Below are 144,179 nucleotides of genomic sequence, written 5' to 3'. Positions count from 1 at the left end.
TTTGTGATTTTCTGTGTTCCGAGAATTCTACCCTTACCTGTTATCGTTTGGTAAAAATCCAACAAGCGGTCCATAACAATTCATTTAAGGTATGCCCCATTTGAACACAATTAGGAAAGGACCTCATAATGATGCTACACACCATGCTTGAGAAAGATTCATCAAGTGGTTAATGAGAGCAAATTAAAGAAATTGTAATTTTGCTCTAGTGCTCTAATGGAGAGACTTAATGTCCCCCCCCCCCCCCACCCCCATCCCTACCCCTACCATCACCCGGTTCCCAACACATTTTGGAGAGGATCTTATAATGAAACTTTTGTCCAAGTAAGAAATAGATCTATTATGCAGTTCATTAGAAGAAGTCATTTTGAGGTATTTTATTTTAGTTCAAGCGGCGTCTTAAAGTACCGAGAGCCCCAATTTGAAAACATTGGAGAGAAGCTAATGACGAAGTTTTATGAATATTCATCAAGAGGCTAATGAGAAGATGTTATTGTTTTTACTATTTCTAGAGTTAGCAACCGCTTAAATGGGCAAAGTTCCCTATTTGAAAAAAATTGAAAGCGGATATCACAATGATGTTACTGACCAAATTTTATGAAGATGCATCAAGATATAAATGACAAGAAGTCACTGAAAGATACTTCTATTTTTCTGTTCTAGCAGCCCCTTTAAGGGACCAAGTATCCCCATTTATACAAATTGAAAAAGGACCTTACATATACAATGATGCTGAAGACCATGTTTGAAGATCCACCAAGCGATTCATGAGAAGTCATTAAATTTATTTCTCATTTTAGTTCTAGAGGACCATAAAATGGGCGCAGTTTAGTAAAATTATGAGAATACTTTATAACAACGCTACAGGTCAGTTTGATGAAGCTCTGGCAATGCATGAAAAGACGTTGCTGAAATTATGACTATTATTAGCTTAAGCTGTTCTTAAAACGATCCAAGTATTCCCATTTAAACAAATTATTTGGGAGAAGATCTTGTGATGATACAGAAAATCATACAGACCATGTGTGAAATTAAGTAGTATTGTTTGAGCTAGCAAACATATTGAACGTCAATTATGTAGTTCATGTGAAATGTTTTCTTCTTTTAACTCTGCTGAAACTGAAATGCAATCAGGTTGAACCAAATGAAAAAGAGACACACCATTAAAGCAGAGTGAGGGTGCTTTAAAAGTCTCTTTATAATCGTTCTGTTTTGCACTTCTAGCGGCCCCTAAAAAAGGGCATTTGCATTAATATTAGAGAGAGAAGAGAGAACTTATTAATTTTACTACAGACCATGAGTTTGATGGAGATGCATTTAGCACTTCATTAGAGAACTTGTGTAAAGGAAATTCTATATTTAGCTGTATTTGCCCCTAAAATGGAGCTGCATCCAGTCTAAAAAGAGGTTGGAAACGGCTCTTATAAAGCTGCTACAGACGAAATGGTGACGTTCATTAAGCCATTCATAAAACGAAGTCAACTTCTATTTTAAGCTCCGTGGGCGCCTTTAATAATAAACTTGGGAGCAAACCTAACAATGATGCTGAAGTCAAAGTTTGATGAATATCCAGTAGTGTCAGCGACAGTCATCTGACAGGAAGTGTGGTGGGACGGACGACCAACGTACGACGGACGACAAGTGAACGAAATATCTCACTCTGGGCAGTTCAGTCTCAAGTGAACTGAAAGGGGGCATTTTTTTTAAACTGAGGACCTTATTGCTAAATATATAAATTAGGCTGACAAACAACTATAAAAACTTTGAATAAAATTCATCGCGTATTATTGAAATTAAATAGAGTAAGATAGATATAAAGAGGACCCAGCAAGCATGAGCCGAAGCCACAAATATGAGGGAGCCTCGCCTAAGATGTCAGTAATTATAATGGATTAATAACGTATTTAAAATTTCCCTCAAGGCACGTATAGCGCGAAAAGGACCAATTTCGCGACATAATTATCCGTTTTAGGGCAGTAAAACTTCTACGCTTTGCCAAGGAACACGCAGATATAAAAGAATCCCTCTGTTAACACACCTTTATTCTCCCGTTAAAACAGTTTTATGATTGATGTAGTGCACTAAGTGTGGAAGTGTGTTAAGCTCTGATTGGTTAATCTGACCGTCATATCAAATGATTCGAGATCTTCAGTTATTGAGCTATTGCATTTTCATGCAAATTAAACATTTTCATGCAAATTAAACATTTCGTGCAAATTAAAAATTCACCAGAGAAAAAAAAAACACAATTTCCTACATACTTCTTTCATTTAGAATATGTTTTGTTGTATATGTATGAATTATGGCTGTAAAGAACACAGAAATTTTGAGTTACGTCAAATTGATTAAATTGTAAACTGCCAGGGGAAGTGATTTGCAGGCTTACAACTCTTAAATGCAATGGAATTTGAATCTTAATTTTTATTATTCTAAAACGTTGTGAATACTTGATGTTAAGAAATATAACTTCGAGAAATACGTATGTTGAAGTACGTACGAGATTAGAATTAAAGCATGTGTGTACTAGAAAGTATATGAAAAAATATTTTGTTAACTTTAAACATGCGATAGAAGTCTCGAATTCTGTTTTGAAATTTTGTTTCCTTCCCATTGGTGTAATATCTGTAGGATGTGTTTTAATACATGTAATAAATCAAACTGGAGTAATTCGGCTATAGACGCAGAAAGTATGTCTATCTGTTAATGGGTCTTCTCTTGTAAGAACTAGTCATTGAGCCGTTAGGATTTCCCCTATGTCCCATCTCGCCACCGACTTTTGTGTCAAGGGATTTCCATAATCTATAAAAATCTACATACGTGGTCTCCAAAAACCTCAGTGAAGGAAGGTAATAGCTTTAAAAGCGTTTGCGTTTGTGTGTTTCTTTTGATATCCTAAACGTGTTTGATAAACTTACGAAAATACGGATATCCACATGGCCTTAAAATTGGTAGTCCTAGTATTACAGTTGCATCCTCGTGTTCCAAGGCTACTCATATTTACGTCGCAAGGTATACTTAGCAGTGTTAAGTATGTGTATCCCATGGTACACATTGGTATTAGTACTGAAATTCATTCTTTGTGTATCCTAGGTCCTTCAGATTTCGGTATGTTTCTACGGGCAATCCATACATTTTGAATCTAGGTCAGTATGGGTAGCCCGTGACCTTAATCCTTAATATGACAGAGTTCCCTATTAGAATAACCATTTATATTGTAGCAAGCCTCCCATGGAAATGTCGTCTTTTCTGCCTTGCCTTTGATTTACAATCATTGTTGGTAAAAACTGGATGATGATTATTATTAACAGGGCATCCCTGTAATGCCTTATTCTTAAAGAAATACATGTGTTGCTTACAAGACCTGCGTAGTTCACACAGACTGTTACCCCTGCTGACCTACTTCATAGAAACCGAGGGGCTGAATGTAGTGACCAGTGAGGAGGATCAATCACTCTTCTTTGCCAGACTCGAATGAATATAGATGTCTTTAATACCATTAAATGAAATCCAGGGCTTTTTCGGGTAGTAAGTTATTCATTTGCATTGATATATGTCTGTTGGGGCTAGAAACACCTTCCTCCGCTGCTAGGACGGTCGATTTCAGATCAGTGAAAACAATTTCTGTGACACCAAAACATGAACAAAAATTAAAACTTAACATGGTGTGGTCTTGTTACTTTATACTTATGCACTAATACAACAATCAAATAATATGCGTCGTCAGTAAAGCTACAAAAAGCAAGTGACATTTCGTGTGTATACAAAATATGTGCATGCAAATAATTTGTGCATGCAAATGTCCAGAGAAGAAAAAAAGATAAACTTGTTTATGGAGACTTGAGTGTGGTATTATATGAGGTGCCACACAACCGGTAACATAGTTTTTTGTGTGTCAAAACTCTAAGACGAAGTGTAAAAAGTAGTGTACGAAAGGATATTATGTCATTGTTAACAATTTTAACAATTTAATGATAATGGAATATTCAAACTTTAACAACCGTTGAGTTAACTTTTCGTCCAATTTAACAGAAGTTTCCAACAACTTGGCAATTATATGTTTATTAAATAATCAAGGCCTTCCAGCAGTTTGTCGTCTTATTTATCAAGGCTCAGAGTTTGGGTTTAGTATAAAAAAAAGTCAAGTCAAAACCTTTTATTTCACCCATTTCATGAATACATGAATAAATGAGGTGAGATTTTTTAACAATATATTGGAGGCTCATAAGAAAATAACAGTACAATTCAATTCTAACAAAGTATGATTTTTCACAATAACGCCTTTCATATCTAGATGTCATATGTCAGTATTACAATATAATAAATAAATATATAAATAAATAAATGATTCCCCCATTCGGGCATCGGAGAGTCACAAAATGTACGGAGCTGAAAATACAAAATATCATTTATCTTAGCTGTGACAATATAATTTTAACAAATTTGCACAATTTTAAAAACTCTTTTTTTATTTCCAGTATTTATGAGTTGTTCCAATTTAAATACATTCGATTTCTGAAGAAATATGGTTTGATAATTTTTTTCGTTCATTTGAAAACAGGTTAAACTCGAAAAGATAATGAAACTCGTCTCCTAACTTATTTTCACAGTTCTTGCATGTTCTTTGGTTTAATGGTAATCTTGTCCAATTTCCTGTTTCTACAGGTAACCTATGGTTTCTCGTGCGAAATTTTATGATAGAATGCAATAGAGTATCTAAGCATTTGAACGATGAACCGTAATGGATTAGACGAAAACCAATAAGAAGGCATTGGTTGTTTTCATTCTTACATTTTCAATGAAATATTTTGGTAAAAATTATGCTGGGCTTAATTATTTATTTTTTCAATTAAATAATAATGGAATAATCAAATTTAACGACTGTTAAGATTGCGCATTGTTGATTTTGTCAAAAGTTTTGAACAACAATTGTTGAATTCTTCATGTGAAGAAGCCAACCCGCTGTTAACAGAAGGTTTGTGATTCTATCCAGGTTCACGCCCGTGATGCAGTAATGCACAAAGTCTCCTAGGTGTCTTCCTTTACCATTTAAAGTTGCAAAGTCGCCATATGACCTATACTTGCTATACTTGTGTCGGTGTAACATTAAACCAATCACCGAAAAAAAAGATTCCCCATACTTTTACGTGTTTTGTTTTGCAACAAGTTTCTTGATTTTGTATGACATAATCTGGACAAATATTAACACAGGAGATTAATGCATGAAATATGATACGCATTCAAATGTTGACGATTTCTAGTTTTCTACTTCAAAGAAACACTTGAGAATATGAAATACAATATAAAAAATATGTAAGAAATGCAAATCATTTTCGGTGTTCACGCGAAATCAACGACAGACTAGGATCGGCAAATTAAACATGAATAGCGCTCGGCAGAATAGGATCCTAAGAGTCAATAATTGTATATTACATAAGTATGTAATAATTCATAATTATATAATAACTCATGATTTTATAAAATTATAAAAAATACAAGTTTACAAATATCGATTGTAGAGATAGTGAAAATAGAATGGATTCTATACATATCTTTTGATCAACTGATTTGTAGTACATCTTCTCAGGCTGCTTTCAAGACTTATTTACAAGGGTATCTGAAATTTGCGATTCAAATTTAGTTAAAGGAAGTGTTGTCATATTAGAAATTTCATCAAGAGAAATTGATCTATGTGCTACAACTATGTAAATTCAATCCAATAATATTTATAATTGGTTGATCATCTTCAATGCGATACTATCTTTAATGAAAACGGTTTTATCTATGTTTATCGTTGCTAATTTGTAATGTTGATGCCTGAGGACTGTTTTTATTACTTGTATCGTTTTATCAAAGTCTTCAGTAATTGTGTTGTTGCTAGAACTGGATCAAAGATCATGCAAACAAAAAGCTTACTGAGTTGTTTTATGCTGGGTGAGTCTTTACATATAATATCATATTCTTATTATATACTTAGCCGTGGTAAACAGCACCAAAAGGAGCCAGAACGCTTGTGTTATGTATAACAGGTATATTAACGATTTATAACGATTTACTTCAACAATTAAAGTTTCTTTTCATATCCATATACATTTTGTTTCTATAGGAAAGAGAATGATAACCAGGTTTTGAAGAGATATATCACGGTTGCTAAACCAATAAATATTTTTCTTATATAAAAATCTATTATTGCTTAAGTTGACAAGATATTTTGAATTTCTGTTATGTCGCATCCGCGCAGTCTGGTCAGGATCCATGCTGTTCGCTAACAGTTTCTCTAATTCCAATAGGCTTTGAAACGAACAGCATGGATCCTGACCAGACTGCGGGGATGCGCAGGCTTGTCTGGATCCATGCTGGTCGCAAAGCCACTATGTTGGTTTTCTCATTGCGCGGCTCAAATTATTTTAATAAGAATGATCTACTAACAAAGCTGTAAACAAAGACTTTGGTTGTGCATTGTGACATGACTTTGGTTGTGCATTGTGACATTTTTAGAAATAGAGAATATTAGGTTACTGTCTGATAGATTTAAATTTATTAGGCGAGTTGAGAAAATATATTAGGCGAGGCTCTGCCGATCCTTATATTTTTTTTCGCAGACGAGCCTAATAAATTTAAATTCTTCAGACAGTATTCTAATATTCTATTTATCCTACCTGCTCAGAAAATTGGGAAAAGGGTCGTTTGAAAGAGCAATGACGTTTGCTAGTGCAATTCAATTTGTGGATAAAATTGAAAAATTGAAATAACTTTTTTGTTTCTGGATAAAAGCTTTTGATATTACCACTTATTTTCTTAGTTAGAACATTTCCAAATAACAGTTTCAATGAAAAATGCGGAAAAAGTGTTTTCAAAATTTCCGGCTAAAGTGCAGTAAAGTGAAAAATAGCAATAACTTTTTTGTTTCTGGATAAAAACCTATGATTTCACCACTCATTTTCTAAGTTCAAACATTTCCAATACAACGGTAACGGTTTCAGTGCAAAAATTTGATAAAATATGTGGTTTCGAAATTTCCCGCAAAAGTGATATCTTGACACATGACATGATATGTGCTATGATATGATAGCTTACCAAATTATCCTATCTGATATGGTTTAATCATATGACATGATATGGTATGGCATGGTACGATATGATATATAATATGATATAATACAGCACTATGTTGGTCAAGCAGTTGCGGAACTGAGTTGTCTCGGAAGCAAGCAACGGTAAATCGGCTGTCCAGAATCTACAGGAAATTCTATCAAGAATCTCAAAATGTCAAGACTAGAATCTCCGGCGGAACCAGAGCAGACAGAAAGGAATACCCGTGGTATGCGCAACTTTTCAAAAACTGCTACTTCTGGTGTGGCGCTAGCATATGAGCGGACTATATTAACTGCGGCTCACTGCATGATATACGCCTGTGACAAGAGGTATGTCTAGTATTGATTGTGATCATTATTATTTTGTGGAGATGCATGTCAATTCCAACATTTTTAATTTTTCATAAGTTCAAGGCACAAGACGGTAATTGTAAGACCGTGGCTCTGGCTATGAATTTCGTCGATTGTACCTTTTCATAACCACTTTTGATACAACTAAAATGTAAAACAGATTTTCGAAAAATCAGCATAATTGTTATCTTTTTCTATACATCAGCGTTAACGACGAAGAATGGTATGAAGTTGTTGTTGGCACACGTCCACCTCGGCGTCCTTCAAAAAGAGCGCAGATAGAAAAAGTTGAAAAGATCATCGCACATGTAAGTTAATATGAATACTTAATATTAACAGTCACCACCTTCTAACTATCACTAGAGTATATAGGTGGACTTACGCTTCCTTTCTATATAGCTAACTTTTATAGCGACGTGGTAGTGTCCGCCTTAGACGTGAGAGGTCCCGGGTTCGATTCCCGATCAGGGCTGAAGTATTTTTTGATCAATGATATGACAAAACTTCTTTTTTAAAGAAAAATCTTTATTAGTCAAAATCTGGAGTCTAGTCCCTTTAAATAAAATTTAAATATAAATGTCTCCAAGGGAGTTAGCCACAAGCCATCTTCTGTGATGTGAAACTCTCGTATAAATGGATTTCAGACCAGGATTATGAGCCCCACATTGCCCATGGTAGGCAGAGGCAACGCCAATCATTCTGAAATTTCCATCATTGTCATAGCAACCCATAGGTCCCCCGCTGTCTCCCTAGAAGATAAAAAAGGAAAACTTTCAGGTTACTAGTATGTCAAAACTGGAACTGACACTTGAATGTGTAAGAGAAATTCAAGCATTTATGATATGTGAATGGTGAAGACATTAAGTTCACGCTAATGGCAATTAATAACATAGTTAATGCAAACGCTTATGGAGGGGCCTCCTTGGCCGAATGGTTAAAGTAACTGACTTTAAATCACTTGCCCCTCACCAATGTGGGTTTTTTTAGTTTAATCATATTTTATTGTACATATATACAGAAACACAAACAACAATCACATACATCAAAAATGTCATATATACAAATGGGTTGGGCCAAAAGTTATTACAGCATTATCGAGGGCCCTTCTCAGGGTGGTCACGCTATAAATAAAAGTAATGTGTTTTTATATCACACTTATACATATATACATACATAAACACAGTAAATTTTAATTGCTAAAGCTTTTCAGTAATTAAACAGGTATGAAATTTGCATTTAAAAAAAAATGCAGATGTTAGAAGTAAGATAAATTATGAAAAGCAGATAAGGAAAACATAAATAAAAGAAAAAACCCGGACACGAACCAGACCTTGTTAACCTTTGACTTCTAAGTGTGACCTTGACCTTGGAGCTAGGGATCTGGGTTTTGCGCATGACACGTTGTCTTATTATGGTGATAATGAATCCCCTTGACGATCCCCGTGGCCTACTTTAAATAATTCCGTTTATTTACTGATATATCAATTAAGGATACTTTTAACCAGTATACGCAAGTGTGATTGTGATTTAAACATTATGGTAAGTCACTTAAGTCACGCCGACACAAGTATAGGTGATAAGGTTTCCAGCTGTTGATGGTAATAGAAGACGCAAGGTGTCTCTTCGAGCATTTTTTTTTCAAGAGCGGGCACTTGGTAGAACCATCAACTGGACGGTTTCCTCACATGAAGTATTCTACGCCCCAAGCGAGGCTCAAACCTACCACATCATAAATACCAGAACAAGAGAAACCTTTCCTAACTTCTTGCCAAATATACCACGGAGGAATTCATACTAAACGACCGTTAAATATAAGGCAGTTAAAATCCGGTACCTTTAACCTGCTAAATTTCAAATAGACTTGATATTCAATTTTAACAGTACCACTTATTATTCGAAGGGCGTTCACTGAAAAGAGCAGAAGTGCATCACAACATAAACCTGAAATTCTAGTAAAAAGAGGGTATAACTCATAGCTTTCACTTTCATTTTACAAAATAGCTTCGACACAATTTCTGAAGCAAATAACGTAGCTTAAAATCATCCACAGACATTCTTCTTTACAATCAAGCATCAATAAAGCTAATATCCGGCATGAAAATGGCCTTTACCACTAGCACTAAATATTGATATGGACTACATACTAATATGGACCACGGAGGCATAATCCGGCGAATTACTACCTTCGTACCTATTATTGGATAATACGATAGGCCTTTAAGCAAGCGTGTTATCGATTATTGTCATAATCGCATTAACAAATCGAGATGCACCGGCGCTTTTGATCACAGAAACAGCGATTTTGAGAGGAGCTGGACAGAAAGTTACGGCCGAAATCATGCTCGGCCAAAAAGTGGTCTGGCCATGGCTGGACCGGCCGAATCGGCGACGGCCTACAACCTATACTTATATTGCGTAAATAGTGGGTGGGACTAAAATAACAAAATCTATCTAAAGTGAATTTTTTATGAAAATTCTTATCCATCATCATAGATGTAGATGAACTTTTATCAATGCATTAAGCTTACGAGCAACTTTGAGTCATTTATTCTCATTTTTTCCCAGTGAAATGGAATTTATAAGTTCATTTCAGGACAAACTTCACATGGGTTGTACTAGGTAATACGAGGAATGGTTGGATTTCAGTCGATAAGTAAATGTCTCGGTTTGTTGGTAACGCTTGGAATTAAGTTCCTGATATTGCTGCTTCTCTAAGTACCAGACAATGATTTATGTTACATAATACCTTTTTATAATGCCAAAGGTTGAAAAGTACAGAAACCCTTTTATATATTAAACTGCCAAAGTTCCAATAATAGTAGTTTTGACTTATCATAAGTTAAAGTTTAAGTTACACAAACTCCCTCAAAGTTAAGTTTCATGTTTTATTCAGTACCTTTTATGAATACTCTATTTTTTTTACATGAGCATATTAATATTATACTGTTTGATGACGAGTTTGTCGATCAAGATTTAAATGCCAGGTTTTGCCTTCAGTATGTCTCGGTTATACGTCACCTGAGAAAGGAAAATTCATTTCTCAATCTTCAAATGCCTTGTCATCATATATAATATCATATCTAGTGAGCAACTTTGGGTCATTTCAATGATTCATAGGTTGAAAACAAATCTCACAGAACTTGCGGCATAAATAACGTAATAGTCTTCGCACATAACTAAAAGATGTTGTCCATCTAAAATACGACAAAATCCATGTTTACTAAAACTGTCTGCCAAAGACAATTTATCGTTTTAACAAAAGGTTTATACTGTGACCTCGCGGCACGTAACCTTGAAACGTATGATTTCCTCTCGATTCGAGATTTTAAATTAAGACTGAAGAAAAATTTGTTTCGTTTTAATGTAAATATTTAAAGTACAATTACTTTCCAATCTAAACAAACATTCTTACCATTAGATCAGCCTGGTACTAATAACATATCAAAATTTCAGAACTATCAAATTACGCAAGGGTATAATTTTATTCATTTTACTAACACAGCCCAAGTTAATACAGACGGAGGATAGGTTGCCATTTAGCCATACTGCTTACATAAGCACATTGACGTCGAAATCTAAGCATATGAGCAATACACAAGGAAGTCCAGAAGATTTGACGTCAATGGGTATCCGCTGATTATTTAAGTCATCATATCTAAAGAAGAGAGTGTTCCAATGTATTTGATATTGTTTCCAGAAAAAGAAAACAGGTGCATAAGAAAAGAAATGCAAACTTCCTTTTGCACTTACATGTAAAAATGATTAGTGTTACCTCTGTTACATGCCATAAAATTTACACACACAAAAACTGCTTAAAGTATGCCTTTTTTACACAAGGCTTCTTCTACAAATAGTACTGATACAATGTTATGAGCCATACGTAACACACTGTCTTCACATTTCGATTATACTTAATTTAAATGATATACCAAACAATATATTTTTAACATTTCCATTATTTTCGCCAAAAACAAGATATACCCTTTTTGTATAATTTCCCAATATTAGCTGATACCACTATTTCGTGAAATTTATCGTAAAAGAACTAGAGGGTACTACATGAGTGTCTTTTCATACTGAACTTATTCAACGAGTTTAATAAATTCAATGTGGAAAGGCACAAGCGCAATATTGTTTTTCTCAAATGTTAGTTTTTCCTGCTGAAACATCAGAACTTCTTTTTTGTACCTATTACAGGCAAAGTCAATCCGACCAACGTCTCTTATACTTAGAACGACATGAACGCCGAAGCTAGTGAAGTACCAAACGACGTTAAACATTGTGATAAATAAATTTTCTGTATTTAATACCTGAATTTTTCAGTTATATTTTGAATAAAAGTTTAGTTATGAGTATATGTTTACAAAATATTTTCTAGCATGTCAAAAAACTGCAAAGTTTTTAACTATAAATTTTGTCAAATTATGCCTGAAAATGCACCTAGAATGCAGCGATATAGAATTTCAAGCTTTTCCGAGCGGGGAATGTCCCCGGACCCCGCTAGAATATCTGTGCATACAAACTGATTTTACGAAGCTACGCCCGTGGAGGAGGTGAATACACGATGTTCCGGCGTAGACGTGAAAGTTCAACGTCCAAAAGAGTTATAACTCTAGAAAAAATAATCTGGCCACTTCATGTTGATGATGTATACCACGTATTATTTCGGCTGGTTGGAAACTGTTGGAGCAATTTGACACACAATGTTCTTATATGTAGTTGTAATAGTTCAAAATCCAAAACGGATCATTTCTTCAAAAAGAGTAATCAGACAGGGAAGTCCCAATAATATGTGCATGAAAACTCCATGTTGATGGTGTATATCAGGTTTTATTTGAATTATCAGGTTTTATTTGAATTGACGGACAGTTCAAACTCAGTATGCCTCCTGGGTCTTCGACACAGGGCATAAAGTGTAGCAGAACAGCACATGTTTATGTAGGCGTAGGCCCCTGCGCTTCCATAAAGCACTTGTTAAACATATTCTTAAGTTTAGCTAAAATAAAATTTCCGATGCAGACGTTGCTTGTATCAGGGAGTAGTTTTGGGCATCACTCAGTACGACCGTGTAGGTGCTCTTTACATTTAAATCTCTGACATTTTTCTTATTTTACTGCATTTTCCCCCTCCCTGTTTTACAACTTTTAATGATGAAACTCTTGCATTTACTAGAATAATTATTTTATTATGTTATTATATATAAATTTATTCCATTTCTTAAGACAGAAATTCCCGAAACTTGTACATTTATTTAGCTCCGCAATACTGCTACAGCTTGTTGCATCTTTTTCCTTTTCTTTCCTTTTATTTTTCAAACTGCATTTCATAAAACTCATACAATAACTCTAATATCTGATACCTTTGCATTTTAATAGAACATTGATTTTCTTTCTTTTTTAATCTGCAATTCGTAATAAGTTAAATCTGTGATAATTTTGTATTTATTGTCTCTATTTCTATCACAACAAATTAAAACTTTAGTTCATTTACTCAAATCTCTTGTGCTTTCGCGATGACATATACTTACCTAAATCCCGTATGAATGTCAGATGGCGAGCTTTCCGTGAGTGTAACCACCAACCTCCCACAAGTTAGACTGAGGCCTTCCTCACATAGATGAATGCTGCACCTCAGTAAGGTTTTGAACCCACAGCGATGAATGAAAAGTGTGGAAAGTGATTTGAATTCAGTGGTCTTAACCACTCCGACTTTTGCCAAATTTCAAAGTACTTCAAAGGGGTTGACTATGTATACTTTTTATATGTTTACAACGGCACAATATATTTTACTGTATTTTGTATTCTGTAGTTCTAGCCTCGACCGCAAAACAGGCATAAGGAGAGCTCTTTGATTAACACCTAAATTCATAAATATGCACAAGTATATCCTGCACCGACCTTAGTTCTGTTTAGAAGTTATACCAAAGTTATGACTAAATATTCTGATTATCTGCTTCGCGTATCAGCTGAAAGCCAGTATCCTAATGAATTTTCAAAAGGTGACATTTTGTGACTTTCAATTTCGCCGTGGTCTCTTCACCGTTCGGAAAACACATATGTGATTATGCGTTTCTGGGTGGCCTATATAACTGGGTTGACTGTTACATGTATCAATTACTCTTTGTGTAAATATTCTTTTTCTGAATTCGGACGTAACACTTTTCTTAAATATTTTTCAGTTATTACATCTAGTGATGGAACCGTCAGCATTGGTGAATAACTTATCTACATCTATTGTATCTATATTATAAATAATTTTGTATATCTATATCTTATACGTAACATCAATGACAAAACTATCATTATTTGAGCAATTATGAATGTCCACCGTTGCCATATATAGTTTTCACTGGCGATGCCCGACATTTCTCAAAGTATTTGTAAGCACCCAATTTTTATATAGTTTTGGTTCGAATACAGTAGGCTACATTAACAGTTTCCGATATCCGAAAAAGTACAACAAATGAGGTAGTTTGTATGTACGAAAAGACAATTTTCCATCGCCATCCCTTGTCTTAATGGCCAAAAGAGAACTTATGACTGAAGATTCACGTCACATGTTTGCTAATATAAGCAATAGTAACAATTAGCAAAATGTCATTATAACACTAGCTTACGGCAATATAGAACAATCCTCAATTCATATACTCTTTATTTCCCCATTTGCTGAGATTTTTAACAAACAAACAAAGTGAGCAACAATAACATATAAAATGCGTGGCATTCAAAATTGAAAAACGTTTAACATATTTTACAATAGTGTACATGAAACAAACATTATGTAAGTTTCAGAAAAGTATGCAACATATAATACAAGGCTTTAGTATAAACATGAAAAAGCGGAGAAGTACAAATATCAGGTAGCAATACACAACAATAACATACATTTAATATTATTCAACACCGCCTGGAAAAAGTAGATAAAATAGTTATAGGGATAATGGTAACATTTATATTTAATCCCCTTGTCAAATGTTAATGCAAGAGGTATCAAGGAATTGTGATTTTATAGTAATATATATAGAATTCACAGGTTCAAATAATATTATAAATAAATTTCATGTACAAAAAGTTTTATGATACATATTTAAAATCACGCGTTTCATCTATATATTGGTCAAAACTAGTATACTTATACGTACACATACATATACACATATCAATATATGTTAATACATATCAATATATGTCATATGATATATATGTCAAGTAATCCAAGCAGAATTTTGTCGTCATGTTAAATTTAATCACTTGAGTGATTCATCAAATTAGTATGCGCTATATATAATCAACCATTCCTTATTGTTAGAAATCTTGCCGAAACGAAAAATCAAGATCACTTTAAGGAAGGGCCTGGCAATTGATTACAAGTACAGTTAAACTATTAAGAATTAGCAGATAACTTATACGCGCTTTGCACAGAACCAATGGACTTATATGTTAAGTTCATATAGTCCTGGGACTTGCTAGACCCTGAACTTAGTACTGTCAATATATCCGGGTCTATCAGGCAGCGCAGAAAATGTTCTGAATTATCATAGCACAGATACTGGAATACTGTGTACCCAAAATTTTCAAGTACTGTGACAAGGAATGATTTTCTGATTTCACGAAAACCAATGCATTCCGAAATCATGTGTCTATTGATATCAGTGACACGCGATCTGCATAATAGACAGATGGCTTCGCTGTGTATACCACCCGCTGTAAGGAGCCTGACGACATTGAGGACGTGACGTATGAGTGATTTGGTATTTGCTAGTACGTACAACTTAGACGGGGTACATGCAAGAAGAACAGATTTGAACCTATCAAACTCAGGGTCTGAATTTATTCTGTCTTCCCAATGTATATCATAGTAGGAGTTTACACTGCTTGCGACAATGGATTTCCATGCCCATTTGGATGGGAAGATGGACATTTGGATATATTCCTTTAGATAATTAAATAAGCCGTACTTGGCTAATATTCTGCAAATATCAGGAATGAAACCTAATTGATTTTTAGCCCCTTTCAACATGAAATAGTTTAAACGTAGGTCAAATATTTGCTTGGTTAAGCATTCATTTGGCATTATGCATAGCTTTTGTAAGAAACAGAGTTTTCTTTTGTCTACGAGTGATTCAAAGGGCCACCATCCTAAGAGAGGAAGGACCATATCGGTACGTGTCCTTGTGGGCAGTTTTTGGATGGATTTAGCTGCTAATCTCAGGAATCGCTCAAGTAATAGCATATCTTTCTGGGTTGTGCTGTGCCATAGTTCGCAACCAAACAGTGCAACCGGGATTGTAACCTTTTCGACTAAGCTAGCTAGAACTAAAGGGTTGACATCTCCAGGGACGGATTCAATCGACAGGACGGAGAAAAGAGATGATTTGGCTTTTCTACAACGTGCGTTGATAGCACTTGAGCTGCGGAAAGATTTATGAAGTTCTATACCTACATGCTTCGTGCTACAACAGGAATCTATACTGGGCGACCCAAAGGTCATGGAATATTGTGATGATTGTAAGTCCCCAAAGACAACAAGCTTAGATTTCGCGTCGTTAAACTGGTACCTCCAGAGCGAGGCATAATATCTGACTATTGAGGCACTTGAGTTGAGTGACGTCATGTTGGGCAGACTAATGTGAGGTCATCAGCAAGGGTATGGGTTGCCGCATGCCAGTTGCCCAATCACACACCCGTTATTACTTTGCTGCAGCTTGATAAGTAATTCGTTTATGTACAATAGGTAGAGCCAAGTGGACAGGACCCCACCCTGCCTTACCCCTTGCAGGACAGGGAAGCTTTCGGATGTTATGCCATTAACAAGGACACAGCTTTTCATTTGTGAATAGCTTGCGTGAATTGTTCTCACAAACTTCTTGCTTACTCCGAAGTCTAACAACTTGACTAATAGCCCATTGTGCCATACCGTATCGAAGGCTGCGCTCGCGTCCAGGAACAGGGCAAATACCAATGTGCTATGGTTTCTTGAAGATTAAAAGAAAGAGTTATAGAACCTAGATGTTCCTGGTAGGCATTCTGTTGTAAACTTGGGAATTGTTTGCCATTGCATTCTACCCAATTTTTTAGTCTCGTATGGGCAACTCTTTCCAATAATTTGTAAATCACTGGCAACAGAGTAATGGGACGGTAACTGTTTGTAGTTGTCTTGGGCTTACCATCTTTCAGAACAGGGATGATAACACCTAATTTACACTGGTTAGGGACATACGAATATCTGAGTATTAAATCAAACAAATACTTAAGATATTCTAGCAATTTTTGACCACCATTTATGAGATGTTCATGTACGATGCCATCAAAACCTGGTGCTTTCCGCCGTTTAAGGCACTTCACGTGTTCTGATAGTTCTTGTATATCAACTTCTTTGTTAAGATTATCACAAGAATTATTGACATTTTCTTTTAAGAAATTTAAAATACGCGTATTGAACTCTGATAATGTGGGTAATTAAAGCTGTCGCTTTCGATAGGCGTAAATACCTTAGAATAATGGTCTTTAAATGCATTTGAAATCTCATTTGGATCTCTGAAAACACCGTTTTCCGTAGAGATTTCAGTTATTAAGCCTGTTCTGCGATTTTTCTTTTTATTGACCAATTGCCAAAATAAGCGCATGTCACATTGTGCGGCATTGTTGAGTTCGTCATAATATTTTGACTCGCATTCAGAAATGGAAGCCTTTTGCACATTTCTAAAACTACGTTTAGCGTCCTTGTATGACCTAAATAGGTTATAAGTAGGACTGCGCGGTCTGCCAGCAGAAACCCATTGCCTCCGTTTAGCTCTCTGTATTGAATGAGCTATCTTTACATCATTTGTCCAATAAGGTTTTTAGTGGCTGTTAAAATGGGATGACGGCAATGTTTCAGCTGCAGCGGTTTTAATGGAAGATACTATGTGAAAGTACAAAGAATCAATGACTATTGGCGGAGAGGTAGTTTTGCCTAATGCATTGGTATCAAAATTTCCTAACAGCATAGACATTTTATGCTGGTACACGGAGATTTGATCCGATGTACATTTTTTCCATTGTATACTAGGGCTCGTAACAGAGGTATACGCATCTACAGGGAATGCAAAAACAGACAAAAGTGGGAGATGGTCAGAGACAAGACATAATTCATCACCAAAAATGATGTTTGAGTGCAAAATGTCTTGCTGATGATTACTTACGATAACGTAGTCTAGTATTTTTTTGCAAGGTCTAAAAGTATATGTGCAACCCGATGTAACTGCAGGAGTTACTTCATTTTCTGCTAAAAACTGTGTAAAAGCTATTTGTCGGTTATTTAAGTACTCTGGTTTCAGGTCAATGTTGAAATCGCCAGACAGAATCACTAGACCTGCCTGGTTATACCGAAAATATAAGCTTTGTAAGATATCAATGCAATCTGTAAATTCTTCAAAATCGTAGTTTGCTGGGGGCATATACACAGCAAAGAGAAATATCGATAGAGCATTTTTCCTTAATATTTCAATACCTGTAATATGATCGTGATTGATGCCATCAATTTCCTTAATTGTAAATGCTAACGCTTTCCTGTAAAGGATAGCAGCACCCCCTTTACCACAGCAATACACTTCGTTATCATTGTCAGTACATGTTATACAGGAGAGATAGTCTGAATGCAATGTATTCATAAAGTCTTTGTGACGTGGTTTTAATTTATGCTCTGTAACTACAGCCATATCTACATCATATTTATCTAGCAGCGTACTTAAACTCCCTGCAGAGGACATAATTCCTCTCACATTCCAAGTTAAAATGTTACATTTGTTTTCACTTAAATCACTCATTTTGTCCACTAATATCAGAAGAAACACTATAAAATGGGTGATATTAGTCATCATAATATTTTTCTGTGCTAGATCGACCATTTTTGTTTTCTCTCCATCTGATTTCAGCTACCCATTTCCTGCAGTACATCTTTCCTGGCCAAATTGATTTGTCTTCCATCATATAACACTGGTTTTTATACACGGTTATTTTAGCTGCTAAAGCGCCATTTTTGGTAATGATGAGTAATAGCTCTTTGTGTAAATATTCTTTTTCTGAATTCGGACGTAACACTTTTCTTAAATATTTTTCAGTTATTACACCTAGTGATGGAACCGTCAGCATTGGTGAATAACTTATGTACATCTATTGTATCTATATTATAAATAATTTTGTATATCTATATCTTATACGTAACATCAATGACAAAACTATCATTATTTGAGCAATTATGAATGTCCACCGTTGCCATATATAGTTTTCACTGGCGATGCCCGACATTTCTCAAAGTATTTGTAAGCACCCAATTTTTATATAGTTTTGGTTCGAATACAGTAGGCTACATTAACAGTTTCCGATATACGAAAAAGTACAACAAATGAGGTAGTTTGTATGTACGAAAAGACAATTTTCCATCGTCATCCCTTGTCTTAATGGCCAAAAGAGATCTTATGACTGAAGATTCACGTCACATGTTTGCTAATATAAGCAATAGTAACAATTAGCAAAATGTCATTATAACACTAGCTTACGGCAATATAGAACAATCCTCAATTCAATCGGTTTATAAATATGTGATGGCGTTTCTTATAACAGTTCAGCTTACTAACTAAATTACTTCACAACTACAAACATTTCCGAAAAACATGAAAACTTACCAATATTATGGATATGGGGTTGAAACTTTTTGGTAATGAGCAAGCTTGTTGGTCTCTAATTTTACTCTGGAAAAGCATTCCTACTTGTTTACAAAAAATCCGGTTTGAACAAACTTTGTAAATAATTTACAACATATTTCGCAAAAATATTTAAAATATAAGTTCTGAATGAGCAAACTAAAATACCATTTTAGGTAGTTCAATAGATTTTATTCTGTAAAGAAAACACTTACGCTGTAACAAGCAGTAACCATCAACCAAACTGCATATCAGGACATTAATTTAATCACGTCTAGATGTAGCAATATGTGGCGGTTTATTTAGGACATTTCGTTATGTCACTTTGGCGTGTGCCGGCTTTTGTCGCACATTTCATTGTGTCGTGCTGGCGCCCGTGCCAATGCGCCATAACGAAATTTTGAGAGTTTCCTAAGTTTCGTTATGGCGCGTTTGCACGCGCGCCAGGACGGCTGTGCTAAAAACCCGAGCACGCACCAATGCGACATAGCGAAATGTTTATGAGTTTCCACTTTTAGTTTTATTTTACTTGTTCACATGCAACTGTATAAAAATCAAATGCCTTACCGGTTATAATATAGTGTTGAATTCAAGATAAGTTACGTTTCAGATTATAAAACTAAAACTGAGAACTACTCGCTGTTTGATTTTATGAAACAAAATGCACGAACGAACAGGTAATTGAACAAAGTCGTCAGCTATAGTCCCAGTTCCACTTGCAAGTTCTGTTTCATGTAAGAGAATTTTCATTTTTAAGTGAAAGTTCTATGTGCTTTTATCGTTCCACAGTGGTCGGTTGGAAACCTCGCTTGAATTTATCATTCTATCATTTGAAGAAACCATCTAGCTGGCTTACGGACTCTGGTTAGTTCTATCCAGAGGACTGTCCGTGTCTGAAATAACGCACGGAGGGGCACCTAGGGTTTTCCTCCACCATCAAAAGCTGGAAATGTGTCGGTGAGACGACAAACCGTACAAAAGAAATAAATAGGTAAGTAATCAACCGCTTTTACATGTTGGTGCTTCATGCAATCACTTTTTCTAATGAATCGGATTGAAAAAAATATCTTACATTGAACAAAGCAGAATGTATGTAGTAAAAGCGCACTTTAATAAAGCTGGATGATAAAACACATAGATAGATATACAAAACTGTTTCCGTTAGTGTTACACATTGTCTAGATTATTGTTCACCATGCCTGGTATTGGAGACACGTTCTTCTCATAACTAGGCCCATTGTAATTGCCAGTGTCGTTTTGATTAAATTGTCCGAAGCGAACCGTCTTCGCCTGGCCTCCGAGAAGTTTCTGTCTCTGTTCTTCTATGTACGTCGAGCTTGAGGTTGTATTGAGTACGATACCACTCGGAGTTACAGGCGTCCTTTCGTTGTTGAGGGGTGTCGGTTCTCCAGGTGGCACCATTGCCTTTATTTCCTTTGAACTTTCTACTGATCCCTGTGTATTTTGTAAAGGTAGGTTCGGGGAAATGTTCCTCTCTTCTTTTAGTTTTATTATTCCTTTCTTCTTTTGCCATCTCTTTTTCCAAATAAGGACTGCTTTCTGTGTCGACAAAGCTGCTCGAAACTTAGTATGAGCGTTTGATCGGAAAACCAAATCCTCTAACGTTTCAGACATGCTACTGACGGAAGTACGCACCGACCGAGCGCGGTTTCGCATTCCTTCCGGTATTGTCTGTTTAGTTACATGTCTATAATGACGGTTGTGGCCGAGATAAACTACGGGTTTTACGACAAAACACGTGTGCATCATCAGAAGGGCGATTGAGTAACATCCACCCCAAAGTGGTCCGTTGTTGAATGTACCATAGAAGGACACAATAACGTATGGCAGATAAAATACCATAATAGTGCCCCATAGGGCTAAATATGTTATTGCCAGATGAAAGGCTGGGTTTTCCTCATCGTCGCTGAACACTTCAAACAAAAGAGACTGGCGAGGTGAGGATCTTGGTCTACCTTTACGAGTGTTCGATTTTCCTTTAGACAGTCCATGGTCCTCTTTCTTTTCAAATGCGTTACCTTCTTTCTCTCCATAAAAATCCTCGTCTTCAGTTTCTGCTATAGTTGGTAGAGAATTACCACTGATATCAGAAGTTATTGTATTTCTTCCCTTTCCTGGGTTCACAGTTTTGAAGTTTTCAAGGCGATTCTTGATCAACATTTTACGGCGAGTGTTAAATATGAGAGAGTAAGATACGGTGACCGTTACAGTTGATAGAACAACTGTTAAGAGAAAATGAATAATCAAAAAGGCGGAGTTCTCTTCGTAGTTCAGCATGCAACCTTGGTGATAAAAGTCATATTTGATATTGGCAGCTCCTGTTACAGGTATAAACCCAACCGACACTGCTAAGAACCAAACTGAAACAATAATAACATTACGGGCTGTTTTAGATTCAAATACTTTCTCGTACAATTCTGCATCGGCCTTACACAGTTTGATAGTACGTTCAATACTCAGAACAGTTACAAACGCCAAGTTAACAAACAGAAGTATGAATATCATGCTGCCTTGGAATTCACAAACAGGATGCGATAAAATCCACGTCGTCGATATCGTGGAGATGACGTTAGGTAACAGTAAAAATACATAGCTCAAAATGTCTGATATAATCAACACAAAGACGATATGCGAACTGGCTTCATTAAATAGTCCCCGTTGTTTAAAGGTGACGATGAGCAGGATGTTGAGGATAACACCAATGATAATCACGAGGATGTCGAAGATGGCGAAACAAACAGGTAAGATATCGTTATGGAACCATGTGAAAAACGCATCTGCAATGGTGGTAATAAAGTTTGTATCGGTTCCGTTGATGTTTGACATTTTTGTTGCTAATGTTATTCAAAAACTTAAGATTTATCAAGTTGTGATTAGCAACTTGTCATCATAATGTCACAAAATAAAGTCCAAACGAATTTGATTAAAAAATTGTAATCTTCTGTCTTGGCTATTGTTTTCACAGTATTACACTTTTGTTCTAAACTGCGTGTACTTTATTAAAAAAATAACATGTCAATGTTTAATTTCATAAACGAGTTTGATTCGAATTTGGTTTTAATCCCAGATTATAACAACAACATTTAGATATAATCAGTGGAAGATTTTAAGGTGGCTGGATTATGCATACTTAATTTTCTGTGTTAATCTTACTGAATTAAATTTAAATTGTTTAATCTCTATCATAATCGTGTATATTATTATCGAGCAGTCGCGTCAATATGGCATATATATAAAATTATGGCACATAATGCTATTTGACGGGCCTATATTCAACACATATTTACTTGGCTACGGAGTGGAAAATATGAAACTGTGAAAATTAAGTTTGATGTCATGTCATATTAAAGCACTTATTGAAAGGCTTGTCGGTTAATAGACAACATTATTATAGAACAGAACAGAACAGAACATGTATTTATTAGTCTTAAGCATATAACAGCTTATCGACATATGCGTAAACAATTATATAGTGCATGGCATGCGTAATACATAGACAAATCATACATTTTCATGGAATTCAAAACAAAACATAATACATACACAAATAAACAAACACCAAAAGCACAACAAGCACAAAAAGCACAAAAGCGAGAATCCACATAATAATACAGGTAAAGGTGAGAGTTACTGTACATTCTCTCGAAACTGAAACTGTCTCAATTTAAACGCTTTAATGATAAACACAGCTAACTTAATAAGGACACTTTTATTTTTTGAGTTAAGTCATTCAATGAATTTCATAACACTCGGATGTCTATAGTAGTAAGTATTAATATAAATCCTCCTTAGATCACTGTATAATTTGCATTTTATGATAAAATGAAATTCGTCCTCAATGTCATTGAGGTCACAGAGGACACATTTCCTTTGTTCTCTTGGCACTGCTTCGTTGCCATATCTGGATTTCTCAATCAGTAAATCGTGCGATCCTAAGCGAATTTTTGCTATTGCCCGCCTGTAATTTAAATTATTTAATACAAGTAAATATTCGGGAATTTCAAATGTCTGTTTGATTTCTTTGTACAAATAAAGAGATGGGTATACATTCATACTATCTCGCCATTCCGATATATACATGTCTTTTAGCCTCTGTTTAAGAACAGGTATAAACAATTCAACCTTCACAGATGTAGGGAAGTACCAAACTTCACCAAAACCTGCTGAGTTCAATAAATTTCTCACTTGCAATGTCCAGTTATCAATTTCTTGTTCTGTTAATAATAACATGTTACCCAGCAAACTATTCAGGATACAATTGTCTCTTCTGTTATGGAGTTTAAGAAAATATTTAAGTATTCTAATTTTACGGTCTATAATTAACGGGTACCGACCCGATTCTCCATATACTCGTATATTACTCGTGCTCATTTTGGCATTTAGTGTCCATTTTATAAATTTCCGATGAATCCGTTCAATACACTCAGCACTTGTCAAACCCCAAATTTCGCTTGAGTATGATAATATTGAAGTCACAAATGAGTCAAAGAGATTAAACATAATATTTGTTGGGACTATGATTTTACTGACTAACGAAAATAGTGACCCTACTGCTTTAAGCCCTTATTATACCTCGATCGGACCTCGGGCAATAAGTTTTAACTTTTGGCTGTCAAGCCATTCGGTGCGTGTATACATATTATAAACATATCTTAATATCATCCCAACAATGCTAGTTGGAGGACGTAATATTTTGTGTTCTCTGTCTTTCTTTCTGAGCGGCCGGTCCGTCTTACTGGTGGGTATATTTTCCCGCCATTGCCTACACACTGAAGGGCAAACAAAACTTTCGTTACTAACTGCGTGTGTCACATTATAATCTTAAAATGAACGTGGCTAATAAAACGTAAAGTAACAGCAATATTTTGCCGATCCACTCATTTAATTATTAAAGCTACTCGGATACACTTCCGGTTACTGTTATCAAAATATTCATTATACTCGTAGTCTTATGTAAAAAGAATTTCTGACATTGAAAAATAACAACACTCAAATCCTGTAAAAATTCTTGTCAAGCATACGAATATGGCGCATAATATGTTCATTTTCTAATAGCCAAATATGTTATCCGCTTGAAATAAATTGATTATTATTATTATTATTATTATTACTATAATTATATTCTCCCTTTCGAAATACATTGACCTTAATGTGGTCAAATTGCAGAAGTTCATCTCGAAATCGGTACGTAACTCCAGTTTACAGTAAAAATGTTAGCAGGTAAATAGTTCTCGTATTTTGCCATTATTTTCAGAATGGTATAAGGTAATGATGTCATTGCATTACTAGGTTTTTCTGAAATTTTGACATCCTGTTAAAAATATATCTTCTAAATGTGTGTAAAATTTTAAAAGCGTGGATAAGAATGTTAAAAGATATTAGCAAAAAACTAAGTGTTCTGTATATGATGTATGAAAACTATTTCGTTTCCATCCTGGATTGTCATGCCACTTCAGAGTGAGCGCAAGATATGCCTCTATATTGAAAATGTAGGATAAACACAAGCATATTATGCTGGGCCTAGGTAGAGCGGTCTGAGTAGTCGGAATGAATTTGCCAAAAATTTAACGGTTAACCTAGTGGTTAGGGATGCGAATGATTCTTGAGTGCATGCAATCGTTTATATCTTAGGCTGAATTATAGCCAAACGCCCTTGTAAAATGTTACTACGTTTTTATTCAAGTGACGGAGAAGACTGACAGTAAATACATATATATTTCGGGCAAGTCACATAATCGCAGGCAGAAATAATACCCATTCCCTCTTAGTTGAAATGATATTTTAATGCAGGGCCTGTCTTTTTAAATGTGACAATTTGATAGCATTTTCAAATAGAATTTCTGTATTTTTAGAAAGAAAGAAACAAGCATGACTACACATGAAGTCGTACTCATATTATAGGTTCCATGATGTGCACGTGTCAAATTTTATGGTTTAACCGAAATCTTTGTAGGTGGATGCAGCTGACATCCTAGTTAGAGGGTGGGATAGATTGTAGGAGGGAGCGAAATCTCTCAGCTGACTGGTGTAACATCTTCAGCTCACTGTCTCTGGTGGTCCTAGGGAAGAATGAGTTCCTGTATATTTCACTGGTAGTTCGATCTTGGTAGAACTTGTGACAAAGAATGTCTCATTGTCTCGGCTCATTCTAGTACGTTGTTAGTGGGGAAAGCATTGTACATTGCACAGAATACTGTATGTTATGCATTACAAATATAAGCGTTGTCTGGATACCTGCTCCTACAGTATCTAGCCCAAAATTACTGAATTGTATCATTATCACGTGAACTTGCGCATGTGGCCAGGACGTTGGTGCACCTTGTCGAGTTTAGGAGTTATGACTCGAATGCTGTATAATACCTAATATTGTGATAAACCTTGTCCGAATAACTCCATTTACAGTTTTCAAAGGACCTGGTCTCTTAATCCCCTGAAACCAGGTAGCGTATCTTCAATCATCATAAACCTTCATTGGTCATCATTACAACAACGCCGCCAGCGCTTTGACGTCATCCTTCTATACCGTGTGGTCCATGGACTTATTGCAGTACCTGCTTCATATTTACCTACTAAAGCAATTATTCGAATCACTAGACAAAGTAATGACCACAAGTTCTTGCAGCCTCAATGCCGTGTGAATGTATATCAACATTCATTTTTCCCACGCACCATACCAGTTTGGAATGCTCTACCCACCGCTGTTGTATCTGCGCCGAGCCTGGACGCGTTCAAGCCTTCCGTCCAGTTGCTCTCCGGACTCTCTGCTTAGGTGAATAATAGACTATACAGTGTATATACATGTTTGGCATAAGTCATTTTAATAACACACACGTTGAAGATGTGTTTTTCACTCTGCCATGTGTAGTTTTTAACCCTCTCCAGTCGATGTCCACAGAGGCGTTGGGGAGTATATCGTCGAAGTCGAAGTCGAAGTCTCACATTCCCGGTGACGGCCCCGGTTCCTCCCGGTAAACATTAGCCGGTATACCTGGATGAATCGTGATATTTTTTTTGCAAAAATGTAAGTTGGATCTCATATTCCCGACGGTGTCCAGGTAAAACCCCGATAAGGAAGCAGATTCTACACTTTGACCCCGGTTTAGTCCCGGTCTGACACCTGATATCCACGGTGATTGTCCGGCGTGAACCCGATTGATCCCGGTGTAATCCCGACTGACCCGGGTCGTAGCCGATAGTGCCCCGATGACCGCCGGTAGCATCCCGTCATAGCCCGGCTGTGATCCGGTAACACACCGGCGCCTACCGGTGCTTATTCGGTAGCATATAAAACAGGACGCACGTCGATCCCCATCAGTTATCTTGTAGTCACTTGAAGCGAAACATCATACCGAAGACCAAGAAACTTGCCAGAAAATTGCCACCAGTGGGAAGCCAAGTGGCGACGACTCTACTGAGAGGCAAACACAGAGCCCAGCGGGCGGAGACTCTGCTGGAAGGCAAAAAACTCCCTCTCCAAGTCAAGTTCATGGTGAATCGCCTTTGAATCACTCCCCGCCATCTCCGGGGCAAAATCAAAAGAAAAAGAAGCCAAGGAAAGCACCCTAACTTCTTGCAGATGAACAAGAGGAGGGACTCGCTGACTAGTTAAAATCAAATGAATTCTTGTACGTGAAGGGCAAACGTGAATACAAAGACACAGTATTAAAGAAGAGTGTGTGGGAGAAGAAGGCCTTGGAGTTGGAGGTCGATTAAAAGGCGCTGTGTACATGGTTCGAATATGTGAGGATGAGGGTCGGGAAACTTACGCTAATACCCAGAGGTTCCTCCTCCAAAGTCTTGACGGACAGAGATGAGTTTCTACTTAGAAACTTTGGATTTCTGAAGGCACAGTGTTTTATATACTATATCATCATATTACCTTTACCGTCTGTTTCCGTCGTAGATTCGTGACCTCACCTTCTGTCACCGTCGTGTGGCCGGAATCACCCGGCAGGATTTTCCCGGACGTTCACGGAATCGTCAATGTTGTACGCCGGTTCAATAAGGTTGAACAAGGTTTATCCCGGATCACTAAACCGGGATAAATCGGGATACCAAACCGTGACAGTGAGATACAGAAAAATATCACTATGACATGAACTTGCGCATACTATTTGGATATACATGTTCCTTGTCTTGTATAGGAGTTTAGGTAACCGTTGAAATTTTACCAAATACTGTAAATAACAGAAGTAGATTGCTATAAAGTGAACTTTTCCATATTATGTTATGATATATCTGCACTCTACCATACACCCCAGTATAAACGCCCCCTTCAATTCTCCAGTTCTTTTAATAAACGCACATTATCCCTCCCACTCACATCTCCTGTTTGAAAAAAAAAAGTGTTTTTTTTCATTTATTTATTTGGGTTTTACGGCGCACCAACACAGTATTTTCTTTTCATATTGCTTTAATATTGTTAGGATATACATTTACATATATACCTCTATTTAACTTCCCCCCCCCCCCCCCCCCCCCCCCACACACACACACACACACACGTACCTCCGAACGTAAAAAAAAACAAAAAAAAACAAGATGTTAAGTTTGACAAATGCACCCCATCCTCTTACTTGCAAAAAAGTAAAATAAAAAACAGCTATTTTTTCATGTTGTTTATTATCGTATAACACAGTATATATTGTTACGACAGTATAAACATTCATCCTCTTATTAAAAAAAGACCCCACTCCTTTTCGCAAAGAAAACCGTAATAAACATTTTTAAAAAACAGTATCAGTATACGTGAATGTACTACCATTTTGTCAGACCGTACATGTATTACCATATACGTTAGTATTAATGCCCCCACCCACCCAATAACATGATATAGCGATAATTTTGTAAACTTTTCAGTAAATGAGTAAACATTTCAGCAATAAATAAGGTTTTCTATATATTTTTATTGATTTCATGAAATGTTTAAGTGCAAAATTTAACATTAATTCTTGGAACTGCCACGAGATGCTCGGTAATAATATAATATTTTAAACTTACCAGCAAAGTTGTGCGTTTTTTCTGAAAGCATTATCGCAATATTTTTTCTAGATATGCTGCTCGTTTCTAGGAAACTTTAGGCCGTTTAGATAAACCTTTCAAAAAAGTCGAAATATCAAGATAATTACTGAATGTATCTAAAACGCTATCTAGCTTATAAATGGCAGCTGAGGGCACTTACACAAAAGGTATCGAGATAATGATGTAAATTATCGCTATAGTACTTCCAGGAAACGTTCGACTATTGAGACAATCTTTTCAGAAAAGTCCGCTTTATCAAGATTATGTTTAAGTATCGCGATAGCTACCTAGCGATCTCGTGGCAGAAATGTGCCACCATACTTTTTGCAAAAAAAATAAGTTTTCTTTCATGTCGTCAATGTATAAATGTACTTGGGAATATATCTATTTATGTCCCTAATGTAGTACGGTGTATTGTCAGAATATAAAAAAAATGCATGATCTTTGACTGATCCTAACGAAAATCAGAAGTGTCAATTCCGGCTTAATTAAGATGAAAAGGCTACGATTCAAATTTTGACATTAACTGAATTCCAGTTATTTGAGTAATTTTGAACGTATTATTTGAGTAATTTTGAACGTACGTCCTAGATGACAACAACTTCATTGATTATTAGTCGTTTTTACATTATGGAAATGATTGACCAATCAAACTTCCCGTTACAAAAAACATTCGTCAGAGTAACAATGTCGGTTCGCGCCGTTTCCTGTCCCTGAAAACGTAAAAAATAAAAGATAAAATTTACATCACTGGATGTAGATAACAGAAAAAATCAGGATATATCTTCAAATTTAAGAATATTGTTATTTTCTTGACAAGGTGTCGTGACGAGACGAAGACAGAGGTTCTAGTCATTCGAATAGAAAGTGAGTGCAAAATTTCCTTGGCTTGGAGCCCCTAAATTCGCAAATCACCGAAATGCATTAAATTACCTCTTATTCGTACTTTAATTTTGTTTTCCATATCTTTCAATGCTTAATTTATATCTGAGATTTAGAATCTGATGCTCTTAACCAGCCTGGGTCCCAGGTACCAGAAATATCACAAAATTTATGTGCACTTATCAGAACATAAAAAAAAAATAGAGAAAAAAGGCACGCTTCACATGTGTTAAGGTGCGCTGTAAGGTAGCCTTACTCATGTGGCAGTGTGAGACACTAACTGTTCCAAGCAAGAAGTCACAAGACTCCCCAACTTTGAAAATCGAAAAATTGGGTTGTAAGATAAGGGTGCCCAAATCCGGTCCTGCAATAAACCACTAAGGACCGCTAAGGACCACTAAGGAGGCACAAAGGACCACTAAGGACTTCTAAGTGAGCACTAAGGACCACTAAGGGGTGACTTAGGGTACAATAAGGACCCTTAAGAAAAATCTAAGAAATAAATGTTAAACAGGCTGGTAACATTGCCCGATCGGGCTTATGACACAAAAAGTAATATTTCTTGAAAAATAATGAAGATATTTCTTTCAAACTTGGTCCATTTGTTAAGCATTACATATAATGCTTATCAAGATAGGAATAACTTTGTTGCCTTCAGTTTAGTTAGAATTACTTCCCTTTTTCAGATTTTTATGATGCATAATTTTTGAAGTCCAAAAATATTATGTTTTAATGCAATGTTTAAAACAGAAAAGGGTTCAGTGGCTTTCTAGTGCTCCAAACTTGTGCGCCAATACCTTTATTCTATATATTTAGGGTAAATACTTTGTTTCTAGTGCAGATGTATGAGCAATTTTTTTAGGACTAACATTTCTCTATAATGTTGTAAGTGAAAGCAGAGTAAATTGTTTACATTCATGTACTAGCGCAATAATTTAGAGCATTAGAAAGCCATTTAACCCTTTTTTCTTTTAAACTTAGCATTAGAACATTGTTTTTATGGACTTCAAAGATTATGCGTCATAAAAATCTGAAAAGGGGAAATAATTCTACCAAAACTGAAGGCAACCAAGTTATTTTTATTCTAATTTGTATCATTTGTTATGCTTAACAAATGGACCAAGTTTGAAAGAAATATATTCATTATTTTTCAACAAATATTACTTTTTGTGTCATAAGCCCGATCGGGCAATGTTACCAGCCTGTTAAAATAAAAAAGATATGAGTAAATTATTTCAGGCAGTTTTCCTAGCAAAGACCGCTAAGGAGGCACTATGGTCCACTAAGGACTATTAAAGATGCACTATGGACAAATTAGGGGCAATTACGATAATAATTATTGAAAGCAGTGCCAACAGATTGTATTACTTTAATTTTCAAGTTTAAATTTTAATTATAAGATAGCATGGTTAAATTTTTAAAAAAGATATGAGTAAATTATTTCAGGCAGTTTTCTTTATACCATCAAGTGAAAAGAAATATCTAAATATATTGATTCTAAAATATATGTCTTCGAATATAGAAGCATATATGATAAATTTGTACAGAAATAAATATCAATAATTAATTTGTCATAAATAATTCCCTTTCTAAGAAATGAATATATTTTGCAGATTTCTTGATTGCATCCATTCAAGCTGTCTGTTTGATAAAATCTTTCAGTTATATTAAATTGTTGCTCTGTTGTATTGTAAAAATTGTTACAAACAACTATTCAGTGGAAAATGATATTTAATTAGTCCTTTGTAGGTACACTTATGGTTTTTGCACCTTTTTTTTTCCTTCTCAAAGTAAGTAATTGCAATTGCAATTATTAGACTAATAAATTACTTTATCTATGTGATTAAGTGTTAATCCTACCTTGGATGTTTAAATTGTCTGTACAAGATATTTGCAGTTATACAGGTAGGTGACTTTACTCATTTGGCAAGATTTTGTATTTTGTATATAATATTAAAATTTCCACCTAAATTTATCATCTTTTATGATATACATGTTCGAGCGTTACTACTGTTTAAAATCTGTCATTATGCCTGCAAGACCACGTAAAAAAAACCTGTGTACAGACTCAGAGATGTATGTTATGCTGCTTAAAGATGCAAAAATAATATAACAGAAAATAAAAAATATATATATATATATATATAATATAACATAACAGAATATTCTAGTATGACCGTTCAATAAAATATTATCTGATTTTACTAGAATAATGTTATGCTGCTTAATGACGCAAAAACAATAATATAACAGAATATTCTAGTATGTCCATTGTATGAATAATTACTAATTTGATATTATTTGATTTTACTGAAAATGTTATGTTTATTAACGATGCAAAAAATATATATAACAGAATATTCTAGTATGTCCGTTGTTTAAAGAATTACAAATTAAATGTTAAAGTCTAAGTAAATTTAACAATCTGCTTGATAAGCAGTAAAGGATTATTGAATCTGTCACATATTTCCTTGACATGAAATTGAAATTTAGTTTATTTAATTTAAACCCATTATAGTTAACATATGATATTTTAAAATAATCTCGAAATAATATTGACAATTTGAAAAGCTTCTCCCTTATTTGTATAAAATATTAATTATGAATTATTTGAACACAAAAGTTTTTCCCCACATGTCAACTTTGATTAGGTTAGATGCATGTTTAAACTTTGCTACTGTATAATCAAGTAGAAGTATAGCACTGCCCTTTAATATCTTGTTTATCACACATTAATCAGGCTGATTAAGTGGGCACACTTTTTGATTATACAGATTTGTATGATAATGATAATCTTGTTTATTATACATTAATCAGGCTAAATAAGTGGGCATATTATATAATGGTTTTACTTTTCTGTAAATATATATCTGATTTCTTGAAATGACATAAAATACAGTATATGAATTTGTTAAGGTACAAAATTAAAATAAGGTTAATCAAAATTTTCAATGACTTTAGTGATTAGTATGTTTGTAGAACTTTTGATAAGCAATGCAATTGTGTACAGTGTTTAATATTCTATAAATATATATCTGATTTCTTGAAATGACATATAATATAGTATATGAATTTGTTAAACTAAGGTACAAAATTAAAATAAGGTTTTAAAATCAAAATTTTCAATGACTTTTAGTGATTAGTATGTTTGTACATAGAACTTTTGATAAGTAATGCAATTGTGTGTTTTATTGTTCTGTAAAAATATATATAATATATGATTTATTGATATGACATAATATTATGATATAGTATGGATTTCTTAAAAAATCAATAAATAAGGTTAATTAAAATTTCCGTTGACTTAATTGATTAGTATGTATGTATATAGAACTTTTGATAAGACATATAGTATATGAATTTGTTAAGGTACATTATATCAATATATTATAATTATTATATCGTTAAGTAAGGTTAAATAAGATTTCATGATTTTAGATTGAAGACAATAAAGTTACTAATTTTTGATTGTGTTGTTATGTGATACAGACAAAATGCATATTTATTCATGAGACATTTATAACTTAAGCACTCTGTTAGCTGGCCATTCTATCTTATAATTAAAATTTAAACTTGAAAATTAAAGTAATACAATCTATTGGCACTGCTTTCAATAATTATTATCGTAATTGCCCCTAATTTGTCCATAGTGCATCTTTAATAGTCTTTAGTGGCCCATAGTGCCTCCTTAGCGGTCTTTGCTAGGAAAACTGCCTGAAATAATTTACTCATATCTTTTTTATTTTAACATTTATTTCTTAGATTTTTCTTAAGGGCCCTTATTGTACCCTAAGTCACCCCTTAGTGGTCCTTAGTGCTCACTTAGAGGTCCTTAGTGGTCCTTTGTACCTCCTTAGTGGTCCTTAGCGGTCCTTAGTGGTATATTGCAGGACCCGCCCAAATCAACAATGATCATTTCATATTTAATGGAAGTGGCTATTCCTACGGTCCAGTAAGAATAGCCTCACAGGCTATTCCTACGGCTGTCCCGTAAGAATAGTGAAATAGCCCGCAGGTGGCTATTCCTACGGCTCTAAAGACAGTTTTGTATGTCCATCTTGAACTGTATTGTACTGAATTAATTCAAATGGTATATTTTCGGTTATTAATAAAACCCTAAATGTTTTATGGTCTTTGAGATTTTTTAAAAACTTTTTAATAAAAAGTTTTAAAAAACTGCTCATTCTATTCTTTAAAAATTGTCAGTGATATTAGAAATTATTCGTATTCATTTTTAGCTCACCTGAGCAATGCTCAGGTGAGTTTTTCTGATCGCTCGATGTCTGGCGTCCGTCATCTGTCGTCTGTCGTCCGTCAACATTTAGCTTGTGTATGCGATAGAGGCTGTATTTTTCAATTAATCTTCATGAATATTGGTCAGAATGATAACGTTGATGAAATCTAGGCTGAGTTCGAAAATGGGTCATCTCGGGTCAAAAACTAGGTCACTAGGTCAAATCAAAGAAAAACCTTGTGTATGCGATAGAGGCTGTATTTTTCATTTAATCTTCATGAATATTGGTCAGAATGATAACTTTGATGAAATCTAGGCCGAGTTCGAAAATGGGTCATCTCGGGTGAAAAACTAGGTCACTAGGTCAAATCAAAGAAAAACCTTGTGTATGCGATAGAGGTGGTATTTTTCAATTAATCTTCATGAATATTGGTCAGAATGATAACCTTGATGAAATCTAAGCCGAGTTCGAAAATGGGTCATCTCGGGTCAAAAACTAGGTCACTAGGTCAAATCAAAGAAAAACCTTGTGTATGCGATAGAGGCTGTATTTTTCAATTCTTCTTCATGAATATTAGTCAGAATGATAACCTTGATGAAATCTAGGCCGAGTTCGAAAATGGGTCATCTCGGGTGAAAAACTAGGTCACTAGGTCAAATCAAAGAAAAACCTTGTGTATGCGATAGAGGCTGTATTTTTCAATTGATCTTCATGAATTTTGGTCAGAATGATTGCCTTGATGAAATCTAGGCCGAGTTCGAAAATGGGTTATCTCGGGTCAAAAACTAGGTCACTAGGTCAAATCAAAGAAAAACCTTGTGTATGCGATAGAGGCGGTATTTTTCAATTGATCTTCATGAATTTTGGTCAGAATGATTACCTTGATGAATTCTAGGCCGAGTTCGAAAATGGGTCATCTGGGGTCAAAAACTAGGTCACTAGGTCATATCACGTAAAAACCTTGTGTATGCGATAGAGGCTGTATTTTTCAATTGATCTTCATGAATTTTGGTCAGAATGATTGCCTTGATGAAATTTAGACCAAGTTCGAAAATGGGTCATCTCGGGTCAAAAACTAGGTCACTAGGTGAAATCAAAGAAAAACCTTGTGTATGCAATAGAGGCTGTATTTTTCAACTGATCTTCATGAAATTTAGCCAGAATGATTACCTTGATAAAATCTAGGCTGATTTCGAAAATGGGTCTTCTGGGGTCAAAAAGTAGGTCACGAGGTCAAATCGAAGAAAAACATTGTGTATGCAATAGAGGATGTATTTTTCAATTGATCTTCATGAAATTTGGTCAGAGTGATTGCCTTGATGAAAACTAGGTCGGTTTTGAATATGGGTTATCTGAGGTCAAAAACTAGGTCACTAGGTCAAATTAAAGAAAAATCTTGTGTATGCGATAGAGACTGTTTTTTTCAGTTGATATTTATGAAATTTGGTCAGGTTGATTGCCTTAATGAAATCTAGGTCGAATTTGAATATGGGTCATCTGAGGTCAAAAACTAGGTCACTTGATCAAATCAAAGAAAAAACCTCTGTATGTGATAGAGGCTGTATTTTTCAGTTGATCTTCATGAATTTTGGTCAGAATGATTGCCTTGATAAAATCTAGGTCGAGTTTGAACATGGGTCATCTAGGGTCAAAAACTAGGTCATATCTAAGAAAATGCTTGTTTTATCGCAAGAGACCAATTTTTTGGTCCAATCTTACTGAAAATTGGTCAGAATATTTGTTTCCATGAAATCACTAGGTCAAACATGTTTTACACTGTTATGGAGTGTTTCTTAGGTGAACGACCTAGGGCCATCTTGGCCCTCTTGTTTTTGACATAAAAATAATTTCCGTAAAGTCTCATTGAACAAAAAAGTATAAAAAATCCTGCCTTTTTACTACCTATTTTGTTAGGCATGTTACCGGACACAAAAAATTATTTAGGCTTTGGGAATGCACAGGTGAAACAAAAACTCTTTGAGGCCCGAGAGGAATTCCTTTCTTCGAAATATAACAACTTTTTGGACAAAACGTGATTATAAAATAGTAAAATAGTATATAATGATAACAATACAAAATATCAGGAACTAATTAGAAGGCTCGTCAGAACAACGCTATGTATAACGACTTCCTGTGTACAAGTTTACAAATTATATTAAGACGTTTTTGCAACCAGAAAGAACACGCAGTTTTAACCCATTCATCAAAGAAGTTCCTCGCGGGCATCATAAAGTTCAGTGTTTTTTTTTTTTTACTAAATTCTAAATATGTAAGTTGATATCGACACGATATCATTCGTAATTATATTAGCCTTCCGTCCGTAAGTTTCCGATGGTTTCCGTACAATCAGAATCGGCTATTTCCGTGGTTCGGGCCGGGCCGGGCTGGTCTGGTTCTATTAATAACCTATATTTTCGAACAAATTGTTTACTTTTCAGTACCACATCGAGAGAGAACTTTGCATGTCAATTTTCAAGTAAAAATAGTTATATGTACATATATAAGGTGGTTTTGAAACAAAAAACGTATACGGGTGTTGATTTCGCCAGATTCTACTGTATTCGCAGAAATTTTAAGTGACAGGCAAAATCAAGGTATAAAATTTAAAGTGATGATTTTTTTAAAGAATCATTTTAAGCTTTTATTCAAGAAAAACGTTTGAGGGTGTTGATTTGGACAGAAATTATATGCGAAGAAATCTCAAGTGAAAGGCAAAATCAAGACATAAAATCTGAAGTGTTGAATACTTTTTAAAATCCTTTTAAGCTTTTATTAAGAGTATATTTCTACGTGTACATGCCAATTTTCAAGAAAAAATACTTATTCTAAGTATTAATTAGAAACGAAAAGTATATACGGGTGTTGATTTTGCCAGATGGTCATCGACATGCAAAATCAAGTCATAAAGTCATAAAGTAATGAATAATTTTTAAAACCCTTTTAAGCTTTTACCCGTATACGTTTTTCGCTTCAAAACCACCCTAAATATAAATATTTTTTCTTGAATATTGACATACAAATGTAATTTTATATTCCTGTTTAAAGCTTAAGGATTTTGAAAAATTATTAATAAAAGAGAATCTGGCGAAATCAACACCCGTATACGTTTTTCGGTTCAAGACCGCCTTATATATGAAAAAAATTCTTGAAAATTGACATGCAAACTTAGAAATATATTCTTAATAAAAGCATAAAAAGATTTAAAAAGAAAAATATCACCTTAAATTTTATGTCTTGATTTTACCTGTCACTTGAGATTTCCGCGCATGTAGAATCGGGCGAAATCTAGACCCGTATACGGTTTTTCGCTTCAAAACCACCCTAAATATAAATATTTTTTTCTTGAAAATTGACATGCACACGTAGATTTATATTTTTAATAAAAGCTTAAAAGGATTTTTAAAAATAATTATTAGTTTACATTTTATGTCTAGATTACGCTAATTTGATTAGATTTCTGTCACCCCAGTAGAAATTCTCTTGAAATAATGTATTCATTTTGTGAAATGAAAGTAATGAGAATGGAACAAAACATTATAAGTAAACAATTTGTTCGAAAATATACCAGTTGAATTAATTCAGTACAATGCAATACAAGGTGGACATATAAAATTGTCTTTAGAGCCGTAGGAATAGCCACCTGCGGGCTATTTCACTATTCTTACGGGAGAGCCGTAGGAATAGCCTGTGAGGCTATTCTTACGGGACCGTAGGAATAGCCACTTCCATATTTAATTCTCTGAACTTTCAAACAATTCACAAAACAAACACTACATTTAATTTCATGTTTGGAAGTGTCATGTATTAGCCATGTATAAATTTTTTGCAATGATGGATGAAATGTTCTCTCCCTCTAGTACTTTCATATGCTTTTTGTTTTTCTTTCTCTGACAATGTTTTCTGTTTCTTTCTTCTGTTAGTGTTGAACGCTGTTTTGCTTATTAATTGGGATGACTTATTTTATGACCTGTTATTTTATAGTTATATCCCTCTAAGCCTTACCCATAACAGGGATATAAATTAACACTCAGACCCTATTAGCCATCTGGGCTCCTTACAGGCAAATTCTAGGGGCACAGCCTAAAAGTTAGGGACCCAGCTATCATTAGCGGAAAAATATACTAACAGTGGCAGGGTTTTCCCGGACGCAGTTTTTCGTCGTCCCTGACGCGCTTTTACTGCTTTGAACTCGCATTTTTTAGTGCCTATGCGTCCCACTGGACCCGCAAAATTGGTCACGAAACTCCTTTGCGCAGATACCCATGTAAAATGCGCAGTTTTTTACCACCGGGACCATCATTGAATCCTGGGTGCTCATTATACACAGGTATAGACGATTTTCCAACTACAAAACAAGTTTTGTTATCGATGTTCGCTATTTTGGAAAGGGAAACTACTCTCCGCGCTAACTGTCACCGCTAAAATCTAAGATTGCCGTTACGTTCCGTAAAAGATCGAATAGTTTATTTTTTTATTAAACAACATTAATTTCATATAAATTTAAAGTATTTTGATGAAAAAATATTAATAAATCACAGAAATTATGAAACTAATTAAGGATCGAGTATTATCTTTAACCGAGATAAAACTGTGAACAACATAATTGACACGAGGTGACACGTTAACTGCCGGTAATTACTGGCTATTTGATCATAACAAAAAGACTATCACACCTTTTGTAATCGGTCTGAATTGAGAAGCTCATGCCATTTTGAAAGATACCATGATTCCGAAATATTGAATCAACTGCTATCTAAATTAAAAAGATACAATTAAGTTCAATCGGTTTTAGGGTAAATTTTTATAGTAATAATGTCCATTTTCAAGATCAATAATTTGTGGACCCCTAAAAATTATTAGGGACCCTAAAATTAGAAGCCATGGGAGTCCATGGACTCCCAAATAAAAAACCCGAGGGAAAACCCTGCAGTGGTTTAGATCTACATACTTAATGATAAGTCTTGTAATTTGCTTCCTGCCAAAATACATCAATTTCTTAAATACAGATCACTCATCAAACTCACACTGAAAGAGGAAAGTTGTAATCAACCAGTGCAGTTCTAAACATAGGACACAGCCTCTTAAACACGGACGCATTTAATTTAAAGTTTGAATGATTTTTGCAGCATTAGAGGAGGATATGGGTTGTTTATGGGCATTTTTGATAGATACTGCATGCTTATGGACATCTGAATTCTAGTATTTTGTTACATTTTCGAGGTACAGGACTCGCAACCCGCACGAAATTATTGTACAAAAAGTACAAACCATGTTGCGGTCCGTGCTCTAAGCAGCCATGGTCTGTTAACAGCCCATTTTTCATTAAAAGTCCTCTTTGGTCTTTAGGACTTTTCATAATCCTGGTATTTCCTTATGCTGCAGCGACCGGCCGTTCTAAGCTCTTTAAGTTACTTTAAAAGCCTTCAATAAACCTCTACTTTTTAGTGCAGTATTTCTATGGGCGCAGCCATAATGTTAGTGACAGAGTAAATAATCCACGTATGCCGATTGGTCGTAGTAAGTATCGGTAATTTTAATTTGTCGATTTAAGTGACGTCATGTATATTAGTAAGACAGTCTCGGAAAACCCAGAATATTGACATTAGGAGAATCCAAAGCCATTCGCCTACTGGGCAACTATCATGGAAAATTGACTCGACCAGCTTTAAATCTGGTCGCACTGTTAATTTATATCCCTGCATAACTGCATTTTAATGTTAGGAAAACGAAGACATAAAAAAAATGAAATATCCGCTTAGATTGATTGGTACCATGATTAGGATGGCCAACCCACGTGACCTTTTGGTACCCTACACATGGGAAACGGGGGTTTTTTTACTAAGAAAGTGACACCGATTGTCGGCGTCTTCCCCTTGGAAAATTTTTCCCCAAAAGATCAATTTTCCCCAATCTTTTTCCAATTCTTATGTTTCAGGGATCGAATTTGGCGGTCACTAACTCATGAAATTCGAGTAAGAATAAAAAAATCCAAGTAGGAAATCATGGCACTGGAATATTTTCGCAATCAAGTTTGATAATCGACGAATTTGCTCAAACTGTCCTTTGCTCTTTGAAAGCTCCTTTGGGGTAGTTATTTTACTGATAAAACGTGCAGGGTTTTTTTTTCGGCTGTTTTTATAGCCGTTATTCGGCTATATGCCCAATGCCAAAAAGTATGTTTTTTTCCCAAAATGAGTGCAAAAATTCCCAGTCTACATTCTGAAAAAAATTTCATCAAAATTGCACAAAAATTTACCAAATTATGGACAATTTTATAATGGAAGTATGTTAAAGATGTTCTAAAATGTGAAACAAGTGTATGAGAAAGTGCTTGAACACATCCTTACTTTATCCTATGGGACTAAATATTTTCCAATTTGGAACATTTACGCGTCAAAATTCCCAATTTTGGGGGTATAGGCTATGTTCCCAAATTAGCTAGAAAAAAAAACCCTGACGTGACCACTTGTAGACGCTTGCTGCTATTATAAATGAAATTATCGGATATCTAAGTATAAGCGTCTAGACGAAATTTACTTTTGTTTTGGTTGGCGATTCGAAAATGCGAAAATGGAGAGGAAAATCAAAAGCTTCTTTAGGCGAAAAAGGACAAGGGATACTTAAAATTCTAGCGACACCATGGACAGTGACCTGAAAGAACTTAAAACTTTCGCATCCAGCCAAAAGTCCAAAGAATCATCAAGTACTTTGATTTGTTCTGAAACTAGAAAGTCACGGCCTGTCCGAACCGTGAAAACGTTGGAAACAGAGCTGAACATTTATTATGAAACCAAATAACCAAGTGGAACCAACCATGTTGCTAGTGGAAAAAATGGCACTGCATTGTTAATGGGGGAAAATAGAATTTGATCCCTGAAATAGGATAACTTAGAATCTGAATTGCTGTAAAAAATCTTATGACTAATAGTCATACACTGTAAAAGCTGTATCACATGATGGATATAATATTGGGAATTTTCCCCAAATTGGCCTCTTTCAAGTGATTTTTCCCCATTTGACCAGCGCCCAGCATCTTCCCCAACTCCTAAAAAAAGCCCTGGGAAATTCGATCTCCTTGTTCACATAACCTACACGTTTGTTCCGTGGCAGAGTATTCTAAAAAAATACTGAGAATGACAGAGACTATGTGCCGAGTAAATGACTTTGACGCATTGTATTTTATAAAAATTCGTCAAATGAGGAAACATCACAAAGTACCTGCATTGTATAAGCTACCGAAGTCACATGCGTTGGCTTTTAGACTAGTTTATTAGGAAAACTGTGCCGAGAAAACAATGCCTCGGCAATTTTATCCTCGCAAGTATTTTCTCGGAAAAACATTGAAATTTAAACAAAGTAAAGATCACATATAACACTGAATGACTGTATTCATTGTATGGTAACTCACGGTGACTGGTAAATCATTTTTAATGCATGACATGCTAATTTCTTGACTCTATCACATTTTACAAATATAGTATGCTCAACATAGTCGTCACTTTTGGTGTATGTGCGTGCATCCGTCCGATTTTGTACGGACCATAACTTTGACATACACGGACCAATCTTGCTTATATTTGGCATGAATGTTAACCTCAATGAGAAGGCATGTCATGCGCAAACCACATGTTCCTATCTCAAAGGTCAAGGTCACAGTTGGAGGTCAACGGTCAAATTAAAGTTTGTCCGTACCATAACTTTGACATGCATTATGCATGGACCATATTTGTTTATATTTGACATGAATGTTTACCTCAATGAGAAGGAATGTCATTCACAAACACTATGTTCCTATCTCAAAGGTCAAGGTCACAGTTGGAACTTGGAGGTCAAATGTCAAATTGAAGCTTGTTGGGAGAATTTCTTCTTCATGCATGGTGGGATTTTGATGTAAATTGGCATGAATGTTCACCTTTATGAGACTGAGTGTCGTGTGCAAGAGGCAGGTCCCTAGGTCAAAGGTCAAGGTCACACTTAGAGGCCAAAGGTCAGATACAAGAATGACATTGTCTGGAACATGTCTTCTTCATGCATTAGGGGATTTTGATGTAACTTGGCACATATGTTCAACACCATGATGCAACCTTGTTTTTAGAATTACTTCCCTTTGTTGTTACTATAAATAGCTTATATTGTAACTATTTTATTACTGGAGGTGGGGAAAAATTGAGACCACTTTTCTGTGGTACAACATGCATGTTACATCCAATTTTTCGGTGTATTTTGACCTATCTCTACATGGTAAGCAGTTTTGTGTGGACTTATATTATATAGATTTTTTTTTATAATTGATAAAAAAAATCCATATGCAAATACAGGTGCTAGTGTAAATCAGTTCTGACACCGCAAAATACCATAATAAATGTTACCTTTTTAGACAGCTGGCGGGCTCGACATTCTGCCTGCAGGCATGCAGAATGTATTTCTAGTTTTATTTACTAGAGCATAGCAACGACTGCGCACTTGCTTGAGCATGCGCAGTTGACATAGACATAACATACCGGTAAAGTGCATTGTGTCTGCTATATATAGCTACAATTCGCTATAAAACCAAAAATAATAATGCAAAATATATAAAGATAAAATGTCAAATGCGAAATTGTCATAGTCGCGTCCCAATGGTTTAAAAGATGAAAGACAGTAACAAAAAACAAAGATCTTTGCAGTCACATTTTCAATACATGCAGCAATATTTTGCATTTAATCATTGAAGAATGTGTCACTTGTAAGAATCATAGTTGCATAAGACTAATTCATTAATGACTTGTTGCAGAAATTCGCAACTTGTATTGAAACTAAAACTTAATAGATCTCCGTTCTTTGTCATATATATGATTGTCTTTTGTCTCGGAAACCATTTGGATGGGATAATAACTGTTTTATATTTGATACTCACTGACATATGTTGAACTATTGTTATTGGTTTTATAGTTGTTTCTAGCTATATATAGCTAGATTTCAGGGCCCTCGATCGGCCGTTTTTGCCGCCGAATATCGGCTGCTTCCCCCGCCAAAATAGTATCCTTTTTTCCCCCCTCCAGAAAAAAAAATTCCCCCTTACTGGGCATTCGGTTGACCCGAGTTTTTGATCCGCGAAAATCGAGAAAAACTCGTATTTGACCCGCATAAAATATGCTCCGTGCATCGGGTTGACTCGCAGAAATTTTGTTTGATGCGTCACGAGTTCGAAAGTTCTGCCCCTTGTCAATCAAAATCACAGTCAATTTCAATATTGTTCGCCGTCATACGCGGAAGTATGGCAGTAGGCGGAGCGTCATATGTTAATTAGCTGCTAACAGATGTCAATCACGCCACGCGCCGATTGACACGTGGTCATCTCGCGGTTTATATTTAGTACAATAATCCCTGTCATTATCAAAGGTGTTTACTGATCAATGTGTAAAAATTAATTGATAAACAATGCAGCTTTAGATTATCGTCTTTGCACAAATTGGATAATTGAAATCATTATTTTGTTTGCTTGAACGATTACATGAGCCGGTCAACCATTACGGTCTATAGAAAATTTATTATCATTGCCGAGGCTTTGTTTGGTCCAAATAAATTAAATGCAGAAATTGTAAGAATTGAGTAGGTATGGTAAAAAAAAAAAGAAATTTAAAACAGGTATTTCATCAAGAATTTTAAATGTTTACTTTCGTTTTCCATATTTGTCACCCTTTTTCGCGACCGTGATTTTCGGACATTTTCATCATTTCTTACAAGATTTTTTAGTACAATCTAAATAAAAAGCCATTTGAAAGTCTGCATTTAAGAAAAATACGATCACTGTTACAAAAGCAGCCCTTATTTTGAAGCATTTTTAATAATAAAATGCAAAGGCACCAAACCCCACCCACTTTTAGACAACTAAAATATAAATTGATTAAAAAAAATGTGTAATGATAAATGTACTTGTTTTAGATAGTTTGTCGAAGTTTCATTAATAACGGTATAGCTTGTCCCCTGAAAAGCTGACCTTGACATGATTTAATTGCAGTTACCAGTAGTATGTTGACAAAAAGAAAAAAACTTTAGTGTAATGAGAGTTATACATGTTATAGTTCTTACATAGTATGTTATTCTTTGAAGGCAATGAAAATTCCCCCTTTTGGCTAAAACGACACGAAAATTCCCCCGCCTGAGGGCTGCGGACCCCTTCCCCCAAAGTAGAGTGAGGGCCCGGGATTTATCTATATAGCCAATTTGTGACTTTCCTGGACTTGTTAGTAGGCTGTTACCAGGCGTATCTAGAGGTACAGACCTCATTATACCCCAACAAAATCAAATTGTGGGGGCGGGTATATAGGAGTGAGCTTGGCGGTCGGTCCGTCTGTTGGTTTTGCATGGTTTCCAGATGATAACTCATGAAAGGCTTGACCAATTTAAATAATTTTTGGTACACAGATGTAACATCAGAAAATATAGGTCCAGTTCGAATTGGGGTCAGTAGGTCAAAGGTCAAGGTCACAGTGACCCTGAACAGTTAAACGGTTTCTGGATGATAACTTGAGAACGCTTGGGCCTAGGATCATAAATTTTGGTACACAGGTGTAACATCATGAAATGCAGGTCAAGTTCGACTTTGAGGTCTGTAGGTCAAAGGTCAAGGTCACAGGGACTCGGAACAGTTAAATGGTTTCCGGATGATAACTTGAGAACACTTGGGCCTAGGATCATAAATTTTGGTACACAGGTGTAACATCATGAAATACAGGTCAAGTTTTACTTTGAGGCCAGTAGGTCAAAGGTCAAGGTCACAGTGACTTGGAACAGTTAAACGGTTTCCAGATGATATAAACTTGAGAATGCTTGGGCCTAGGATCATGAAAATTGATAGGGAGGTTGGTTATGACTAGCAGATGACCCCTAATGATTTTGAGGTCAGTAGGTCAAGGTCACAGTGACCTGGAACATTTAAACAGCTTTCGGACAATAAGGAGAATGCTTGGGACTAGGATCAGGAAACTTAATCTGGAGGTTGGTCATGTCAAGCAGATGACCGATATTGATTTTGAGTTTACGGACAATAACTTGAGAACGCATGTCAGGCAGATGACCCATATTGATTTTGAGTTTACGGACAATAACTTGAGAACGCTTGGGCGAAGGATCATGAAACTTCATAGGGAGGTTGATCATGGCTAGCAGATGATTTTATGGTCAGTAGGTCAATGGTCAAGCAAGTTCGGATTTGACATTGGCTTAGTTCTGTGACAAGGCCATATTGTGGGGGTATAATTCGTCACTCCTGGACAACTCTAGTTTATCAGATTTTGATTAAATTTTACATCTTTAATTTTGATGTTGTTGGATCGCATTTTGTCAATGTGGGACCTGCAACAATTTACTGTCACAGATGTTTATCAAACTACCCGTTAAGATGTTCAGTAGATGTTTCCCATTTGCCATTTTCAGTGATTTTGCAGTTGTTTACTTGTAAAATACTTCAGAATCCTGTTGCCCTGAAATTCAGCTCAAAGTTCAAATCTGTCTGTTATATATCTAGTCTGGAGCATAACTTGTTAACCATTCAAGGTATAGACTTCAAACTTGACATGTAGGTACGTAGTGATGAGACAATGTGCAGATAACATGAACCTGGTCTGTAGGTTTACGGTCAAGGTCACAAATCTAGCTCAAAAGGCAAACTTGTCCCATCATATTTAGTGTCCGGAGGCTCCGAGCACAACCTATTAACCATTCAAGATATTAATTTCAAATTTGGGATGTAGGTAGGTGGTGAAGAGATGATGTGCAGAGTGTATGAACTAGGGTGGTAGATCAAAGGTCAAATTAACAGCAAGGTAAAATCTGCCCATCATATTTCATGTCCAGAGCATAACTTAAAATATATATTTTATTTGGCATAAATAATGCCCCGCTTGGCGGTGCTTTTGTTATTATTGGCTGTAGGGAAAAACAGAGACCACATTATTGTGGTACAACATGGCTGGTACATCAAATTTTTAGGTGTATTTTGACATATCTGTACCTGGTAAAAAAAATTTTTTGTGACTTGGAATTTTTTTGTGGATGATCGTTTCTGTTAAATAAGTTTAGTTTGGGTCAAGTTATTGAAATAAAACTTGTTTCAATTCGCTGAAATGTTGGAGTCATTCAGGCGGTGTGTCAATAAATAATGGACACGGCATTGTTGCCTTTCAACATTCTAGTTCTTTAAATTTTGCTACCATCCTCCTCTGATATAACCGCTTGGCAGAGCTCTTTGACAGTCTCGTTGTTTGAAGTTGCTCAAAGAAAAACGCGGGCAAAGCATGGAACAGGAATGATGTTCTTAATGGTTAACTACTACGGTTTTGATTTTACCGTAGATACCCATGTATAATGCGCACCCGTGTATAATGCGCACCCCCGATCTTAGTCCAAAATCCTTGGGGGGAAAAAAAAAAAAATTTGGTCAATTTTTGAGGTGGATGGAAAACGAAAGTAGAGTTTACATCGACACCGATAATAAATTTTATCTCCGCGGCGGAGAGCAGCATCAGTCTCACGGTACTATCAATTTTTGTTTTCTCGAAAATAAAACCAGTAAATTATTGTTATATTTGTTGTTTTACCTTTTTTAATTCACTATTTTGATTAAATAAATAGCAGCTGATTCAATATTTCGATTTCAAGATTTCAAGATTTTATTTTACAATAAATGCATAAGTCCCACTATAGCGGGAAACATCAGCAGTATGATATCATATATTTATATACATAATACATAATGGAAAACGGCTATATATTACATTTACAGACAATCTATAAAGTGCATATAAATTCGTACAAACGTATTTCAAACTTGAAACATATAAATGTATCATCTTAAGTATGTACAACATTTTACAGTAACAAAAAACATGTTTACAATTTCACACTGGTCTAAGTAAAAAGGTTATCAAAGTTCTAAAGAAGAAAAAAAAGTCTTATTTGAAGTGTTGCATAATCTTGTCACAGAAAATACTTAGTTTTTCAAGTTTCTTCATATTATTAGATGTTAACAAATTAATAAATTTAAACATACTTGGTCTATACCTACAGTAATTATCTATATACTTTTTCCTTTCGGAATGGTATCTTTCAAAATGACATGAGCATCTCAATTCAAACTGATAACAAAAGGTGTGATAGTCTTTTTGTCACGATCATAAAGCCAGTAATTACCGGCAATTAACGTGTCACCTCGTGTCAGTTATGTTGTTCACAGTTTGATCTCGGTTAAAGATAATTCTCGATCTTTAATTAGTATCATAATTTTTGTGATTTATAAACATTTCTTTCGTCAAAATACTTTTAAATTTATATGAAATTAATTTTGTTTCAAAGAAAAATAAACAATTCGATCTTTTACGGAACGTAACGGCAATCTTAGATTTTAGCGGAGACAGTAAGCGCGGGGAGTAGTTTCCCTTTACCAAAATGGCGAACATCGGTAACAAACTTGTTTTGAAGTAGGAAAATTGTCTATACCTGTATATTATGCGCACCCACGATTCGGGGTGGTCCCAGGGGTCAAAAAAAGGCGCATTATACATGGGTATCTATGGTAGTCATTTTTGAAAGAATTATTAAAATAAACTTGTTTTCATATACCCAGTTTTGTGACTAATTCTTGCAACTTGGAAATCAGCCAGTCTTTTCTGCTGTGCTATTTTTATTGCCATCTTTTTTTAGCTCACCTGTCACAAAGTGACAAGGTGAGCTTTTGTGATCGCGCGGTGTCCGTCGTCCGTCCGTGCGTCCGTAAACTTTTGCTTGTGACCACTCTAGAGGTCATATTTTTCATGGGATCTTTATGAAAGTTGGTCAGAATGTTCATCTTGATGATATCTAGGTCAAGTTCGAAACTGGGTCACGTGCTATCAAAAACTAGGTCAGTAGGTCTAAAAATAGAAAAACCTTGTGACCTCTCTAGAGGCCATATATTTCATAAAATCTTCATGAAACTTGGTCAGAATGTTCAGCTTGATGATATCTAGGTCAGGTTTGAAACTGGGTCACGTGCCTTCAAAAACTAGGTCAGTAGATCTAAAAATAGAAAAACCTTGTGACCTCTCTCGAGGCCATATATTTCACAAGATCTTCATGAAAATTGGTCAGAACGTTCACCTTGATAATATCTAGGTCAAGTTCGAAACTGGGTCACGTGCCTTCAAAAACTAGGTCAGTAGGTCAAATAATAGAAAAACCTTGTGACCTCTCTAGAGGCCATATTTTTCATGGGATCTGTATGAAAGTTGGTCTGAATGTTCATCTTGTTGATATCTAGGTCGAAACTGGGTCATGTGCGGTCAAAAACTAGGTCAGTAGGTCTAAAAATAGAAAAACCTTGAGACCTCTCTAGAGGCCATATATTTCATGAGATCTTCATGAAAATTGGTCAGAATGTTCACCTTGATGATATCTAGGTCAAGTTCGAAAGTGGGTCACGTGCGGTCAAAAACTAGGTCATTAGGTCTAAAAATAGAAAAACCTTGTGACCTCTCTAGAGACCATACTTGTGAATGGATCTCCATAAAAATTGGTCAGAATGTTCACCTTGATGATATCTAGGTCAAGTTTGAAACTGGGTCATGTGCCATAAAAAACCAGGTCAGTAGGTCAAATAATAAAAAAACGTTGTGACCTCTCTAGAGGCCATACTTTTCATGGGATCTGTATGAAAGTTGGTCTGAATGTTCATCTTGATGATATCTAGGTCAAGTTTGAAACTGGGTCAACTGTGGTCAAAAACTAGGTCAGTAGGTCTAAAATTATTAAAATCTTTTGACCTCTCTAGAGACCATATTTTTCAATGGATCTTCATGAAAATTGGTCAGAATTTTTATCTTGATAATATCTAGGTCAAGTTCAAAACTGGGTCACATGAGCTCAAAAACTAGGTCACTATGTCAAATAATAGAAAAAACAACGTCATACTCAAAACTGGGTCATGTGGGAAGAGGTGAGCGATTCAGGACCATCATGGTCCTCTTGTTGTGTGATACCCCTCTTGTTTTTCGTTTACATAAAAGTTCCAAAGGAGATGCAGTTCTCTTCTGTTCAGTGATTATGGGCATAATTATATTATTATGCATTTGCTTGTGATCTTCCCTTGTCTGTGTCTGTCAGTCGAAAGCTGTTTCAGTGAAGTTATTTCAGTTTCTGAGCTTGAACATGGTCTCTTATATAACTTAAATATGGTACTATTCAAGATGTTGAGCTGAGAAGTCAAAGTTATGGAGGTTTTTTGGGTTTTTTTTACCAACACTGAATCAGTGCATTTTTTAAAAGGCTCAGACACAGTTTAGACGCAGCTTAAAGATAAAAGAAACTTGTTTTGTGTAGTCACACATAGTTGTTTCAAGATTAAGGATTACCGTGTATTTCCATAGCTTAGATGCTGATGTAGAATTTTCACTAAATAAAGAAAAAAATGTTCAAAATATATGTGAATTTGAATTCATTCTTACATTTCAGGTGAAGCATCACCATGAGTGTGATAGCTAGAGGGACAACCAAAGCGGTGAAGATTATCTACCCGCCTGGCTGTAAGGAAGTCACAGAGGAGCTTGGTAAAGATGAGCTTGTCAGGAGGTTAAAGGTATTTTGTTAGCGATAATTTTAAATTATTTTTCAAGGGAAATCGAAGCTTTCACAGTGTTTGTTTTCATGCACAGTTTTTTTAGTGACAGACCTTTCCAAATAAAGCTATTTTAGAAAATTAAAAAACTCTTTCAAGTGTGATATAGTACAGACTGTAGTACAGTAATATTTTTTACCCCGATGTTCTAAAAATTGATTTGATTCAGATTTTTGTTGTAGATATTGAAGTTCTTTTCAATGCTGTCAAATATTTTCTTTATATTTTAGAACTGTAGAAATAACTTTATTTTAACAGTTGATAGCAAGAGCGTTCCAAGATATGGGTCAGGATGACAATGACCAGTTCACAGGACTGGCTCTACATCTGGCAACCGATTTCTTCCTTGAGCACCATAACAAGGATGTACGACTTCTTGTAGCTTGTTGTATTGCTGATGTATTCCGGATATTTGCTCCAGAAGCACCCTACAGAGATGCTTCACATTTGAAGGTGATTATGAAGTATTTTGGTAAAGAATTAAAACCAAATACACTGCATGTCTTGTATCGATGCCTTCCGGGAACCATTGTAACCTGGTGAAATTGACAGATTGGTATTATTTGCTACGGTATCAGAGTTTTATGGCTTACAGCATTTACAGTATGTTAGACATGCTATTCAGTATTTCCAATTAGGGGAAATTGTAAAATGTTAAAAAAATTTTTTAGACATTTAAAAAAAAATTGAACCATATAAGTTTGTGTTATAGTCAGTTTTAGATATCTGGTTATAATGTTTGCATGTTTTCTTACAGGATATTTTCATGTTCCTGAACAAACAGTTGAGAGGTTTAGAAGACCCAAATTCACCAACATTCAAGCGATACTTCTACCTTCTGGAGGTTTGTAACGTTGATTGCTTTCCTTTTAAGTGCAAAATTAATGTTTTAAGGCACAATTATCACCATGCTAATGGAACAGTGCACATAACCAATTAGTTTTGGAGCAAGAGAAAATGATTTTTTATGTGGAAAAGAAACAACATTTTATTTTATTGAGCATTTGCAGAGCAGGAGAAAGGAAATTTAATGTGAACATGTATAGTTTGACAAATCCACTCATCCAGTGGTAAATACATGTAGAAATCTGCTTAGGAGAGTATTAATTTGCCAACTTGTTCTGCTTCAAAGTCAAAATATCTAAGTAATCAAACATTGAAGTTGAATGATATATTAATTGCATTTCCAAAAATTTATTCCATTATGGTTCTGTATTGTGATGACATAAGCTAGACACTTGTTAGTCCGCGACTTAAGATTTGGGCATGTACCTTTTTCAGTAGACTTTAAAATAGATGCATTATATGTAATATCGTGTAATAGACATTTTTCTTCAGTGCTTTGGCGATCTGCAGGACATGTAAAAATTGCAGCAGTAAGAGTGAGAATTCTAAACATCTGGTCCAGCAGGACAAATACTTTCAGAGAATTTGTCAAGTTCTGATATGGTTCTATAAACATATTATACATGTATTTCAGAATTTAGCGTGGGTGAAATCTTTTAACATCTGTATTGAGCTTGATGACAATCAGGAAATATTCTGCAGTCTCTTCAAACTGATGTTTTCAGTAATTAAGTATGTAATTTTCTTTTATTAAACATCAACATATTTGATATATGCTTTCAATAAGATGCATTATTTAATGTCTTAAAGCAAATTGTTCCAAATAAATGTAGCTGTTTGAAAAGTTTGTGTATACACCATACATGATTTTGACTTAATAGTATTATGGAATGTAAAAACGAAGGCTGGCTTTTGGTTCCTTGTGAAAGTTTAATCTAAAGACATTTGCAGACAAAGTAAACTTTTTGTTGAAATACAAGAAAAAATGCTACACTTGAAATAGGTATGTGCATTTGTACAACAGTTAACACTGCATCATTCATTTTATGGTCTTTCTAATAGAATATATATATAAAAATATTTTTTGATGTTGTTTATTCAGTGAGAAGCATACGACTAAGGTGAAGAATTTCATGTTAGACATGATGTCACCATTGTTGACGGAGGCTGATCTTGTATCACAGGAACTTCTAGATATCCTTCTCATCAATATTGTAGAGCCACAAAAGGTAAATCTGCCTGCTGAATTATATTATTATTATTATTATTATACCAGATTTATATAGCGCCCTTTTCATGATCAATTTCACGTTCAAAGGCGCTTTACATAGTTCAAATGCAGCCACACAGGGCGCATAATTCATCCTCTACTAGTACAGACACAGAGCGATCTGACCAGAGGGACAGAGTGAGACAAAGCCCCCACGACAGAGAGATCAGAAATCAGATACAGGCTTGTCCGGCTAACTTAGCCTAGCTCGTTGCAAATAGACAGCCTGGTTCTTTAACGTGCCCAGTTTATAGCAGTAATACACACAAGGATTGCCTGGGTTCCTGACCAGTACACCTCTAGTTGGGTGGGAAACACTGAAAAGCATTTCTGAAAATTCCCGAGTAGCTGCCGGGGATCGAACCCCGACCTCGGGATTGGAAGGCCAGTGTGCAAACCACTGAGCTATCCGTCCACCACGAATTGTTATTTTCAAACCCTTCCTGGATCTTTATGTTAAGGAAGTCATCCAGCTGACATGGAAGATTGGGTGTTCTACCAAAGTTCCAGCATGTATCTGAAAGTACAATTGGGGAGGCACAAGAAGCCTTCATCCACCATTTGAGCTGGACCTGAACTGTGTTTGTGTAACTTAAAACCCAACCAGTTGAAGTAAAGGGTACTGCAGCCATCTTAAAAATTCTCACTCCACATTTTGTCAAGTTTGCACACTAAAGATCTTATCATACTCTTGATTAATGTGTTGAATTGCAGTTTTGATTAAACTGAAATTATTTTAGAAACAAAGGTGAGCTTATACATGCACTTTGTAGGTGGAGCAAGTTTTTCTGTACAGTAAATTATTTTTCAACTGTGCCTGTGAAACAGAAATTAACTTGGCTTAGCTTTGACTGGTATTTTATAGACTTAAAGATCAAATAGAAACTCAGAGGTACATTGAAGATATGTACATGAAAGAAAAATCTGAGCATGTATACATGAGAGAAAAGTTTAAGTGTATAATGAATATTAACTAAAGGTTGATTTTCTTTCAGAGTCAGAACAAGCAAGCATATGGACTTGCCAAAGATCTTCTCATAAGGACGTGTAATTCTATAGAGCCTTACATACAGAATGCAAGTATTCCTAGATATGTTTTTTCAGTCAGTATGTGGTATAAACTGATTACCTTGCTAAAATGTTGGACAGTTCTGCTTTCAGTGTTTAGATCTAAATTTAATGTTATCCCACACCTCAAAAAGCATGTTGCAATATGTACAGAGGTGTACCAGTGTGAATTTCTAAAATACTTGAGCATTGAATTATAAATAATTATTTCCTGTCATTTGTCACTAAATGATAGCTAAAATTAATTTTTTCAGGAAAAATGTGATAATTGATATAGTTTAAACAATATGTTAACCCTTATCATGCTGGACATGACTGATTCTGCCTTTGTGACCAGTGCAGATCATGATCAGCCTGCACATCCTGCACTCTTCGCCATTCAGTCAGTATCTTTTTAGCTCACCTGAGCACGAAGTGCTCAGAGGTGAGCTTTAGTGATCACCCTGTGTCCGTCGTCCGTTGTCAACAATTTGACTGTTAACACTCTAGAGGTCACATTTTTGGCCCAATCTTAATGAAACTTGGTCAGAATGTTACTCTGAATAAAATCTTGGACGAGTTCGATATTGGGTCATCTGGGGTCAAAAACTAGGTCACCAGGTCAAATCAAAGGAACAGCTTGTTAACACTCTAGAGGTCACAATTTTGGCCCAATCTTAATGAAACTTGGTCAGAATGTTACCCTTAATAAAATCTTGGACGAGTTCGATATTGGGTCATCTGGGTTCAAAAACTAGGTCACCAGGTCAGATCAAAGGAAAAGCTTGTTAACACTCTAGAAGTCACAATTTTGGCCCAATCTTAATGAAACTTGGTCAGAATGTTACCCTAAATCAAAAACAGTGTCACCAGGTCAAATCAAAGGAAAAGCTTATTAATACTCTAGAGGTCACATTTTTGGCCCAATCTTAATGAAACTTGGTCAGAATGTTACCCTTAATAAAATCTTGGATGAGTTCGATATTGGGTCATCTGGGGTCAAAAACTAGGTCACCAGGTCAAATCAAAGGAAAAGCTTATTAACACTGTAGAGGCCGCATTTATGACTGTATCTTCATGAAACTTGGTCAGAATGTTAATATTGATGATTTTAAGGTCCAGATTGAATCTGGTTCATGTAGGATCAAAAACTAGGTCACCCGGTCAAATCAAAGGAAAAGCTAGTTTACACTGTAGAGGCCACAGTTATGATCATATCTTAATGAAACTTGGTCAAAATGTTAATCTTGATGATTTATAGTTCAAGTTCAAATCTGGGTTAGGTGGGGTCAAAAACTAGGTCACCAGGTCAGATCGAAGGAAAAGCTTGTTAGCACTCTAGAGGCCATATTTATGACTGTATCTTCATGAAACTTGGTCAGAATGTTAAACTTGATGATCTGTAGGACAAATTCGAATCTGGGTCATGTCGGGTCAAAAACTAGGTCACCGTGTCAAATCAAAGGAAAAGCTAGTTAACACTTAAGAGGCCACATTTATGACCATATCTGAATGAATCTTGGTCAGAATGTTGATCTTGATGATCTTTAGGTCAAGTTTAAATCTGGGCCAGGTGGAATAAAAAACAAGGTCACTAGGTCATATCAAAGGAAAAGCTAGTTAACACTCTAGAGGCCACATTTATGACTAAATCTTCATGAAACTTTGTCAGAATGTTAAACTTGATAATCTTTAGGTCAAGTTCGAATCTGGGTCATGTCGGGTCAAAAACTAGGTCACGGGGTCAAATCAAAGGAATAGCTAGTTAACACTTTAGAGGCCACATTTATGACCATATCTTAATGAAACTTAATCAGAATGTTAATCGTGATGATCTTTAGGTCAGTAGGTCAGGTGAGCGATACAGGGCCTTCATGGCCCTCATGTTTTTGTATGCACCCCTTTTAACAGTTAATGGTACTCTCCAAATTGAAAGATGGACAAGTTCATTATAGAAATTTAGCAGGGTAAGGGTTAAGGCACATGGTATGCCATATAAGGCAGGGGAAAACACTACTGAACTGATATCTCATCCTGGTGCTAGGAAGTTTGATGTGGTGCTTTAGTTAGTAAAGGAAGTGAGATTATACCGTCTGTAGCAGGCTGTTCATCAAAATGCAGCACTTAATTCTCATGTGAAATACATTCTAGATTTCTCTGCCTGAATAAATGTTCGTAAGTCTTGCTTTGGCTGTTAAATAACAACAACTTATGTTGACTGCTTTATGGATATTAAATGGCTATGTGGTATATTAAAAGTGTTTGGGGTGATCTGGGATTAATTTTGCCCTGACCAAGATTTGAATCTGGTGCTTGGTTAGGGATCAGATGCTGAGTACCACTACACCACAGCACTTTCCATAATTTGAATTGATTATTATTTTGCAGTTTTTCAACAACGCTTTGATGCTTGGGAAGACATCAGAGAGTGAGCTATCGGAACATCTGTATGACTTGATTTATGAACTGAATGCTGTCTGTCCATCTGTATTGTTAGCAGTTCTCCCTCAGCTTGAGTTTAAACTGAAGGTAGGTTGCTTGTGAATCTTCCAAATGTTAAGAACAGCCTAAAACAGTGACAGGGTGGCTTGCTTTGTAATCCCTACCACCAGGGCTTTCACAGGACCTATGAGGGGCCCTGGCTGCTGCCTGAACCTCAGCTCAAGCTTCGGGTTTTTCCATTTTCCAACTTTTGCCCTAGGAGTCCAAGAGAAATACTATGGGTCTCAACTTAATAAAGAAAATTTCTCAAGTGAAACAGTACATCGCTGAACAGTGCATAAAGAAATGAAGACATTTTAACAACAGGGCAGATGTTTTGTTAAAGCACATATTTAATGTTTTAGTTCCAACATCTTCTGATCAATATTAAACTTCCAAAAGGCTAATGCTGCTTTAATGTAATGTGCATCTTTTTGTAAGCAACCATAAGAAGTGTGTGCTGTTTTCAAATGGCTTGTATTAATTTTATTTGCGCTGGAAACCTCCCACAGCTAGCTGTATGAACATAGGCTAACACTGTGTTGTAAATTTGCTACAATTATTCTGCTAAACTAAATTCAGCTTTATTTGTTTAGGATCATCATATTTTTATGCCCCCGGCATCTACTGATGCGGGAGGCATATAGTGATTGTCCTGTCCGTCCGTCCGTACGAGGTTAACCAAATGGGACCGTTTCGTCTAGCATCAATACCCCTTACTAGAATGACTTGATACTAATGCAGATGTAACCTGTGACCATTCCTCATCTTCAGACATCACCTGACCTCAGTTTGACCTTGACCTTGACCTCATTTTGGACTTAGGTTGCTTTATATGGGCCATCTCTTGGTTAACCAAATGGGACTTAGGTTGCTTTGTATAGACAAGGATGCCACCGGGGGCATCAAGCGTTTATTGAACGCAGCTTCTTGTTTAATTAAGTTCGCATTGACAGTCAAAAAAAAACAAGAGTCAGTATTCACGACACTGAAACCTCACCAAAGCAACTACCACAATTTCTGTCGGTTAAGTACTGGCTTTGATAAATCAGATTTCTCTTGTCTTTGACAACCGGTGTACGCAGATTATTTATGATTTTGTGATTTTTGCTTTTAAGTACAGCTCCCACGTTTACACGATCTTTCAAACACGAAACGATACCGTTTAAATGGCAATTAATTATCCCGGGATATTGTCTTCAGTCATGACTCTGGCTAGCTTTGTCCCTTCTATAACTGGGGCCCATAATCATAAATGCATTATTTTCTCAAATTAAACAGGAAAAAATATAAATTCATGGTAATTTTTGGTAACATTTTCGCAAGTTCATGCTATTTTGACGTTTGGCACTGTTTTATGCGATTCCAATGCAAAACGGAACAATTTATTTTAATCTAATCAAATTTAGCGTTGTATACAGCCTTCTTATATGGTATGGTTCCATCCCGATAATGGAATTTATCTATCAAACAAGTGCGCAAAATGGCGGCTTACTGTTAACGGAAAAGGAGAAATATAATTTTGTTAACAGGCAGAAAACACTTGTTTCATTCAGTTTTATGAACAGAGAAAGACTTTGATGGTTGGAAGGGTGATCGTTCCGTTTAACCGGGAAGAAATTTTGTAAATGTTTACCAGTCAAACAAGACAATGTGTAAACGTGGAAGCCTTACTTTTAAGTATGACAATGCATACAAAGTGAAGAGTGAAATAGAATAAACTTCAGTTTTATACTCTTAACAAAGAGTTAAAGATTTTAATTGAACAGCAATACATCTGTTTACCTGTGAGAAGCTTTATCTTTCTTAAATAATGAAATCTTATTGGTTTATAAGGACAATAAAACTTTGTTTGTAGAGCAATGAAGAGACAGAGAGGAAACAGGTGACTAAGATATTGTCCAAGATGTTCTCAGATCCAGGATCTAATCTGGCAGAACAGAACAAGCCTCTGTGGATCTGTTTTCTTGGCAGGTATGCTCAATTATTGTCTTCCTTTCACCTTCAGTGGCAGATAGAATTAAACTGTATAATTGTGTAGTGGATATAAAGATATCTACTGTAAATATATTTAAGTGAAGGTAATTTCCATCCTAAGCAAGGATAGAAACAGAATCAAAACATTTTCATTGTTTGATTAACCAATATAAAGCAGTGCTGATTGAAGGAATTTCATCTTTCTGTATCCAAGCAGGAAATTCACATTTTAAAGACATTTTAAACAAGTCTGTATATTTATATGTTTTTTAAAAAACATACATAGTTCTCCATGTATATGTAACTATTATCCAAGATTCATGACATTAAAGGCATGGTATGGTTTTGGCTTGTTGTAGAATGACCTGGTGTAGAATTTAGACAGACCTCAGATGCAATATGTGTGTGTTTTTTGCAGGTTTAATGACATCAGTATTTCTGTAAGAACTATCTGTGTGCAGTCAGCTGCGAACTTTGTCCTGCATCATCCAGAACTTGTCAAAGATGTTATTGGTATGAATGATATATATTGAATATAATATCACGCTCCGTATTTCACATTATTAGGGAAAACACTACTAAAACTTCGCAATTTTATAAAGAATTGCACTAGTTTTTTGCAAAACAAAAAGGCTAGGGCTTGACAATTTTGAAGAAAAAAGCCCTGTATAATATTCTAAACTTTTCAACTTTGAGTAAAGGTATTGCCAAGAAATATCAAGTCAAAGAAAGGAGTGAAAAACATTTATTTTAGTTAGCAACTTGTCCATCTTGAAGTGAGTTTTGATCTTCAGGCAAGAAAAAATCATAATACATATACAATGCCTGATCAGTGCGGCTACTGGAGTGAGTCGGTTACTTTAGAAGTTTGTAGTTTTATGAAATCCAAGAACATTTTGCAGAATTACTTCATGTAGGTGAATTACTGACTGATAATGGTATCAAAACCAACATAGCGAACATTTTCTATGACAGCATTACAAAATAGATATTTTATTCATAGAGCAAGTGAAGATACGTCAGCATGATGCCGAAGAGACTGTGCGGCAAGAAGTGGTGAATACACTGTTAAATATAGCCAAGAAAAACTTCAGTTCAACAACAGTGGAAATGCTGGATATTATCAAGGAGAGAACTAGAGATAAAAAGGTAATGCTCATAGTTCATCTGTAGTGTTCAGTACAGGAATGACATGACAAGATCAATTTCAAGGTTGAAAAGATGTATGAAAATTTGGAAAACCTAAGTCTTCATGTATGCGTATGGGATTTGCTGTATTCATTGTGTTGAAAAAAAGATATCTGTCAACTGTCTTGTATTACAAAGAGAATTTTGTAACATACTGACCCAATCTTGTATAAATCATTAATAGAAAATAATGTTTTAACATATATTTCTGTTTGTAAGTTGGAATTGTTGGACGTATTGATCAACAAATAGAAAGAGAAATTATACAGACCTCAAAAGAGATAATGGAAATAATCAGGAGAGGCTGGAACACTGGTTGATTTTATTTTTTTACATTTCCAGTTCAAGATCAGGCGAGATGCCCTGAATGGCCTGGGTCAGCTCTACAAGGTTGTCACCACGGCCGAAACGGTTAGTGAGGAACATCTAAAGAAGATTATCTGGGTGAAAGACAAGGTGTTCCATGCTTACTACCAGCAAAACCCTGAAGATAGGTAAGAATAGTGTATGACTTTTACCACTGAATGTAGAAGAACATAGATTGCATTTTATGCTGGTGTACAGACCCTCTAAAGAAGCATTCTAGTCCAGGTATGAATCCCCTGTTCAGTCATTCTGTGGTACCAGTGACTGGGTAATCTTTGAGTGAAAGTGATTATATTTGGAGGAATGCTTCATTTTAAATATATCATTTAGAATTAATAGTTTTTAGCTCGACTATTCAAAGAATAGTCTAGCTATTCTACTCACCCTGGCGTCGGCGTCACACCTTGGTTAAGTTTTTGCATGCAAGTACATACAGCTATCATTTAAAGGCATATAGCTTTGAAACTTATTTATTCTTTTTCTAGGTCAATTACCAACCTCACTGGGTCAAGTTCCATAACTCTAACATGTATTTTGAGCAAATTATGCCCCCTTTTGGACTTAGAAAATTTTGGTTAAGTTTTACATGCAAGTTACTATCTCCAAAACTAATGCAGATATTGAATTGAAACTTCACATGTGTCATCGGGGTTATAAAACTAGTTGATAGCACCAAGTCCCATATCCGGAGATTATTTCGAATAGTCGAGCTTGGCTGTCTTACGGACACCTCTTGTTAAATTCTAGTTGTCACAATGTAAGAGATATATCTAGATAAATGTTTTGTTGGAAGGGGTTTTCGAAGAAAAATCAGGCTTGTAGATTAGGTGTGTCCGGGCGGATGGATGGAAATAATGAGTCTCATGTTAACCTTTTTGTTCGCTCAATATCTGGACAAGTATTTCACCTAGGACCTTGAAACTTCATAGGTATGTTGGTCTTGATGTGTACATGACCCCTGATGATTTCGGGGTCACTGGGTCAAAGGTCAAGGTCACAGGGACCTGAACATTGAAAATTGTTTCCGCTCAATATCTGGACAAGTATTTCACCTAGGACCTTAAAACTTCATACGTATGTTGGTCTTGATGTGAACATGATCCCTATTGATTTTGGGGTCAAAGGTCAAGGTCACAGGGATATAAACATTAAAAATGGTGTTTTTCTTACTTTTATTTTTTTACACCAATTTATTTCTTTAATTTCATTTTCTACCTGTCCATTTCTTTTTTTAACTTTTTCCTTCAATGGTGCTTATTAATTTGGGAGTTATTTATTGTATGCCTTTATTAGAACTTTAACTCATTATCACCTAATTCAAAAGACCCGGCCAAAACGCTGTCGGGCGTTAGCTCCTTGTTTGTGTGTATCAAGCTTCTTTTGCTTTGAAAAACAGTAAGCTGAGGGGAATTTCGTAGTCCTTTAGGAAATTACACAAAGGTTTTGTACAGGAGTAGCTTATTTTGGCAGCACTTCCTTTGCTGTTCAAGTTTGTGCCTGTTCAATCAACAGCAGTAACGTTGTCAGGCAACATTACTTTTGAACCAAGTCTTGTTCTTCTATTGACTTTGATCAGATAAGATCTTGCTGATATTAATGTGCATTTGTCATGTAAGTGTATCAACCTCCGTCTCTGACAAAGAAGCTGTTATATATGGTTGAATTCCAATACGTCACTGTGTTTAGTAGCAGTGGTTGTAACAATGTCTTTTCACCTACAAATTCTAATCATTTCAGGTTACTGGTTGAGAGGCTATTTAACATCTGCTTGGTACCTTACCAGTTACCTGTCACTGAGAGAATGAAACGGATGTTTCAGCTATATGCTACTCTCGATGAACCCGCTACAAAGTAAATAAATACATTCTTTCCATTAGACAAGTGTCTTGCTCAGTTTTGGGAACTGGTTTGCTTTATACATCATGGTTTCCATACTAAATCTCGTTCGAAATTTGACAATATGCATTTTATTCAGGCCCCTGTTGTGTATTTTACAAATTGAAAAGAATCCGTATTCTTAAATAAAATTTGTTGAAAATGGATTTAAAATTTCAACAGTTGGTAAAGCTGTTTTCTGACAGAGACATCTACCAATACATCCAACAGTCACCTCCACTTCCAAGATACATTCCAATGTCCCCTCACATTTAAAAATTTAAATGTCACTGACTTTCAGAGATACAATAATGATAAGTTAGATCGGTTTTTGAAATTACTTGTAAGAACTTGTACTTATTGTAGAACATGTATGGACTATTATATGAAAATATGATTTGCTGAATCATGTGTTGTTTTGAAAAGCCTTCTTTGTTTTGCAGAGCATTCCATGAAATGATGAAGCATAGGCACACGTAAGTTACTTGTCTTTTAAAGTTGAAGATATTAGTGCACATATTACGTCACCATCGTTCATTTTGTATTGATGGATTGCACAGTCCAGGTAATTTCAACTGTCTTGTAAGGTGGTGTGTAAACCAGCGGTTCTGCATTTCTAACCAGTGGAGAAAAAATCACCCATGAATTTGAGGGCAGGTTATGATACGGGATACTTGTCTCAGGGTTGTAACTACAGCCTAGATGGTTTTGTAGACTATCTCAGCTTTGAGCTAATTTTATGTCAAATTTTGTGCATTGTCGGTACTTGACAACTGATGATATTTGTTCTTGAATTTACATTTGAAATATTTCAAAGAAAATAGTTTGCAGCTAAAATGTTTCTTTTTTCAGGGTACGTACATGTGTGAAGTTTTTACTGGATGGTCTAGACAGGATGACAGCAAATCCAAGAGACCATGTTATCTTCTTGCCCAAACTTCAACAGATTGCTCGTAAGTGTAGTAACATAAATATGTATCACAGATCTGTTAGAGGAAATGATCTGCTTGATGTCATAGCATAAAATATTTATGATGGGTAACGGTATTGGTTTCAGAAGATTTTTTTCATATTTAACATTGAAAGGTATAAACACAAAGGGAGCGGCAGCCTATTACTTAAGGTATTGGCCACACCCTAGAGTCTTCAGGTACGAACCTCAACATAGATCATGATGGCACCTTATCAAACAGAAGTATTGGTTTTGCTTAAAGCTAATTCGAATATTCGATTTAGTCGAATACAGTTTTGTCCGAATTGCATTTGTTATTCGCCATGTCCTGAATCGAATATTTACGAATATGAATAAAAAATGCATGATTTAAACTAAAATCACTTGAATTTACCTAAAACACAAGAAATCTACCGAAAACGCCTGTTTCGTAGTGCATTTTGCACTATTTCGTTGTATTCTTCGTATTACCACACCCACAACGGTTGACGGATATTTTCACGACACTGATTTGATAAGTCATAGGGCAGATATTTGATTTTGGTTTACCATTAATAAAATGCGTTTCATAATTTTCTGGGTTTAAAATGTGATTGAATTCATAATTAAATTTCATATTCAATTAAAATTTTATTTCAACATGTGGGAATTCCCATTTTACAACATCCGAAAACCGTCTACGTAAACTACATGTTGTGCAACGAGCAACGAGGAAATCGTGGATGCTCCTGCCAAATAATGCATGTTTGGAAACATTTTGGTTTCAGTTGACAGTTCTAGACATTTGAATCCAAAGCTCTTTAAGCTTACATGTTGACTCAGTGTTTTTTAGCTCGACTATTCAAAGAATAGTCTAGCTATTCTACTCACCCTGGTGTCGGCGTCCCACCTTGGTTAAGTTTTTGCATGCAAGTACATACAGCTATCATTTAAAGGCATATAGCTTTCAAACTTATTTTTTCTTTTTCTAGGTCAATTACCAACCTCACTGGGTCAAGTTCCATAACTCTGACATGTATTTTGAGCAAATTATGCCCCCTTTTGGACTTAGAAAATTCTGGTTAAAGTTTTACATGCAAGTTACTATCTCCAAAACTAATGCAGATATTGCAGTGTTCACGAAAGACCCTGAACATTCACAGGACAGTCGGTCTGGTAAACATAATTTTTTTACAGGACCGGATAATATTTTACCAGACCGATTTCTTTTTAATAAATTTGATATCTGATCTTTAAAACTGGTATTATACATAGTCTATATAGACAGCATTACACAAATTACATCCTTTAAGTTTATTTCCAGGTCATATTAATTGAAACAGATCTTCAGACATTAAGTTTTCAGGCTGTAAAACATCTCCCTGTACTTGGATTCAGTGTTGTTATATTTTCTGGTCCTTTGGGACCATGGAGTCCATTCAACATATGTGTAATAAATCTAGAGTCCCGCTTAAGCCGTTGCTAGGGGTGTGAGAGATGTTGCACATTTCATTACCTCTCGCAAGACTCAGTCAACAAGTCTGTTGTTATTCTTCTTGGTTGCATTCTTTGCTTCCAATGGATCTTTTAGTAATTTTACAGATTTTATTCATATTCATTTGCTATATCATCGCTGTTTTTTACGCCACAAGTCTATTGTTTGCACCGAGTCACGTTGATGTTGACATAAGGTGGCAGGGGAGCGGTTTCGTAGTTTGGCCCCGGTCGATTTTCTGTATAAACAGGACAGGGTAGATATAAAGGCATATCTATCTTACTGGTTATTTATCATTATTAATTCTTTAATATATCTGGGGAATGAGGAACGGTTAATGATTCTACATGGCGGGTGTTTTAAAATTCCTAGCTCCGTACTTCCGGTTGAGGCTAAAACATAAACATCAGAACAAAAAGTCGGCCAGACGCTCGGCTGTCATCCATCCACATTTTTTCAAGTGAAAATTAGGGAAATAAAGTGGTGGTTGGGAGACACATTCCACACCACCTGGGTATGCATCTATGTTCGCACTATACATATATGCTACGAAATTGGATTTAAAAATACAAAATGGATGAATGGCAGAGTTCAAAGTGAGGCCCGGTTAGGCTAATTTTGGTCTATAAAATTTGGGTGATTTGGCCAATTTTCACTACATCTGGCATGGAAAGCGACAGGTGCATAGGACCGGAGAGTCATCTTTATGTAGTCTATAGTATCTGCAATAGTCCATAGTAGTTTCAAAGAAAAATAAGCAAAAACGAGATTTCTATGGATATTTCAACACTGGTACCCACACGTCAATGTGGAATTCGCAAATCTGCACTCCCCTGCCACCTTAAGGAAAATAGGCAAATTTTCAAACCACTCAAATATTGACTTTTTGCATGTATTTAAACCCATTACGGAATGAACTGTAACCTATAGTGGTTTTTATTCATTTCTGAGTATTAAATTCGGCCTAGCGAGTCCCAAAATGGCAGTAGGTGGCCATATAATAATGAAGCTAAGGATCCCCAGCCAGTAGGATTCGTATCATAAAACGGCCAAAAGAAGAAATTAGTGCCTAGATAATGACTATTCATGCCATTTTGTTTAAAAGCAACACCTGTGTCTATATCTAGCAATGCCATTAAGCTATATAATGGCTGGGGTGGCCCCAAATGATGGATGGGTGGCCTTTAAGGGGTGTCCGATAGGATAAGTACGGTAATCTGCATTTGTATACCAAAATTATGTTAAAAGTACATGGTTTTAACATTTGAAAGGCTTTAAAATGTAAATATCGTGTGAAATTAACTTTAAAGGCAGTAAATAGTTTTTCGGGGTTCCTTTGATTCAGAATGCAAATTTTGGCTGATTTTTGCGTGGAGGGGTGGGCACTTTTGTTGGCTTATTCACCGGCTATCTTGCAAGGTACGGCAACACTTTTTGTTCATTTGATATCACTATAAGTGTCTTAGGATTCAGGACAGGTTACATTTTATTTTATTTAAACATCTTAAAAACTTAAGGTGGCAGGGGAGCGGTTTCGTAGTTTGGCCCCGGTCGATTTTCTGTATAAACAGGACAGGGTAGATATAAAGGCATATCTATCTTACTGGTTATTTATCATTATTAATTCTTTAATATATCTGGGGAATGAGGAACGGTTAATGATTCTACATGGCGGGTGTTTTAAAATTCCTAGCTCCGTACTTCCGGTTGAGGCTAAAACATAAACATCAGAACAAAAAGTCGGCCAGACGCTCGGCTGTCATCCATCCACATTTTTTCAAGTGAAAATTAGGGAAATAAAGTGGTGGTTGGGAGACACATTCCACACCACCTGGGTATGCATCTATGTTCGCACTATACATATATGCTACGAATTGGATTTAAAAATACAAAATGGATGAATGGCAGAGTTCAAAGTGAGGCCCGGTTAGGCTAATTTTGGTCTATAAAATTTGGGTGATTTGGCCAATTTTCACTACATCTGGCATGGAAAGCGACAGGTGCATAGGACCGGAGAGTCATCTTTATGTAGTCTATAGTATCTGCAATAGTCCATAGTAGTTTCAAAGAAAAATAAGCAAAAACGAGATTTCTATGGATATTTCAACACTGGTACCCACACGTCAATGTGGAATTCGCAAATCTGCACTCCCCTGCCACCTAAAGAGAATTTCTGGAAATTCCCGTCTGGTTCCCGCGTACATAAATCGAGTACCATCCACAATTAGTACGCATCCAATGATAACGCGCGTTCTTAGAATTGTCGTGACGTTGTGAGGGGTTTCCACTGTTTCTATTTTAAGTACCAATGAAACAGGCGCTTACTAAAATATAGTTTGACATCAATTACTCGGAATTCCATTTTACAATTTAATGATGAAAGTCGAACTTTCGCGAAATCGTGGAGGACTTTCTTCTTATTTTATCATATTGACCTGCAATTTTTATCGGACACTCGGTCTTGTGAACTTGATATATCATGCCGGACCGGATCAAAATTTACCGGAAATGTCCGACGGTCCGACGGCTTTCGCGACCTCTGTATTGAATTGAAACTTCACATGTGTCTTCAGGGTTATAAAACTAGCTGATAGCACCAAGTCCCATAACTCTGATCTTCATTTTGGCCAAATTATGCCCCCTTTTGGACTTAGAAAATTCTGGTTAAAGTTTTGCATGCAAGTACATACAGCTATTATTTAAAGGCATATAGTAGGCATAGGAAATAGAGATCAATATAATTGCACCTTTACTAATCCTACCAGGTGTTCTGTATTACAAAAAGTGGATCTATTGTGACATTTTGATACAAGCAAAACTGTATTATCTGCACTATTATTTACCTACTGGTACTTCGTTTTATTATTGACTTGTTAAAAGTTAATTTTTTACCATATGTAAGTCGACAGAATCATAGGAACCATGTCTTGAGGGGTAAATCAAACACAAATGAATAAATCCTTAATGATTTTGTTGTGCAAAAAAGTATGATATTGTGTTTAAAACAGTTTTCATTTTCCACTCAATTGTGTAATTGCAAGGGAAGTAAACTAATAGATCTCTACTTATAAGTACTAGCCTAAGGCAAGAGTTGTCATTCTTTGTGGATCACAACTTTAAATTAAAAATTAAAACTTCTGTCATTGATAATAACAAAACTATCATAAACTCCACATTTGTGAAATCATTTTTGGTTATTTCAAGGACTTGGAAATTACTTTCTAGACTTTATTTAATGTAATATTATCATTGAAAATTTTAGGGCCTATCTCTACATATAGCTTTGAAACTTATTTTTTCTTTTTCAGAATCAATTACCAACCTCACTGGGTCAAGTCCCATAACTCTGACATGTATTTTGGGCAAATTATGTCCCCTTTTGTTCATAGAAAGTCCTGGTTAAAGTTTTACATGCAAGTTACTATCTTCAAAACTAATGCAGATATTGAATTGAAACTTCACATGTGTCTCTTCAGGGTTATAAAACATAGCCCCAAGTCCCATAACTCTGACCTGCATTTTAGCCAAATTATGCCCCTTTTTGAACTTAGAAAATCCTGGTTAAAGTTTTGTGTGGAAGTACATACAGCTATTACTTAAAGGCATATAGATTTGAAACGTTTTTTTTTTTTTTTCATTTCCTAGATCAATTACCAACCTCACTTGGTCAAGTCCCGTAACTCTGACATGTATTTTGGGCATATTATGCCCTCTTTTGGACTTAGAATATTCAGGTTTAAGTTTTACATGCAAGTTACTGTCTCCAAAACTAATGCAGATATTGAATTGAAACTTCACATGTGTCTCTTCGGGGAAATAAAACTAGTTGATAGCGCCAAGTCCCATAACTCTGACCTGCATTTTAGCCAGATTATGCCCCCTTTTGAACTTGTGCCTTCCGGTTATAAAACTAGTCCCATAACTCTGATATGCATTTTGGTCAAATTATGTCCCCTATTGAACTTAAAACACTTTTGATATTTTAACATTTTGGGTAACATTTCCTGCTTTTGGGACAATATATCGAATAGTCGAGCTTGGCTGTCTTATGGACAGCTCTTGTTTTACTTCTGAACAGTATTATTTCACAGAGTTTTGAGTACCCAGTTAGTACTAAATCTAGTCATCAGACTGTAATCTATTGTTGGCATAAGCCACATAATGTTCAGTGATCTTTTAGTATAGAATTCATATTCATGAAGAAATATTCGTATTCATCACCCTGTATTCGTGATACGTATCATATTCGCCCCTTAGTGTATTCGTTACAGCCCTACTAAATTGAAATAAATCTGTTAAAAAATTGTTTTTAAAACTTTGATACCTGAATAAAAAGAGATAAACAGATGATAATGTTAAATGAACAAAAAATCTTTATGGAAAGTTAAAGTTAAGAGACAAAAAGGTTTAATTTATGCTAATTTTTGCAGCTTTGCAATGGAATGCAGAATTTGTTTTTAAAATGATAAACATTACCTCCTGTTGTGCTGTTAGATATTGTTTTATAGAGACAATAGAAAAGAATGATTGCTGATCTGTGAAGTATTGTTACAGGAACATTGCCAGATGCACAGAAGTCATTGGAGCAAGTGAAGATATTCAATGAGCTAATGCGAGATGATCGTAGAATGCGCTCCCTGATGAGATACCTTGTCAGCACGGATTGTAACTGTCGCAAAGCCAATGAAAATGTTGTATGTATTTAGTTAAATATTCTATCAGTAATCCTTAAAAGCTGGTCATTTCGCTATTTTGTGTAGTTTATGGATTTATTTGCTACTTTTAGCTAAATAGAAATTGGATTGTGGAAACTGGCCTAGTGTTTAAGGTCACTGACTGCAGGGCCTCCACTGGGCCTCAGAAAGTTGTAGCCACTTTTTTAGAGAAACTGCCAAAGGACTTCGGACACTATCATATGCTTCTAGCCTACATTTCAAATGCAAATTTCTCCTTAAGTATTTAAACAATACCCAAAGCGTTTCGAGTCAGTGATAAACCAATGTATTAGTTAACTTATTACAGCAGAAACTGATTTGTATCTGTTCCTATCAAGATGTTTTTCTTATTTTATCTGGGCCAGGGTATATTTTCTTGAAAAAATAAAATGTTTAAATTTCCGTGAAAATATAATGTCATCACTTTATGGAAGTTTTAAATATATGAATTCCAGTCGAAAAAAGTGACAAAATCTGTTTATTTAAGGAAAAAATAACATTTTAAGATTAAAATCCTATAAATAAATAAAAAAGGAAACAATATTTTTCCAAACAACCTGTACTTGATTTATCTATACACTGTTCATAATGTAAAGTTATTGACGCATTACATTGTGTGAATAGGTATACATGTATAAGTGACCGGTCAGTTTTATTACAGTGGTTCAGGTAGTTATTTAAGTACATGTACATGTCTGTATAGCTCTGTATTAAGTGATAGCAGCTATTTGTGTGATATATAACATTAATAATAAGAAAAGTCAGTAATCTTATCAAGGCCGTAGGGTTGGATTTTGTTTAGGATAAGTACCAGTGGCACACATAATATTTGAGCCGCGCCATGAGAAAACCAACATAGTGCAATTGCCACCAGCATTGATCAATGCTGTTCGCTAACGGTTTGTCTTATTCCAATAGACTTTGAAAGCAAACAGCATGGATCCTGACCAGACTACGCAGATGCTCAGGCTGGTCTGGATCCATGCTGGTCGCAAAGCCACTATGTTGGTTTTCTCATAGCACGGCTCATTTCGCTTAAACATGTAATAAAAATGTATCCGAAATGACAGTTCTATCTGAGGCTTGCCTAAGGAAGCTGGATCGGAAAAAGTTAAATCCGGATAAGTATGACAACAACCTATCTATAGATAATGTTGTCTATTCAGGGCTGAAGTTGTGGGCAAAACATATTCGAAAAGTTGAAGCAGGTCGCTGTTTAAAAGTTCCACCTGAAACTCGGCTGGACTGTTTAGTTCGTGTTCGCGTCTAGCCGTATTTGTATATGCCATCTGCATGGAAAGCGACCTGACACATCACTTTCGTGGCATCACACTGAATGTGAAACCGTCACTGATATGACCTGCCAAGAAGCTACTGTTCTTGACCTATGCATCACAGGCATATCAATGCCAAGCTTTATTTCTGTTGGATAGACTATAGTCAGGATCAGATAAAATGCTGTGCACATATTGCCCCTTTTTTGTTGTGTTTAGGCCTAGTCCGCCGCAAAGAAAATCTTCAATTCAGTTTTTACTGAAGGAAGAACATGAAGTGATGAATGCTTGTCACATGTAGTATGTGTCTAAAAGAAATAAATATAAATGCACAGAAAAAGATGAAGAAATAAAGAAATGAAAAATGTATAAAAAATACAAAAAAAAAAAAAAATAAAAACAAAATGGAAAACAAATTACATCCTGGTGTGCGCGTCGCGAGGAGGGCATGCAGAAGATTACCTGGTGTGTTGCTAGTATTTTACAGCTCACATTTGCCAATCTACTACAACAAACAAACAGGATATGCGAATGAAAATTTAACCCAATGAATAATAATGAATTAACAGTATTTGCTTCTCTCACTACTCTACATGTATAACATGCCTATATGTGCCCATTCAAACATTTGTATAGTATTTTAGTTACAAACAGATGTAAAAATATGTGACTATCAAATTATTAAAAATGAATATAAAAAGTATTGGTTACTTTACATTTGGGAACACCCTGTAGTTATATTTTTTGTTTAAAAGTACTGTTCCACCCCTTGCATCAACACAATAGTCACAGAAAATGTGTATAATTAATATCTACATATGCTAGTCAAATATGGTTTTGATGCACGGGGGGGAACAATGTTCTTTAAAGCAAAATAGCTTTTATATGTATATAACAGGGTACGTAATTCTATTTAGAGCAAAAATTACCATTTTATGAAAAAATATTGAAAAATTTGACTTTAAGAAATAATCTCAAATATGTATTTTGATGGTATATGTAATTAAATACTTATTTCTTAGTGGTTTATTTTTCACTCTTGGAGTAGGCAAATTCATATAGAAAGTGTCCGAAGTCCTTGAAGCTGTATTGTTGAAGTTTGGCCAGATTTTAATAAATTTCTTGTAGCTATCAAAAATCTATAGCCAGTTCTTTGAATTTGTAGCATTTGGCTACATTGGCGAATGGCAGAGGAGGCCCTGACTGACTTAATAACTTGTCCCTCACTGGTGTTGGTTCGAACCTTTGCTTGGGGTGTATAATTCTTCCATGTGAGGAAGCCATCCAGCTGGCATACAGAAGGTCAGTAGTTCTACCCAGGTGCCCACCCGCCCATGCCTGAAGTAATGTCAGAAACACCTGGGGTCTTCCTCCATCTTAACTGGGAAACTTGCTGTATGACCTTGAATTAAAACTCAACAATAGAATAAAGAAATTGGTTCAGTCATTTGACGTTATCTCTGATACACATGTTGAAAATTTCAGTCACTTAAACCTCAGAAGCCTTTGGTATTTTAACAGACTGTTTGAAAAAGATGTTGTTAAGCTTATATCAAACAATACTCCTTCTCCTCTACAGAAAGATGTGTTGAAGAAACTTGGTGGTAACAGTGTGGGTAGCAGTCAAGTGCAGGCTATGTTGTACAACACGATCAAGTCTCTACTAGAACGTGTTGCCCCAGTCATGGTGGATAGCAGTGCAATAGCTGTTCTAGTCAAACATGTAGACGATGCTGTGAAGGGTCAGGGAACTATTGCTGACGGTATCAGTAAGGCTGGAGAGAAAGGAGCTCAGCTCATGCTGGTAATCTCCTTTAATATTGAGTCCGATTCCCCCTTGTTTTGCTGTACATGTTTCAGAGATGAATTAGCATGTGATAACTCTAGTCGGTGAATGAGTTAGGGATATTTTACCAATTTTTAACAAATGGACTAGAGTTTCTGGTTGCTGCCACTTCTATGCAAGATTCTCACAGACTTTGAAAAGTCCTTTAATTCAATGCTAGTACTGGAAAGTGACGGGAAAAAACAAAAAATTTCCAGTATACTTTCAGTATTTTTGTTCTTGGAAATGGCATTTATCCATTATCATAGCATATATCAAAACAGTTTATTAAGAGATTTCATTGTCTGAAAAATTAATGTCTCTGTTTAGAAGGTGTAGAGAGAAATCTCAGTGAATGCTCATGCTGATCAAGTTATTTATTTATTAAGTTAATGAGTGAACAAAGTGATAAGATAAGTTTCAAAGTCTAATATTGTTTTGTTCTTTAGTTTCTTGTACATCAATGTGTTAACATTTTCAGTGTCTGTCTGGTGTGTTTCCACAATACTTCAAAGGGGAGGAAACCTTTGATACTCTTATATCATTCCTGAAAGATGAAGATGAAGTTGTTGGTATGTCAAAGCTTTAATCAGTTTGAATATACAGTATTCATTTGTTGACTTTCTATGTTGTGAATGAATTAATATAGACTGAATAGATCGTAATAGAGACTTGGAAAGGTAGCATCCATGACAATGAGTTACAAGATATTATATATGTTACTATATATATTAACACATTTATATGTAAAATAACCATCATAATAACATTACATAGCATTTTATAAAATAAAAAGTTCAATGAAGGGCTGAGGTGTGCCTTTATAACCCAAGAGCACACCACATAAAATTACCCACTAGGTATTACACTTCCAAAATAGTGAAAGTTTTCCCCTTTAACTTTATGATCTTGTACAATAATGTATGCATAAGTCACTCAGCAATAACTAATATTTGTTATATTAAAAAGTTGTTTTATAGATAATATTGCTTGGATAAGATCTGAATTGAAAAAAAAGAAACAAAAAGATAATATAGCTATTTAGCATTTGTTACTTCTTACAGCTGATGTAACACTACAAGTGTTTGCCAACTGTGGTCTTAGTTTGGAGGCAGAATATCCTGAGATATTTGCGTATGTATATTTCACTACCTTGTTACAGTTGTAATTATTGTTTTGTGTAATACCAGCAAATAAGATCTTGAATCAGTACACATTTTGTATTGGTAAATATTGTATGTAGTAAGGAGCTCTTCAAAGCATCTGGAAACAAAATGAGGGTTTAAAGCAGAGCAAAATCATATTTTAGGATTAAGTGATAAGGCGTTTTTTGACCTTATTTCAAATATGACAGTATGAAATGAATTGCTTCTTAATAAAGAAAGCTTTTTGTAGTCTTTTCTTTACATTTATACATTCATACAGATATGCATTCATGTACTTGTACTGTGAAATGGCAGGGTAACTGTACAATATCTCTTTTGAATATTCAGGAAATTGCTGCCAATTCTTCAGCATACAGCAAAGATAGGGAATCCAAAACAGGCCAAACATTCTCTGAGATGTATAAACAGCATTGCTAAAACCAACAGAGAAGCTGCCTTGTCACAGGTGTTTGAGGTATAAGGCCTGAGAAAAAATACATTTACATAGAGGATATTACACGGGTGTCTTATTAAACAAGTTGAATAAAATGCGAGGTTCTTCCGAGCATTTTATCAATTCTATTCAATGAGTTTAATAAATTCAGTGTGGAAAGTCACAAATGTAATATTCTTTTTATCACATGTAAGCTTTTCCTGCCGAAACATCAAAAATTCTACTTTCTTTAACTATTATAAACAAGTCAATTTGACCAACGTCTCCTATACTTTTAACCCTTATCATGCTGGGCACGACTAATTCTGCCTTTGTGACCAGTGTAGATTATGACCAGCCTGCACATCCATGCAGTCTGATCAAGATCTGCACTGTTCACCATTCAGTCAGTATTTTTTTGGTAATCATCCCTTTTAACAGTTAATGGTACTATCCAATATTGAAAGATGGACAGGTTCATTATAGAAATTTAGCAGGGTAATGGTTAAATGAGGTCAATGTCAAAGCTTTATTACACTAGTGTATTATCAATTTTATGTAATGGCTTTATTTTGCTCCTGCAACAACAAACATGTGATAAAACATATTACATTTAATGTTGCCTTTGTTTTCTGTGATGGATTAGTTTTCTTTGATAGGTTACACAAATATTACATTTAAATGGGTTCTGATATGGTGTCTATTCAGGAAAATTTTTGTGTACAATATGATTTAATAGTCAAACTTCTCATTTGTCAAGGGTCAATAAGCTTTCACTTTTATTTATTGTAAAACTACTTATTTGAGGATTTATGCAATTAGAACTAGCTAATCAGGTGGGGTCTAGTTTTGTGTGATCACTTAATATATTGTTTATGTTTACATTACAGTATGTGAAAAACAATTTAAAACCTGAGTCAGCAAACTACATCACCTCTATTGTGGCTCTTGGGCATATCTCATACATGTGCCCTGAAGAGTTTGCACAGAGCATGAAGACCATAGTCTCCAAGGATATCGTCAAAGATCTTCTCATGCAAGACAGAGTAAGTTCATTTAACTTTTTAGCAGCTTCCAAAAATGTGAATGAAGTATGTAATACTAATTTCAAAGGGGATGAATTGGATTAGAAATTGTTAAAATTGCTAGATGTGTTCTAGAAGAGGGCAAATATTACTAGAAAGTACAAAAATAAATATCTGAATTGAAGTATTGGCCCTTTTCTCAGTGTTTCTTCTGGGGTGGCAACATGGTTGTTGGACTTCGATATCAGATTTCCCGCATAAAACATAAATCAAGGCTTCGACAAGTAGCTCTTCTTTTTGTCAGTTTGTAGTGCATTTTTCATTTAACTTCACATTGAATATACCTGTTGATAGTAGACTGTTCTTTTTTCAGACTCATGGGCGTCCAGTAATGGACAGTTGGTATGGGGATCATCTTGTCACTGAGGAAACAAACGCAAAGGTAAGAAGTAACTAGTAAAAGAAATAAAATACACACTGTGGTAACAACATAAGTTATTATGGTTTTCATTTTTTTTAGACGTTAAAGGAGGCAATGAGTTTATCTAGAAACCTTCAAACAATGAATTATTGACATTGCTAGATGGATTCATCAGGCTTGATGTAAAGAATTCTCCCCCACTCAGTTTTGCTCCAATGGATTGATTGTATGCTAATTATGCTGAGGAGAAATAAAGTGTATTGTTGAGAGTTTAAAGTATAGCCTTATAGTAACCTGGGCATGACCTGAACTATTTTTGCGAGCATATAGTTGCCGCTTTGTCTTTCCTTCCGTCCATCCGTCACACTTTTGTCCGGAGTATAACTTGAAAAGTATTAATAGCATTTGATTGAAACTTCAGATAATCATAGAGGCCATTGAGACAAAGTGCATTGTTAAAGAATCATAACTCTGCCTTACCTAGTTTTTTTAATTATCTCCCTTTATCATACAAAATAAGGCTTGTCCGGATTATAACTTGAAAAATATTAATGGCATTTCATTGAAGCTTCACAAAATGATGAAGGCCATTGACGGCAAGTGCAATGTCAAAGAACCATAACTCTTCCTTACCCACTTTTTGAATTACCTCCCTTTATTCAATTTTCTTCTTTTTATTATCTCCATTTTGGGGGGTGGGGGGGGGGGGGGGGGTTCTAATACGTTATTCCCCATATTGGGACAAGCACATGCATCAGGGAGCATCATTCGGTTTTACCGATTCCTTGTTTGTATGTATTTACAGATACAAGCAATGAAGTTGTTGGTACGATGGCTGATTGGTTTAAAAAGTAATGTTAACAACTCCTGTACATCTACATTGAGATTATTGTATACTGTAATTGTACATGAGGGAGATTTAATGGAGAAGGGACTTATCAAGTAAGTAAACTTGGTTGCACATATATTTTTTCTTTGTTTGCCATTTTGGACCAGTCAGCTTGACTGTAATGAAATGTTATTAACTCTGTAAAGTTCAAAAATATCTCATTTATTGACACTTTAGGAAATAAAACAGTAAATATATACATTATCACTGATAAACTGATATAACTGGTTTATGTGTATTAGATGGTGCTAACTGTTTATGACAAAAACTGATAAAGAGACTTGGTCAGTTTAGTAGTTTGAGCACAAGGTTGCAAGTAAGACACCTGAATGAGGCATATGCTCTGTGACTATTTGATATAGCTCAGTTAAGTGTCCAAAATGCTGAACCCTCTACCTCTGAATTATTTGGGGAAGTTGTTGATCCTTTACATCTGATTCATGTGGGGAAGTTGTTGGTACTTTGCCTCTGGCTCATATGGGGAAGTTGTTGGTTTCTTGCAGAAAAGTTGGTCATTACATGCACATAATCCAGAATATGTTATATCAGAAGTCTGTGACATCTTTCTCTTGAGCAGATTGTACTGTATAAAATGCAGTAGAACTTTTGGATACAGTACATGGAGTCATCCCTACCTATAAGCCTTGATTAGAAATTGATACTGGGCAAGACATTTTACTCCCCATAGTGATCTTTTTATAGCTGTTCTAAGGAAAATGATCAGTTTTGCTTTAATTTCATTAGAGACTATGAAGACCTTTAATGTTAAGGTTCATATACTTTTTACATGAGAACAAAGTTACCTTTTGAAGAAAAAAATTAGTATTTGTTACTGGTATATGCTATTTTAACCTTTTTTACTGTATTTCAGTAAACCAGAGTTAGCACGATTACGTCTCCAGGCTGGTTGTGCTATTCTTAAACTTGCAGAGGAATCTGTGTTTGCAGATCTGCTTCAGAGGGAACAGTTCCAAGCCCTGGCTTTACTTATTAATGTAAGTAACTACTTCTGTATTGAACAGGGTAAAAAGTCAGACATGCTGCAATCCTAATGTACTTAGTGATTCTGCTCTTATGAACGTTGCATTATTATTATTTTATGTTGTGAAGAGTTTACAGCTTTGTACTAAAAAATAGATGCATATCTAAACCAGATAGATGCTTGACAAGGAACTTTAGTGTTTGTATTTGGGATTTCTGAAACTCGCATAATGTTGTTAAGATAATATATTTTTGTAACATTTGAAAAGAAGCTGTTCTCATGATGTTTTAAATATTTTACCTACAGGACAGTTGTTACCATGTACGCGTGAAGTTTGCTGACAAGCTACACAAGGGATTGTACTCCCTGAAACTGCCGCTAGAGTTCATGTCCATCTTCAGTTTAGCTGCTAACGATCCTGTCAGGGAGAGACGCACCAGTATAAAACGCTACATCCAGCTTAACATACAGCGACGGAGGGACTTCCTAAAACAAAATCCAGCTTTGGGAGGTACACAGGTTTCTTATACTGAAGGTTTTGTTTCATATAACTGATGTAAACTCAATAAGAATGAAAAGCAAAAATATTTTAAATGAAACGCATAAACATTAATTTGTAATATGTCTGCAGGCAGTTTTATTACACTCTAAATGTTACGTTTTACTAGGGATGTCAGTATTTTCTAGGGATGGCAACGGTTAACAGAGTACTCGATCGGTGTTCCAAGCATCGATTATGAAATTTAGTAAACGAGTATCCTGTTGTGTCCCCATTTCGTGACCTTTAGCTTCCATTTGTGTGCATGTGCAGTACAGCTGACAGGTACTTGTTACATTAATTACACCAAACAACAGATAAACTATTAACTGGAGTCAACAAACCCTAAAAACTCTGAAAACTGCAGCATTTACAAAAAAATCCACATACCTGATTTGTATACATGCAGTGATCTGCTTCTCCTAGAAGCTATCTCCTCAATTCGTGACTTTTGATTGGCTGCTCATTTGGGTCAAGGTTGTTATGGTGAATACTAATTTACAGTTCAATTCCAATAATGTAATCCCTTTTCTATCAAGTTATGTGATTTCATCTCCTATTATTGCCAGTTACTCAACAGTTTTAGTGACTTCATAAAGACTAGTGTATAAATTTAGAGCATAAAAATAACAAAAAAATCAGGAAAAGTAACCCCAACTGTTAATGGTAAAAGTATGTTCAAATTCTAACTGTTTATAAACATTTACAGTGTTAAAATTTAGAGTTCATATTTTTTAAGTTATCTGTTTCACATTTTATTGCAATTTTAGGAAAGTAACTATAAATTATTTTTTTTTCATACCAACCAATCACAATGCAGTCATAAAATGATGTTAATTGGACGTTAATTGAGCCTGGAATTTAAAAAATAGACATGTTGCCCAGTAATGGAATAGTAGTAGTGAACGTAACTGTAAATTCAGTTCTGTGTACAAAATTTTCAAGAGCGCCTCCATGATACTGATGGCGTCTGCTAGATGGTAAAAAACAGCTGGATTTATGCAAATTTAAGGTTTATAATGGTAATTTTGGAGATATTTAGGAAAAGTTTTTAAAGGTAATCATTCTTTTAAACATTTTTAAATGCTTTTCCCACATTTTTCTTGGTATTTAAAGTCAGCAATGCATGAGCAAAAAATTTGTATAAAATTCATATGTCATACAGTTCAGCATGTGTGTAAAATCGGAAAAATAGTGACGTCACGAATTGAGGAGAGGGCACGAATTGGGGAAACACAAGGATACTCAAATTCTTCTTTTAAAAAAATTAAAGAAAAAAAAGACTAGAAACACATCAATTTTTACCTGTCATCTTTTCGATTAATTACCCAGATTATACAAACACGAAGGTGTAAATTGATGCACAGTGGTCAATAATGACCCCTGACAGGTACATGTGATAGCTGTAAATTGTAATTATGCCGCTTATTGCAGTACCGCTTATATCATAAACAATTAGAAAATCACACCACACCTGTGTGCAAATGTTAAAATTAGCGCTACATCATAAAGAACATATCCTTTATAATTTAAAAAGTAAACCAGTCCAATTTTATGCTGACCAGAAGTTTGGCTTAGTGTTTTATTAGTTTCTGATATGTAGAATAATTATGTCTCCCGCACCACTGTGTGGTGGGAGACATATTGATTTACTACTGTCTGTCAGTCAGTCAGTCTGTCTTTGTGTCCGTCTGTCACAATTCTTGTCCGCACTTAAGTGGAACATTTCTCATCCGATCTTCACCAAACTTGAACAAAATTTGTTTGCCAATAAATCCTCGGCCAAGTTCGATAACTAGCCAAATCGGCCTAGGCACTTTTGAATTATGGCCCTTGAATTACTGATCGGAACCATTCACCTAAACCACTTTGAATCACGATAGGAACCACTCACCCGAACCACTTTGAATCACTAAATGATTAGGCAGTTGTGGGAGACATGGGCTTTTCTCAAAAGCAGCTGTAGTTATGATATTAAATGATGTATTAAAATTTACTCAATTTTCATATGTTTTGTGTTTTGATATTTTGATTATCTTCCGTTAAGTGGACATAACTGTTATCATCTGTGTTGGTTTTATGTTCTCGAGTTTTCCCTTTAGCACAAGTAATTATTTACAACTGTTTCCAACAACAAAATAAAAATGGTTTTGAAACATATCTCCCTTTGATAGTGGACAAATGCTAAATACGGGCGATTCTCGCGCGATTCTCGCCTATTCCAGTTACGGAAACCACTTTTAATGAGTAACCGAGTATTGGATCGAAAATATCGGCGAGTTCTCGAGTACTAAATCAGTACTTGTTGCCATCCCTAGTATTTTCCAACTAGAGTGTCCATCAATGACAACTAAATCATATTTATCTACCATAAGATATTGATTTCAAAAATGTTTAGATATTTCTTTCACATAAATCTACTCAGCTGCTAATTTTAACAAGCAAAATATTTCTTATAAAACTTCATTTTGTTGTTTTGGTGTATTTTAAATGTTGAAAGTTTTCACAAGTTCTTGATTGTTTAGGGAAGATGTTTTTGTACCTACCTGATTATGTCATGCCCTACACAGTTCATCTGTTAGCACATGATCCTGATCTCAAGTCATTTGAGGATGTTCAAGCACTCAAAAACATCAAAGAGTAAGTGTCAGTCACACAGGTAGATTTCTTGATATTCTTGTTTCTTTGTTCCAACTGCTACTGGTTGAAAATACATTTGGAACAATGTTTGGTGATGGTTTAAACAAATGGTATGGGCAAATGACTGAACCACTTCCCCAAGATGTTGTTAGTTTCAATTCTCCTGCGTTCTTTGTGAGAATGCCATTCTGGTACAGAGGATAGATTTTTACCAAGTTGCTTTGTTGTGCCAAAGATAGTTATTGATAGGGCAGTGAGGCGTTCCAACAGGGAGAATTTTTGTATGGTCTGCTGTAAAAACTGCAAGTTGCATATGAACCAGTCTTTAATAAAGACCATTTTACTTTTGATCTGAAAAAAGAAAGCATAGCTCTGGTTGAATTATCCACATGAAGGTTTGAGCTGGTCATATATTTTATCTACAGAAAAACTTGCTTAGCACAGTGATACAAGAGTAGAGCAAAAGAACTCCTGATTGTGAATTTGTACAAATCCCATTAACTACTGCAGGCCCTGCGGTCTCTTCTGTGACATTACCCAAGGCAGTCATCAAGTGAAATAATAATTGTGAAAAATTTCTGTACACACAGTTTGAGATAAGGTTTTCAGACACACTATTTTGTACATTTTCTGTAGATGTCTATGGTTTATAATGGAGCCACTAGTTGCTCGCAGTGAGGACTATAACTACCATTTCTTCCGGCGTCTGATAGAAAACATCAAACAGGCAAAAGATGCACAGGAACCTGAAGATGAGGAGACAAATAAGGTGGGCTTCTAAATATGTAGTCATTTTTATGGTGATCATTGGCCAATAACATGTGCTGTTACATCTGTCATAAAACCAGATTCCGTGATGTACCGTTTTTAACAGACTTTAAACTAGATGATGATTTTTAGCTCACCTGAGCACAAAGTGTTCAAGGTGAGCTTTCATGATCGCCCTGTGTCCGTCGTCGTCTGTCAGTCGTCAACAATTTTGTCTGTTAACACTCTAGAGGTCACAATTTTATCCCAATCTTAATGAAACTTGGTCAGAATGTTACCCTCAATAAAATCTTGGACGAGTTCGATATTGGATCATGTGAGGTCAAAAAATAGGTCACCAGGTCAAATCAAAGGAAAAACTACTTAACACTCTAGAGGCCACATTCATGGCCATATCCTAAAGAAACTTGGTCAGAATGTTAATCTTGATGGTCTTTAGGTCAAGTTTAAATCTTGGACAGATGGGGTCAAAAACTAGGTCACCAGGTCAAATCAAATGTAAAGCTTGTTAACACTCTAGAGGCCACATTTATGATAATATCTCTAGGAATCTTAGAATGTTAATCTTGATGATCTTTAGATCAAGTTCAAATCTAGGTTAAGTGGAGTCAGAAACTAGGTCACCAAGTCAAATCAAAGGTAAAGCTTGTTAACACTGTAGTGGCCACATTTATGACTGTATCTTAATGAAACTTGGTCAGATTGTTAACCTTGATGATCTTTAGGTCAAGTTCGAATCTGGTTCATGTGGGTTTAAAAACTAGGTCACCAGGTCAAATCTAAGGAAAAGCTTGTTAACACTCTAGGGGCCACATTTAAGACAGTATCTTTATGAAACTTGGTCAGAATGTCAGTCTTGATAATATTTAGGTCAAGTTCGAATCTGGGTCAGTTGGGTTCAAAAACTAGGTCACCAGGTCAAAACAAAGGTAAAGCTTGTTAACACTTTAGAGACCTAATTTTAAGTTTGAAACTCATGGAAATTGATCAAAATGTTTGTCGTGATGACCTCTAGGTCAGATTTGAATCTGGGTCATGTGGGGTCAAGATCACCAGGTCAAATCAAAAGTAAAGCTTGTTAACAATCTAGAGGTCAAATTTATGACTGTATCTTCATGAAACTTGGTCAGAATGTTAATCTTGATGATCGTTAGGTCAAGTTGGAGTCTGGGTCATGTGGGTTAAAGAACTAGGTCACCGGGTAAAATCAAAGGAAAAGCTAGTGAACACTCTAGAGACCACATTTATTACCATATCTTTATGAAACTTGGTCAGAATGTTAATCTTGATGATCTTGAGGTTGAGTTCCAATCTGGGTCAGGTGGGGTCAAAAACTTATTCACCAGGTCAGATCAAAAGTAAAGCTTGCTAACAATCTAGAAGCCACATTTATGACTGTATCTTCATGAAACTTGGTCAGAATGTTAATCTTGATGATCTTTAGGTCAAGTTCGAATCTAGGTCATGCGGGGTCAAAAACTAGGTCAAAATAAAGAAAAAACTATTTAACACACTAAAGGCCACGTTTATGACCATATCTTAATGAAACTTGGTCAGAATGTTAATCTTGTTGATCTTTAGGTCAATAGGTCAGGTGAGCGCTACAGGGCCTTCATGGCCCTCTTGTCTTAGTGAATTGCAGGACGAGTGAAAATTCTAGACAGCTCGTCCTACAGGACAAGATGATTTTTGTGGAGTCCTGTGACCTGGCTCTAGGCTTGTTACATATTTTTATTATAGAAACGCTATGCTGAGTTTGACCTGGCTCTAGGCTTGTTATATATTTCAGTTACAGAAACTCTATGCTATACCTGACATGGCTGTAGACTTGTTACATATTTCAATTACAGAAACTGTATGCTGTATGTGACCTGGCTCTAGGCTTGTTACAGAAGAACCTCACCAACATTGTACTGAAAGATGAAAATGTGGACCCAGTTCTACCGTGTAAACTCTTCACTAAGCCAGAAAAGGTAAAAATCAAAATCCAAATTTTTCTGTCTCAGTAGACGATATGATAGATATGGAAACAGTGGATTGATTATACATTTTATCTAGAGTACCTAGTGGAGAAAGAATTTTTTCGCCAGTCTTGAATTTATACATATTATTAATGGCATAATTACACGTCAGAAAGTAACGCCCTCTCACCTCTGTGGAATAGAGCCCTGCTCAGGTTATGCGAGGAAGCCATCCGTAGTTGTGGAAGGTTTGTTGTTGTACCTAGATGCTTGCCACCAGGTGCTTGCATATGCCTAAATAAAACCCAAAGCAGCATTTAGGTGGGGTTTTTTTTCACCATAAGAAAAGCAACTGAAAGTGCCATGTATCCTAAACCTTAGTCATTGAGACTTCAAATTCAACAGAACATATAGACACACTGCAGTATGTCATTGGGCAATAGAGTACTTAGCAGTGCGTATATTTTAAGAACTATAATGCGATAAAGCTACTTTTACATAAAGGTTCATTGTTGTTTTTTATGATATGAGATAATCATCTGAATTCAATTTGAGCCGTGCCATGGGAAAACCAACATAGTGGGTGTGCAACCAGCATGGATCCAGACCAGCCTGCGCATCCGCGCAGTCTGGTCAGGATCCATGCTGTTCGCTAACAGTTTCTCCAATTTCAATAGGCTTTAAAAGCGAACAGCATGGAGCCTGACCAGACTGCGCGGATGCGCAGGCTGGTCTGGATCCATGCTGGTCGCACACCCACTATGTTGGTTTTCCCATGGCACGGCTCATTTACAGATTTATCAAAGCAGTTAGATCCTTTAATGATACATATACTCTTCACATGGAGGTAAAGATTTAACCAAACAATATTATTACTGATACTGAAAAAAAAGCGTTTGAATAAAAAATAAGAATTAAATCAATGACAAACCAATATGAAATCATTTATTAATGGATAAAAATATGTAATTACAATTTTGTCTTTATAAAACAGCAATAAAAAAAACATCGTCAATGATTGAAGTCACAGTTTTGCCAGTCCTGTTCGCTATACATCCTATGTTTGTTAAACAGTTTATTTGTAGCAAACTATGTTAGCTGTATGGGTACAGTGTACCTCCAATATAATGAACACTTTTGTGATCCAAAAGAGCTCTGTATAACCAAGTTTTATTGTAAGTGTTAAAAAGAAAATGCAAAAAAACTTGCTAAAAAAGGTAGGATATGAGAACTCTGTAGAGGTATATTTTTATGTACATCAGTGTCTTGAATATTTTTTTCAGGGAGCATTGAATAGTGTTGTTTACTTGCCAAAAGATTTCAACTTTGAGAAGGTGAGTAAATTTAAATAAATGAATCTTTGTTTGATATGGTTTTCAGAAATGAATTTTGTTATAAAAAAACTCAGTTATAAAGAAGTTTTTCCATAATTATTTTATGAAAATATAAAAAGGTGGATGTAATAATGATTTTTTCCAAAATTAGCTTGCCCTTTCAAAAGAAAGCTGGGTACTATTTATTGACAGACTATATTTATGTCTCCCCCAGGAAACATATTGTTTTTGCCCTGTCCGTCCGTCCGTACGTCACACTTCATTTCCGAGCAATAACTGGAGAACCATTTGACCTAGAACCTTCAAACTTTATAGGGTTGTAGGGCTGCTGGAGTAGACGACCCCTATTGTTTTTGGGATCACTCCGTTAAAGGTCAAGGTCACAGGGGCCTGAACATTGAAAACCATTTCCGATCAATAACTAGAGAACCAGTTGACCCAGAATGTTGAAACTTCATAGGATGATTGGTCATGAAGAGTAGATGACCCCTATTGATTTTGGGGTCACTCCGTCAAAGGTCAAGGTCACAGGGGCCTGAACATTGAAAACCATTTCCGATCAATAACTAGAGAACCACTTGACCAAGAATGTTGAAACTTCATAGGATGATTGGTCATGAAGAGTAGATGACCCCTCTTGATTTTGGGGTCACTCCGTCAAAGGTCAAGGTCACAGGGGCCAGAACATTGAAAACCATTTCCGATCAATAACTAGAGAACCACTTGACCCAGAATGTTGAAACTTCATAGGATGATTGGTCATGAAGAGTAGATGACCCCTATTGATTTTGGGATCACTCTGTCAAAGGTCAAGGTCACAGGGGCCTGATCATTGAAAACCATTTCTGATCAATAACTAGGGAACCACTTGACCCAGAATGTTGAAACTTCATAGGATGATTGGTCATGAAGAGTAGATGACCCCTATTGATTTTGGGGTCACTCCGTCAAAGGTCAAGGTCACAGGGGCCTGAACATTGAAAACCATTTCCAATCAATAACTTGAGAACCACCTGACCCAGAATGTTGAAACTTCAAAGGATGATTGGTCATAAAGAGTAGATGACCCTTATTGATTATGGGATCACTCTGTCAAAGGTCAAGGTCACAGGGGCCTGAACATTGAAAACCATTTCTGATCAATAACTAGAGAACCACTTGACCCAGAATGTTGAAACTTCATAGGATGATTGTACATGCAAAGTAGATGACCCCTATCGATTTTGGGGTCACTCCATTAAAGGTCAAGGTCACAGGGACTTGAACATTGAAAACCATTTCCGGTCAGTAACTTGAGAACCACTTGACCCAGAATGTTGAAACTTAATAGGATGATTGATCATAAAGAGTAGATGACCCCTAACGATTTTTGGGTCACCCTGTTAAAGGTCAAGGCCACAGGGGCCTGAACATGGAAAACCATTTCCAATCAATAACGTGAGAACCTCTCAACCCAGAATGTTGAAACTTCATAGGGTGATTGTTCATGCAGAGTAAATGACCCTTATTGTTTTTGGGGTCACTCCGTTAAAGGTCAAGGTCTCAGGGGCCTGAACATTGATAACCAGTTCTGATCAATAACTTGAGAACCAGTTGACCCAGAATGTTGAAACTTCATAGGATGATTGAACATGCATAGTAGATGACCCCTATTGATTTTGGGGTCAGTCTATCAAAGGTCAAGGTCACAGTGGCCTATTCATGTAAAATCATTTTTTGGAAATAACTTGAGAACCACTTGACCTACAATGTTGAAACTTAATAGGACGATTGGACATGCAGTGTAGATGACCCCTATTTTTTTGAGGTCACTTGATCAAAGGTCAAGGTCAGAGGAGCCTGAACAGTGACTTGAGAACCACTAGGCCACAAGTATTGAAATTTAGCGGGATGACTGGACATGCCAAGTAGATGATCCCTATTGCAGCCAACCATCAGTGTCTCTTTGACTTTCGCTCCTGACCCCTATTGACTTCTTGCCTATAGGACTTTGCATTGGGGGAGACATGCGCTTTTTTACAAAAGCATTTTCTAGTTGGTGTTGATATTTGTTGCTTGCAGAAAAAGGGCCTCACAGATACGACACATGTAGCACCACAGACGACCAATTACAGACGTCGGCAAGAACAGCCCACACTGGAAACTATAATTGTGAAAAGTCCTGGACCTGTAGTAAATCCATACCCTACGTGCCCTAAGGAACAAAGGGAACCTAAGGCTAAAAGAAAGAAGTATGTTATTAATAGTTTAAACATTTATAGATTATTATTGTTAACAGATTTGCAGATTAATACTACAACAACCTGAAGCATAAACTATGTAAGATAATTAATATTTATAGGGGACCACATTACATGAATTATGTCTCCCACCACACAGTGAAGTGGGAGACATATCGATTTACTGGTGTCTGTGTGTATGTCTGTCACAAATCTTGTTCACGCTCTGAGTCAAACCTTTCTCATCCGATTTTCACCAAACTTGAACAAAATGTGTTTGCCAATAAGTCCTTGGCCAAGTTAGATAACTAGCCAAATCGGCACAGGCACTTCGGAATTATGGCCCTTGAAACTTGTTTTTGATAAAGCACTGAAAGTCTGATGAGGCAGTTGAGGTCTTGGTGCATGGTTGACTCATATACTACTATTTAGATGATTAGGCAGTTGTGGGAGACATGTGCTTTTCTTAAAAGCAGCTCTTGTTTTGTTTTGCATTTACATACGAAATTAAATTCCAATGAAGAAATAAAATTCCCATTCATTTTGTCTTCAAATGTTGAAATCGATAAGAAAAAGCCCTTTGATACCATTGTATTCAAAAAGAATAGATGCTTTTACCTAGGATTCAAAGAAATTATTATTGGAAGAGATAAAATATTGCGTAACTATGATCTTTAAAAAACATATGTATATAATGGGTCCTTCTCTGATGGGTAGGGCTATGAATATATATACAATGATGGATAATTGGCCATGAATTTTCATTCCGGTTTAATTTCAGGTTGTTGGTTCCCTACATTGGTAGAAATGGTGTAAGGTGTTTTACATAATTAAACATGTATGAATGAAGATATTTATTACCAATTTCAGGGAAGAAACTTCTCAGGATTCTACAGAATCTAGGGAGTCGGAGCCTGCAGCTAAAAAAATATCTAAGACAAGATCGCAGAGTGGAACAGCGGAAGATATGGAGGAGGCTAGTGAATCAGGAGACGTAGATACAGCCTCTTCAGTAGGCTCTGAATCTGGGGCAGAGTCCAAGCAGCAAGCACCTGCTAAAACTAAACCTGTAAAAGGGAAAGGGAAAAAGACTGCAGCAAATAATAAAAATAATGCAGCAAAAAGTTCTCAAGACACAAGTGAAGTGAATAGTGAAGATTCACAGGAGGATATGGACACATCTCAGGAAGCTAAGGATACAAGTTCCCAGGATTCTGAAAATACCACACCCCCACCTCCTAAAAAGAGGATATTAAAACGTACTGTGGCTGAAGCAGAGAAACTCAAAGCTCAGCAAGCAAATAAAAAAACAACAGAGAAATCTAGTGCAAATGACTCCAAAGATAAAGGGCAGACTGAGAAAAAAAGTGCACAGAAGAAGGGAAAAGGGGTTGTGAATGGGGCAGGTAAAGGGGGTAAAGGTGCAAAAAGGACAGCTGCTCCAGAAACTGATTCTGATCAAAGTGAGGATTCTGTGTCACCAAAGAAAAGGAAGTTTAATTTGGAGAAAGATGCTGTCCCAGCTCCTAAACTGGGAAGAAAAGTAGCCACTTCAAAAAAGTAAGACAAAGTACTGTAAATAACCATTTTCAGTTTTCATTTTAAATAACCATTGTATGAATTTTTATATTTCCATCTAAGACATTTGCTGTTGAAAATGAAATGTAAAAGAGTTTTGTCAGATATGCATTGTTTATCAAAAAGAACTTAATCTTTTTGATAAACTCTGAATATGACTCCAAAAGGCAAAACTTGTTCCATCTACGGTTCAGTGGATGATTTCTGTTCCTGTACTTGAAATGTTATATTGCAGGAAAAAAACTGAGGAGGAAGAGGAGTCAAATGAATCTTCATCAAATCCATCAACACCTGATGATACTTCACAGGAGAGTTTCAAGTCACCTAATTCACCTGCCCCTAAAGCCACTCCAAAACGAGGGCGTGTCACAGCAAAAGCAAATACTGGGTAATTTTCTAATGAATTGTATCTGTTCTCTGTTGAAGTAATACAATGTTAAGATAAATATATATTTATAAATAGAAACAAACTGATAAAAATGAGACAGCAAGAAGAAGCTAGGGCGGGGGTGGGGGGGGGGGGGGAGGTGTTTGAAATAGGCAAGATATAGTTTACAATACTTGTATGGTTGTTATTCTTACATTTCTGCAAATTTCACTTGTTGATAGATATCTTATTATATTTACATTCACCCTATTCTTTTCCGTTGAAAATTGTGACGTTCATTTTGTATGAAAAGCAACAGGAAAGGTGCAAAAAGTTATGTCAACGTTGCTTAGTGATAACGTGCCACTGTTTTGACGACGTCCATGGAGAACGTTCTTTAGATGACGTCTCAGTTGTTCCTTCTGGTGAATGGCTGGGAAACTGATTTAAATGATAAATGTAACAAAATGTGTGCAATTTATAATTTAATCTTGTTTAAAATGGAAAGGAAACATAATGTAAATATAAGAAATGAAACTTTTTTCGGTGTTCATGCAAAATGAATGACAGAATAGGATCAGCAAATTAAACACGAATTGCTAGTTCGATTCATAGATTTGCCAATCCCATTCTGTTGTTCATTTAGCATGAACAAGGAAAAAAAAAAATCATTTCTTAGATATTATCAGAGGAATTTGGACACAGTTTTTTACACATTGATGTCTTTATATATAGTATAATGTAAAGAATTAGAAAGACAATTTAGATTTTATTGGCTCGCCAGTACTTTGTTCAGTGTAAGTGTATGGTCCATTGTCATTTGTCAACATTTTTACTTACAAACCTCTGAAACCATTTAGTGGAAATTGATTGAACTTGGTCTAAATGTTCCTTGAATGGTCAGCCTCTACAAAAGTTGTTCAAAGAATTTTGTTTTGTGCAGAATTCCTGCTTGACATGGCAACCAAAATGAAAAACTTTAAAAAATCTTCTCCCAAACTGCAAGGCATAAAGCTTAGATATTTGGTATGTAGCAGTGTGTAGTGGTCCTTTTCAAAGTGTCTTCAAATCATGCCCATGGGGTCTGACAGTATTGGCCCTGTCCTGGGGTACACTTGTTTATATAGGCATTTTATAGAGAAAACTTTCAAAAGTTTTCTTGTCTGAAACATGAAGGCCTAAAGCTTAGATTTTGGTGTGTAGCATTGTGTAGTTGTAGTCTACCAAGTATTTTCAACTTACGTCCCCGAGATCAATATTGACCCCAAACTGGGATTCACTTATTAGCTCACATAAACAAAGGTGTAGCATTGTCTAGTGGTCCTCTACCAAGTTTATTCAGATCTTGCCCCTGGGATCAAGATTGGCCCTGCCGGAGGGGTCACATGTTTTGCATGGACATATATATGAAAAACTATTAAAAAAATCTTCATGTCTAAAACCGCAAGGCATAGATCTTAGGTGTTAGACATGTACCGTCATGTAGAGGTGTTCTACCAAGAAATCATGTTCCCATTTGAGTCAGGTGAGTGATGTAATTATGACCTGCATGTTTAAACATGTTCCTAAGAAAGTAACACTATGTTTTTATCAATTTAAAGTTGTTTTTATGAATATAGGGCCAAAGGGAGAGCAAAGTCGCCATCTACGTCACCTGCATCATCTCCACGCAGTTCAGCAAGTAGCAAAGCCTCAACACAGTCTTCAAAGTCGACTCCAGAGAAGAAACAGACAGGGAAAACTCCAAAACCTACTGCAAAAGCTACTGTCACTGTGAACAAAAATGTGTATGTAAATTTAAATAACAAGTTCAGTTAGAAATGATGTTGCCAGGTGATTACAAAGTGTTTGATTAATTTCTTGCTGGATCTTATACATATCATGATTATGCGTCTTTTAGAAATTCAGTTGTATTTAGTAACTTGTATATAAATGTTGAGGACAATTTTTAGCAGTAACCTAGAGAAACTAAGGTTAATTAGAAAAATATGGACATTCTTAGGCGGGGTCTGCAAAAATTAATACAGATAGAACAAATTTTATTTGTACATTTGGTAAATGAACTTGCAGCATCAACAGTCCCTCAGATGTTAACATATACATGTAAGAAAGTGATTTTAAGTTTGATATTTTACAGGCGGCGTGCTAAGACAATGACAAATGGTACAGCAAGTTCAGATACTGATTCCAGCCTGACACCAAAGAAAGCCACAGCTCTGGCTAGAATTATAAAGAAAGGAACTCTTGGAAAAGAGGTAAGTCCTGTTGATTTTGCTAGCTGTTTCTTTACTCAATAAATCCTGAACCAAATGTTTCCCAAGAAAAAAGGGTGTCATTAAAGAGTATGATTGCAGAATATTTGCCGACACGCAAGATTTATTTTCCAGTTATACCCAGTAACTTGCTTTTTGCTTCGGAGGTGCAATGTTTCTAGAATCTTTACTGACTTGATTTAGTCTTTGGCAGTAAACATGAACTGAAAGTTGCTAACTGACTTTCAGGAATTAGAAATATGTTCTTTAGACAGTAAACTGGCCTTGACACTAACCTTTTTTCATTGGTCTCCCAGAGGGCCCCCTACTTGTAGAATTTGGTGTCCCTCAACAATGATGGGATCCCTCCAGTTTGAAAGGATGAAAATGTACTCAACTAAAACTGCTTAATCTAAAATCGGATTTCTTTCTTTTCTTGTTTCTAATTCAGCAACAGTCTGTAAGGTCGTTGCTGAATTGAAGCAAGAAAAGAAATAAGTATGATTTAAGATTTAGCAGTTTTTGTGAAATGAAAGCAACATCGGTTTCATATGTTTAGGTCAAATATTCTGTTAGAATTAAGAAATGCTTGAATGTAACTCATTCTTTAATTTGGCTATTTCATTGTCATTATTGAAAATAGGTATCCTGGGGAACACCAGCTTTGAATAATGGGTGTCCCTCGTTAGAATTTGGGGTCCTCAGTGTTAGTCAGAAAAATAATTTGGGTGGTTTCCTCACAAGGCTTGGCAATATGATGTTGTACATCTATATTCTATGTCCTGTATTTCAGACAAAAAAAGCAGCAGCTGGAAAAGGAAAGAAGAAATGAACACAATAATGTTTTTGGAGAAGTTATGTCCTGTGTCGTGAAGCCTATTTTAATTTTGCCACGAGACAAAACTGGTGTAGACTTCTACTTAAGTGAACATTACTGTTTGAAATATTGTTATAGTCAACAGTAATTAAAGCTTATTTTGGCGAAGTGTTGACAATGATGCACACCAACTTTTAGCAACTGATGTGACTACCTATTCAGAATAACTACAGTTTTAAGAACTCCAAATAGATATAGGCAAACTGGGTGTATCCAAGATATTTTACAGAATGGGATTGTGTTGTTTGGAATAGAGAAGATCTTACCTGCACAGCGTCGCCGATATTCCCGAAGAAGTGGTTGTGGAGATCAAAAGCACATGTTAAAGTAGAAAGGGTGATGGTTACGTAAGAACTGAACAAGAGACCTATTCTATTGGTTAAGAATTTGATACAAAGTTGCTTCCAAGTTTAGAAGAAAATCATAGAATTGATTCTTTTGTTAGTTGCCAGATTTGTTGATTATATTCTCAATGAAATTGTTTTGCATGTGAAAAGTAAACCAAAGGTCTGGTATATTGCTCTTGGTTATTTGCTGATGAGACTTAAGCATTGACCTTGATAAGCTGGTATATATAATCCTGGGTTATGGTTATGTGAAAAAGGCAGTATAATCAAGTTGGTGAAGTCAGTACAGTCCCATTAGGGAATGTAGCAGGTCATTGCAAATAGAATAAAATCAAGATGGACTTGGAATATGCCTTGAATACTTGATTGTCTAATTTTCCATTTAATTATTGAATATATTCATTAACTGTTCTGTTTTAAATGTGTGTACATAGTTAATATTACCATTCATTGTTTATCACTGTATTAATTTAAGCCATTTTGCTTACTGTCTGTTTTGCCAGGGCCAATGAATACTTTAACCCTTATCCTGCTAAATTTCTATAATGAACTTGTCCATCTTTTGTTTTGGACAGTACCATTAAATGTTAAAAGGAGTGCTAACCAAAAAGATACTGACTGAATGGCTCCAGTGCAGATCTTGATCAGACTGCACAGATGTGATCTTCACTGGTCGCAAAGGCAGAATTAGTCCTGTCCAGCATGGTAAGGGTTGAAATATAATTTTACATAAATATGTGGTCATGCAGTATAAATGATGTATATGTGTCCCACTATTCTCTCACAGTTTCAGCTACTTACACAAAACCTGTATTCATATATTTTTAGGGCACTACTGTTAACCTTTTTGACAAAGATTTGCATGCATTATTGCTTTAAGACACATACTGAATGAGTAATAGATGTAAAACTAAAATAATTTATAATAATATACTTACATCTGTTCTAAACTTACTTTTTGAGTTACCATGACATGACGTCTGAACAGTATCTTTATTATGAAATACTCTGGGATCAAATTGTTGATATGTAATTTTGTTTTCAATTAATAAGCTGACAAAGACACATGATACTGTGGAGCAAATGAAAGTCATATTGTGACTTAGCAAGAATTCAGGAAATTAAAACATTATTTTCTCTGAGGATTATTACAGTTCTTGTCAAGGCTCCAGACATTTTGTATTTCTTCTTTGCTGGATGCTTACCATTTATCAAGGTTCTGAGCCTGTGTTCCTTTCCTTCCCAAAGATGTCATGTCTTGAACAGATATGAATTTGGTATTTGTGTTTATTGTATCTGCTGCCTCAGTGCACTTATTAATATTCCTTAGTAACTTTCCAGCATCACTTGCAAGGCTGCATTAACATCCTGGTTTGTAGTAATCTACATTTATGAAACCCATGTTTTATGTCACATTAGCAGTTATGCTTTGCATATGAATATAGATTTGTGTTTTAGATCTGATTATGTAAGTTACAGAATCTTGGAAGCTATAAGTTACAGAATCTTGAAGCTAATTAGTATACCAAACAGTATCTCGAGTTGAGTGTTAATGTTTTGTTTATATACATGTTTTATTAAATCTAACCAGTTTTCATTATTCTTTTCTTGAGATTTTTTTTTATGATTTAAGGATTTAAAATCTATCACATGTATGTGAATATAAAACAAAATGATAGTACTATAAGTTCAAAATGGGGAACTTACAGTTTGTCATGGTCTCTAGTTTAACATTTTGTGGTAGTTTTATTTTTTTTTATCAATTTTAATTAATTGTCTATACAATCCTCTATTTATTTTAACACCTGTCAGTGTTTATTTTTGTCATGCACTGGTGTTGGGCATGGATTTAATGGATTTATGTTCAGGATTTTGTAGGAGTTGCATTTGCTAGAGTATAAATTTTGGCACATTTAATTTATGAGAATTAAAGTTTAGTTGTTTGTAGAATATATGAAACACTTATTATTAATCTTTGTCAGATACAGTGACATTTTCCTGGTATATTTTACTGTGAACAAATGTACAGAGTTTAGAGTACATCAAGGGCTTCTGAATTTTATTAGGTTATTCAACATTGGTCAATACCGCAACATTATTCAATACCGCAATATATTGAGGCATGTACCCATTTGTTCATGTTGAGCAGACAGACTTTTCATCTGATTAATATTGAGATTCAAATCAGAAATATGGATCAAAAGGGATTATCACATGGTACAAAGCAGATAGATACAAAATAATAGTTTTGTGTAAATCTTTAATCCCCCGCCATGGCGGAGGGATTATAGGAATGGTCTGCGTCCTTCCGTCCGTAACAAAATCGTGTCCGGTCCATATCTTTTGAACCCATTGACATATTTCCATTATATCAACAACAAATGTTAAACTCACCAAGGCGATGTGCAGAACCCATATTCCAACGGTGCTGGGTCAAGGTCAAAGTCACACTTGGGGATCAAAGGTCATGGGGTGATATTTCGTGTCCGGTCCATGTCTTTTGAACCCCTCGACATATTTCCATTATATTAACAACAAATGTTAAACTCACCAAGGCGATGTGCAGAACCCATGTTCCAACTGCGCTGGGTCAGGGTCAAGGTCACACTTGGGGATCAAAGGTCATGGGGTGATATTTCGTGTCCGGTCAATATCTTTTGAACCCCTTTACATAATTCAATTATATTAACACCAAATGTTTAACTCGCCAAGGCGATGTGCAGAACCCATGTTCCAACTGCGCTAGGTCATGGTCAAGGTCACACTTGGGGATCAAAGTTCATGGGATGATATTTTGTGTCTGATCTCTAACTTTTTAACACCTTGAAGGAATTTTATAAAACTTGGGTCAAATGATCACCTCATTAAGACGATGTGCAGAACCCATAAGTCAGCCATGCCGGCTCAAGGTCAAGGTCACAACTTAGGGTCAAATGTTTGAGCCTTCCATTTTGTGTCCGCTCTATATCTCCTAAACCCCTTGAAGGATTTTCATGAAACTTGGGTCAAATGATCACCTCATCAAGACAATGTGCAGGACCCATGAGTCAGCCTTGTCGGCTCAAGGTCAAGGTCACAACTCAAGGTAAAAGGTTTGAGCCTTCCATTTCGTGTCCGCTCTATATCTCCTAAACCCCTTGAAGGAATTTTATAAAACTTGTGTCAAATGATTACCTCATCAAAACGATGTGCAGAAATTATGAGTCAACCATGCCAGCTCAAGGTCAAGGTCACAACTAAGGGTCGAAGGTTTGAGCCTTCCATGTTGTGTCCACTCTGTATCTCCTAAACCCCTTAAAGGATTTTCATCAAACTTGGGTCAAATGATCACCTCATCAAGAACTCATGAGTCAGTCATGTCAACTCAAGGTCAAGGTCACAACTGAAGGTCAAAGGTTTCAGCTCTGTATCTCCTAAACCCCTTGAAGGATTTTCATGAAACTTGGGTCAAATGATCACCTCATCAAGACGTTGTGCAGAATTTATGAGTCAGCCATGTCTGTTCAAGGTCAAGGTCACAGCTAAAATCAAAGGTTTACCCTTTCACTATCCATAGCAGTGGCGGGGGATTTAGCTGTCTTTCAGACTTCCTTGTTCATATTAGTGCAAGTGATATAGTCTTTTTTTAGCTCACCTGAACCAAAGGTTCAGGGTGAGCTATTAGTATGGGGTGGATGGTCCGTCATCCACATTTTTACTTAAACATCTTCTCCTCTGAAACTACTGGTCAGAATAACACCAAATTTGGTCTGTAGCATCCTGGTGTCCGCTATCAAATTTGTTCAAATGGGGGCATTGGCCCCTTTTAGGACCAGCAAGAGCTAAAAATAGAAAAAACCTTTAAACGACTTCTCGTGAATCGCTTGATGGATCTTCATCAAACTTGGTCTGTAGCATCATTATAAGGTCCTCTCTCAAGTTTGTTCAAATGGGGGTATTGGCCCCTTTTAGGGGTCGAGGTGAAAATAGAAATACCTTTAAACAACTTCTTTTCATGAACTGCTTGATGGATCTCCAAACTTTGTCTGTAGCATCATTATAAGGTCCTCTTCCAAGTTTGTTCAAATGGGTGCAATTGGCCCCTTTTAGGGGCCGCTAAAAAAGGGGCAGCTAGAGCTTAAAATAGAAATACGTTTAAACGTCTTTTTCTCATGAACTGCTTGATGGATCATTATAAGGTCCTCTCCCAAATTTGTTCAAATGGGGGCACATGGCCCCTTTTAGGGGCCGCTAGAGCTAAAAATAGAAATACCTTTAAACGTCTTCTTAACATGAACTGCTGGATTGATCTTCATCAGACTTAGTCGATAGCATCATTATGTGGTCCTCTATCATTTTTGTTCAAATTGGGGCAGTTGGCCCCTTTTAGGGGCCACTAGAGCTAAAAACAGAAATACCTTTAAATGACTTCTTCTCATGAACCGCTTGATGGATCTTCATCAAACTTGGTCTGTAGCATCATTATAAGGTCCTCTCACAATTTTGTTCAAATGGGGGCACTTGGCCCCTTTCAGGGGCCGGTAGAGCTAAAAATAGAAATACGTTTAAATGACTTCTTGCCATGAACCGCTTGATTGATCTTTATCAGGCTTGGTCTATAGCATCATTATATGGTTCTTTCCAAAGTTTGTTCAAATGGGTGTACTTGGCCCCTATTAGGGGCCGATAGAGCTAAAAATAGAAATACGTTTAAACGACTTCTTATCATGAACCGTTTGATGGATTTTCATCAAACTTGGTCTGTAGCGTCATTTATCATTATAAGGTCCTTTCTCAAGTTTGTTCAAATGGGGACACTTTTAGGGGCTGTTAGAGCTTAAGAAATTTTCTTCTCATGAACTGCTCGATGGATCTTCATCAAACTTGGTCTGAAGCATCATTATGTGGTCCTCTCCCAAGTTTGTTCAAACGACTTCTTTCCATGCACTGCTTGATGGATCTTCATTAAACTTGGTCTGTGGCATCATTACATTGTCCTCTCCAAAATTTGTTCAAATGGGGGCACTTGGCCCCTTTAAGGGGCCGCTAGAGCTAAAAATAGAAATACCTTTTAAACAACTTCTTATCGTGAACTGCTTGATGGATCTTTATCAAACTTTGTATGTAGCATAATTATATGGTCCTCTCACAAGTTTGTTCAAATTGGGGCACTTGGCCCTTCTAGGGGCCACTAGAGCTTAAAATAGAAATACTTTTAAAAGTCTTTTTAATTTAAAGCTTTTTTTTTTTTTAAAAAAATATTTCTTTTCTAAATTTAATACTTTGTCACAAGCAAAATCTAATTAGGTCAAAGTCGGCCTCGGGTGAGCGACTTAGGCCCACTTTGGCCTCTTGTTTAAAGAAAAAGTATAAAAGTAAACAACAGTATGTTTGTCAGGGTCTGCTGTATATATATATATTTTATTATCATCGTCATCAGATTTTGAATTGTTATAAATTGTATTTTTGATCACACAGTGTTTCTCATTAATGTCTGCATTATGTTTAGTTCTTCTTGCAAATGGGAATTCATTTGTTCATTTCAAAGGAATTAAATCATTCATCAGAAAAGAAATTGTTTTTAATATTTCCAGACCTACAAAGGTATGAAGACAAGTTCTTGCATTCCTTATATACTACCGTGTAATGCATTCCTTATCTATGACTGTGTAAAATGACTTGTGCTGTAAAGCCCCATGTGGTTCTGGGACGATCTGTGTATGAAAAGAATTGGAACCACTGCCTTACCCTTGCATAATCGTAAGAGGCGACTAATAGGGTCTTAACACTTGGTTTTGCCGTAACTCTGTGATTCCAGCAGGTATGCAAATTTTTGATTCCATACCTCATGTTTTTATTTCTATGTAAATGAGACCTGGAACCAAAATCTGTAGTCCTGTTTGGCGCCATATAACCTATACTGTGTTGGTGCGCCGTAAAACCCAAATACATAAATAAATGTGCTGTAAAACTAACATTGCAAGTGATAAACTTAACTGGAACTTAACGTTGTTACATGTATAAAGGTACTCGTGATGGCACTGTGAGTCTGTTAGCAACGTTTTTACATGCATAAAGGTACTCGTGACGGCACTGTGAGTCTGTTAGCAACGTTGTTACATGCATAAAGGTACTCGTGACGGCACTGTGAGTCTGTTAGCAACACTGTTACATGCATAAAGGTAGAGTCTGTTAGCAACGTTGTTACATGCATAAAGGTACTCGTGATGGCACTGTGAGTCTGTTAGCAACGTTGTTACATGCATAAAGGTACTCGTGACGGCACTGTGAGTCTGTTAGCAACGTTGTTACATGCATAAAGGTACTCGTGACGGCACTGTGAGTCTGTTAGCAACGTTGTTACATGCATAAAGGTACTCGTGACGGCACTGTGAGTCTGTTAGCAACGTTGTTACATGCATAAAGGTACTCGTGACGGCACTGTGAGTCTGTTAGCAACACTGTTACATGCATAAAGGTACTCGTGACGGCACTGTGAGTCTGTTAGCAACGTTGTTACATGCATAAAGGTACACGTGACGGCACTGTGAGTCTGTTAGCAACGTTGTTACATGCATAAAGGTACACGTGACGGCACTGTGAGTCTGTTAGCAACGTTGTTACATGCATAAAGGTACTCGTGACGGCACTGTGAGTCTGTTAGCAACGTTGTTTCTGTTCAGTAAATGCTTTGACCTATGCTCCTAGACTTGCATATTGCTCATGGACAGTGCTTGACTACCGGTTTGAGGTCAGATGTCAAGGCAATAAGGACTGTTAGTACAAAAATCTTAATAAAATTGACATGCACATTACTCCTGAGCTTTGCATGACCCCTATTGACTTGAGGTGAGTTAATCTATGGCCAAGCTTATACAGTGACTATACAAAAACTGATTCTCATTGATTTTGAGGGTCCACGGTGACTTTAATGCAACAACTGTTACCCCTTGGTAGTGGAGGGTTGGCCAAAGAACATATACATGTTTAATTGGCTATAAAATGTTCAGTTGGCGTTAATAAGGCGGAACATATTCCACTGTTTAATCAGTAGGCTTGCTAAGTTTTCTTACAAAAGTACTGATGAATTAAAACTGTAGACCGATCAGACTGCTGGAACTTAAAAGGTCCCTTGCTATATGGCTTTCAGACTTAAAAGGCACGTCCACCATCGGGTCCTTTACAGGGTCATGGTCATTGTAATGCTATGTGATCATTTAGACCATAATTAACTCCATATCTGCTGAATCCCTCGAGGATTTTATGAAACACTTGTTCCAGAGCTGTGTCTGGATGTATTTTGCTCTCGCGGTGATGCTCTTGTCTGTCACTGAAACACTGTTACTATACGTCGTGTTATTTTGATGATTTTCTTAATATGGATAATCAGTGTTTTTGCTCATACAGCGGCAGTGGATGCAATTTTTCCCTCGGATGAAAACCACTGCTTGACTATACGAAGTCTTACTCGGCCCGGCATTGGGCCTCCTGCGTCCACACCTTGGTTAAAGTTTTGATGCACTTTCTCTTTATCTCTTTTGACATATGGATTTGCTTCAAACTTAAAATAGTAATTCCTCATCATCACATACATCTTGTGGCACAAGGGCCATAACTTCCACCCACCAATATTTCATGAATTATTCTCCCTTTTACTGCGGATTTCTTGTTTTAAGAGTATTTGGTGTACTATCATTCTGTCTCTGTTATCACTTTATGGATTTGATTCAGGCTTCAAAAGTTGTTCTCCATCAGAACTCGCATCATACAACACAAGGTCCGTAAATCTGATATCAATTCTTAACTAAATATTTTACGTTATTTTGAAGCATTCCACTATATTTCTGATATAACAGAAGAGACTTGATTCAAACTTAAAATAATTACCACACATCTTATAATACATGGGCCGTAACTCATACACCAACATTTTATGAATTATCTCCCCTTTATGCAGGTTAAAGTTTTGATTCACTTTCAAACTGTGAATTTCGCTCTGTCTCATTTATTACTACATGGATTTGACGTAGACTTAAAATATACTTAACAATAGACTTAATTATTTAAATAGTGCTTGCACATTAACAAATATTTGCAGTGGTCCTAACATTGTCACCGCCATGTGCATCGGAAAAGAAAGTCGGCTCGGGTTTGCTTCTTTAGGGCTAAATATGTTTCATTCCTTGCATATGTATCCTTACATTGGTTCAAGTTGGGTGGGGCGCGGAAACTGGAGGATATGTTAGTTACGAGAAGTTTATCGGAATTCCTGAAAAGTCAGACTACTTAATTCATTTGGGTGATTTCGTGACTACCAGTTCAGGAGGAAGGAGTTCAATCCGTTGGCGATGTGAGTAATTTTCCTGGTGAAAACACATGCATCTACAGTTAGGAAGAGAAGTAAACTAGGTGGGTCTTTTTGTTTAAAAAAAAAACGTATCTCGCACGCATTTAATCTTTCTAAGGCAGGTAGGGCCTATGTTAGGAAGTGGAACGCGGAAATAAATGTACACTTACTACAGAAAAACACTGAAAATTATGAATGGTGCGTCTGATGGTCCTTTCACGCTTCCGTAGAATCAACATTTATTACTTGAAAATATTTCTGAAATTTCTAGGTCTGCAGTTCTCAAATACGGAAATACCTTACATCCGAGGCAAATACTGACACTTTCAAGACCCTTTGAACAATTTGACGAAGTTCCAAAAATCTCCACTCAAATGATTATATTTTTACTTTGAATTTACCGGTTTTTATCATTCATATGGCATTTTGTTCTAAATAAATTGCTCTATAATATGCTAAAATCGCATTCAAAAATAACCACCGGTTACGGAACTACATACGGAGTATCATTATTTATTGAACGTCCCTCGTACATATAGGAAACTGTCAGATGGGTCTTTAAATAAGCTGGTTAAGGTGTACCTGGTAATATTCCGAGGATGAACAGCAGAGCAAAATGTCAGGAAAATTCATGAAGGAAAGTTAACTTCGAAACATAGCATTTTTTTAACGTTCAACAGCTTAAAACTTTTGGTCAACAGCGCCAAATTAAACTGACAGTTCCGTGTGCATTTCTGTAATTACTTCAAAACCAAAAAACTCGTTCTACATAATTTAATGTGATTTATTGTGTACTGTATCTATAAAGAAATGTGTAAATATTGCGTAGAGCTTGATATAGATTGTTTAGCTTCTATTTATCAAAGGCCCTCTCAGAAACTACCTTAATTTATCACATTGTATCTTTAACCAGCTATTGATTTAAAACTAATGACTGCCAAAATACACAAATTCTATTTAAAGAAATAATTTAATCAGATTAAAATCCCAACCCTGTTGAACTCTTGACGCATGCAAGTGTAAACAATTAAGCCGTGTGGTCGTTCATATTTCCATTTAAAGTTCGCTTCTAAGTGATTGACCCTTTTATGTTTATGTTTACATCTTATCTTCTGGTCAGAAATACTTGAAAAACACCGTGGTGTGTATACTTAATTGGTCCTGTAAGAATTTTAAGGTCGAAGATACAGAACAAGGACGCAAATGTCAGCAGACGGGTCTGCCATTAAATTAATTAGAGTTTTGTAGCATCCTGCTATGGTACTAGCAGAGAGATTTTGTAGCGAGTCTTACGACTTACTAACTCCTACGTATGACTTACTACTTGCTAACTTGAACGTTGGGCTTAGTATCAGGGAGTCAGTGGCGCAGTGGTTAGCAGGTTAGACTACAACGCCAGCGGTCAGGGTTTGATTCCCGGTCGCGGCTGATATCCCGACTAGTGTTCAGTACTGGGTGATTTACTTAAATTGGTACTGTTTCCAGCAGTATCGGCGTAGACTGGATGCTGGGGAGGTAAATATAACGCCTGTCGTGGGCTCGGCTTCATCCATTCCAGGTGGGGACTTTCGTCGACTACCACGTTAAACAAGAAACTTTTTTTTTAGTAAAGTAGGAGTTACTTTGTCCTACATACCGTATGAGTTAGTACGGCGTTTGTACACAGGCCTTGATACAAATCTCTCTGCTACCATGTACTTTTACATCCTGACTTGAAAGTGTTTAGAAGTAAGGGCAGAGAAATAAAATCAAACCACACTCAGTTCAACTTGCGTATATTTCTCTGAGGTATGATACACATAGTAATTACATAACACACACGCATGCACACACTCAAAACACATACCGACAAGTTCAAGCACAGAGTACAAATCTATTCTTATGCTCTTAGTTTTCCATGGAGTAGTCTTCCGTATAAATGTCAAGGAAATAGGTATCGAAAACAAAGTTTTTCTTCTTATACAAACCATTGAAATGCAGTGTCTTTAATGTCAAAAAATTGTTGAAGAAATACAATAATATTGTATGGTGCATACCTTTTAACCCTTACCATGCTGGACACGATTGATTCTGCCCTTGCGACCAGTGCAGATCAAGATAAGTCTGCACATTCTTGCAGTCTGATCATGATCTGCACTGTTCGCCTTTCAGTCAGTATCTTTTTGGTAAGCACCCCTTTTAACAGTCAATGGTTCTGTCCAAATTGAAAGATGGACAAGTTCATTATAAAAAATTAGCAGGGTTAGGGTTAAAAGATTTCGCCGGATAGTCTCGAGACTAGACTAGTTAGGCGCACTTATCAAAACTCTTTTTGTCAGATAGTCTCTATAATTACATTAACCTCTTGCGAATGCAGCAATTTCTACGCCATATAAGAATAAATATGACAGCTGCATTTGAAAATGGACAAGAATTTGGACAAAATGAAAATAAAACAATGTAGATATCTAGAAAATTGTTTTCAGATGTGTGTATCAAACACATTTGGTATGAAATAACGAAAGGCGGATCATCTGTCAAATAAAATGATTTCGTCAAATATATACATTTGGCCGACTAGGAACTGTCTATAATTCTGAATAAGAAATACAATGAAAATAAATATACAGGTACGATCGTTTTCCAACAATGTAAACATGTACAAACATAAATGCTTTGTCAAAAGAAATGAACTGTTTTGCAGTTAAGAAAAAAAAAGACAGTGTCATTAAAATGCGTAGATTATTTTGTATGCCGTCAAATCTGGCGCATTCAACCCTAAAAAGTTATACTGTTAAAGGAACGACATGTTTTCTACAATGTGCACGAGCATTGAATCTAAGACTCTCAATCAAGTGCTTGAACTTCACGCGTAAAACGTCAGTTTCCTCTTAAACAAGAAAGTGGTACATACCGCGACAGTTTATACCCGACGTTGAAAATTTCGTACCACTTAGTAACATGTGTTTTAGTAATATATGACTTCTTTTTGCTGAATAAGCTCATATCTTAAGTAAATAATAGCTCGTCACATTTATGATATAACATTCTAGTGTTTGTTTAGTAGTTGAAAAGGACGACAATATTTTTGCTGAAATTGCAAGTTGAGCAACAGCAAAGAAGTTAGAGATTTTATAATGCGTGCAAAAGCTCGCCGATTGCAAACATGTTCTTTTGTTGCTTTTAACTTCTTGTGCAATTACTCTTTTTCAGTATCTCATAAAACTGGCTAGCAAAAATTCTTTGAGAAAAAACTGATTTCTATAAACTGCTACACAATGGTTTTGAGAAATTCTTTTTAAGTTGTCTGTCTAAACTACGACACGCAACGATTATACCTAGATAGATGTGTTTTTTCTCACAATCAAAAAAGCCTCAATGGCCTACATTTCAGACAGGAAGACAAATCTTTTTCGTCAATGGACAGGCGGCAAAATTTTTCTTTTTCTCTTAATTTTCTCTTTAAGAGATGGGGCTAGCTTAACAGATTGTGGGCGGTCAAATACTCCATCTAGATTCTCTGGTGAGGATTTGAAAGTTTGTATGATTTCCAGTTGCAACAATTGCCCCGACAGCCCATTTACCTCTTGTTCAAGTGAGTCTAAGTTTTCTGTGAAGCTTTCAAGATCAGTTTTTAGGGCACCATACGATTTCTCATTGGTTTCTAGTTTCACTGCTAGTATGTCTTTCTGCTGCGCCTTTTCTTGTATTTTAGTTTGAACACTGCTTAAATCCCGTTCAAGGCTTTTCAGGAAGTCCTCCAAAGATTCCACCTGTTTTAACAACCTTTGCCTCTTCAGCTGCAGATTATAGTTTTTCTTGGTTTGCGAGAGAGTTATCTTTAGAAAGTCGACCATACTTTCTTTTTGAGATTTCTCTCCACACTTCGAATCCATCTGCTGTTTATAAACATTGAATGTCTGTTCTAACTGGTTCAGATCCGATTCCAACTTTTGCAGTTTTTCTTTGTTATTATGTAACATAATGTTTGCAGATTTCACGGCTTTTTCGAATTTCTTCATTTTCTCTTTCTGCACTTTCAGATCTTCAACTCTTTTCTTTGCCATTGTTCTTGTTTCTCGAATATAATCTTTGATTTCGTACATATATCGCTCGTCTCGATCTAACCAAACAAATGCCGTCGAGCACATTGACTCGACCTTTTCCGTTAGATCCGGAAACAGCCGAAGTATCGGAAAGGCTTTGAGATCACATGCCACAAGAATGCCTTCCGTGAACTTTGTGTGAGAGAACAAATCCTGGTGTATTCCATTAGCGAAACTTTGGATTAGTTTTAATGTATTATCAAGCTGTTGTTCAAGCTCATTCAGATAGTTTTTCACTTCTTCAGTATACCTTGCTGATACATCCAGGTGAATATCTCCGTTATTGTAACTGATACAGTTTCCACGCAGACGATCAACAACACTGGTTTTGAACTTATTCACGAGCACCTTGACACTCTCCATGGTACTCTTCAAGTTTTCCCAGAACTCTGATAGAAAAGCTATCTCACCTTTGTCAATCTCCATCTTGTCCCGAAGCTGGTTCAATAATGACACAAGCTCCATCTCACTGTCAACCACTTTTAACTTAACATTCTTTCTCCGCAGATCGTTGTTTGCTTGCAGGAATTGTTCGTTACATTGAACCAGATATTTCTCATAATTTTCGTCATCTGCTTCTTCACACTGGTAAAATCCTAGCTTTATCTGTGTGAGCTCTTCTTCTGTCTCTTTGATTTTGAGTCGCATGAACTCGATACCTTCTAGGTACGCCCTCTGGAGGCCAGCACGGACGTCGGCAAGTAAGGCAGGCTGCCTGGCGGTGTCATCCCCGCTCTGCAATGAAACAAACAAAACATTACTTTCACAACATGCTTTGTGTTCTCATGCTTAATGGAATTTTTTTATCTTGCTCATCATCATAACATCCTGTCCATACGACGAACTGGCATGCGTTCGCGTGGAAATTGTCACTGCTAAATAGCAAGTCCTCAATGCTTGATGCCAAATACGTTTATAACATAAACCTGAATGCTAAGAAGCTACTTATCAATTTATTCAACTTTCTAATTGTGCGGATAGTAATCTCTGAATTAAACTGGCAAATGTAACTTTCCGTTATTTGAAAGTACGTAATGTTCTACCAGTCTGACTTGAAGCTATATAACGTTCCACCGGTTTTGCAAACATGGGACAGAAACTTGTTTCCGCTGTTATATTCAGCTGTTTATCTAAATAATCATTCGTCATATACTGTTTTTGCATTTCAAAATTTATAATTAACATTGATCATTTTACAATCACAGTTTGACAACTTGACTGTCGATATTTGATTTTAGAAATTAGCATTATGTATTCAGCAATTAGCACGCTATACATCTGTATCAAGATAATATATGCGATATGAACAAAATCATTTTAGGGAATTAACATATTTACTAGGATATTTCAAGAGCGCATACAACATATCCTTAGGACGGCCAGCACATATTTATGCAATCTCACCAGGCATATGTATGTTTTTGACAACACAGAAAATGACGTCATTCGACCTTCAGCTACTTCCGGAAGTAAATAAAATGAAAGTAGAAATGCTAAACTTGAAAACGAAAGCCGCATTTTGATTCGTAGATAGTCAGGGGTCACGCGAAGGGGTCACCCCGTCTAAATGTATGCGCGTGGACTTCTTGTTTTTTTTTTTTGGGGGGGGGGGGGGTTTGCTATTGGGGAGCCAATTTTCAGCACTTTATTACGAATTGAAATTACCTGGGCTTTAGTAGAGCATGTCAGCTTTTAATATATGAAAAAATATTTGAGTTCTGGATAAACAGAAATCCCACAGGGGTCCGTAACGGACCAAGGGTACATTGATAATTCTGGAACTTCATCAAATCGCTCAAAATGTCATTTTTGATGTTGTCTGAGAGTGTTAGTATATGCCTCAGATGTAAGATATAACCGTATTTGAGAGCTGCAGACCTAGACATTTCAGAAATATTTTCAAAATAAGTTTCGTGTAATAAATGTTGTTTCTACGGAAGCGTGAAAGGGCCATCAGACGCTAATACGTTTTAGTACGTTAAGGCTGCGGAAAGGATATACAAAATGTGTTTGAATTCCTTGACTCGCTTCAGTGGAGATACTTAACACCGATTTGAAACATTAATTATCATAATCTTTTCAAAAACACAGCATAATGCTTAACCGAAGTCGTAAAAGTATAATTCTCTCTAGATACACCCTTGTTATGGCTGGTTCTTAAAGAATTTAGAGAAAGAATATCATTTTACAAGTACAGTGTGTTTTTATGACATCAAAACCAAGCTAGCCTGATTTGAAACAAATTCTCTGAACACTACCGGTTTCCCTTGTATCTCAGAGATAAACGGGCCAAAATCATTTTGTAGAGTACTTAATCAGGAAGCTTTTTGACAACGAGTTCTGTGTTTTTATATTTTTGAAGATTAAGGGTTTCCGATTAGCTTGATACATGGCGACAAGATACTTAAACGCGTCATGCAGATGACAACAGTAAATATAGACCGTGGAACGGTATAAATCTCCACAGGTTCAACATTTCTCAATTACTTGCTAAAGATCTAAGCAACTGTTAAGGGCCCTCTGAAACAAGCTAAACAATTTTTGATCGATAGCTTTATAGATTTATATGATTTAAAGAAAAGTCAAACGGAGAAACCGAAAGCAAAAATGATCAATTAATCGAGCTAAAGGTAAACAAGAATAACGTCGTCTTGTTATAGAGATAAATACATCGCTTGCTTTTGAAATTAAGGATGTGTATTTAATATGAATTTAACAGATGACTTGTGGTATAATAAAATCATTTAAAGTCGGTCACAGATCGATATATTCAAATTACCTTGTAGCAAACAGAGAAATTTATACGCAATTTATTACTGTGATGTTTTGATTAACATTAAAGAATAAGAGTGTTTCTCATCAAGCCAAACATTAATTTGAAGTGTCTTTTCTTTGACCCCTGGCTGGTACTTTTTTCACCTGAATATTTTAAGAAAATAATGTCAAGGTTACGACATCTTTCAAAGCACACTCACATATAGTTTATACTTATTTAAGTAATGAAAGAAATCAAGTGCCACGTACACCGTTTTTAGCTTTTGGTTTTCTTTTTACTATCCAATAATATATTTAAGTTCGTGGCATTACAATCTCATTAAATGTCTGTATATATCTTGTAAGAACAATAAAAACAAATTAAACGATAAATTGTTGCACTGGCGGTACTGTGTGTGGATGTTATGGTTGTAACTAAGTACATATTCTGTGTACATATTGATTATACATTTGTTAAGTGATTCCTTAAGAATAATCTTCATCTTCAATTCAATTTGACAATAACAGAACTGAAGACTATCCTATATCTCGGGTTTATGGCCTACTTTATGGTTAATTAATAACCTGTACTGCCTTTTAATGAAGGGTTTATTGTGATAGTTGATATTTATAGACCATCTCTTGTACGGAGTAAGTAAACAGAATTCTTAGGCAAATATTTTAATATCCCGAAAAAAGGACAATACTTATTTAAAAAGGGGATCATTCACAAGTTTGTGTAAGAATATTATCCGTGAGACTGTCTTATAACAACCTACAGTATGCTCTTTATAAATCTAATAGAGCTTCTGTTACGTCTTTGAAACAGAGGTGATATTTTTAAAAAATACTGCTATTCAATTTGATAATCAGTTTCTTGGTGTGCTAAATGAACAGCACCAATCTGTTCAAGTCCACACAGCATTTACAAAATATATCGTAGTGGTACAGTATGTTTTTCTACAAATGTAGATATTTACTCCCTAAAATGTAATAAAAAGAGTGCTCATATTACAAGCATTAACATGCATTATGCATTTTGCCGATCATTAACTTGGTCAATAATGCTATAAAACACCTGTTTTTCTTTTCGATATATATTTATAGATCTGTTTACATATTGACATAAAATTTTGAAGATTATAGATAAATCGGATTGCCCTAACCTACATATTGGAAGAATTAGGGATTACCAATGTTTTTGACAAACTAGTAGATGGAACAAGTGGTATAGACTTCATGAATCATGATGTAAAACTTCCCTAAAACTGTAATAAAACAACTGTGAATCTCACACTAAAATGGGATATGAAATCTCCATAAAATTCTTCTGTTTTCTTCACAAATGCTGTATTTGTTAGCAACGGGCACCTACTTGCAGTTCAAGTGTAGTTTTATGCGTTTTATTGCTTCCCATTTTAGGGGTTGATGTACGGTAAATGTAAAGATACAAAATGTTTTGTCAAGTCAAGTAGGGAATAGGAAAAATGATTCTTTTGTCAGGAGATTTTTCTTGTTTTCAGAAAAGGAGACATGGGAATAACGTCGTAATGATTAAAATATGACGGAAATCGCTCCAAAATAAAATAAAAATATGTTACACCCTAGAAGAGACTGACATTAAAGCACTATCACGACTATGTCTTGTGTTTTAAATGTTCTGTTTTACGTATATACTAAGAGGTTTGGTTGCAACACGTGAAAAATATGGCGGATTTTTGTTTAATTTGGCATAATCCGACGGTAATGCTCTCACGGATTTTGGCCCTAGGAATGATCCCAAAACACTAGTTTTGCTGTGACAAAAAATGGTTTCATTTGATTTTATACTAATTCAATTTATAAGTTATCTAAAAACAAGTCCTACAACTTCTGTTACTTCACTCCTGACTGTATTCATATTGGCTAAGAAAGTATGAGAAAAGACACGCTATTTTTTTTTTTTAATGCTAAGCGCTTAAATTGATACTGCACAAACCATTTTAAAGTATTTTGTCTCACGCGGTCAGAGTGCGAACACAAGATCTCCCCCCGCAACAGAAGCGGTTGCTCTTCCAACAGGCTATCGAGACAGTTTCTATATGCATGTACTGTACCCTTTCCAAAGTGCCCGTCCGGCGATATAAAGATGGTTTCTGATAGAGCAATAACAACATAATAAAATCATCTGCAAGAATGCATAATTTTCAATACTTTGTTTTTTCTTAATACCGAACTATTTAAAATATTCTGGCTTTTTATCATTTTGCAGTTGGAAAATAAAGCAATCTTTGTGCAGACAGCTGGGCAGCGAAAACTGATATATATCTTCAAATTAACTTCAGTAAACAATCAAACATCATTTTTTTCCTGTTCATTCTCTAAAATATAGACAATCGATAGACAATAAAAATGCTGAACTTCAATTACTTATTACAAAAATAACTTGATGTCAGTAAATACACGATAATCAAGGCCAACTATTTCAAACGGCACAGTGTCGGTTTAACTATTGAAATTTTGAAATTATTCTTTGTATGGCCAATATTGACTTTAAATTGTTCATAAATACTGCCCAATTAAAACTTAAATATGAAGACGTCAATATCATGTTACGTTTATCTTTCTCAAACAAAAATTGATCGTGTGCTAAGTTACAAGTAGATACTGAAGGGTTTGAGTAATAGCCAAATCAAGTATGACACATCGATTCAAATTGTAGCAAGATAAATGTATTGGTAATACCACTTCTAAAAAGAAAAATATATATTCACGGTAATAATTTAAATCCCCCTCAAGTTCAAATGTACTTCATACTTCCAAAATTCAGTGTAACTTTTTATCTGCCAGCATGATTGAAAAAGTAACACTCTCAATAACTTTCCGAGTACTGACATGCACGACATTCAGGACATGACAGCCCAATTACGTACTTAAATGAAACCTATGATTAGGAATAAAATTTGGGTGGTGACAGGGGTTGAAAACTGTACCTTTACCATTGTAGCAGTCGTACTGACAGGGATGGGAAAGGGAGAGGGTCTGGCTGCATGGTCAACCCGGGAATTCTGTACAAGACTTCAATGGGATGCCGGTCTAGTGTTTTCTTAAGATATAAAGTACTTTATGGATCAGAGCTGACACACACAAACAGAAGGCACTGGATCGTCAGAGGAAACTAACATCTTCAAACAGAAGAGACTAGAAGAATGGTCCGAGGGCAGTTTACTGGGGAGAGAACAAAAACATACTAACTGTTTGTTTGTCTTGGGTTAAACGCCGTTTTTCAACAGTATCTCAGTTATATTTCGGCGGGCAGTTAACCTATCCAGTGTTCCTGGAATCTGAACCAGTACAAACCTGTTCTCCGCAAATAACTGCCAATTTCCCCACATGAATCAGAGGTGGAGGACGAATGATTTCAGACACAATGACTTCTATCAAATCGTTACGGAGAACATACGCCCCGCCCGGAGATCGAACTCACAGCCCCGCGATCCGTAGCTGCGCTCTCCCTACTGAGCTAAACGGGCGGGGTATATTTTAACATGGGAGAAATACAGAGAGAATGACCCACTGACGAAAATTAAGGGTGTTGTTGATTTTGTGAAACAAAATCGAAATAATCTGAAATTGGTGATACAAAACTACTGTTGATTAGGAAAACCGTATCAAGAAAATGGACTAATACAGTACTTAGAAGAGCTGTCACAATAAATCGTATAGATTTGAAAAGTAGCGGATTGTAAAACAATATGGCTAAAAAAGGAAAATTGTAGTAAACGGAAGTCGAAAATCGACACGGTCAATGATACAGTAGTGCATATCAGGGCGAGTTTGACCACGGTAAAAAGAGGTGCAACCATTATCAACAAGACGATGAAATGCCAGTTTTATGAAAGTCAGTAGTAATACCAACACTGCATACACAAACCAGTTTGAAAACAAAAACTGTGTTTAAGACAATAGGAAGTATTCTATAGATTAAAACAAATTAAAGAGAGACATTTGCAAATATAACAACACTCCGATAGTTAGATGATTCTTAAAAAACAAGTGGACTTAGAGTAAAATATGTCAATATGCCTGATATATCACATTCAAAGTCTATGTATGGTCCCCTTGTATATGTGGCTCTGTAAAAATAAACTGCGTTCAACAGAGGTTGTAACCATTTAATTACCGGATTTTATTACTTTCTTCTTTTAAGATATGAAACTTAAACTTTAAAATTTCGATAAAAAAAGTAGATGGTTCGACTGACGATTCCATATATCTTTTTTTTAAAAACAGTTACGTTAGGATGTACATGTATACCGTATCTTACAAACATATAATTCTTTTGATTTCACATCAAAGCCATTCGGTATTGTTCCTACAACTTTTGAATTTAACCATTTCTGAGAAAAGTATCTTATTTTATTATACGGATTAAATTAATCAACGTAATTTCCGCATTGGTTCAATGCTGTTGACATATCATCTGAAATTTTACAACATCGAGAAATAATCTCCGTACCAATATGTGACTGAATACATTTAAATTTTACCTTTTGAAACAAAAAAAAAAAGAAGTTTTTATTACACTTCTCACGTTTTAGATACCAGAGCTTGTTTACACTTACCATCTGACTGCTGTCTGACCTGTGTGTATCCATATTTTGTTCTTTTTTAAAATTTCATGTTCATATTTCCCTCTTACTCCCCACAAATCCTAGTCAGTGACGTGTTTCTACCACTAAATATTTCATCATGTCTCAAAACATTTCTTACTTTAATTCAAAATCAAAATTCCATTGTCATTAAGTCATTCTTAAAACTATTATTTCTCCAAGTTTCTAAATTTCTACTGTCTTAAAGAATGCCCCACTATGTTTCAACAATTCAAGCAATAGCAGGTAATCAGTTAATACGATTGAGAACACTAACTGAAACACGGCGTTAAGGCTTTTCTTTACCCAACTATTTAAATCTAATTTCTCTTTTGTAGATGAATACGCGTATAAACCCTGCATACAAAAGAAATCTCATTTAAAGAAGAATTGCCTTCCCCTCGTGTACAAGGTCATAAAGCAACCAAAACAAATATCCGACAATTTTTCCGTTTTCTTTTCATGAATAATCATGTAGGTTCTCTTTCTTTCGACCGCGGTGTGTATAGTCTTTGAACACGCCGAATATTAATTGCGAACTATACAAAGTCTATTATCATAACAGCTTATCAACACAGGTTGGGGGAAATATTTCGTTTAATTTTTAAAAAAGACAGATATCGAGCGCAGCGAAACTGCGTGTGACATTCGCAGTGGAAAGTAAACACAAGATTCGATATATAGCTGGCAACTTAAAAGTCCTTTTAATCAAACTGTATTCGTATCTTAGATAACGGAATGGTAGTTCAAGACTTTATACACGAGAATGGAAGGCTTAAGGGTTCAGAGAGTATCAACATGAAAGCCCTTGAAAAAAAATGTCATGTAGACTTTAGTACCTTTATTGAACCGGATCAAAACGTTCCCATGAACTGAAGTACCAAGTTGTAAGTCTAGAATTCTCTTTCGTTTAAGAAGTTAAACATTGTTACGAAAACATGGCACAGATAACGTTTGAACCTAGTGTTGAAGAGTGTAACTTTTAATCAAATGTAACTACAGTAAGTATACAAGAAGAGAAGTACAGAAAGTGCTAATGGCAATGAAGAAAAACAACTACATACACAGTATCTACTTTTCTCAATGTAAGTCTGCGGCTACATGACTTATTGAAGAAGGAAGAGTTTCATGACGAAAGTCAGTGTTTAAGCGAAAGTTAGATTCTGAAATTTCTGTCTTTTCAGACAGACACCTATCATTATGTCTGCCGGCAGAGACATACAGGTTGGAAATTATCGCCTCTGTCAGGTTACGAATGAAGTATACATAGTCTAGTTTACTTTATATTTAAATTCATTAGTCTCTTGTGAAAGAAACGTGTACAGGTGTCTTACGGGCGCAACTACCAGTGTCAGACAATACCATTTGATTTAATGCAATATGGGTTTTATATAAGTTTTAGTGGTATTAGACATTTGAACCAAGTCTCATTAAATTAAATGTAATCAAAGACAGAGCTATTTCATGCGCTCGGCTACACCAAAATCTACTTCCTTTAGACATGCTACAGGACTGCCCTAATTATCAGTTTTATTGATTCTTCGTCAATTATTTCATCTACCACATTCCTTAGACATGTATTCCTTTGTATTGACGACTGACTTGGACATCTTTCTCTGCCTGGTCTTATAGATTCCGCTATCTTCCCGTGTATTGAACCATAAATATTGACTGCCTCTCTGCCTGCCTGCCTTACTTTAATTGATTTCATAAATATAATGTTCTGGACATCGGCCAAACTATCACGTTTTGAACGATCAAATAAATTTGCACAGTAATAAAGTGTATAGATGATTTTGTGATACGCTGATAATTATTTGATTATATTAAGATATATTGCTATTGTTTAAAGAATAATGAAACAGCCCTCAATACTGAAATCTTTTGGCAAACACAAAACTGTACCGAATGCTCTACGTTACGGGGTAACGTGATTTCCACGGGACAACAAAAATTATGTTGCACAATTATTTTATTCTTTTGAAATATTAGGAAGTCTTTATGTTTCAGTTTTTTCCATCCCATGTTAACAGTTTATCTGTAAATGTAAAGTTATTATGCCTGCCTTAAATTTGCATTTAATTACCTTTTTTAATGACTAATAAAAGCTATTTTCAAAATGTTTCATTCTTTTTTTTTAATTGATTCAACGTGAAATTGTTATTTCTACCATTAGATTGACCGTTAAGACATCTTATTGTATACCCGCCAGAGCTTGATCGCGCAATCACGCAATAAGCTTGATTTTAAACCTCTAACAGAACTGTTTGATTTTTTTTCAACTGACAGACTTTTCATTTTAAGTGGACAACCTACCGTAGAAGTAGATGTATCAGTTAGCGTTACAAGTCCGTCTTTTATTTCAACTTCTTTGATATCCGCTTCAACTTGAACGGTATCAATCCCTTCTTCTGTACTATCTCCCGTATCATTCAAACTTTCATCAACCTTTACATTGTCTATAGATTCATCAAGTTCTGTTTTTTCCTTCGACGTTTTCTTTTTATTATCCGATTTATTAGCTTCGCAATCCCTAATTCTTCTCCTCTTGCGTTTTCCCTGTCTGTCTGAGTATATTGTGGTCCCGGACATGGTTTTTCCTTGATATCTAATGCTTGGTTGATAGCGTAACATTTTCCCACTTTTTAAAAACTCCACATCACTTCTTAACTCCAATTCATAAACTTTTTAAAATGTTCTCGCTTTGTCAGTTTATACATTTACAGTGAAAAAAACTTTACAGTGACAATGGTTGAACTAAATACACACAATCCATATTTAATCCCACTTTTGTTGTTTAGTCCTTGTTACATCTTTTTACGAAAATCCATTCCCCGACTAATTCATTGGTTTTTTATTCTACTGTCTTAAACCACGCAGATATAATCCGAGTCAACTGAATATCTTAATTTGTAAACCTATATCTTATTATATGTTAGATCTATAAGAACAAAAGACATCCAATTGCTCATTTGAATCTTTTCATGCGACATCCATTGGAATATTGTCACGTGACCTATTTAACTGCGGTATTAAATATCATATGATGAAGCAAAAATAGGGCTGTTATTAAATCAGGCACAAACCATTGCAAGAATTTTCAAGAACGTCAATATCTTATTAATTTGATCGTCGAAACTCGTCTTTAGCAGATGAAATCAATAGATATTAGAGAAGAAACAATTCCAACGCCCCAGCAAATCACGGAAGCTACGATCTAATAAAGATGAGATGTAATATCATTAAATATTCAACAGATGTTTGCATGTTTATATTTACACATCATCCATCTTCCGCAGAAAACGAAGAAAGAAATCAATTCCATAAAATTAAAAGTGATTCAGTTCCATTGAAATAAAAAGGTAAAAACTCCAAATTTATGCATACAATGCACACATGTAGAATAAGAACGGGAGCACTGTCCAAACAATAAGGAATTTATACGAATGTTTTCGCTAGTTATAAAATGAAGTGGTCACTTCATTAATGAACACGTCAATATTGGTATGATCCCCAACTGCCGAATGAAACAACGAGAACAACTTTAATATATATAGGGCAAGTTAATTGCAAGATTTAATGAAACCATTATGTTTCTGGCCTACCTTGAATAAATATTTACCCTTAGACCTTTCAAAGATTTATTTTTCGTATCTAGGTTTGAAGAGGGTTAACTGTATTTACCTATATATACATATACTTCATGAAGTGTTTATGCTAGCGTATCACTGAAGTTGACCAGTTAGAGTTCATGGTTAAACAATATCCAGTAACAGTTTTATGGGTTGGAGTCCATAAACAAAAACACTTGACACACCATTGATAGAATATATATAAACAGGCATGCTCACAGAAACAGAGATAACTATATCTCGAAGTCAATTAGGGTCAAAATTAACTAATACCTCAAAAGGTGGATTTATTATTAATTCTAACACGATCCGATTCATTTTCCTATTAAACAAAGAAGGCAGAAAGCAGTGAATTATCATACAACAAATCACTGTTCTGACGTCACAATTATTACGTCATGGCGTCAAACGGCATAGCGGAGCGCTGGAAAAGAAATCGATTGAAAGCGGGCAAATATTTAATGCATGTCATCAAGGAAGTACTTTAAAATCCTTTATAACGTGTTAGAATCGAAATAATATATCTCATTTAGTGGTTTGCTCTTGAATAAATCATTGCTTGTCGTTCAGATGCGTATTATTATATCACTCGGGCTACGCCCTCGTGATATAATTCCTTCGCATCTGAACTCCAAGCAATGATTTATTCAACGACAAATCACTGGATGAGATATATTATTTCTTAAATAAATTACGTATCGGTGTGACAAATCAAAAATAAATATTAAAGTAGGAATGTTATATTGTATCTAGATATAAGACTGTTTTCACTTTCATCAGTTGGTATCTTTTTTTGAAAGACCAGGGCGCCTTTTGTCTTCGTTCACACACATGTAGGCCTATATAATATTATATATTTTTATGCTATCATGAAATAAAATGATGAGAAACAAGAGTATGTGCTCAAAGACATTTAAAATACAGGACATATTTCTCTATCTAAAATACGTCAATCATGCCGTGCACATAGCAATTAACAAAAGCAATAAACTGCAATCGCAGACTGTTTCACAAATGTTTTCATGATCGATTTCTTTAATTTTCTTTACCAAACATCGATTTGCACACACAAATATTTACACGAAATGCGAGAGCGACACAATAACTACAAAGTTAAGACACTTGAAGAGAAATCCTGTACAAACATTTCACCTTGCGGAGTAAAGAACTGTAAACAAGTTTGCAGCATTCAATGTAAAATTACAACATAGTAAAACAAAGATAATGATGTTTGAGAACGTAGCAGAATCGATCTGTTGTTGTAAATTGACTTTGCGCTGTAGATCGTGTTGTCATAAACTGGATGTATTGTTTATCATATTGACAATTTGGTCACCATAATGTACACAATAACGATTCACATGTCCTCACATGCCAAGCCATGCTAGTTATGGTTATTAGTACTTTGGGATCATTCGTGGAGTTCGTTTTATGTAACTGTATACATGTATATATATAATATACGTGTTAGTTCCGCTCTAACGTTAAGCCGGTGCTAGGGCATCTACATCTACATCTACGGTGTACTGCCCAACAATCAATTCTGAAGCAAGCTCATTTGGTGCAAAGTTCAAAAGAACTACACTTTCTAAGATTAAAAACGTAGATATAGATTAGATGGTTACAGTTGTCCGCCTCTCAGTGAATAGAATCAAACTGGGGCTGGACTGTATGTGTAGGGGGAGACCATTTCAGGAACGAATTGTTCTTGGAAAAAAGGAGCTAGAACGGTATTGCGTATGAAATTGTGGAATCAAGTAATTCAGGTTCCTTGTAGGTATGAGATGGTTATGGTCAACTGCATTAAGGCTGTACTTTATTTAGAAATATCTTTAAAAAAGATGGTCGGCGTGATGTAACTGAAGCACAAGTTATATATGGGCAGAAACCTGTATTTTAATTTATTTTTTTTGCAATGTTGAAAGGGGCCTCTGTGAGGTTTTGTATAAATGAGGACAGTAGTTCTGAAGAATACTGTGTTTAGAAATTGTGGAGGGACACACGACGGACACCAAACAATCACAAAAGCTCACTTTGAGCCTTTGGTGCTTAAAAGATGGTAACAGTAAGCAAACAGTATTGAAATACGTTCTATACTTTATTTTCGGAATTGTTGGAAGCAACATGAACCCTTACCCTACACAGGTCATTATCAAATTTGTCTATCATTCAGAATATGTACAGTACTGTTTTCACCGAAAAATTTAAATTAAAATTTAGAGTCTAAAATTTAACAGTATCGGACATATTGTTGCAGGTTAGTAATGTATTGCACTGGTTAGAAATTGTTGCTGTAATGCAGGGTAAGAGTTAATGACTGTATAAAACAAATAACCTTTCAGTAAAAACAAAACTTAAGGAAAGGAAACTTAACAAAACAGAAATAACTTAAGGAGGTAGGTTACCTTGTTACAAGGGTAAATTCAAGTTAGTTTAACCGCAGCATTTGTTTGTATTTCGTGTAATATGGAGTTTTACCTGCTACAATCTCAATTTCGTTTGTCTCTGTCCCTTCAAATTCTATTTTTATCTAGGTTTGAAGAACATGACCCTCCAAAGGTATTTCATATTGAAAGAAGAAGGAAAATACGGACATTTAACACTTTTCAGTGTATTTTAGTTTCATTGATATCCGTAGAAGTCTGCATAATTGATAATTTTACTAGTATGCACGTTAGCTTTCTAATATAAGCTTTAAATGCATATGTCGCGGGGCTCGTGTTTCCATGGTAACGCATTTTCTCTCATTTTTAAACTACTATGTATAAAAATAGGGTTTTCGACGGCTTAAGTGGCATTCTGTTAATGACTAACATGGAATATTTGGGAAATATTATAAGCAAAATACCATGCACTTTACATGGTACCCTATTTTTCTTAAAGTTTACAGTAACCATGGCAACAGAGATGTTTAAAATAGCTTATATCTTGACTTTTGTCATAATTTCTTATAAAAAAATATTGAATAAGATTATCTTTCTAGTTAATGTAGCTTTAAAACATATTATTTCTAACGTAAGTTATATTTTCTTGTTATTTGCATTGATTCAAACAAATTTCACAGCTTAGAATACATACGGCGGTACCCCTCGCCTGGCATTTTTCATGGAAAAATCGTTCAGCATGCTGATATTATTCTAATGGATATTGTTGAAATGAAAATAAAAAGCCGAAGCTGTGTTTCTTTAATAGACCAGTGTCAACGCTTTTGAATTTTACATTTAGATACATAGGTCACGGGCTTCGTTTCCACGGTAACATCAATTAAATTTAAGGAACCACATTTTTCTACTGAAATTTGAACAATTTTAGATCTTAGTTTTAGTATATAAGTAACAAATTATCAACGGAACCCGAAAAATAGGTATTACAAATCAAACTGCTAGATTTTTATTTGAAAATGGCCTTTACAAGTAACCTTTCATCCAACTATATTCCAAATAACATTGGTTACCATCATCCATTTTCTTACAATCCGCATAACGTTTCAATATAACTACATAAAAGAAGCAAAATATTGATGATTATTCAGAGCAAAAGATTCATAACAAATAGTTCAGCAAATATTTGTTATTTGAAGATAGTTAAAATAAAGTAAATGCACAGAATTACGTACTTTCAAGATAAGAGCTATTAATTTTGCGCGGTAACTGACACGTAACGTCATGACGTCAATGACGTCATTTTAAGGCAACATTGTTTTGAAGCGTTTCTGCGGCAATTGATTCATTATTTCTGCATTATTAAACCATAAAGTATCAGATCGGAGGCAGGCTCATGATTTGTTTTCAGGAGAATGAATATACAAACACATTTAATTTGTCGTAAACGTCGTCGTAAATCGTCACGTTAGCTTCCGGTTGGACATGCGCACATACAAATAACGCACACCTGTTCAAGTGGTACGAATACAACCCGATGGTGCTGTACTTATAGAGGTTATAGATGACGAACGCGTTGTCATTTCACTCAGTGTCACACATGACTCAGAGTGAAGCATTTTCAGCCTTTCCTCCAATCAGCACCACTCTTACTAAATCTCTCATTACGGCTGAAAATACCGAGAATACCTTACCAAGCAATCCGATTGGTACATTATTCAGGCGGCATAAGGTCATACGAGGTCATAAAATCGTGCTTAATACGGCACGCCGAAAAAATATAATACGGGAATTTTTGATGCGGTGTTGCCAGTTGAGATCTATAAGTGCTTGTTTGACCATATTTGTTACATGCGTATCCAGCTGCGGATCGTTGTACTCGTTCAATTTTGTACGTGAGGGATTTTTGATAAGGGCGACATATAGAAGAGCAGTATTCAAGTTGCGGGTTGACATGGGTGTTGTAAACTGTTTCTTTTACTTTTCTGTTGTTTGTTTTGACATTTTATTTTTGATGAATCTAGGTGAGTTATTTGCTTTTGATGTGATGTTATCAATAATTTAACCAACTGAGATCTTTACTTAGAGTGACGCCTAGGTATTTGGCAGCTTCTGTAGTTTTAGTGCTATATAATAGAGCGTATAATTGTAGATGATAGGTTTTTTTCTTTCGAGTAATCATCAATACCTCACACTAAATTGACTTATACGGATTGAACTCCACTGACCAGTCATTTTCATGTTGGTACTGGCTGAGGAGATCATTTCTGTCAAAGCAGGACATGATATTTCTGACAAGAATATCAAGAATATATTCCATTAATTTAGAGGCAATACATGTTAGAGATATTATTATTATTATTAGTAGTAGTATTATTATACCAGATTTATATAGCGCCCTTTTCATGATAAACACGTTCAAAGGCGCTTTACATATAGCAAACGCAGTCATACCACACAGGGCGCGAAATACATCCTCTGCTGAGAGAACTTACGAGAGGGACAAAGCGAGATAAAGCTTCCATAACAGATAGAGAGAAATCTTTTTTTTTATGACAGGCCTGTCCGGCTAACTTAGCAAGCTCTTTGCGAACAGACAGTCTGGTTCTTTAACGTGCCCGGTGTATAGCAACGATACACGCGAAGCCGTCTTTCCTGGGAAGAACCAGTATAGGCCTCTTAGTCAGGTGGGAGACACTCAAGAGCATCTCATAAATTTCCAGTGCATGGACCGAGATTCGAACCCAGGACCTCTGGATGGACAGTCAAGCGTATTACCACTAGACCACCGGCCCAGCTGGATATGGACCTATAATTACTAGCTTGCGATTTTAAACTGGTGCAACGATTGCTCTCTTCCAGTCTTTTGGGACTTTACTTGTTTCAAGAGATATTTGGAATATCTTTGTCATGATTGTCTCTTGGTGAAGCTCTAGTAATCTTGGTGAAATTTTATTAGGACCAGAGGCTTGTTTTGGATTTAGCTCCATTTGTAACCTTACCACGCCCTCAACAGTTATGAGGATCGTTAACATCTCTGGTGCTGATTTGGGATTTGTTGCAGTTTTGCCGAGTTGTTTCAGGCTTAGGGGTTGACGCTTTGAAAAGGCAGATTCAAACTGTTTATTGGGCATGTTTGCCTTTGTGACCGGGTCAGTATGAGTTATACCCTTACACTTCAAAGGAGCTACACCACAACCCTCTGTTTTGTTATGTTTAACAAACGAGTAGAACTTCTAAAGATCACTGATTTCAAATAAGACCAATACTAGTAGGCAGTTCTTATTTTCTTCTGGAAACTACATTTTAGGGCCTTGAATGCTAGGGCAATGATTGTTTACCTTTCTTTTTCATGTTTTAATACAATTTGTCCCGTTTGCGTATAAGTATGCGGATTTGACTTTGTTGGAATGTGTTTATCACTCAGCTGATTTATTTCTTCTTTAAACGTGTTCCATGCGGAGTTGGGATCTGTATGGTTTGAGTTGGAAAATTGAACTCCAATTCAAGCAGGTGACTTGTATCCAGAAAATACTGTTTAGGGGAATTCTGGTGATGGACGAACATAACTCTACAAGGGCTTCTTTGTCACTTCGATGTGGCTTATAAAAGGGTAGATATACTGTATATATCTCGTACTCCTTTTATACTGATCTTGACCCAGATTGGTTGCAGTTTGATTTTAGGTCAGGTTGTTCTTGACTGATTATGTTTTTGGATATGGCAGTCAGAACGCCCCCACCCTGATTTGAGACTCTGTTGTCTCTGAAGACCTGATAATTGAGGTTAACTGGGAAAATTTCTGCTGTACGGATCTCTGATTTTAGCCAGGTTTTGTGCAGTAGATGATGTCTGGCTTAACCTGTTGGATGACCTGGGCCCAGTTGTTCGAAACTTTAACAGACCGTTAAACTACTCGCCTGTTAAATTTTGATTCAAAATACTAGTCTTGGTGGGAAACACTAGTATGATGTTTTAATTTTACTGTAAAGACGTTTCAGTGTTCATAATCCTTAAGCCATACATTTGTTTTTCCAAGTTTTCTAAAGTGTCGAAATATTACTCTAAAAGTTAATCGACTGTTAGCTTAATCAACTGTTAAAGTTTCGAACAACTGGCTCCAGTTGTAGGTCTTGGATTTTGTTTTTTATTGACCTGCAATTAATGTTACGGATAGTGAGCCTTTCATTACTGTTGAGTTTCGGCACTTTCTTGTTTAAGATTTTGACCTTTGTGTTAGGGGTGGAAGAGGCTTTTGGTTTTTGTGGGGCTATAAATTTTAAAGTATTGAGAAGTGACCCCAACGATCTATCTGATTGGTGACTCGAATTAGTTGTGTTACCATGTGAAGGATCTTCGCCTCTCATTCACAGACACGATCACACTGAGTATGTTATTGTTTTCTTGTGTTTCAAAAATATTTTATAGAGTTAATCAAAGTATTCCAAATCTCTGCATCTAATCTAAAGAGAAAAACGAGGACATTTACAGTTTTTGAATGGTGTTATAATAAATGCAAGGTATCTGATCATTCTTATTAACATAGGACAATGTCCAGTTTCTTTTACGACAAACAACGATCTACTGGTATATGGAGTTTCGGGGCAATGTTTGCTTTAGAAATTGTGTTGATAAAATAAATTTCAAGTTAATAAAATCTGTAAAACGGTCTTTTGGAAGCATAGAAATGAACCGAGCAACATGACAGCAGACTCAGTTTGACTGGGTCTGTTTATACGCGGTGAAATATGCAACGCCTAGCACCAGATTAAGCGGAATTCTATAATATAGTAAGATTGAGAGGACCGTTCTTAATCAAGGACCAGAATATATAAAACACATTTATTTTTTTGATCTGTTACGAAATGTTATATTTTTCCGTATGCTGTTCACATTATGATGATATAAAATCAATACATTCAAGTATGTTTTGAATTAAGCAGCGGAGACATCAAGAAAAACTACATGTACATATAATTTCAAATCATTAATCTAAAACCTGTATCAAAATTTCCCTCGTTAACATAAAGAAAATAAAATTTTACATTTTAAATGCGCACCTTGTTTTTTATAAACACATTAATCATTTTGTCATTGTAAATTAATTCAGATCACTTATGAACCAAGACGACTTGCTTTTGCTTTTACTGCAGTGTGGTTGTTGTGTAGGTTGAGTCTCAAGTGTTGACCCCAGTTTGTATAAAATGTACACTCTATATTACTCAAACAGGTAATAAATTTCATTATCTTTTTCCATACAGAGTAGATTTTTTTTTTATTTTCAAAGGAAAAAAATATCTCAAAGCTAGATACTACTTAAGACCAAACAACCACTGAATGGATCCGCTTATGAACATTAAATGTCAGGGTATTCCAGAGTATAACAGACATAGTCTGTTGATAAGGAAATTGCCTAGATGTAATGCTCAATGCTAATACTGATTCCATACATCCCCTGCCGGGTACATAGATGATATACAGTTCAATCAAAAGCAACAAACAAACACATGAATATCGAAGTTCTTGGTAATATTGTAACACACTATGGTGGTTGTTATGGTCGCATTCCATTTTCAAAACCTATATGAACAAAGAGGTGACTTCCAGGTACATGTTTCATTCTGCGTTTTATGTATGCTAGTGTATATAAATGCACAAGTCATACAATGGGAGTATTGAAAGTACTAAAGGTACTCACTCTTTTTATATGAATTTACTGGGCAGTTGTATTGCAATTTATTTATAATTGTTTGCATCCTGTGGTCAAAACGTTGACCCAGATAAAACCAAAACTAGCATTTGTACATGAGAGTGTCAAATTCTTTAGTACTTATAGAACAAATTTTCAGCAACAAAAACATCCGTGTACCAAATGATCAGAGATACTTTTCGAACTTCGCCAGACTGTAAATGGTGTGCCTTGAATAAGGCACCATGTCAATTTTTAAAAACTAAGACACAACAGACATGTTATTAGTACAAAGAAACCTAAAGAGTCGGTTCATGAGAGTTTATGAAATTTTGCAACATAACTGTGAGAAATGGTAACAGTACGGAGTCAAAATACGTGGCGACTTTTTATAGCCGCCAAATAGAATTTAAAGAAATACAATTTAAAGACTGTTTATTTTGTTAACATTTGCTTATAAATATTGAACTGAATTGAATTAATGCATTTTTGATAATTTCGCTGTAAATGGGTGCTTATTTGTATTTGTACCGATATCTTCCTTTTTCAGTTTTAATGCAAATGCAGATCGCTTTTGACATGCATTGATTTTTGTACGAGTTATCAAACACATCTCTTGAATGCAATGTAGGCCAAGAAATGATGAACCTTCCCACCTTTCTCTCTTGATAATACATTATCTTGTGAATCGTACAGACACAAAGGGAACAAATGGACAACATAACGTAAAAAGCTAACATCATGATGGATTAAGATTTTAATGTGATTATTATACAGAAAAAAGTGTATAAAATATGCACTTCTAAGGCAATACGTTGGGGTTTTTTTTGCTAATATATTAAACGTTACCTGAAGTAACCCGAAGTACACTCCTGATATTTTGCCTACGTTTAGACAATAACAATTATTGTTAATGTCATGAATAAATTTTAATGAAATATATCTAAGCTATCTTATGATTTTATTCATTTTACGAAAACACACCATTTTAAAAAATTTCAAAATCACGTAAACGTATTGAATGTTTTCAACAAGAAAACTTAAGTCTAACAAAAATACAAATGAAATAAAAAAAAATTTTTTGAAAAGCAAGAAAGAGAAATAACTATTTGTGTATATATTATCTACACTCTTAGTATCTGTTTAATGAAAGCTACACGCATACACTTTCGAATCTTCATACTCATAACTTGATGTAGCGCATGTGTTCATTTTGTTTATTTTCTTCGAGTTTGTTTCAAAAGTGTCCTGGGATAAGTCCCCAATACGCCTTTTTTGACCTTGCAGCTTTCAAAAGTGTAGTTTGGAAAAAAAATTTACCCATAAAAATGTACGCGTGATTCTTAATTGAAAACAATTTATATAATTAATTCAAATTTCGCGATTTCAAAAGTTCCCCCCAAAATGGCTTGAATAAAATTATGTGATTTGCTGTAAAATTTACATACTATTGACAATTGATTTGGATGAATATGTTTAAAATTTTAAAAGTTATTTAAAAGACAATTAGCAAAAAAAACCCCACCAAGTGTTGCGTTAGTTGATTTGTTCATCTCACTATCAGATATAATATTATCTAAACACTTTTCTATATCGACACCAGTCTTCTAGTGCTTATATACCCTGTTTAATGTTGAGTTGGGCTGAACACTATAACAATCTCTTAGAACTAACAAAAAAGTTGTCGAATTATGACGGCTGTAGAAACGCTATTGAACTTAGGACCGGAACACAGTTAGTTTTTGAGAGTTTGCGACCGGGATATAGCAGATAGTAGTTATAGATAACGCGATAACAAAAGAGAAGTCAACACTCAAAGCGGATATCATGCAGTCGTCTATTGGTAATACAGTCTGATTAGGAAACCAGGGGTCGTGAGTTCGAACTTTTCCAACTAAAGATGACTAACATTGGAATAAGAGTCCCGTGTATGGGTGCTTTACATATCTGGCACGCTAAAGAACAAATTGGGATGTCTTCTATATCTTGTACTATCTTCCCACTAAGAATTACTTACTGTCTTCTGCAGTAGGCGCACATATCAGTTACCGGTGGTGACTTTAAATAAAATTACAAACAAACAAGAAGATAGCACCAAAACACACCAAAGACCGACATTAGAAATACAAAAAGTCAGTAATTAATTAAAAACATATTACGTAAATTATATCAATTTCTTATTAACCTCGTTTCGTCAATTTATTTCATCTGCTGGATGCAATGATTGTGTTATTTTTATTCGTACAAGGGTTATCATGTTAGGTATTCCAAACTGTTCACTATGGCATTTGCACTAATTTACTCTTTGATAATATCAATCTTGTATTACATTACAATAAATATTCAGCTATCAAACAAGCTTTAATTTAGATCCTTTACGCAAATATTAGATAAAAGATATCAGTTCTATAGATGTACATAGATTAGGAATTCTGACCGGTTTTAATACATAAACATTAAGTTTACAGAACACGCAATTACATTAAATAAACATTCTCCATAAATCACTCTTCGACGTGGCCTTGGATACCACGCGCATTGCTATGGCCATGTGATTAGACTGACCAAGGGCAACTAAGTCAATAGATAAAAATAAAACCAAATAATATACATTCCTTTGATGTCTACGGGCCCTATCAAAATATTTTCTAGCTTAGAGAATTGAAAATCCACACAAATGCAGCATTTGCAGGCACAGTCCAGTGACACTGTCGAAACTGCATTTTGTTATCATTTGTGACCAAAGTGCACAGTCCAGTTAATGTTATGTTCAGTCAGCGACCCAAAAAAATGTTAGTAAAAGAAATAAGTTGTCTGGGACTGTATTTCTTAATATATTACAATAAAATAAGCTATATAGACATTTGCCGTGATATTTGCAAAAGGACACTGCTCACAGAAGTTTGAAACGACATGCTCCTAATGCAAGTAGTGTCTTGCCTGACTTATGACTAACACTTAAGCTGACAAATAAACAGACATTAATCAGACTTAATAGGAAGAGTGATAGCAACAGCTCACAGAATATTTTAAATCTGTGAAACGAGTGAGGAAGACACCACGTTATATTTCGCACGTAACAGTATCGTTGAAAATAAATAGCTAATGTTCCTTATACCTGATGATAGTATGGGTAAAAATACATTGTATAAAGTACAGTTGTTTGAAACACCATTTTATTCCGTAAAAATCAAGCTCTTGTTCACTTGGCTCCTTTACCACACTTTATTCGATAACTTGTGATGTCGGACAGTAAAAACAATCAATGTCTCACATTTCAATGACACCATCAAGGGTTTCAATATTGTCTGTTTACGTAAACAAAACGCATCCCTGATATAGCGAAGCTATTAAATACCGGTTCTTTGGTCCAGATCGCGTGTTTATCAAGTAATTACGCATCTCATTCAATTTCCCCGCAGGGAGCGAACTCCACTGAGTACGAATGATTTTATTCCATTACTGGGAATATATTCCATTAGCGGGGATCATTAGTTTTTATGTCATTTCATTTCAAAAACACGCGAAATTCTATAAATTCTATTAAACTGACATTGTTGCAACACACCACGAGATATCATGGCAACGTATAATTTCATTAGCTTACCGATATTGGTATCTTTATAAGTAACGGCGTGGTCAGTTTTCAAATTAAGTTTTCTTACAGGTAAGTATGAATGCGATACATGTAATAATTTTTGGATGAACAATCAGATAATGCGATTTTATTTCCTGATTCATTGATGTAGAACTGTTATCACTAGAAATATCTTCCCCAGTACAACCTTTGAACTTCAAGTAATTGAAAGATACCGTTCATTTTATGATTTCATAAAATTGTGTATACTTTAGTCGCATGTAAGACAACCTCAACACAAATTCAAACCAGTAATAGGAAAAAGGGTTATAAAAGGACTTCATTTTTATATAGTTATAGTTTCTCCTGAAATATATGGCATATAGTAAACTATTCTTCCACGCTCTCTTCACACGCACGCACGTACGCACGCACGCACGCGTACGCATTCAGCATGTAAGAAGCGAAGAGTGGATTAGAAACAATGTTTGAAGGATACTTTAAACCGTCATTTTTTCTATAAATATGTGCGAACTATTGCAATATTATAATTTGTTAAAGCCGCGATGACAATCACTGGCATTTTGTAACAGTTGTCAATATAGATTCACCCTGATGATTATTCCGATCACGTCCGTGTTTACTCGGATTATTTTTCAAAATTATATACTATCAGATGAGATCTATACTACGAAAAAAAAATCAATTCTTTAATATAAGAGTAATGAAAAAAAGTCCAAAGCACATAATTCGATTGAAAGCAATAAAAAAATTAATCAATTACTTGATTTACAGATTATCTTTGAAAATTGATCTTTCAAAAAAATTTCATTCAGACATACCATCACGCATCATTATACATTTTAGGTAGGTAAAAGCCAAAAAGGATAGTTCTACAAAGGTTTAATAGTATTCTATGAATTTGGTATGCTATACAGATGATAATAAAGATAGAAAATTGACGATCGAATTATTCTGATAAAACGATAAAACGAACAAAAATCAATTTAAACTTGACCGGAGTAGAAAGTTACGATGTGCCGGGCTATATGTCACCAAGTGCAATTTAGGACTAAACTGTATGAAAATTGAGATAATTAATTTATGATAGCATGCTTTATTAATCATAAAGTGTTTTGCTATGTAACATATGATCAAGATGATGTGTTTCCAAATTTTAAAATGCAAGATCAATTACCACTGTTATGTATGGAAGTATAGTTCACCAATCTTTACTTTCATGTGTTGTTGGTTGATTTCTTTGACAAGAGTTATTTTTATACGAAATGATTAGAATAAATGTTATTTTTGGTGTTTTGGCGTAAATAGAAACATTGAATTATTTAACTACGAGAAAAATGTTGGGGTCACCGTGCATCTAAGAGACATATTTAGAAATGACCTTTAAAAACTGGTGAACTTTGGTATTTTCAGTTCTTTTTGATTTAATTTATACTTAATAGATAATATAAAATGCTATGTTGAGAACTTTTATTTCAACTGTAACTTACACCAGATTAAGGCAAATGGCGGCTCCTGAAAAAAAAAGATCCTACATCCTAAATCAAATAAAAATGTTCGCATGTCCTAATTTCTAGATATTTGCCCATGTTTAAGGAAAAAACCTTAACATAATTCCGAACGATGATTTAAAATCATTTTAAAAAGAAACTTAAAACTTAATATCAATAATTACACAGCCCATTTGTCGATCTTATTCCACAGGGGGTATATTTGCATATACTATACACATTCTGATAAGATTAAGTTTTGGTAATTTTAAAGACTACCGTTCGTTTATTATAATTATAAGCAATAATGACATGCACAATAGATAAACACATAGGTTAGTAAATCAGTACTATAGTGACTTACATAAACTGAAAACAAATAATATATTTATTCACTTGTTACATTTGATATGAAGAGAAGTTTAATAATATATACATGTATATGTATCAGAGAATATTTACTGCGCAAACAGTCTTTATATATCTAGAAAAAGCGCGCAAAAATATATTGACGACTACTGAATATAACTCACTGATTAATGGCACTAACTGACTCACTCATTGTTTTATACTGAAACTAACTCACCGATTTACATTGAAGTTAACTCATTAGCATAAACTGAGCCTATGCTGAATCTAACACACCGATTTATATTGAAGTCAACGCATCGACCAATACTGAAACTAACTCCATCTAACTCGCTGATTTATATTGAAGCTAACTCACTGACATAAACAGGACCTAACTTTCGAATTTTTTAGATATGACTAAGTGAAAATTTCGAGATACTTAGTTGAAATTCAAGTAACTAAGCCGATATCTCGATTATATATATCTCGAAATTTCGAGTACCTAAAATTTCGGCAGGTGGCAGGGGCTTAAACCCGGTCGAAAACCTTTCAGATATGGTCAGAATAGTAAAATATTCCAACACTACTTGGTCACCTTCTATGGCCTCTCCTGAAAGTCTACAGCTACCAAGGTACCCGATCTCAATCGGACACGCAACTATAACTTAATGCCATGTATGTCTTTATTTCTTTGCCAAATGGACACAAACTGGATCGAAAACATTCAAGATATACACGTGGTGATATTTTTTAAAAACATGACGCTTTGCATCATTTTACATGACCCTCTCGGGCTACCAGACGGTTTCATAGACCTCAGCTCAAATGTTGACTTAGTAACTCAATGTTTCGAGTTAGAATCTCGAAATTTCGACATTGTAACTGCAAATTTCAACAAAATAACCGGAAAATTCGACTTAGTAGCTCGAAATTTCAAGTTAGTTTCCCTAAGTTTCGACTTAATAAATAGCATACATCTGGCACTAATGTCGTATGAACATCATCAACATCTTAAAAAATAGATCTTGACATTTAAAAATAGATCCTGTACTTAGCACTAGTTTTGTAAATATAAATAATAGAAGAATAATGATACAATCAGGCACGCATGGAACATGACTTAGTGACAATCTTCGGAATATCTGGAGCAGAATCCTACCGGGGATAACTACAAAGTCCTGTATCAGGTAGTCGTAAAGTTGTTTTAATTATTCAGTTGACATATATGGGAAGTATTCATAGTGAGCAAACACTGGTGGGAAATTTACTTTCATAAATAGCAAATGATAAATATACTCATAAAGGGCATCCGACCATTAGCAAATAACGAATATATTCATATGCAATACTCTAAATTCAAACTTGAAATCAAGCGAACCGTTATTGGCTTTCTACCAAGAATGAATAGTCTGTACATCCGTTTTTGAAAAAAAATATACAGGTATATAGTCTGCCTAGTTCATGCCACAAGATATAGGTGAAGACATATTGAGAGCAGTTTTGTTGCATAGCCCCGTTTTAATTTCCGAAAATAGAAAGATAGAAAGTTGAAAGAAAGGGAGGAAAGGTATAAAAAAAAAAAACGTTCATTTTCATTGAGGTCAGAGACCACCAATTCAAAAAAGTACAGGGAACTTACTGGGAATGAGGTAAGTATACCTGGGAATAAGGTAACGTCTGTGTGTTCTGATTGGTCAGCCATGGAAACAAACCCAGGAAGTGATTAATTTTTCAAAATTGATATTTTTTCACTGCATTTACAGTATTTTATTATACATTTTGACAAAATTTGCTACATTTTATGTGTATTGAAAAAAATGTTTTAACACACGAATGTCTCCCGCCATGCCAACGATGAAAACAGAGGGTCATCTCATTCACACGAAAATTACTAAGATAAAGTATCACTATTCATACGTTTTTCGTCCGATATTTCGGTAGAACTAAGATAGATCTTGAAAAACTTGTAATTAGATATACATGTTTCGATGTATGGAATGCCGTACACGCCATAATGTTATAATGTGAGTCTATGGGAACAATTGGTGGTCTCTAACCTTGAACTGATATTCCCCGCCGAATGGGATATGTTTCACGCTTAAAAGCATCGTCTGCCTATTAAAAAGTACTTATATTTTTAAAACTGATGTTAATTGACCCAAATGTCTCATTCCTTACTCAAGTAGTTAGCTGAAAAAGTTGACATTTTTTAGTAAAAGTGCCTCATTTTTAAAAGAAAAGATGGGCCTCCATGCAAGCTTCCTAGATTCCAAATTTTGTCGCAATTAATTATTGCCCAGTTCACATTTCACTAGGTTTATTCAAATTCTTCAAAACAAAGCCCGAGATATGACTCCGAACGGGCAGAAAATGGAATAATACATATAATATATATTATACATGTACAAAGGGCCATAAATCTTGCCTTACTCCGGCAATATGACTGAAACTTTTATGGTGGTATTTCCCTGTAATAGTTAAATGTACTATAACGTATTATTTATATACTCCAACCATGTAATTTATATGCCTTTGGACCGACGGGCGGCAAGACGGATGGATGGACGGACAACGCATAACTATATCCCTTCGTATCAAGCGGGCGCAACAAGGAGAAAAGAGAAACACAAAAACATTGCATACTTACTGATCTTGAGGTTTCTAGTTGTTTTCCATGGTGTTTTTCTTGGCGCGAGGATCTCACGGTCACCGGTTCAGAAATAAGATCCAGTGCTAAATTTTCCCCACTAATATAACCATTTTGTCGTGTTCGTTTCGTGTGCTTCTTCTGTTTCCTTGGCGACGGACTCGTATGCATCTGCGGAGGCTCTGTGAGAAAAACTGGCATCTGCATTTTTTAACATTCTCCGCGAAATACATCCAGAAATTAAAACTTCATCCTCACAATATAATCAAACTACTAAATGTAGCGAAAACACGGTAATCATTTATATTGCCAGTAACATCTCCAATGATTGTTCGATAAAGTTTATATTTAAAGTAAAATTAAGTTCAATGTTTCGCGTGGCAGCTGGTTTCCTGTTTCTATCGATTCTGCTAGTGATGTTTTTGCGTGCCATAAAGATAAGTCCACCACTACTTTAATATTAGAACTATTTACAGCTTTCAGCAAAACACTTTTATTTTTCTATTACGTTTTTGTATACTCAAAAGTCAATTCCACTGGTATGACAATTAAAAGTTCCCTGTTGAAGTGTTATAGGTACAGAATCACTTCTAATTATAAAATTACCTGTCTTAAACTTAACTTTGTTTGTGTATTTCCACGGCTTCAACAAAATTACTGATGTATGTTTGACAGCGCTAATCTTTATGCAAGTTCAATCTTTCATAAATAGGATAAAATCTGATCTGTATGAAATTTATATCTAAGCTAGAGCTATAGGGTTATATTTACACAAGGTTTCTTCCAATAAATAAATAAATCATACAACTTTTCTAGTAGGATCTTTATACCTCTATATATGCTAACACTTTTCATGAATAGATTATTTGCGCTTATTGCCGATTCACAATCGTCCTCTACCAGATGGTGATTAACGTATCCCCTATAAATGGTCGCATCTTTATAAAATAATCGATGGTTCAGGTTGTATCGATATATCACATCTAACTTAATAATTCTAATATTATTACAGAAAATAAAACTGGAAAGAAAATCATTTTCAGCATGTTCATGTACAGGCCAACTTTACGTAAATGTTGAACTGTTTGTGCTTCTTTATTCATTTAGACCTTCTTATATTCTCCGTATTGTATGTCAATATTTAGATATTAACATATGGAGAAACTTATGTTGACATTATTCGACAGCTATCTTCTACTTACAGAGATGTCTAGTGTGTGATATTTGCACATTTATTAGATCGTGTATTTACTTATATACAGAAGGAAATCCTAATCTTATTTTGCAACTATTTGAATTATACTTGTATGACGGAACAATTTTGGTTATCAAATTCTCTACATATCAGAATGAGTGTAAATATTGTGTCAAGGCACTTATAATTATTTTGACAGTCTAAATCACCCGCCAATTATTTTTGATTATATTTCACTTTATATCTACCAACATTTTGAGAGAAAGAAATTACAGGTATGTACATAACATGTACATAACAGATAAAGATAGATAGCAAAAAGTGACCGGAACTAGAATGCATGTTTTTGGACTTCTTTAAAACTAACTTTAAACCTACACAAAGCAAATATCCTGCGGAAACTTTCACGAGGACACGTCAAACTAAAGTCTTCTTTCATCAAGGGACAATACCCTGTATTTACCGTTGATAAGACAAATTAGATATGCGAGTTTCTCCCCTTATCTACCCGTAAGGTAACATAACGTATCTTATCAACAATCATTCTGATTCATCAGATATTCGACATGGTACCCGTGACGAACCGGAGAACCATGATAGAGCTCTGGTATGCGAGAATGCTCACCAATAAACAGTGTTGTCATTATCATCCATAAAAGAATAGGAAGGACGGGAATGGGAGTCCGTATATTTAATGCAAGAATTTTATTGGATAAAATATTTTCATGCTCACCTCAAATATGAACAGAATCAAAAACCAACCTCATTAAAACACAGCTATGATGTAAATATAGTCATATCAATTAAAATCATAAAAATCATTTTCAGCAGTGATATGCGAATGAAATTTTAACTGAAAACATTAAAGTTGTGAATTATAGATATCTAGATAAGATAATTTTGATTCATTTTGATTTGGGTCAACAGTTACTGTGCTATTATTCTATATAAAAGAAAACATTATACACGAAGTAATTTGCTCTCCATTTCCGAATCATGTCGGAAAGCCGAGAATAAATGATTGCTACGGAATCGAAGAACATCGGTCAGGTCAAGTTGGAAATGGTGTTTAAACGGTTTAAACCGTAATAAAGAAATTTGCAGCTTCGCTGGTACCTAAAGAAACTTGTCAGAAAAATGAATGTCTCGATAACAAAGGGCAAATCTCGTAGCCTAAACCTCGAGGTTGGTGCGGGTGGTGGGGGGGGGGGGGGGGGGGGGGAGTCCGCCACACTGAAATAGTAACAGTTTGAATATGATGTCTCTGTGGCATTTTAAATCTCAACAAATATTCAATTATCCTTCTGGACAGATTGGGCGTGTCTACGAGATTTATTTCAGCTCCAGATACTTGTTATCTAGGGGAGACAACAGCAGTCAAAATTTTCGAAATGTGCATATCACGGTCATAGTTAATAATGAAAGGCTTTAGTCTGAATGCATACAGGATTTTGGTAGGTACATTCGAAAAAGGAACAAAGCCGCCTGCACTGAAATAATGTTTGTATCTGCCTTATGAAGTTACAAAATACGGTTCCGCACATTATAAAAGTAGAAGAATATTTGATAAACACTGAAACATTCGGACAGACGGACGAAGCAGCAAATCTGAGTATTTAAAAATTAGCACTTAACGAATAATAGATGAGGAAATGCATATAAATCTTAATCAAAAGTAATAAATTTATTAAGTCATTGCTGGTTTTCTGTATCACATTTAAATCTGATGTGTCTGCGTAGTACAGATACTTAATACTTTCAAATATGTCCTGTAAAAACCCACTTGTTCAATGTTTTTAATTTCACACGCACAGGTAATTGTCTATACCAAGGAAACACCTCTATTTGAAAATTCCACCTGAGCGGTTCTGGAAGATTGGTCGCTTCCTCATACTTGATGATGAGTACGTCTTTTGGTGTTCTAAGTTCCTGATATAACAGAGGAAGAATTATATGTTCAAGCTGTAAATATCTACATCGTGCCTCCGCCATGTACGCCTGTGATAAAATAACAATAACTTTACGGCTCTTCCTAATTCTGTCAACATAGGAACCAAAAATACTTCTGTTTGGCGGGAAGTCTCTGTTTGGAAGACAAACACGAAGTTCACAATCATTTTCAAGGAAAGGAACAAGTGTCTCTGATACAAAAGTGTATTCTTCCTCTGAATATGATAGGAAAACGTCATATTCCTCAGCTTCTATAGCCAGCATCGGCTCCGTTTCTGGCAACATAGGTTGTGGAATGAATACCCTACGTGGAACGTATTCTATAAATACTTGCATGTATATGTTACTGACAAATAACGTCAGTATATAACAAATAATCACACACACAATCAAAAGTATTGCCTGAATTACATTTGCTTGTGTTAAAACTTTTTCTTCATTTGCCGCTACGAACTCAATAAGATCTGTAACGGCATCTTCGATGATGTCAAAGTTCTCTTCTTCGTTCACAAGTTTCTCAATTCTAGCATAGAGGTGCGTATCGTCATAAATCCGAAATAATGAGATTGTTGATAAAGGTAACACAATAAAAACAAACGGATGGACTATTTCTTCGTTCCTATACTTTTTTGTCAGCCCTGAGTAAACTTTTCTAAGAAAAGATATTCGGTGGATTCCGTATCCAGAACTACATAAACAAAAGTAAACAATTCCCCTTTTAACACCGAATACTGGAACCTCACCAATTTCAATGAAAGGAAATTCTACCGCTCCATTCCAGTCAAATCTTTGAGCACCGACTCGTATAAACATTCGTAATACAGACGCTCCTACAGAACACGTCTGTGTTTGAAATCCTGGACACACTTCGTCAACTGGGCGGTCATTTACAGTATAAGCTATGGACATATCGTTTATATCAGCTTCAGAGTTGTACCAAAAAAAGTTTTCTGAAGTGATGATATTCCCGACAACTCTGTAAATGAGCTTTGGCTGCATTTTGATTTGATTCAACATAAAGACATTTATTGCGGGCTTTTTTATAGTGTACTCTTCCGCTAGATACCCATATTCATCCTCAAAATATGTTGACGATTTTAACGCACACGAACAAACATACTCCCCAAAATCTGTATCTTTTAAGAATTTAACTTTCAAAGAAGTAAAAACATCCACAGATTCTCCTATTTGATGATATGTGCTTAATACAATATGGCGGGAAGTAATTGCTATCGCCGACTCATTAAAATACCAGACTGGAGGGTTCATTTTAGCTGCTGTAACACTGGAGGGTGTAAGACTGTAATCACACGTCAATTCAACGTCCTCACCATTGTACCTGTATAACAGTTTGTGTTTTAAAGGAAATTTTACATCTTCATCATCCTTTATTCGCCATGTTAAAGTGCACGTGCTGTACATATCCGGTGGACACTTGTACATTTCTGTAGTCATTGTCGCTTTTTCATACAACCCTTTATCCAATACAAGGGGATGCAAGTAACCGTCTGGGTACGCACCTGTTGTGTTTGCGTCAAATGTATAATAGAAATTATCTCGTAAAGCAAAATAAAATTCTGTCCTCAATGTTAAAGTGATAAACTCCAAGATAAAAATCACTACAATAGCATGCATACCTAAGTAAAATATATAGCAAACTAGTTTCACTGGACCAACTCCTATTGCCTTTAAGTAACTATAAATAAAAAAAAATAGGTACCATATTTCATTGTACATCCACTGAAGTAACTGGTCAAAGTTCAAGCATGGAAAGCCGTAGTCTATCAATAAATACTTTCTAGTGTCATTCCCCTTCTGGAAAAAGTCATGTGTCAGTGCAAATGCTAAAAGCATACTAGCAATGAAAGAAGTCCCACCGAAAATTCGAGACATATTTCCTGCATTAAGTGCTGGATCTGCTGGTATGATTTCATATATCCATACTGCAGTGAAAGTCATTAGAACATGTAGAAATAGTACATCACTAGGCAGGAGCTGGCCGCTCTCAAACTTCAGAATCTGTATAAAGCAAAGTGGTATACACGCCCTGGCCAGTAATGCTTTAAGGATCCCCATCGTGTTGTTTTCTGAAAACAGAAATAGCAAATAAAGAGCATATTTAAAATATCCAACAGTATTTGCACAACCTATTTACTTTTTTAAGTGATGTAATTTTGCATAGTATAAATTCAACGATGAACAGAAAAGTCGGGTCTTGTTGTATTTAGTTGTTACCCTTTAAAACAAACTTTGCCACAAATATAACTGGCATATATTCTTAGACGACGGACTAGACAATTTTAGAGAACATTATAAATACAAAATTCTTAAGAATAGTGAAAAAAATCTTGCTGTAGGCCTGAAGTTGGCGGCCTATCAATAAATATACGAATCGGTCGGGCCGCCAGGCCGCTGACTTCAGGCCGCTAGACCGCCAACTTCAGGCCGCCAGGCCGCCAACTTCAGCAAGATGAAAAAGTATGGTGATGCCGATCAACGGTATGCGTACTGAATCTAAATATTATGGTTTTATCTGAAATGTTGACAGTCACGTGAAATAAGTCATTATTTTAAAGGATAAATACGGTAGTAGTCCCAATCCGCGACTCTAGTTACCTCCCCTGACGGTCCGCCTCAAACCTCAACCTCAACCTCAATGGTAGTACTTGGCAACATCCGGTGTGGACATCTACGCCAAGGGTGACTTTACAGGTGTGTAGTGTGAAGTGCTCCGGAAAATAAAAAACTATATACATTTGATATCAGTGTTGTAATGTCAGAATCTGGTCTATTGTTTCACACTACACTTTAAAAACTATCTGATGATCAGCTTGTCCGTTTAAAGCAGCATGCCTCCAGATTTGGCTGAAAAATAATCTTTCTTTCAAATTGAAGTTTGGTCATATTGTGAACATTAGAATATGAATTTTTGTTTCTAAAATATTTTAAAAGTTCCAAATCAAGAAAAAAATATGACCGCGCCGGGAATCGAACCCCGGACCGCCACGGCAAAAAAGACATTTTCCCGTCGTCGTAACCAATAGCGCTATAGCTGAAGTATTGAATAATGACTTCGAACTATAGATATTTATAATCGAAACAGTTTACCTGGAGTAAAAGTGTGACAAACGCTTTTCAATTTTCATCGTAAAAAGTAGTAAAAACTACGGAATCCTGTTGGGGCCATTTATAATGTCGCCGTCGCGTTTGCGGGGTCGACACACGACAACGCGAAGTGACATAGCGACATTACGAAGTGACACCCGACAATCGCAAACGACGGCGACAATCCCAAACGACAATGTCGCGGTATCCACTTTGAAATGTCGCCTTTCAAAAGTACGATATATCGCGATGTCACTTCGCGTTGTCGAGCGTCGTTTCGCATTGTCGCTATGTCACTTCGTATTGTCGCGATGTCACTTCGCGTTGTCGTGTGTCGACCCTGCAAACGCGACGGCGACATTTTCAAACGACATGCGATAATCACAAACGACGCTCGACAACGCGAAGTGACATTTTCCAGATGTCGTATCGTATGTCGCGTGTCGCGGGTTTGGGTGAGGGTCGACGCGCGACAATTCCAAACGATACACGACACGCGAAGTGACACTCGACAATACGAAGCGACATTTTCATAATGTCGTATCGCATGTCGCCCGTCTACCGGTGAATATGTAAAATAAAAAGCTGTATTTCCGTACTTTTCCATACGGAAAATGTCCGTGTTTTTCATTAACTTCAAATAATTGTAGAATGTTCCAAACACAAGATAATAACTTTTATAAATTAAATTCAAACATTGTCTAAACGGATATGTAACTTGTATAATTTTACCGCCGACGGTTTCGTCGGAGGACCGTCTCAAAATGTATCAGTTTTCGTGAAAATATGCATACTTCTTCATATATTAAATAGAGGGGTGGTCCTTGTCTGAGGAGCCATATCTTCATAATCTGATGTACGATTTTAATAAATGGTACTTTGTTGCAAAGGGCAAGCCAGTACAAAAAGAAAAGAGGCCACGTCAGGTTCGAACCCGGTCGGCTAGGGGTCAAGGCCATAGGTCAAATTCCGGTAATATTCTCAAAATATGAACTTGTCAGAGCAGTCAAGACGGTCCTGAAAATCCAAGCACTACCTTCACTGAGTCCAATGACACCATTGGAGCAATTCTCACGGCTCCCCGGGTCGGGTCAGCTTAGTCTTGGCCAGCACCTTACCGTATATAACAAGTTTAATCATTTTCTGATACCTGTCCAGAGCTCTGATGGCCTCATATGGACTTGTAAGCAGCTTAAATGTAAAGCCAAGTCATCTACGAACATATTCATATATATATATGGTATAGGTAGGTACCTGGGATGTAGAGACTCGAACAAGGGTCAAAATCTAACATAGTGTCATTATCAACTGAAATTCAGTATAAATTACAATAATAATAATTAAAAAAAAGTAGGACAGGTATCAGACAATGATCAAACTTTTGTTATATGTGGTAGGGTGCTGGCCAAGACTAAGCTGACTCGACCCGGGGAGCCATGAAAATTGCTCCAATGGTGTCATTGGACTCAGTGAAGGTAGTGCTTGGGTTTTCAGGACCGTCTTGACTGCTCTGACAAGTTCATATTTTGAGAATATTACCGGATTTTGACCATGACCCCTAGCCGACCGGGTTCGAACCTGACGTGACCTCTTTTCTCTAGATACTGGCTTGGCCATTGCAACAAGGTATCATTTATTAAAATCGGACATCAGGTTATGAAGATATGGCTCCTCAGACAAGGACCACCTCTCTTTTTAATATATGAAGAAGTATGCATATTTTCACGAAAATGATACATTTTGAGACGGTCCTCCGACGAAACCGTCGGCGGTAAAATTATACAAGTTACATATCCGTTTAGACAATGTTTGAATTTAATTTATAAAAGTTATTTCATTAAAATATCTTGTATTTGGAACATTCTACAATTATTTTAAGTTAATGAAAACATGGACATTTTACGTACGGAATAGTACGGAAATACAGCTTTTTATTTTACCCTTTCACCGGTAGACGGGCGACATGCGATACGACATTATGAAAATGTCGCTTCGTATTGTCGAGTGTCACTTCGCGTGTCGTGTATCCTCTGGAATTGTCGCGCATCGACCCTCACCCAAACCCGCGACACGCGACATACGATACGACATTTGGAAAATGTCACTTCGCGTTGTCGAGCGTCGTTTGTGATTATCGCATGTCGTTTGAAAATGTCGCCGTCGCGTTTGCAGGGTCGACACACGACAACGCGAAGTGACATCGCGACAATACGAAGTGACATAGCGACAATGCGATACGACGCTCGACAACGCGAAGTGACATCGCGATATATCGTGCTTTTGAAAGGCGACATTTCAAAGTGGATACCGCGACATTGTCGTTTGGGATTGTCGCCGTCGTTTGCGATTGTCGGGTGTCACTTCGTAATGTCGCTATGTCACTTCGCGTTGTCGTGTGTCGACCCCGCAAAAGCGACGGCGACATTATAAATGGCCCCAACAGGATTCCGTAAAAAACAGCAAATTCTCATGTGTTTCCGTCACATAAAGTTTGTCAGTAATTAAGTTTTAAAGCCTTCTTAAAAATATAGCATTTATTTCAAGATATCTAAAAAAATATTTTATTTTTTTTTGCTGTCGAACGATCTGGATGAATGCTGCTTTAAAATCTTACCTGAGGTAACAGAAGTAGGGCGAAACGGAAACGACCATCAATCCACCTAGATTCGGCTCAAATTAAAAAGTAAACGGTTATGAGACACTTTTCTTACCATTGGTCGCATGTTTTGAAAATATACACATGTTTTAGGTAAGTCATTTGCAGATAATACGTGACAGGTCGCGAAAGGTGTGCAATGTGGGACATTTTTGCCTCAAAATAGTGTCCTAAAACAACGGACTCGGCAGACTGAAAATGTCACATATTATAAATGAATTGCTATGTATACAATACATTCGTTCTATACTTCTCTGACATTTCTCAAAATTGTAAGTTTACTGCCCCTGCCCCCATAAACAGTCTAGAGAATAAACACTTACGTTCTGCCATGAAACTAACCGAAAGTATACCTGAAATTTCATATCCATCTATGTGCAGTGACATGGGGTTATTATCCCGTTATGTCATCAAAACGAAACAGATCTTTTACGGTTCCCACAAGCACGGGAAAATGTATTAAAAGCAATAAAAGTAGTATGTATATCAGCCTTGTTCAAATAACATAACGCCCTTTAGTTGTAGTCATGAGCTCTGCGATCAATATACAAGTTAATTTGATCTGTTTCGATATTCAAAAGATCTTTCCTATATGCAATAAATGTTATATGCTACCTTTAGTATATTTGGTGCACTTGTCGGTACTGCATCAATTTTGTAAATAAACTAGTACAAAAGCCAATATTCTTTACAAATTTGAAATGTAATAGTGTTGAAAATTACCCTTGTGTAATAACTAATTGATAACGAAGGGCAATTTGTACATTTCCACTAGTGTACATTTTACAACTGTGTTATTTTCAGAAAATCATGTGTAGTATACCAGCCCGATAGTTCTAATTTTGAACTTGACATTCTTTGTCTCGTAGCGACAAATTGTAAATTTTGGCTCATTATAAAAAAATATCCAAAACCGGTTTTGTACGTATGCACTTTATATTTTACAGGTTTATAATTGCATGCGTTTAAGGGGACGCATATTGCTACATTCACAGTTCATACAGCAATGCGGAAGGGGTGCATATTCAAGAAATCGATGGTGGGAAAATAAAAAACATATTCCTAAACTGATATAATACTGATGGACACCTGTAATATTCAGTATTTTGTGGATAAGGATGTGGTACTATGAATGTAATAGGAAAACAGAGGTCTTTGTGAAAGTACATTCAACACAAAATATTAAGCTTTTGTATAAGGAAAATACAGGTTTTTTACAATAACAGTGTTCCAAATAATGTTTTTTTTTTATAATTTATTTTTTCCCTTTTATGACATACATCATACAAACACGTTACACTTGTTTTGTACAATTCTGCAGACCTACTAAATAATAATAAAACAGAAATAATATCTTTGAGATACATAAAACAATTGCAATTATTTCCCCTTCAGTTTTGTTTATAAAATCGTTTTATATGTCAAAAAAGATAAATAAATGTATCCACTTTGCATGATAAGACGCTTAAATTGAGAAGAAAGTTAACACTGTATAAAATAAAAGTAGAGAAAACAAGAGATCACAGAGTGATCTTGGCGCCCACCAATGTGCCATTTTTGAGTGTTCCAAATTTCAAGACTTACTGACTAGCTCAAGGTCAAATTTCATTTCCGTACACAACACAAACCTATGCAAGTGGTCCAAATTTGAAGGCTGTAGCTTGAGAAATGTAAAAGTAGGTCACTAGGTCAAAATCAAGGTCAAATTTTACTTCGGAATACAAAACTATGCATGTGGTCCAAATTTGAAGCCTGTACCTTCAAAAATGTGAAAGTAGGTCACTAGGTCAATGTAAAGGTCAAAGTTTGTTTCGGTACACAAAACTATGCATGTGGTCCAAATCTGAAGGCTGTAGCTTGAGAAATGTAAAAGTAGGTCACAAGGTCAAAATCAAGGTCAAATTTTATTTCGGAATACAAAACTATGCATGTGGTCCAAATTTGAAGCCTGTACCTTAAAAATGTGAAAGTAGGTCACTAGGTCAATGTAAAGGTCAAAGGTCATTTCAGTACACAAAACTATGCAAGTGGTCCAAATTTGAAGGCTGTAGCTTGAGAAATGTAAAAGTAGGTCACTAGGTCAAAATCAAGGTCAAATTTTTTTCAGAATACAAAACTATGCATGTGGTCCAAATTTGAAGTCTGTACCTTCAAAAATGTGAAAGTAGGTCACTAGGTCAATGTCAAGGTCAAAGTTTTTTCCGGTACACAAAACTATGCATGTAGTCCAAATTTGAAGGCTGTAGCTTGAGAAATGTGAAAGTAGGTCACTAGGTCAAAATCAATGTCAAATTTCATTTTGAAACAGGAAACTATGCATATGGTCCAAATTTGATGCCTGTACCTTCAAAAATGTGAAAGTAGGTCACTAGGTCAAGATAAAGGTCAAAGTTTTTTCCAGTGCACAAAATTATGCATGTGGTCCAAATTTGAAGGCTGTAGCTACAGAAATGTGAAAGTAGGTCACTAGGTCAAAATCAAGGTCAACTCATGTCAAGGTTCATCTTGCCACTCAAAAATATACATGTGGTCCAAGTTTGAATGTTGTAGTTACTGACAAGAACATTTTAAAAGCTTTTCCCTATATAAGCCTATATGAACCATGTGACCCCTGGGGCGGGGCCATATTTAACCCTAGGAGGATAATTTGAACAAACTTGGTAGAGAACCACTAGATGATGCTACATTACAAGTATCAAAGCCCTAGGCTTTGTGGTTTGGACAAGAAGATTTTCAAAGTTTTTCCCTATATAAGTCTATGTAAACCATACGACCCCCAGGGCGGGGCCATATTTGACCCTAGGGGTATAATTTGAACAATCTTAGTTGAAGACCACTAGATGATGTCACATACAAAATATCAAAGCCCTAGGCCCTGTGGTTTTGGACAAGAGGTTATTCAAAGTTTTTCCCTATATAAGTCTATATAAACCATGTGACCCCCAGGGCGGGGCCATATTTGACCCCAGAGAAATAATTTGAATCATCTTGGTAGAGGACCACTAGATGATGCTTCATACCAAATATCAAAGCCCTAGGCTCTGTGGTTTTGGACAAGAAGGTTTTCAAAGTTTTTCCCTATATAAATCTATATAAATTATAGAAATAAACAAAGGGCCATAACTCACTCATAAATTGTTGAACCAGTCTGATTTTCAGGGGGACACAACTAGGGTACCAATACATCATTCTGACAAAGTTTGGTCAAAATCCCCCCAGTAGTTTCTGAGGAGATGCGATAACGAGAAATTGTTAACGGACGGACGGACTGACGGACGGACGGACGGACGGACGGAATGACGGACGGACGGACCACGGACGCAGAGTGATTTTAATAGCCCACCATCATCATGATGGTGGGCTAAAAAATATAGAGTATACCCAAGTGCGCTCTTGATTACCTTTGAAATAGATTATTTCAAATATTTTTTTTTTTTTCATTTTTTTTTTCATGTGTCTCAGTGATGTACGTGGTAAGGTTCCAAATAATGTTGAAGGGATGAGATTTTCTTTCTAACACACCAGGTTTGCTTAAACATGTAAAAATTTAACGCCACGTCTGTTCATCTCTGGATGGACGCCATATTTCTCATTGATAAAAAATGTAAACAAAAAAATCAGAGTGGGATTAGCATTGCAAGGGCATAACATGACATTCTACACAATGAATACCTTAGAACAGATATCTGAGATGCTACACAGGTCAGGCGGGTTAAATGCATAATGTTGATCACTTGAAATTCATCTTGAAAAGGTGGTTAATTTTAGTTTGTTTACATGGTTTTTAATTTTCTCACGACTTCTCGGCGATTCACTGCAAATGTATTACTGCGCCGGACGAAAGGTAACTCTAATAAACAACGGGAGACAACTTAGGTGTCAGCACGTGTACGATTTTTAAAAAAAACATGTCGATGATTATAATTTCTTATCAAATAATGAATCCTATTCAGATATTCGTCTTTAATATTAGAAAATTATTAATTTCTGTGGACATTTGTCAAATAATATTACTTACAGTGGACTACTTTGCGCATCAAACTGGTTTCCGCTTCAGTTGTGAGGCACTTCCGTTATACTTTTTGACAACAATAACAAAACACAAAATGAATCAATAAAGTCACTTATAAACCGACTGCTACTTAAATCAGTGTAAGTAAAGTTGTTGTTACAACATTATACATGTTCGTTACGTTATGAGATAAAGTTTATCTTGAACTGCATAATCCATTAATTACGTTTAGATGATATTGCATTTACAACTTATTTGACCCCGTTTTTTACGTGAATGACAGCATTCTCGTGCAACTCGTGCAAACAGAATTATGAAAAGTATGGTGGAGAATTCAAGGACAAATTATAAATGACATTAAAGTGAGGATAACTGTATATTCGTCCAGTTTTGATCATTGACATTCCTGCTGTTTATTAGTAACTTTTGTGAACAAGATTAGAATGTTGCTTTTGCACATATAAACATTGATTGGACCTTTCAACCAAATTTCATACCTTATTTTAGGGATTTTTAAGACAATACAATTCAAAAGTTTGTTGAATGTGTTTTGATATTTATTAGTTCATGAATACCAAGTTAAAAATTAATAATGGCAACATTTCTAGGCCTTTATTGTAAGCCACTAGACTTCTGTAACGATAAATGTTTAATGTATTAAGGGGAATATACTCTTTTAGTTTTGTAATGTGGCATTCCTTGACCACCGTATCTTTTCTTATGCACTACTTTGTAAACAAACTAAATAATGTGTTTTAGCTCACATATGCGAAATGAAAATCAAGACAGTGAACTTATTTCACATTCTTTCTTTAAATTAGAATCTGTAGGACATTGATAAATGTTTGGACAAAGTGAAGCCCTATTATTTTCGCACCAAAAAGTCTTAATTGTTGACTTTGAATGTACACAAGAAGTCTTATGTAATTCAACAATAACTTTCTTGTTTCAGTTTTTCTCATTTTTATTTTAGTGAGCAATCCTTTGTGTACTTATAACAGTTGAAACAGTATTCATTTCATTTACCAAAACCTTGTACTTTTTTGCAGGTAAATTTTATAATACTCCACCCACTTTTTTCTAATTTCAAAGTATGCGTCCCCTTAAAATTGAAGTTTAAAGTCCAGTTGATTATAAGTTTGCCTTATTTAAGTGCATATGAAACTACTTACTGTTATACTAACTACTTTTCAGATGTCGATCATATCTAAGATGCTCACATGAAGGTAGTATATAAGAAGAGAAACATTATAAAGACGAGTATTTTGAAAAGATTGGCAAAAATCTAACTGGATTAGCAGATATAAAATATACTGTTTTTGTGATGTTAAATTTTAATTACTGTCCTTTGAGTTGGTATTTTACTAATGACTCATCACAAGAAAAAAAAACAACAATTCTTAGATTGGTTTAAGATGACTGTATAATCAGTTATTAGAAACATTCAAATTTTTTAATACAATGTCTCAACAATATGTGTATACAATCTTGTGAATTACAACCATGTTAATTATAATTTCAGACACACAATAATTGTTGAAACACCACATTCAAGTATAGAACTAAGAACTCTTTCCGTAATGTCTCTGCCCGAACTATTGAATCAGTGTCTAGAGGACTTTCGAAAAGCACAAGATTTATTATTCAATTTATACTAGGCTCATGTTCATCGTGCCGTCAGTTTTCTGTGGTTAAC

General features: G+C 35.6%; 3 protein-coding genes across 5 annotated transcripts; 1 reads left to right on the top strand and 2 right to left on the bottom strand.

Moving 5' to 3' along the window:
• The first annotated feature begins 28,839 nt into the window (after positions 1 to 28,839).
• On the top strand, positions 28,840 to 95,207 carry LOC123556492 (sister chromatid cohesion protein PDS5 homolog A-like). Its single transcript, XM_045347258.2, has 35 exons — positions 28,840 to 29,034; positions 48,753 to 48,876; positions 49,174 to 49,368; positions 49,673 to 49,759; positions 50,396 to 50,493; positions 50,864 to 50,990; positions 52,027 to 52,107; positions 54,467 to 54,607; positions 56,418 to 56,533; positions 56,955 to 57,049; positions 57,540 to 57,685; positions 58,067 to 58,218; positions 59,828 to 59,941; positions 60,409 to 60,441; positions 60,818 to 60,918; positions 66,946 to 67,085; positions 69,960 to 70,184; positions 70,687 to 70,777; positions 71,270 to 71,339; positions 71,699 to 71,825; positions 72,674 to 72,829; positions 73,182 to 73,250; positions 74,035 to 74,171; positions 74,990 to 75,113; positions 75,407 to 75,611; positions 78,164 to 78,278; positions 78,915 to 79,047; positions 80,897 to 81,019; positions 82,291 to 82,341; positions 84,403 to 84,572; positions 85,431 to 86,120; positions 86,374 to 86,526; positions 88,125 to 88,292; positions 88,643 to 88,760; positions 89,551 to 95,207. Exons 2-35 carry the CDS (start codon positions 48,766 to 48,768, stop codon positions 89,587 to 89,589), a joined length of 4,701 nt encoding a protein of 1,566 aa, XP_045203193.2. The 5' UTR covers positions 28,840 to 29,034; positions 48,753 to 48,765; the 3' UTR covers positions 89,590 to 95,207.
• Positions 95,208 to 100,065: 4,858 nt separating this feature from the next.
• On the bottom strand, positions 100,066 to 130,409 carry LOC123556490 (coiled-coil domain-containing protein 30-like). Of its 3 annotated transcripts, none has more exons than XM_053542722.1 (2): positions 129,566 to 130,409; positions 100,066 to 103,127 (listed from the first exon to the last, which is right to left on the bottom strand). In XM_053542722.1, the coding sequence occupies exons 1-2, from the start codon at positions 129,770 to 129,772 to the stop codon at positions 101,703 to 101,705; spliced, it is 1,632 nt and encodes a 543-aa protein (XP_053398697.1). In that variant the 5' UTR covers positions 129,773 to 130,409; the 3' UTR covers positions 100,066 to 101,702. The 3 variants fall into 3 exon arrangements, with proteins under 3 accessions (XP_053398697.1, XP_045203191.2, XP_045203192.1); XM_045347256.2 differs by lacking the exon at positions 129,566 to 130,409 and adding an exon at positions 112,094 to 112,761; XM_045347257.2 differs by lacking the exon at positions 129,566 to 130,409 and adding an exon at positions 109,751 to 110,400.
• Positions 130,410 to 132,425: 2,016 nt separating this feature from the next.
• On the bottom strand, positions 132,426 to 136,033 carry LOC123556489 (uncharacterized). Its single transcript, XM_045347255.2, has 2 exons — positions 135,327 to 136,033; positions 132,426 to 134,797 (listed from the first exon to the last, which is right to left on the bottom strand). Exon 2 carries the CDS (start codon positions 134,784 to 134,786, stop codon positions 132,519 to 132,521), a length of 2,268 nt encoding a protein of 755 aa, XP_045203190.2. The 5' UTR covers positions 134,787 to 134,797; positions 135,327 to 136,033; the 3' UTR covers positions 132,426 to 132,518.
• Positions 136,034 to 144,179: the final 8,146 nt, after the last annotated feature.

Source organism: Mercenaria mercenaria, chromosome 5, assembly GCF_021730395.1.
Source record: "Mercenaria mercenaria strain notata chromosome 5, MADL_Memer_1, whole genome shotgun sequence".
NCBI lineage: Eukaryota > Metazoa > Mollusca > Bivalvia > Venerida > Veneridae > Mercenaria > Mercenaria mercenaria.
The sequence above is the reverse complement of the archived record's forward strand: the minus strand, read 5'-3'. Positions and strand labels throughout refer to the sequence as shown.

Excerpts from the sequence above, each read along its gene's own strand:
- LOC123556490 (XM_045347256.2), bottom strand. The coding sequence starts at position 112,411 with ATGTTACGCTATCAACCAAGCATTAGATATCAAGGAAAAACCATGTCC. Across the intron at positions 103,128-112,093 it reads CTGATACATCTACTTCTACG|AGCGGGGATGACACCGCCAG; the intron begins GTAGGTTGTCCA and ends GTTTCATTGCAG.
- LOC123556489 (XM_045347255.2), bottom strand. The coding sequence starts at position 134,786 with ATGGGGATCCTTAAAGCATTACTGGCCAGGGCGTGTATACCACTTTGC.
- LOC123556492 (XM_045347258.2), top strand. The coding sequence starts at position 48,766 with ATGAGTGTGATAGCTAGAGGGACAACCAAAGCGGTGAAGATTATCTAC. Across the intron at positions 58,219-59,827 it reads CAGCAAAACCCTGAAGATAG|GTTACTGGTTGAGAGGCTAT; the intron begins GTAAGAATAGTG and ends TAATCATTTCAG. Across the intron at positions 70,778-71,269 it reads AGATGAAGATGAAGTTGTTG|CTGATGTAACACTACAAGTG; the intron begins GTATGTCAAAGC and ends TACTTCTTACAG.